General features: G+C 41.9%; 5 protein-coding genes and 1 non-coding gene across 12 annotated transcripts; 5 read left to right on the top strand and 1 right to left on the bottom strand.

The window, feature by feature from the left end:
• Positions 1–24,319: 24,319 nt before the first annotated feature.
• On the top strand, positions 24,320–29,725 carry IFNLR1 (interferon lambda receptor 1). 2 transcript variants are annotated; one of them, XM_013953333.1, is made up of 7 exons: positions 24,320–24,449; positions 25,147–25,270; positions 25,540–25,721; positions 26,324–26,466; positions 27,028–27,184; positions 27,717–27,844; positions 28,072–29,725. In XM_013953333.1, exons 1-7 carry the CDS (start codon positions 24,392–24,394, stop codon positions 28,987–28,989), a joined length of 1,710 nt encoding a protein of 569 aa, XP_013808787.1. In that variant the 5' UTR covers positions 24,320–24,391; the 3' UTR covers positions 28,990–29,725. The 2 variants fall into 2 exon arrangements, with proteins under 2 accessions (XP_013808787.1, XP_013808788.1); XM_013953334.1 differs by having other exon boundaries at positions 25,147–25,261.
• A 3,520-nt stretch (positions 29,726–33,245) lies between these two features.
• Positions 33,246–44,412, top strand: IL22RA1 (interleukin 22 receptor subunit alpha 1). 2 transcript variants are annotated; one of them, XM_013953330.2, is made up of 7 exons: positions 33,246–33,487; positions 35,711–35,843; positions 36,573–36,754; positions 38,153–38,337; positions 38,801–38,936; positions 39,183–39,304; positions 40,220–44,412. In XM_013953330.2, exons 1-7 carry the CDS (start codon positions 33,445–33,447, stop codon positions 41,240–41,242), a joined length of 1,824 nt encoding a protein of 607 aa, XP_013808784.2. In that variant the 5' UTR covers positions 33,246–33,444; the 3' UTR covers positions 41,243–44,412. The 2 variants fall into 2 exon arrangements, with proteins under 2 accessions (XP_013808784.2, XP_013808785.2); XM_013953331.2 differs by lacking the exon at positions 36,573–36,754 and adding an exon at positions 34,481–34,543 and having other exon boundaries at positions 33,248–33,487.
• Positions 44,413–48,400: 3,988 nt separating this feature from the next.
• MYOM3 (myomesin 3) lies at positions 48,401–77,094 on the top strand. The gene is given in 35 exon segments (XM_067311754.1): positions 48,401–48,507; positions 49,420–49,579; positions 49,842–49,999; positions 51,174–51,269; positions 51,978–52,066; positions 55,051–55,095; positions 55,362–55,502; positions 56,490–56,651; positions 56,940–57,081; positions 57,173–57,372; positions 57,695–57,748; positions 58,332–58,459; positions 59,331–59,514; positions 60,329–60,503; positions 61,138–61,259; positions 61,949–62,136; positions 62,339–62,465; positions 62,945–63,123; positions 63,199–63,313; positions 64,311–64,467; positions 64,843–64,952; positions 65,440–65,484; positions 65,619–65,755; positions 67,444–67,588; positions 68,847–68,906; positions 69,631–69,698; positions 69,990–70,100; positions 71,121–71,208; positions 71,834–71,872; positions 72,525–72,630; positions 73,446–73,609; positions 74,253–74,289; positions 75,015–75,037; positions 75,133–75,188; positions 76,292–77,094. Coding segments are annotated over 35 exon segments (4,218 nt in total). The 3' UTR covers positions 76,592–77,094.
• Positions 77,095–79,615: 2,521 nt separating this feature from the next.
• LOC106493318 (fatty acid-binding protein, liver) lies at positions 79,616–82,091 on the top strand. The gene is made up of 6 exons (XM_067311536.1): positions 79,616–79,672; positions 79,816–79,853; positions 79,886–79,956; positions 80,888–81,060; positions 81,379–81,468; positions 82,041–82,091. The coding sequence occupies exons 1-6, from the start codon at positions 79,616–79,618 to the stop codon at positions 82,089–82,091; spliced, it is 480 nt and encodes a 159-aa protein (XP_067167637.1).
• Positions 82,092–85,628: 3,537 nt separating this feature from the next.
• Positions 85,629–96,742, top strand: SRSF10 (serine and arginine rich splicing factor 10). 5 transcript variants are annotated; one of them, XM_067311309.1, is made up of 7 exons: positions 85,629–85,809; positions 87,901–88,005; positions 89,731–89,834; positions 91,596–91,758; positions 92,056–92,109; positions 92,277–92,378; positions 95,517–96,742. In XM_067311309.1, exons 1-7 carry the CDS (start codon positions 85,745–85,747, stop codon positions 95,533–95,535), a joined length of 612 nt encoding a protein of 203 aa, XP_067167410.1. In that variant the 5' UTR covers positions 85,629–85,744; the 3' UTR covers positions 95,536–96,742. The 5 variants fall into 5 exon arrangements, with proteins under 5 accessions (XP_067167410.1, XP_067167408.1, XP_067167411.1 ...); XM_067311307.1 differs by having other exon boundaries at positions 92,277–96,742; XM_067311310.1 differs by lacking the exon at positions 92,277–92,378.
• A 3,573-nt stretch (positions 96,743–100,315) lies between these two features.
• On the bottom strand, positions 100,316–102,962 carry LOC106493346 (uncharacterized). The gene is made up of 3 exons (XR_010886432.1): positions 102,819–102,962; positions 101,541–101,746; positions 100,316–100,818 (listed from the first exon to the last, which is right to left on the bottom strand). It is a non-coding gene; the product is annotated as an uncharacterized protein (transcript).
• Positions 102,963–110,027: the final 7,065 nt, after the last annotated feature.

A 110,027-nucleotide genomic window follows, 5' to 3' on the forward strand; every position in this document is an offset into this window, starting at 1 on the left:
GATTTATTTACATGTTCTGAATTATCTCCACAAACAATCTAACAGGGCCCCCTTCACATCTGTGGCGTCCTGATGAAAGTAATAACATTGTACCAGGGTATTGCTGTTTGTGCTCGTGGCACTGAAGACAGGCAGCCAGAATTTCTGCCTGCTTTACACCCCCTTAGTGCAAGAATTTGTTACAGTCTGCTCCTAGGAGGGCTGGCATGTCCTTGACCATGAAAACATGCCTTTTTCAGGGGACCTGAAAGCTGAGGTCAGATGCAGTTTAACTTGCCAGGATTGCATCAGCCTGGCCTTAGACCTTCTCCAGATGCCAGCCCAGCACAACCGATGATCCTGACTCACCTAGCAAAGCTGCACAACAGTACTAACCTCGTAGAGATGAATCTCCCTCCCATTGCAGGATGCCAGCATGGTGGGAGAGCAGAGGACTGACAGCGTGCCTGTCCCAAGCCCCAAGCAAAGGTGAAGCCCTCCCCACATCCCAACTCCCAGGGCTTTTGGGGAAAATGACTTCTCCACCTGCTATCTGAGTGCAGGTGAGCCCGGTGCTTGGCAGCAAGGATCAGCCTAGGTAACTGAGTCCACCTGAGAGCCAAGAGGAAAGCAGGTAAAGCAGGAGGACAACAGCCACTCTGCCCTCCTCTGCTGGCAGCAAAGAGGGAAATAATATGAAGTAAGGCCTCAGGTGCAGGAGAGGCAGAAATACCTTCTCTCGCAGATACCAGGCTCATTTGGCATAACACCCTCCTGTCTGTGCCTGCACAGCCATTCCCTGTGAGAGCCAAGCAGAGGAAAAGCTGCTGCAGCCCTGTGACGCAGTAGCTGTTAGGCTCTGCGAGTTGCCTGCCTGCTCGGAAATGTTGTCACTACCTTCTCTTGTTGTAGGATAACAGTAGTCCAGAATTGCTGAATTCACCGTTCTTTATATGCTTCCATGTGGTTGACGTTACGCCTGCATCACTGACAGATTTTGCGTTTTTAAAGAGTAGATGCTCATATAGTAGCTGAGCGTTCCTCAGTCCTGTCAATAAAGCAAACAGGCTCAGTCAGTCCCTCGCTGCTAACGCCAGAAGGGGGGAAGAAAAAAAAAAGGATCAAATAAACCAGCCCATGAATCAGCCTCTGGAGCTGTTTGTAGCAGATGTACCAGCAGGTGTGTAATTGCCTTCCTGTCGTTATCAGCTGGAGCCCAAGCAGGCCCCGCAGTCACCGTGTGCTTTGAGAACCACAGCACTGCAGCAGGAGTCCCCTTTGGCCTCCACCCCAGTACACCAAGCATCTGCCTTTAATCAAGTATGGAGCCTCTCTTCCCACCCCAACACTACCCTGCGGACTCAGCGCTCTGTGATGATAACGAAAACTGCTATCATTGAGGACCACGTCTTCGTCTCAGAGCCCTGGCGACTTGAGAGCTGCACAGCAGTTTCTGTTCCTGCCTCCGTTAAATCTAAGAACTCGGGAGACAGATGGGAAGCAAATCTTTGCATTCTCAGATCTCTGGATCCCTTCCTTTTATATAGCCTCCTATTGTCTTCCTTTGGTGCAGGTTACTCCAGAAAAATGTCTTGCACGGAGTAGTTTGCACCTTTGTCTGACATTACCTGGCACAAGGAGTGTCAACACTGGCTTAGAAGATGTGCCATGTTAGGAGGAAGCAACTTGTGTTTTCCATTCTTACAGAGTAATCACACCTGGACATCTCTGTAAACAATTCTGCTTTCAGTAATGCTCCTTCTTTGAAATAAAAAGATTTTACATGGCCACATCAACAAAACTGAAAGAAATTCTAAAGGGAAAATTTGAAACCACCTGAAGCTGAACTTTGAATTTATGGATGTATTTTGCTTCAACTTCAATGTTTCAATTTGTTTCAGCTTTTGATGAATGATATTCAGAAAAAACATTTCACAGAATATTTGAGATTGTAACATTTCACCCCAATTTGGGATGCAAATAAAAGCTAAAAAGCAGTAATCTGATAGATCCAAAGTTGTGTTTTCTTATCAGCTATCAAAATGTCCTTGTATTCAGGTTTGCAGGCAAATAGGTTTCTAGAGAGATGATCCACCATGAGGCAAAAGAAATTTTCTTGAGAACCCTTACAAGATTATCTTAACAGTTCATGGCTTGCTTGCTTTCACAAGCTTGCAACTTTCTCATTTTGGAAGAATCTGTTTCATGTAAAAAGAAAAGAAAAAAAGGAAGTTCTCATCCTTGCTTATTGAAGGAAAAAATCCCAAAACCTAGAACAAAGGAACAAATAAAATTAACTCAGCCTCACAGTTTCTGGAGTGCTCTTCCTGATTTTTAAATGCGTAAGGCTCATTTAAAAAGCAACAAAGATGGGTGGGGATACAGTCAAATTTCCCTGGCCTCTGTTCTGGAAAGATGATTCAGGGAGCTCTCAAGCAGGGCTGCTCCGCTTATGGAGGGCATTGCAAAAACACCACTCTTTGCTAACAGGACCACAGTGAGAAGCAGAGCAGGCAGCTCCTTGGGGAGGCTACCGGTCCCATAGCTGGGACTCCCTGCCATACCTGCGCGTCTCTCTTTGAAGTCATCCCAACTTCATCCCAGGCCAGCCCTGAGCAGTGAGCTCCACCCTGCAAGGTGCTGAGCACCCTCAGCCAGGACCTGTGGGAATACGCAGGCTCTGAGTGAAATTAAAGGGCAGCGTATGGCGGGCTCCTAAAAGGAAATAGCTGTGTCCAGTGCATAGCAGAGCAGAGGAATGTGCAGCCGCAGGAACATGACCGAGACAAACAATGTTGACTGGGTTTCAAACTGGGGTCGGAAAATTTTATGACTGCAAATAACACTGGCAGTCATATAAGCCAAGGGAAAAAATAGGGGTAATGAAACCTCCTGCTTCAGGGCATGAGCTGGTGGCCTCTAGGGACGAGGGAGGAATTTTTCCTCCCATGCACAGCATTGCTCAAGTAGCTGGGTGCATTCTGCAGGGGTTTCACCATCTCCAGAAATACCAGGCATTGATGGTCGATGGAAAAAGAAGATACCGCACTGGACAAGCCACTGGCTTGACTTGGTAAGGACATACGATATCAAATAAGCCAGGCAGCAATACTGCCATGGGATAAAAGGGACATGGGAGAAGAATCCAGCCCTGGGTTCCTAAGGAATCAACAGGGATGTTCTCCACGGACTGGAGATAAATAGATCAGACACAGAGAAAAAAAAAACACAGGCCAAACCATGCTTTGTCTCTGAGCTAGTGCAGACTATTCAATTCTTTACACAGGCTGGCCAAATAATACATCTTTGGAATTGATTTTAGATTTCCAGATTTGGTGGCTAAAGACCGGGCAGCTGGATCTGCCGTTTGTCTGGGCTTCTCTTCCTCCTGAACACTGCCAGTCTGCCAACACAGGAAGGATATGAAGTCTTCTGAAATGCTTCAAAATGTGTTATCTCTAATGCGCAGAACTGTCTCCTCATTGTCAGTCTAAATCTACTCAGGGCCACTTTAAATCCACTCATTTTTATGCCAGGATTATCCTTCCTCTTAAACAGTGCTTATTTTCCTTGTGCTGGCTTCCTGATTTATTTGTAGAGAGTGGCCATATTCCCGCTCAGCCTGGTCTTTGCTGGGTTGCAGAGCCAGCTCTTGTGGGCTGGTTGTCCTGGGACCCCCCTCTGAACCCGTCCCACTGTCTACCCACCTTTCGTTGGCCATGGATGGCCGCACCTACACACCTTATTTCTGATGAAGCCTTCCCAGGCTTTGTGCAAAGGCACTAGTACTTCTCTAGCTCTCCCGGTGATACTCTTCCCCTCATGCATCCCAGTATCGTATTTGCCTTTCTTTTACTTCTGTCTAGTCTTCATGGCTCACAGATCTCCTGTGATCACCTAGCACACCCAGCTCCTTCTCTTCTTTTGTTATCTCCAAATTAAACATTCCCTGTTTATAGACAATTAGCTATTAATCCCTAAATGCATGACTTTGCATTTTGTACTTTGAATGTCATCTTATTTCTACCGCTCTGGTCCTGAAGGTCACACTGTCCTTTCTGTTGGCTGTCCTGCCTCTCCTCTGCTTTTGATAATTTTGGTGGGAGTCAGCAGCAGATTTCATCAGCGCACTCTTTCTGTTCATTCTGAAAATATTGAATAAGATTGAGCACAAAAATGATTCTGCAGGAATTCCTCTAGTAACCTCCTTCCTGCCTAGCACTTCAGCTTTCAACATTTACCTCCTGGGTAAGTCCTGATGCCTCAGTTTTCCTGGCTGCTTCAAGCGAATGAGCATGTCCAGATAGAATCTCACTTTTATAAGGTCTCAGGCATTGCTACGTGCGTGCACGTGGATGTGCGCTGAGGATACCTGCGAGGAATCCCCTTTCTCAGGGGAAGAATGACGGTTTGCGCAGTCCTGAAGTGGTACAAACTCTGAGCTTCCAGGGAATCCTACTCCCAGACCTAAGCTGCCTCCCAGCCAGTTTGTAATCTCATGCCCCGCACCCCTGTAATAAGTAGCTTAAAAACCCAGACATCAGGACTCAGGGTCTGGCAAATGGGCACAACAGGATCTTCCATCCCACAACGCTTTCAGCAGCTCTGAGGGCACTCAGGTCCCAGGGGATTAGGTGCCTTACAGGACCAAAGCTTGGCAGCTTTCCCTGCAGGGCCCCCGGCCGTCTGCTCTGGCGGTCATCGCTCCTGTCAGGCTAGTTCAGAGCGTCTCTGCCTTTACTCCTAGTGGATTAAGGGGTGGTTGAGCAGTTATTTTCTCCTGCTTTGTTGCTTAGAGAAGGGCCTGCAGAGGGGAATGAATTACATCAGATAAATACATTAAACTGTCACTCTGAGAATTAACTGGAAACCCCAGTTCCCCCAGGAAAACAGTACAAATGGCAAGAGACGAAGAGCCGCAGAAGGCATCTCTACCGTCATTCACATGCACAGCTCAACATGGATATTACTTTTCTTCCCAGTAATTAATTTCAGTGTATTATTAATTGTAATAACCAGCAATTTCTAATGAATACACTGGGCCTCATCAAACTCCTGGCACCTAGCTGTCACAGTTACTTTAACTGTACTATTCCCTGATCAGCAGGCTCAGTCCTTCCATGTCCTCCCACTGAGATCCGAGTGCTGAGCGCTTGACGGCCAGAAGGAAAGCCAGGAGGAAGGACTACAGTGTTCGCCTGGGACTCGGGGTCTCTCCACAGATTCTCTCTTGGACTTTGAGGAAAACTCTCTTTACCTGCACGCCCTCCAGGGAGAACATCATTCCCATAGTGCGCCAGCTTATTTGGAGGTGAGCATGTTAGAAATACAAGGATGATGACAGTTAGATAACAGGGTCCACATCATACTCTCTGCTGATGAAAATACGTGTTAGGAAATCCTGCTAAAAATACCTCCCCAAAAAGACCCAAGTCAAGTTCTAGGAGTTCAGCTAGTTTAAGTCAGCACAGCTCATTTGTCATATCAGCAGACAATGGCACTAATTCCGAGTTTAATCCCAGACTTACATAGTGACAGCCAGCACGAGCGTTTGCCACTTCCTCTGCACAACTTCACCAATTAGAAGCCAAATAAAGGATTGCTACATGTGCCATTAATCTTATCCTTTTCACAAGTACATTATTATCAAACATAAAGAAAGAGATATTAATTACAGCATGAATACCTTAGGCATTTTGACTGAACAAAAGAAAATCCAAGCATTTTATCATTAAAGACAAATATCTTTCAAATGAGAAGCAAAAAACTACATGAAAATATTGACGGCATCCCACCGTAGTGGTACTCTGTTTAGGACAGGGACTATCTTTTGCTCTGAGTCAGTACAGCACTTAGCCCAGGGGTCCTGGGACTTGCAGACACTACTACAAAAGCAATTAAGTTTCCCACTAACTTACCTGTATCTTATTGCCAAAAGACAACAGTCACCACTACTATAGCAAAATACTCAAGGACAGGTCAGTAAATGTATCAATTAATTGTTTTCCTCCATTTCACCATATTCCTTAGAAGAACATAGTTAGAGAATAATATCCAGATGGTAAGACCCAAAATATTTAAAAGGCCGAAATTTCAGGTCAGGGTTAAGGATCTGATGTGACATTAAAGTACATTTCTCTAATCCTGTGAAGTGCAGAACTCCTACTGACAGCAAGACTTCCCAGTGCGTTTAGTCAAGGCAAGATTTGCAGCAATGGGCGTTAGTCTTTACAGCTCCTGCTGATGCCAGTGGAAGCCAGATTTCACAGTGTGTTTAAGCAAGGCAAGATTTGTGGTGAGAGGCGTTATCTTTTACAAACCAGCTGCTATGGCTGAAAAAAACAGAGATGCTTTTGGGCACTCAAACCTGCCTCTAGATCTGACGCAGAAGCTACAAATTTCAAGCTCCTTTCAGGCCAAGGAAATTGTCTCTAACTAAATTATACTAATCAATTAGACAAACTGAGATACGGTTGATATTTGTGCCAGGGTTTTGCTTGTTAGAGCAAGTTCATGTGACGCTAATAAAGCTACCAGACTTCCAGGCTGCGACGACTTTGTATTCGATTGGCTCGGGGTACGGACGGATGAGGTACCTGACTGCTTGCGCCTGTCCACGTAAATATGGCCTGAGATGTGGGCAGTTATTTACTTAGTCACTTCCTTGCTCTGATATGATCATGATTTATGAATCGTGTTAAGTAGGTACAACGTTATCACTTAGCAATGTTTTTTTAAAGAAGATTTTTGGTCCGGGACTATGACCCAATGAATTGGTGTACAACAACAGGTGAATCTCAGGATCTCTTGCTGTCGTAACCTTCATCCTCCCTTCTGAGTCTCCTCCCCTGTGTTTACAGCCATTCTTCCTTGTAGCCGGTTGCACGTAGACCGTAAGACGCTGCGAGCGGGCCCTGCCGAGCCTGTGTTCGGAGCGCCACACACAAACCGCCGTTCGCCTTCAGCGGGAGACTTACCTGACCCACGACTCGCTCAGAACAGTGGGATCAAAATTTAATTGCATTTACATACATGTAAAGTTTTGCCATTTGCTGTGCAAAAATATCCTGTCTCTGAGACACGGGAAAATATGGTTCTGACTCAGAATTGATGCTATCTTTCCAGTCGAGATTAGAGTCAAAGTTGTGCAATGCAGTTTAACTCACAGTATCAGTCGCTATGCAAAAGCCAGTGTTTCATACAGAGGTGTGGTCTTTCCGACGCTTGCAACAAATACAGACCACAGTTTGCTCGCTATTGACATCCAATACTATTGGAAAGTGCAGGCAATTTTTCAAGCCTGATCCTAAAAGAAACCGATTATTCCTCATGAGACACTGAGTGACCTTAAATCACGGTGAAATTAGTTGGATCAAAAGGTTTTAATGCCAGTGAAGAATCTATCCCTAAAGACAAAAACCAGAAAAGGTGAAAGCACTAAAAAAAAGACGAAGAAGAAAAAAAGCTTTTTTCCCACAGGAAACTTCCATCAGTGTTGCATTTTCCCTAGGGTCATTTCTGTATCTGTCACCAAAAATTACTGCTGTCAGCCGTAATGCATCAGCAAAACCAGAGGGCTGGGTTCTGGTGGGCTGAAAGGGGATGTAAACTGCGGTTGTTTTGAACCACCACTTCACCTTAGCTCCAGTTAACATATTTATTATGCAATAAATCCAATTTTGTCTGGAGCAGAGATGATATTGGAAGGAAATATTCTCTGTGTTGCTTTTGTAAGTGGATGCCTGGTGCCTAATCCAGGCTAAGAGAGAGACATTTCACTCGCATAAGACTGAGCAGCTGCCAAAACTGAGGTGGGAGAACCAAATCAAAGGTACCTGACAGGGGAGCAAATGCAGACGAATGTCAAAACCCTTCGAACCCCTGAAACAGCAAATTTGTCTTCCATCCTTGGTCTCAATTCACCAGAGCCCCTAAACAAATACCTAACAATTTCAGTGCAAAAGAAACAAGCCTAAAACAGATTTACTCCATTAAGCAAAACAACCTCCTGGAAAATTACACTACCAATAAAAGCCAGTGAAAAGGCCTAATGGGAACAGCTTTGCCCTACAGATAGCTTCTGCCTATTGATCTTAATGAATTCACTTGCAATTTTGACATGTTTTTATTACAGTGACACTCAACGCCCTGGAGAGCTCAGTGCGCTAGGTGCTGTTCACAGAGATGGTCTTTGTCGCAGGGAACATGATGCAACTCTTAAAAAGGCAACGACTGAGGCTGCTAATTATTCATTGTTTGCACAGGGGATAAAAAAGGTTTATATGGAACTAACATGCAGGTAAATGTGAGTATCATTAGCAGTAATTACAGTAACTGCCTCTACGATCCTCCTCTGTTATATTGAGGCAGACTTCATTTCATAACTACACGTTTAGTCTGCTAAAAATCCTCTTTCACAACAGAGCCCATGAGAAGGCAGTGGCTGCTGTCACCGTCGGCCAGCGGTCGAGCTGTCTCCCCCCGTGGGGGCTCGCGGGGACAGCAGCAGCACAGACTGGTGCGAGGTTCCTTCTCCCAAGGTGGTTACCAAGAGCTTTGCAAGGAGAGCTTTAATGCCCAAAATGCCTGGGTCGGCAAATCGTCCAAGGAAAGGGATGGTGGAAGGTGCTGACACTCTGCTTTTCACGCAGGCAAGACTCCATCCTGCTTCGAACTCGCATTAGACAGGGGAGCAGAGATGCTAGGGAGGGTGTCTTCCACCTAAGTGGTTGTTGCTGGCTAAGGGCAGAATTAAATGGGATGAAGAGGGTGTGGACTGAAGATAGGGAATGGGATCTCTCGTGATGCAAGAGGCGTCTGCGTAATGGCAGAGCCCAAACCGGAGCTCGCAGGCTGCAGCAGTGTCCACCCAGGCGGAGGTTCACCTGCAGCCCCCTGCCAGAGTGAGAGCCGAGTGCCCAGGTTTCCCTGCCATACCCAAAAGGAAGCCGGAAGCCCCCTGGCTGAAATGAATTTTAATCCCTGGTGAGCAAATGCAATGGGAAAAGCAGCCGGCTGAGGCCGTGCCACGGCTGAGCCCACGGGGCAGGTGCGTTCGTCTGCGCAGGCCCACGGGATCCAGCAAACAGCAGCGGGGAGAGGAGCGGCCGCGGCCGAATCCTCCTCACACCCACGCTCCCGTGAGCGGCCTTCTTTGGGCCTAATGAAATGAGGATTAATTAGAGGAGGTGATGGGCTTCTACGGACCGCACTGTCAAACGCTGCTGATTGCTCCTGGTTGATACAGCTGGGCATTTTGCAATCCCTCACGCTGCTTCGCAGTGACTACGGGAAACAGGTAAAAAACCCAATGGCTTTCCCAAATTCAAGGCGCCATGCGGACCCCTGAGAAATGACGGCCGGTGCTTGGTGGTACTGAGCAGTCCCCACCATACAAGTGGTACTCAAATACTCCTGTTGGTCTCCAGAAGATAACTAATCTATAACACATAGTTACACGGTTTGGGAAAAGGAGAAAAAGTGTCATGGAAAACCTTAAAAGTTTTCACGCTCTAAACAAATTCTACGTGAGAAGGCGTTTTCAACACTAGCAGTGGTTAGTTCAGGCCGTCTGCCAATGACAAAATCATCGAAAAAAACCTAATAAGCTGAAAGGGTGGAAAACAATTTAAAAAATTGATTTTCTATTTTTGTTGAAAAATGGAAAAAAATTTAAAGGGAAATTGTCTTTGGCATTTATTTCTTTTAAACAAAAAGATATCTTCCCATAAAATTTTCTTACTAACGCACCGTCTATACAATTGGGGAAAATACTGCTCAGAGAGGGTGCGGTGACCTGCCCGAAAACAGAGTGGGGAAGAAAACCGAAGGGTTCTTGCTTTGCAGCTTGACCCGTGAAGAATACTGCACGCCCAGAGCCTGACTCCTCTTTGCCCTTCGCCATGTCCAGGCTTTTGTACTCATAAAAACAGTGTGTATAACACCACTAGCTCTTAAGTGCTGGTCCGCATCCACGCTGCCCTCGTGGCAGCAAGGCCTCAACCCGTAAGGCACCGAGCCCTTGCTGCTCCCTTGCACGTGGCACAACTCTGCTCGGGGCTGGGCCATAAACTAATGCCGAAAAGGGTCTTCCAAAGTTTCCTCTGGCAGAACCCCTGGGCGAAGGACAAAGTTACTCTTCTGCAGTTGAAACAACTCTTATCTCCCAGGCCAACCCACCTGGATGTTAGCAGTCGCTCTCCTGTCATGTAACTCAGTCTGGAGAGTATGAACAAACATTAGCAGGTTTAAACTGCCACATTTCTGTATTTGGGCAGAGCAGAGCTCAGGGCAGAGTTCCAACATTGTCTTTGTTTGTACAAACCCGTCACAAAAAATAATTAAAACACTGAGTTCTGGTTTCTCCCCTTAGTCCCTTTCAAGAAAGGTTAGAAATTCACCCATCCATTGAAAATGTGGGGCCCCTTTAAAAACTCCCTCTGGATTATATTTGTCTGCCCAGCAGGATAGTTGATGCATCAGATTTCATTTCATTTTTTTCAAGACGTGACATTTTTGTTGGCTCATGTAAGGGGAAGGTATCCCATGCCTTTCTAAAGATCTTTGCATGCATGAACACACCACGTAGCAGATGAAGCCTTTTCCCTTCCCAAGAGAGAGATTTTGAGGAGGGTTGTGCTATGAGGGGGAGACAAGGTTTTCTAAGCAGTGCCCATCACAGAGAGCGAGCAATGATTTTGGTAAGGGCAGAGGTTTTGGTCCATTTGCTTAAAGGTCCCATGGGAGCTATGTTCAAAACAACCGTAGGACGTGAGTAGCTGTGTCTTGTCCCTCAGGAACAGCCTTGTGCAGGCTGGGATGATACAGGGTCAGGATTTCAGGTGGGAATGTCCAGGAGAAGACTGGTTAGCTGGTTGGGCTCCTTTCCTTTTCCTCATTAGTCTCTCTCATTTTTCACACCTTCACTCCAAGCTGGGTGATGTCAGGAAACACACGTAGCTTAATGCAAGCTGCTATGGCTTGGGGACCAGGCGGCGTGAGGCACTGACACATCCGGTGGCAGCGGTGCCAGCAGGCCGGTATGCAAGTGAGTCAGCTGGGACATAGGCCATTCCTAAAGGACAGGGCTGGGAAATCCCTGCCTGCCCTAAGGAACCAGGAAGAATTACTTCCAGCCATGAAGGATGCAACAACAGCTCCCCGCGTGCCTTCAAACAGGCTGAGCAAGACTTGTGCTGAACTGTTGCTCCACTGTCTTCATTGGACTTAGTGCCTGGAGAAACCGTCCCTTTCCTTTCACAGGGAAAGAAGATTTGCTGTTTTGACATGTTTCCTAACAGCCACGCCAATAGCCTCCTCTTCTCATTGCTTTCTTACTCTTCTCCAAAATAGCTGAAGGCTTTGAAAGCTCTTGGAGGCCTAGTGGAGTCATTTTAGATTGATACTGCTGAAACTCCTAAAGCTTGTCTACACGGGGGAAATTCAGGGAAATAATCTGTGTTCATGAATGGTGATAATTTAAAAGCGGTCAGTAAACTGGCAGTGCACCCTCAGGTAGATGCTCCAGTTCAGAGTCAGGTAGCCTTGATTCAGTTCATCTGAACCCACTCTGAATTAAATTACAGTAAATCCAGTGAAGACCACTTTAATTCTAATTGAGTCTCAAGGTGTTCAACTAGCTCACCTCTGATTCACACTTTAAATTCTAAGACATTGCAAAGAAAAGCTTGAAAACATGATGCAAGTGGAACACTAAAAGTTCTCCAACAGGAAGACAAACCAAAGCAACCCAAAATAAGTCTAGATTTTTAAAACCTCATGGGTTTTCTGAGTTAATATATTAAAGTACAGAGATGGCAGCTGGCAATGCCTCGCTCGCTACTGATTCACTGAACTGACCAGTGCGTAACGCACACGTTCTGTGCAGCAGTCAGACAACAGAGTGGGAACCAGGACTCCAGGCCCTGCTCTCCATCCTCTGGCTGACTCATCGGGCCACCGCAGGAGCCTGTCGCTGAGCAGAGGCCTCCCCTGCTGACCTGGCCACGCGGCCCTGTGAACAGCGCAGATCAAAGCAGCAGCAGAGCCGGGCACATGGACTGAGAAATGGGAGAAGCCACAAATGGAGCTACACGCTTACTAGATGAAAGCGAAGGGCTTGCAGGCATTAGAGCAAAATGACCCCATTAAGCCTACAAATGGTTGTCTCTTCCAGATTTAAAGAGCCAGCTATGGAGGGGGTGTGCTGGGAAGGAGGGTCTCCAGTTAGGGTGAACCAGATCTGTGACGGACCAGTGGCAGCCAGGAAAGAGGACGGGAGTTTGGACCTTCTCAAGGAGGTGGGTGAGGAGCAGCCTGAGCTCACAGCTGCCATGCTATGCCGTGTGCCTGCTGTCACCATCACTTTCACTCATTTATTAGAGATAACAGCAGAGATGCGAGCTATACCACGTTGCTCATGGTACAGATCCCTAATCTTAAGAAACAAGTGGGAAAAGGGAAGACAAACCATGCTCAGAAAGGGGACACCCCTCGCTCAAAGTAACACAAGAGATCCGCGAGCAAAGCCCAGCTCAAATGAACCCAAGGCTGATGCCCTATCCACTAGACCAGACTGCCTCATTCTCTGTAGAAAGGATTAATGGGATGAACAGCCTCATTGCTTCGCTCTCGGTGCACTTCCTCCGTTTTGTCACAACCGTACTAGGACTTCAGTGGACCAAAGTTAATGCCTGTACTGGTTTTCTCAAGCCTTGTTATGAAGTTTGCGTGTTACCACACCTGCCTCATCTGGTAGTTAAACACAGCCTGCACCATCCCTGCAAAGAAAACTCTCTATAAGAAACAGATATACTCTTAATGCAAACACATTCCTAGGAGCACAAAGGCTCCTGCTTAAGATAGTTCCTCATTGCCAGGTGCATGTGCCCAACTGCCATTAGCACTAATGAATACTAACAAGAGCCTGGGAAGATCCTGTCCTGGGTGGAGGCTCACCATTGTACTAGGTCTTCAGAAGAGTTTTTAGGGTGATTTTCAGGGACTAGGACCTCCCATTTCAAATCACTTACACTTGAAATTTCCAGTTCAGCTGCTAATCCAGCAACTCGTAAAATCACCTGAGAAAGTGAAACCAGGCCACATTACTACTGAAAGCACCAGAAACATGTACAAATCCCCCCTCGACCTTGGTAATGCTGGAGCTCCCAGTTAACTGAACTCTTGAGCAATTTTTTGTCTCTGACCATTCCCAAATTGGTTTCTTACAACATCAGAACTGACTGACTTTCTTTCAACTTATCTGATAGAGTTAGAAGAAAACACCCTAGTGATGCCACTGCATCACGAGAGAGGCTTTGAGTGTCTGAAACTGCCAACGCACCTGAAGCGTGTTAAACATATATGTCTTGGCTGATTGCATCTGTCTGTTTCCATTAAGCGTAACTGCGAGGGAGCCACCCGGTGCGAAGGGGCAGCACAAGGGAGAAATGACCTGGGGTTTGCGCTACTGGATACCCCTCGAGGCTTTTCACAGGAGGAACTCAAGAGCACTCGGTGTTTAGCCTCCTGTCACCTAGCTAAAGTAAGCAAAGGCCAGGGGAAAGTGCATTGCTTTCTGGGCAAGCTTTCTGCAGGAACTGACCTTCCCACTGTGGTTCTGAATGGAGAAACCTTCCAGGAATAAAAAACCTGCAAAGGTTTCCATGGGGTTTGGGTGCTGAGATTCAACTCCTTGCAGAGCAGATGTTATCCATCCCTGCTGCTGATCCAGAGTGCAATGCTGGACACCGCTGATGGCGGGGATTCAGCCCTGCACAAGTCTCCCTGTGTACGAAGATCTTCCCAGTTGTGAACAGCTCTAACACTGCTTGGCTCAAGGACCAGAGCACAGATTTTAGACTCAGCTTTCAAAGATCCAGTTTAGGGAGGCAATAAAGATAAAAGTTGGAGTAGGAGACACACTGCTGACAAAATGCTACAACAGTTTGATGCCCACAAGCTATGTGGGAGATCTCAGAACTCTCCTTTTTGGTTTAAAAAAAAAAAAGTAGTACCCCATTTCCATTAGCCATGTATTTCCTGCTAATGGGTCAGACTCTTCCCAGTTCTCCTCTGGAGCATGAAACACCAAGGCCACCTCATCCCCTGCCCTCTGGGAACATGATTCTGGCTTTGTAGGTTATCTGGGGTGTGTGTGGAGAACGGAGCAGGGAAGAGGGATGATGGGATGCAGTGAGGATGATCCTCATTAATTTTGGAAAGAGTTATAAAAAGTAAGCATTAAAGTCTGTCCTAAATACAAGGATTCAGCTGACTGAGAACTCCTCTGCGTCTATCTCTTGGGTAATCGTGAATACACTTCTGCTGTGTCACTTCAAAGGCTCGGCACAGCTGGGAGGGTTTTCATCAAAGCTTCTGCATGTCTGGGGGAGGTTTTCCCCCCCATGAATATACATCACTGGAGGCTCCTTTTCCCAGCTTTTCCCATGCCTCTCTCTGATTGATCCTCATTTCATTCAGATGAATCTCTTCCTCTCTGGATGGCTGAAGGGCAAGAGACAGCTCCCTCCAAAGCTTTCCCACTCGCCTGGATGCCTCTCCGAAGATTTTCCTCCCATCAGAGTGGGGGAGGGAGGGAGCTGTTCAGACAAGAGATTGAGCCTTTAAATTAAATTCTTGTCATCTGAGGGCTGGGCCTGATAGCAGCGGGGGTGGGAAGCATATTCTCCCAGTAGTGGGACTCTGCCAGATCCTCATCTGGTGTAAATGTATGCCAGTGGCCTGATCTCAGCAGTGGTGTCATCAAAACTACAAGTCTCACAACGCTGCCGTTCCTGCCCCTCGCTGCCAGGCTGCAGGTTGCTGGGGGAAACCAGCATCATCCTCGGAACAGCAACACGCAGCCTGCGTCTGCCCTGCCGAGTACGTGAGCGCCACAGACAAGGAACACTTGCTGAAATTGCTCAATTCGCCCCTTTTTCAGTGGGGAGGGCGGGCCCCGTAGCTTGGTGGAATTTCAAACACTCAGCCACCCTCAGCCGGGCTGGGATTGCACAAGAGCCCAGACCCTATGTGCACCCAGCATGTGCGAAGCGCTGGTAGAAATCTGGGCCCCTCTCCTGATCTCAGATGGGAGCTCAGCCCTCCTGGAAATTCTGGGCCTGGTGCCACTTACTTACAGCACGTCTCTTGGCTGGTGGCCAGATCAGAGGAGCCTGAACCTTGTCTTAGCTCTTCTACTCTCCACTCTCTAACTGCATATCCCCTAGGACCAAAATGGCCCCAGGAATCAACAGGTCAGGACACTGCTGGGGCAACTGGAAGTGCCCTCTATTACACTGCTGATAAAGCTGGCCCATGTGAATGATGTATTGCTGCTGCTGACTCTTTCTTTGAAATGTTATGACTCTTCTATGCAGTGACCCATGGAAAAAAGACAGCCTCAGGGATTATCGGTGTCTGCTTGTCCAGAGAGATTTTCCTCCATTCAGGTGATACCCACAGCAGACGGGAACCTTCTCTGAGAGCGGGAGGGTAGTTTAGCCACTGCTGATCACCCTCCACCAAGCTTCCTGAGCAGAGCCTGCCTTGGGTCCTTACCGCCTCCTGTGCATCCTCACTTAGCTCAGAGCCCTGTCAGCCCAAACCTGGAAACTTTGCAGGCAGGTCAATGAGTTCCCCAAGGACATGTCACCCTCATGGGGACTCTTCCACCACCATAATGTCTACTGGTACCTATAAATCCTGTCCTCCAGTCTCAGTCCCAGGCTGTAATGGTTCCCCACAGCAACAGCCTCTCTGGAGAGGCGTTGAAAGCCTGCGTCAGTTGTGCTGGTGCTGCGTGGGATTAGGACATTCCTTCCCCAGACAGTGAGGGGATTTTCCCGCACCAGTCCCATGAATGGTTAATTGGACCTTGCATGGTTTATCACTTCTTTCACTGGGGTGTGTGGCTGGATTTACTTTGACACAAGCCCCTTTCTGAATTGCAAGTTGGCAACAATAAAAGGGAGAAGTCTTTAATTAGTTATCTGGTTAATTAACTTTTATGGCACTGTATAGCTTTGGCTTCCAAATACTGCAATGCAAAACATTGCAAACATTCAAACAAAGGCTGTCCTCCCCATCAGGAAGCACAGCTGCTGCCACCAGTGGCTGCACGGGAATAGCACCTCGCAGCTCCGGCCAGGGCGCGTGGAAATCCACCTCTAATTCTGCCATGCTCTGTTGGACTCCCTGCACATCCACTTCTGCAGCTACCTCAGCTGTCCTGATGGTGTTCAAATCAACAGCGCAGGACAGGCTGCACTCCCCACGCTGCACTCCTCCTTCCCAGCACGTGCACTAACTCTATCACTGGGTGAAATACACTCAACACAATTTATTCTTCTGCTCAAAACAGGCATGTAGATGTCTCCGGATTCCCCTGCCATGCAGGGGAGATTTTCACAGCCAGGTCCAGCGTACTGGCATCCTGCAGTCCTGAGTCCAGGAGCAAAAGCCCTGGCAGCCGGATGGGTGACATCATGGCACACAATAAGGAAATGATCTTGAAGACGGACAAGCTCTGAAGCTGGTGGGATGACCCCCAAGAGCACAGTCTGGCTTGCAGACTACAGCAGACAGGTTGCTAGAATTAAGTCTCTCTCTGTTGGAACATGCAGGGTCCCCACCGCTTTTCCCACGCTGATCAGTGAGAGCTAGGGGTTTCGGGAGGCACGGTGCCCCCAGGAGGTTCCCGTGTTTTTATATCTGCAGCTTGTGGGCTAGCACATGTTTTACTCTGTGTGCACTGGAGTTTCGCCGTTACTGCATGTCCAGGCAAGCTCTGTGACTGCTTTCAGCAGGAATAAAAAGGCACTGTAAAGGGGAAGGGACAGGTTGCAAGAAAAGTGAGAGAAGCAGCACAAAATGAGCCATAGACTTGACTCCACTGGCTAAACAGCACCATCCCGCACTTCTGCCCCACTGCTCAGGAAGGCACTAAGGGAGGGGATAGCTCTGTCTGATCTCAGGCTAAGATCCAAACTAAATCCATTTTGATGTAGTTTTGACTTTAACCAAGATTGATTTAACTGCTAAATTCAATTTATTTGGGGTAGAATAAGATTCTGCTTGCTGCTGGGCCCAACTCAACCTAGTGAAGACAAGTGTGATACTTTGCCCCCTTCCTGTAAGGGACCCACAAGGAAGAGTGGGAACCACTGAGCTGCCAGCTGGCAGAAGAGTTGCCTCTGCTCAAGAGGCAAGTTTTTACCTTTAATGCTATGCAACCAGCTGCCCAGGGAGAGGGTTGTTACAGGGGAATTTCAGTAGAGCAGCACTGTGTGCACGCCACGGAGCTGCACCCAAAAAGCAGGTCATGGAGAAGGCAAAAATGAAGTGAGCTCAGAGCTGCAGCATGTGTAACCAGCTTGCTGTAAAGCGGGGCAAGGTGTCTCGACATCCCTTAGAGAGGGACACAGGAGACTCTTCTCTTCAGTCATTTGCTGTGAACAAGCTTTTTGGAGGGAATGATTTCACTCCATGAGCACAGGGTTTGTGCCTTGCTCAGCAGGGACTTCTCTTTGCTGCAGAAAAAAAAAAATCTCTGCAGATTTGTCCTTGATAAATGAAAAAGCAGCAAGGGACATTGCAGGAAGAATGGGCTGGATCATTGATCTGGGGGAGATGAGGGGAAGGTTGTCCCCTCCCGGTACCGACATGCATCTCACCAGCTCTCCCTGAACTAGAGGAGGACCTAAACCTGGAAAGGACTGAGATGCCTGTGAAGATGAGATGCCCCTTTTTCCCTGTATTAGTACTGGCTCCAGTCTGAGCTCCTGTATTATGCCGGGGCAGCCACGCAGTCGTGCAGCCCTCCTCCATCAGTGTCACAGTGGCACCAGTCTGCTTGACTGCAATATGATGAGGCTTAGAAGGGAGGCGAGTCCTTTGGCCTGTGACCACATACTCCTAGAGCAGGTCTGAAACAGCTGTGAAACGCCATGCTCTCCTCCGGCCGCTCCTAAGGCCTCATCTAACCACACTCGATACCTGCCAGGGTACGACGGTCTAATGAAACCATGACACAGGTACAATCCCTAACACGAAGGTTGGCCTACAAAGTCCACGTGTCTTTACAGGATTACTGTCTTCCCTTAGCATGCAGCAGTAGGCTATAAGTGTATATACCTTCTAAACTGTGACCCCATGAGGAGAAACTACCAGCTACAGCTGCTGTGTACAGGCAAGGCCTTAGATTCCTTTAAAAATCCTGCTCTGTAAGAAAAAATAAAGGTCATGAAATGATTGATAGCCCTCGTATGGGGAACATTTTATGTTTTTGTTTTTCCTTTTCACTTTAAGTCTTTTCAGATTCAGTTTGAACAAAAAAATCAAACCCATTCTCTTCTCTTCCCCTTGGTGACCGGTTGCCCAGATGCCTGTCTGGGTCAAGGGGACACTGCTACATTTTATTTTAGCATCTAGCACTGCTCAGCTCTGCAGTCTTTTTAACCTTTAAATTCCCAATAGAGGTTTTTTCTTTACTCATCCCACTGTTTCCATGTATTTGCTTTCCTAAACCTTCCAAAAGAATTTCCATCAGCTCCAAAAACTAAAGAGTTTCTGCAGCAGCCTGTGGGGCCAGGAAGAGAAAAAAGTAGAAAGAGAAAAAGTAGAAAGAGAAAAATATTTTCCCTCTTAAGCCGCAAAAGATCAGGCGCCCCCAGTTCCAGGTCAGAGTTAACCCTTCAAAGAAAAGGTTTTCCAGGGATGAGCAAGAAGGTTCAAGTACCCCAAACGAGCTCTCTAAAGCCAGGATCAGGCTCTCTGCTAGAACTCCTTGCTGTTTATTTTCATAAGTCTCAAGCTGTCACTTTGATATATCTCCTTCTCTCAGACTATGTGCCTTCCACCCTGCTGCCAAAGCCGCCCTGATGAGGGCGGTGGCTGTTTCCGTGCTCTGCGTTCCTGGACGGTGCAAACGCCTGCGCCGCACAGCGCGTCCCGCAGACCTACACAGGCCAGGGAGAAAGACAGAAGAGCAGGACAGAAGAACTGCCAGAGAGCTCAACATGGTCTGAGGGAGAGAAATCCCTGCTCCTCAGGTCCAGATTTGTCCTCTCAGTGCGACAAACTCAGGACGGAGCAGGAAGTTTCCAAAAACAGTGACTTCTGAGCTGTTGAAAAATTCTCTGCGCCTCCCCAAAGTACAGGTTTCCTTGAAGAACACCGCATTCTCCACAGAAAATACAAGTGGTTTCCAGCAAAAACTTTGGAACTAAATAAAGTCGTGCTTTCATTTTCAGATTACACTTTGTGCTTAGATTGGGTCTAATGACTACTTTCTCTTCAGACACAGCCATGCTTGTTTGCTTTTCCAAACAGGCCGTGAAAAATGTTGAAGGCAAATTTCCTCCCCTGCCCTCAGCTCCGAAGACAGGCCCATACTGCATGCTTTTGCCACCACAGTTACATCAGCTCCACCACCTCCAGAAATGAAGACATTAAGCCAAGAAAAGCAATCTCACACCGGTGAAGACTGTACCTCCGCTCGGAAGATCTGCAGGTATCCAGCAACTCTGAGATACTTCAGAGGTGACAGCAGCGAGTATGACCAGCTTTTTAGGACATTGCTTTCAGACGGCTAAGCCTTGGGCTCGTGCCTCTGAACTTTCATGGGGAAGTCACTAATTTTTTCTATGCCATAGTGCCTGTGTATACATCTGTGTTTAGAGGGATATAGAGCCATGTTCTGGAGAAGCAAGGAGAGAAATGCTGCACGGGGTGCGAGCTGCCTTGGACGCCGTGAGCATACGGACACGGGGCGGCAAACTCAGCTGCAGGAGAGGGGAGCTGTGGCACGATCGCAGGTACTGCCAGAAACGTCTGCAGCATCACGCCCTTAGCGAAGCCGAGAACTTAATTGCAGGAAAGGAAAAAAAACATTTAAAGAGCTTTGAGTCTGAATGACTAAAGGTTTTAGTCACTCATTTGCCAATGTCTTAGGCAAAAGCTCCCTTTAAAATAATTTTTATCGGGATCATGTTCCTTCTCAAATCATCCAGCAAGAGCTACCAGGAAGTCTCACTCTCATTGACTAAGATTTTCAGTTTCCAGGGTGCTTGTGACAACTGCCACCTCCTCTCCCTGCCTGCAACATCCTCTTAGCCAGAGTGATCTCACCTAGCAAAGGCAATGCGAGCTGGTGGGAAAGAGTGATTTTTGTCCTGTACAAAATGTTCAGAAATAGAACATTTTCTTCAAAAGATGTTGAGTTGAAAATTTCCAGTGTTTCGATAGAAAACTTCTCTGAAAAAAGTCTTGTTTTATCAGGGGGGAAAAAAAAACCACAGAACTTTTCAGAAAGAAACAAAAAACAGCTGGGGAAGCCTGCATGTGGGCAGAAAGGCCATTCTGCGTTTTAAGAAATATTGAAAACATTCAACCAGTCCTTCGTGTGATCTGAAATGTTAAACCCGGCACGAATGCTGGTAACCATCACCAAAGACTAAGCCCTGCTGCTCATTCCTGCAAGTGATGGCCAAGAGAAAGGCTCATAACTCGCACTTATGGATTGGTGGTTGGTTCCCCACGGTGCCACTCATATCAGAAATCCCCTGTTAAATGTTTTTAATCTCTGGGGTTTTTCTCAACTGGATCAGTCGTCCTTTCAAGCTCACAGTACACAGCACCGACAGTTCTGCCAGAACAACTGCGTGGGTGGGGTGAGAGCACAAGGGAAGAGCTGGGATGACAGTACTTCATGCTGCCTATTGCCTCCAAAGATTTCATAAAAGTCAAACCATAGCCCAAACTGTGCCTTCCTCACAAGACCGAGACTGCATTTCCTGCAGTGCCCCTCCTCAAGAAAGGAAGGTATCAGTCAAAGCCTGACTCAGGCAAGATTGCAGGGTTTGGCCTAGTGGTCTGAATCACCTATTACATGCGGGGAGGCAAGAGGTGGCAAAATCAAGAGAGTCCCCCAGCTATCACTGGTATTAAGCAGTATGCAAAGGGCCACCTACGGATCAGGCATCGTACTAAGGAGCGACAACCCCTGTCCCAAAGCACTTACGCTCCATGTGAGTAAAACTCCGGGAGAACGTGGGCATAGCGGGGTGATTTGCCCAAGGTCACACAGCAGAGCTAAGGAAAGAGCACAGGACAGGGAGCCACTGGTGATGCTACCAAGCCCTGTGGTGTTTGCTGCTGCGGCAGGTAACCTGCCTACAGTCACAGAGTTATCATGTGACAAGACCCCAGCTCCCACACCAGGACCCCAGCACGCCAATGGGTGCAATGGTGCTTCCTGCCCTTCACATGGGTAACAACTCTTGCTCCGGCAGGTGCCTCATCCGTCACCTATGTGGGCACCCCATGGTCAAGGACACCAGCTAGTCAGACAGGAGAGCAAACCTTCGCTGTGTACAATGCAAGCTCAGCACCCACAGTTAGAAGATGCCTTTGAAAATACGCATGTAAGCCACTGCACAGGAGGGTGCTGGGCAATGCAGAGGGTGGAAGGAGCTTTAATAAAGCTTGCCAGGTTTCTAGATAGGTCTAGATGAGAGCCCGTGGCTTGGAGGAATTAATGGATTTTGTTTGACACGCAGCGACACCTCGTGGCCCAGGCCTCCCCTCAGCTTGGTTTGCTGCCAACTGTACACTTGTTTTTCCCGGGACAAGATCTCAGTCATGCTAAAATCAGAGGGAGTTTTGCCATTGAATCCGGTGGAGCCCAGATTTCAGGGCAGATGTTTCAGGGAAAACGATGATGATTATGAGATTCACCTCTTGCTAATGCTTGCTAAAAATTGCTTGCCATCTTTAAGAGAAGCTGCCTGAGGGCTCTTAGCAAGACCTTAATGGGACTGGCCCTTGAATTGCTTCCTACTCTGTTCCATCTGCTACAGGAAATATAAGAGCTGACTGCTGGTATTTCCTTCGCAATTTTGATGCTGAAGGGGAACAGATCTAGGGCATTTCTGACCCCTTAGCTTTGTGTTTTGTTCTCATAGATTGGCCAAACCTTGTAGAAATCTGAGAAGGTGTAAATAACCTAGTATAATCCAGATCCCGGTCAGGTTTTTGTGATCCTAGAAAAAGCATCCTCTTCCTCCAATCATCCCTTTGCCAGACACAGGCACACAGATAACTCCAGGACACACACTGACATGCACAGCCCACACCAGCCGTTTGCCTGCTCTCCCCTGGATGTTCTGGTAAGCACAAAACGAAGAGTCCAGAAGAACCAGGAGCCGCTCTCCAGCTTTGTTAGCATATGTAAAAGATCTTTCACCTGAGGCATCATAAAGAGCTGTCGCTGCCAAGGTCTTGAGTGTCTCCCGTGGGGGAGCCAGGAATACGGTGCAAATGAGGGTGAAACGGCATCAATAAAGCAAAGGCTACAGTCACTCCCACTCTGTAACTGTCCTGCAATGAAAGTGCAGAGGATCTGTCTTCAGGAACTGGAAGAACAATGTTTGGTCTGCACCATGCAGGATTTTGCTATTTTGCATTTGGATTAATCAATTCAGAACAAAATCCAACATTTCAGAATTCCCCAGGAAAGGGAAAGGAGCCAGAAAGGGAAAGAACCCCAGCCACCGGACAGGATTGTATTGGAAACCCCAGGAGACTGGATTCCTGCCTGCCAAAAGATACCCAAGCAGGCTGCCTCCAGGCAAAACCACCAGGGTGCTAATGGAAGTCTGCTTCACTGAAACACATTTGTGAATCATTTCAGTTCCAATTGATCAGCAAAAAAATGTTTCATTGGAATTTGATAACTGCCATTCTTCCATCAAAGTAAATGGAAAACATTCCCTTATGGACTAGGTAGTTGAAACATCAGGAGAACCACTCAAAATGCAGGCCACAGGCAAAGGCTTGACTGAGGGATGGGTCATGCATGTGAAATGTCAACAGCAGCCTGATAAAAAAAGAGCAGTGAGAGGCTGCAAGGATTATGGTTCTTTGTGCATGAGAGACAGAAAGAGAAACCTCACAGAAATTAAACTGGAGGCAGCAAAATATCCAAGGAGAAAGGGAAGTACTGGTAACACAAGCCCATGCAAAGAAGGAACAGAGCTTTTTGGTAAAAGCCGTGAGTGAAGGAACCTTGTAACTGGGTCACCTCCTATGGTTTGAATCATACCATGTTCAGGGAAACGAGCCATTAGATACCATCCTGGTATACGCACAAGCTTTCATCAATACAAAACCCAGCTCCATCAGCAATCCTCTTTTAATGAAAACAACCCACTCAGTACCCAGACCCTGACAGTTCCTGCTCATGTCACAGGAGATGGCGACAGGCTGTCTGTTCAGCTTGGTGAGTTTTCCACCTGGGGAAGGCCCAGAAAAACCCCTTTTCTCTATGCTGGTGTTATCTTCTGTGTGATAACATCATCGATCCATTTACTTTCCTCATGGCACAGGGCTGGAGGTGACTGTGATGAGAACGGCAGGAGAGGGGCCCTGCTAACCAAATGGCATGAGCGATGGGGCTGTTTTTCCCCTTCTGATCTGCTTGTGCACAGGGTGCAGGGGCACAGCTATTCCACGCGCACATGCCTGAGGACATCGCACCCGGTGGCATAGCTCACAGCTGGACTAGCGAGGTTTCCTGCTGTGTTTCTGATACACGCCAAACGAAACTGCTGTCTCTGGGACACTGCTCTGGGGAGATGTGTGAGGCTGTAACTTACAGCAGCAACTTAGGGACTGAGCTTTGCCTCAGGAGCAACCTGCAACTGAAAGGCACTGCGTGCTGAAAACAGAAACACCTTGAGAGTTTCGTAAGCGCAAATGCCAGACCCAACAACCAAAGTGCTCATCAGTTGGTTACCGCCGCAGCCCCGAAACATGTGTGTTGGCACAGCATCTTAACAGCTGGTCCTGGTCTTGACTAATATTTTGGGAGCGATGACAAATAACTGATGAGTGATAACTGAAGTATCAGGAGAAACAAGCATTGGCATCCAGCAGAAGCACAGGATTTATCTTAGAATTGTGTACTACTAATTATTAATTTTTATTACTGCTAGATTATTATCAGTCGGACTTTATTTGATTTCTATTAATATTTTACTACCACACAGGTAAATTCCAAAGGTCAATTGTTTTTATAAAGCACCTCACAAGAGAAGGCTAGCACTGTTTTATTGGGTTCCTTTCGCACAGAGCCTGTGACGGAGATCAGTCACATTACACAGGAGGGCGTAGTACTGCAGTCCTGACAATATTCTGGTTTCATCAAAAGCTCCTCTCACCTCTGCTCCTTTCTCTGTTCAATGTGCAGTGCTATATTTGGACTGTACCAGGAAGTGAGGCTCTGTGTGCGTGCACAGTTCACTGTCACATGGTCCTCTGTGTAATTCATGCAACCTAATACAGGAAAACACTATGATGAAAAGGTAGCAGGAAAAGAAATATATTACGAGTGGACAAGTTCTGCTTCAGCATGTCTGCCTGGCAAATCGGAGTCCTGACAGCCCTGTGCTTCCTGCGGCACATCAGAGGTACGGTACGGCTGTATTTGTTACTTCATTTCTCTGTGCTAGGTGGCTTTGCTTGCGGGAGAAAAGACATAGCCAGATATGCTTTAAGCAGTACAAGTGGGAATGGTTCACATAAAGTGAAATACTCTGTAAAGAAATGGCATTTAAAACCGGTCTATAGGAAATGTCTTGATGAAGGCTAAGGAAGTACTTGTTTCTCCACCATAATCACTAGGTGCCAGGAAAGTAAGAGTAGCAGGCCTGCATGCTGCCTCTTGCTTGAAAACTCATTCCTGGTAGGATGATCTGCCTGTGAAGAACAGGGGTTGAACCAGCTGTGGGAGCCAGCTGTGCCTGCCAGGGTAGGGGCTGGGAGGTGGGAGCAGCAGGGAGTCAGGTAGGAAGTTTTGGCGTTGTAAACCAGATCACAGGGAAAACCAGTGAGAGGATGGGGGAAGCGGCTCAAAATTATAGACTAGAATGGTTCACACAAATTTATGTCTTAACTCTAAAAGCTGTTGAGATGAAGATAATATATAAGAGATGGGGAAAGCAGGACTGCATCACAAACGTACTTGTTTCCAACATCGATTTCCAGTCTTAAATGAAGTAAGCTGCTATGCCCCCAATTTTGAAACCAGCTGGGTCAAAAATAGGTGGTATTTCCTGCCTCCCAGGGCAAGGCCTGATCATTCACATAATTTTACCTTTCAATCAGGTCACATTCATCTTCCCCCTCCTCAAAATGTTACACTGCTGTCAAAGGATTTCGATATGATTTTGACGTGGATGCCGGGAGAAGGATCCCCACCAGATGTGACATACACAGTGAGGTATGAAAGGTAAGTGCTTACGAAGTAAGAAATCAGAGGACTGACTGAAAGTTTGGCAGCGGGCAAACCTCTGGGGATGTATATTAATTAATGTCACTATGATTAGTGATCCGGCTGCATCCCTTCACCAAAACCAATCCTTCTCTGTCTGGGCAGTACTCCTCTCTGAAGTTTGAGGCAGATTTGGCGCCATCCCACAAAACACCTTCTTCTCTTGCTCTACAATTTATAACAAAACTGTATGTTTACTGTTGTATTGGGTGTGTTTCTTCTTTTAGCCAGGAACGCATGGACAAATGGATAAAGGTTCCTCATTGCAAAAATATTTCCAGAACCTCTTGCAATCTGACTTGTGTGCTTCCAAACTTCTTCCTTAAATTCCGGGCTCGAGTAAAAGCCATTTCTGGAGGACTCCAGTCGCGATGGGTAGAATCGGAGTTCAAGGAATACCATCTGGATGGTGAGTGCCTGTTAGTTTACAGATGGCTGAAAGGTCATTCCAACAACTGCGTTTGCGTGAGGACAGAGCAAGGCCACGAAGGATCGCTGGAAAGGCAGCTGCTGTCAGCTAACAGATCAGACACAGGATTATGTGTTCACCCATGAGGCCTCTCTCTCTTCTATACCTCTGCTTCATACGATCAGGGACATATCACTTCATTTTACTTTAAACACAACTGTAAATGCTCATTTTAATACTTTAGCCCTCCTCTATATTATATATATCAGTTTTTCTCACAGAAATTCAAACTGCCAAAGATCGGGTGAGTCTTTGCCACCGAGTGAAAAATTAAAAAGATGCTCAGGCTGCCATATGAAAAGCCAGAAGAAGCTGAACACTGCACAATACCATAGGAAGATAACTGAGTTTGCTTTAAATAAGACACTTCAGGTATTATTAGAAACAAAATGGTTGCATTAGGCTGATGTTTCCCCCAGGCTAGCTTAATACCCCGGGAAGCACCTGTTTTATTTTCCAAACATCAGTCAAAGAAAAGCATTACTTTTGTGAAGCTAACACACAAGCAAGCACTATTCTTATGTCTGGTCACTTGATTACAGTGGAACTGGCTCCCCCAGCGCTAGATGTGAGTGTAAAGGAGAACTTAATCCTTGTGAATGCCAACTTCCCTTTGGCCACCTGTGTGGAGAGTTTCCCTTGGATGTATGACTTGGACCTTTGGGAAGCTGGATCTGAAGACAAGGTCAGTAAAGTGGCACTTCTCAGGATGAGGCCTTGGGCTGCACATTTCCAGGCAGGGAGGGATCGGATCCAGGGACTGGAGAAACTGAAATGGCCAAACCAGAGCTAAACTAAAGCCAGAGGAGAAAAGGAGGGATGTGTGTGTGAGATCCAGCATCTTTATTTTATTGGTACTTCCTTCTACCTATTCTATTTGTATTCTTACCAGGAAAACTGAGATGACAGCACTACACTATAATCAGCATAATAGAGAAACATCTGAGGTTTAAACCAGCTGGTTCAGGTACTGATAAAAGTGTAGCAATGGCAGCACAGTACCAGCTGGAAATCCCACCCAAGAAACAAGGCAAACGTTCAGCTATGAGCGCAGCACGGGTATATTCTGAGGCCTAGGACAGGTGCCACAAAGAGCGAGCAAGGCAGTCAGTGCCACACGCACCTTCCTGCGGCCGGAGCAACACAAGATGATGAAGAGAATCATGGGCTAAAAGAGTAGAGACACACTGGCCAGATAGTGAAAGAATCTTGATTCCAACCCTCTGTTCTTCTTGTTTCTGAATAGAAGCGATATGAAAGTATTTTTAGGAAGAATACAATGAACATCGACACCACTGCACTTAGTGGCAATTACTGCTTGAGTGCCAGATCTTCCTTCCAAAGCATCGACTTCAAGCACAGCAAATTCTCCCAACCAGTGTGCGTGCTGTTAAACCACAAAGGTATGAACCTGCTGAGAAAGAGGGTGGTGAGCCATCAAATGGGATTAGGGCATGCCAAAGATTTCCATCAAAATTAGCTTTTCAGCAAAAATGGGGCTTCCTGTTAAAAAGATTGGTTGGATTTTCTCATGAAAAAAGGTGCTTGCTTTCTATAGAAATGCTTTAATTCAAAAAAAAATCCAACCCTGAAATATTTCCTAAAAATCCTGAAAAATTATACTTGAGTTATGCTCTCACTGTAATTTTTCAGAATATTCAAATTTCTTCTAAAAAATGTGAAAGAGAGCCTCATTTTTAACTGCTCTAAATAAAGCACTGGCTGGTATCAACTTTCATTTCTGATTCTGATTCTGACTTAAAGTCTGGTCTTAGGCAAGTCTGTTATCCTTCCTTTACATTGGCAAAATAAGGATCTTGAGCCCAACATCTTCTGAGATTTCTGAAAGAAAAGCTGAATGTAAGAGCTCATTATTAGCAAAAAATACAGCACCTGCAGGAGATAATTTTTGTGTTTTTTTTTTTTCTTTTTCAGCAGCAGGATGGAAGTTCCCACTTTCTGCCATGACCCCTGCATTTGTCCTCCCCTTCCTTCTCACAGGCGTCCTCATCATCTGTTTGCTGAAACAAGACGTTAGACGAACAAAGATGCCTCGTTCTTTGGTATGGCCCAGATTCCGGGGTCCCCTCCTGACTGAAAGTCTTGGTGATTTTCAGAGGGGAACTGGGGAGGAGTGGGAGAGTTGCAGGTGCTCTGCACTTCTCAGCTTTTCATCTAGAAGTCCCATTGTAAGAGGGCTTTGTTTCTGGCATGTCCCATACCCAAAACTTTTCTTTAAAAAGCATCACTAATTCTCTGATCTGTCTGATTTGCTTCTCTTCCCTGGTAGGATTTCTCCCATTTAAAAGCTGCTGGAACAGCCTTTCACTGTGAGCTCAGTGAGAAGGAGTTCTTCAGGGACTATCTTATCTGCACAGAGAAGCCAGTATCACAAGGGAAGAAGACCAGAACTATAGCAAGAAACAACCTGCCATGGATGGTTTCTTTCCTCTCATCATCATCATCATCATCAGAAGAGGAGGAGGAAGAGGAGGAAGACAGCAGTACTTTCATCCCATACACTGAAATGCCTCAGTTCCCAAGGAGAGGTCTGAACTATCAGCCATCCAGAACAGCTCAGGGGGAAACCAGCTCAGACTCTGGATCTGGAGGACTCTGTGTGGATGATGGATCTATGCTTGACCTAACTACCTTGGGTTTCTCTCTCTTTCCAAAGAGAAGGAATGAGGTGTACACCTCAGGATCCCAAGGAAATGAGAAAGCATCCCTTTCTTGCAGTTCCTCTTTGGGAAGTGTGTCCCTCGCTGATGTGAGGTATCCAGGTCCCAGGGGACACGGACAGCATGATACAGACAGGGATGAATGTATGGAAACGACCCCTGTTCAAACACTGATGGAGGAACTTAGTGTCAAACCTCTGGTTGCTGAACAGTTCCTGCATAGAAAGGACCATCATTTCACTAAATATTACCGGAAGCAAATAGTTGATCAGGATTTCCTGATCACTAAGGATTCACAGCTCATTGAGGATCCAAATGGGGAGCAGCTCATTTGCTTTCAGACATTACAGGTGGCAGAAGATGAGGGTATTGCAAGCGAGTGCGACAGCGATAATTTTACAGAAGGGACACCTCCTGCATCCACTGTGCTAAGTGATGCATTTGAAAATTCAAATATGGAAGAAACATATGGTCAAAAGTTTAAATTCAAAGGCTATCAGCATACGCATTACATGGCAAGGAGCTAGAGTACCCTAGCAGTTCTGTGGCATGCACGGAAAATGCCAGAGAGCTCTAGATAACCAGGCAAGAGGAACACAAGGACAAATACCAGACAGTGGTGCTTTTTGTATGTACTCACCTAGACAGTGTATTTTCTACTAAAAAATAGTAGTGTAGCTGTCCTATCATTTAGGGACACAAAATTTGTATTTTTACTGCCAGGTATAACTAATGTACATTCACTATCCCTCTCTACAAATATAGTTCTGATAAGGTTTTAGAGCTATAATACAAGGTACATTACTTAAACCCAGCTGGGGTGAGGCATGCAGTGCCAATCTCATGTAGGTATCACATGGCACATGTGCATTGCCTTGTGTTCACTTGAGACTTCAGACCAAGATAACTTCTGCATGTTAGTTATGAAAGGCAAAAATACCTCTGGGATTGCGAAAACAGAACCAGGGCCATCAGTTGAGGTCTGAAAATGCAGTGTGTTCTGCCTGCATGTTGCCTTTGAGCCTGGATGACCTGCTGACATTACATTTGCTTCTCCGTAATGGCAAAACTGCACCCCTGTTTGAATAGAATGGAAGCATCTTTCCAGAGACGTTTAGCAACCTCTGCTTTCGTGGGATGAAGAGAGCTCCCTATCAGCCCACAGAGGTCACCCTCTGTGTGTCAACAGAGTGAACCGAAGTCAAAGCATGTTTATTTTTGTAATTTATTTATTTTGTTTTTTATACAAATATAGTTATTGACACTGGACTTCCTCCTGCTGTGCAGAATGTCTGAGAGCTGTGGAGTATGCAGAGGCAATAATATTTTGATAGATAACTCGTGTGTGTGTGTGTGTGTGTGTGTGTACAGTATTTGTGCGTGTTTATGTTTGCCCAAAACTGCAAAGGGTGGCTGCAGCTCACCTGGAAAAACATTGCATTTTAAAACAAGACCCCATCATGGGCTTCCCATCCCCACTGCTTTGGTTTGAATGGAGTCCTATGCAACTGGATAGCCAGGTCTATCTCTGCATCACTGTTTGTAGGTCTTCCACTGAAAGACCAGGAGTGCGACCATCTTTCTGAGCAATGAATCAAATCAGAAGCCCCAAACCACCCAACAAAAAGCACAAGAGAGATAGGGCCTCTCTTGACTGAGTGATATTGACCTTTTCAGTGTATTTTTAATTTGCATTCTTTGTGTCTGACAGGAACATATTCTCCTATTTTATTCTAAGAAAAGGATATGAAGAAAAGCAAGGCATTAAAAAAAAGAGGGGGATACACAATAGACATTCGCTGCATTCAAAGAGATTTTTCCTGGATGAGGGAAGGGTATTGTAGAAGGTATTATGCTCACATTTTCAGAGAAGCAGGAGAACAAAATCAGAAAGAGGTGGGTGGTTGTGAACAGCTTTCAAAGAGGAAAACAAGACCTACTAATTAAGATTCTGGATTCATGTAAAAACAGGGGGTGAGAGAAAAGATTCATCCACGAGAATTTTCCTTTTATTCTTGCTTGTCCCCCCAGGTGTCCCCAGGTACATTCTATACTGTAATCCTTCCTGTTCATTTAGAAAGATAAAGATCATCTAAATATAATCACCACCCATTTTCTTTTGCAATCAAGAAAACCCCCCTAGGCCTTGAGTTACAGGAAGCTCAGGAGAAGTTGTGTAACCTCTGCAAAGTTATTTTGACATGTCACAGCTCTACGAACAGGGACGGGATCAGTTCTTCGTCTTCTTACGGGTTTCTCAGGAAGAAAGCTGGCGAGAAGGCTGCAGGCCAGGTCAGCTGTACTGGCAGCAGGAGCATCCCCGTCCTAAAGTGCTCATTCATCACAGCTTGAGACCTCCTTCCGTCACACCAGGAAAGGGCCAGAGGTGGCCAGAGCCCAGTGCTCCTTCGGCCAGAGCAATCAGCCTATAACTTACTCCTTACTTAATACTTACGACCATGTAATGAGGAAAGCAGCTCTCTCGCCCCAGTGGAAGAAGAGATATGACCCAGTCAATCAGAAAACCTGGATGTTATTCATCTAATGGATAAGCATAAGAGCCAGAATCAGATCTCCTATATCCTTTGGTCAGCAGTCACTGGGCTTCATGTAGTCCTCAGGGTAGAGCTCTACAGCCTGAGCCTGAGCCCGGCAGCACCTCAGAGTAGATAACCATCTTGGTCTTTTTGGCCTTCATCAACCATCTTCACAAATCTCTTGAACGCAAAATTTCTCTCCTTTTTGCCCAGCTGTGCCAAGTTATAAGCAGAGTTCCATGGGAAACCTGTGCTATGAACTTCTCAGTCTGTTTTTGTCCTCAGGAACTAACTTCTGATATAGGTTCAGGCTCTACAGTTTGGAGGTTGAAATCCAACTGTTGTATTTTAAACTTGGAACCAGATTTCTGGAAATCTTTAGGTGTCTAAAGATGCAGAGAAGTGCTTCCTGGGATATTCAAAAGATAATGTCTCTCTAGAAGTAAGGGCAGAAATGAAGCTTTAAGTGCTATTCTCAAAGTGAAAGTCTTGGGTGCAGGACAATTTCTCTCACTTCTGCTCTATCATGGGTCATCACACAACAGCAGCATGAGGCAGTGACATGAGGGAAGGGAAAAATTAGAAATAATTTAGCAAGTCATATCCAAGAAACACCCTAACAAAGAGCTATACTTAATTAGATGCAGGCCATACTGATGGATAGGTGGGTCTTCTTTAATAAACCTGTCAGACTTCTGCATCTGTCAGAGTGAGATGAGAGAAACAAAAATCATAGCTATGCATCAGTGGCATCATCTGGAGTATGCATCCCGTTCATATCGAAGCAGGGCAGGGAATAGAAACTACTTCAGGAATAGAAATTCCAAGAGAGGAAGGGGTAAGCAGAAGGTGTAGTAACTTCTATTACATGTTTTGCTACCAGGATCTAGTAGTGAAAGTAGCGTGCTTTCAGCTTCAGAAGCACACGTGGTTTGTGTTTTGATTAAAGAGGCTGCAGGTCTGGTGTTGCTTGTGGGTCCCCAGGCTTGCTTGTAAAATTGAGGAAAAAATCTAGCATTTAGGAGCTTTAAATAGACTTTAGACAATACAAAAGTACTGCTCACAAGAAGGTGATAGATGCCTGAACTTATTTGTCTAACGCACAGTTGTCCTACATGGTTCGGGGTAGCTGCTTCTGTTAAAGCTTTTGTAGGGCTGAAGTGATCATAGTATGAACAGTTCCCAGTGCCCAGAAGGACAAGCTGTTTGGTTCTGCTTTGGAGGAACATCAGCCTAATGTCCAGTTAGTCCTAGGCAAAACTTAGGCCACAGGACTTTACACTTTTGTGAACAGTTAGGACCATGGGAATAAGTAAGTCAGAAAAATAACCCAAAGAGGTTATCCAGTCTGTGACAAGGGAATAGCTATATCATAAAAATTCAAAAGCAGTGACTAAGGGAGGAGTTCTGGTTTTATACACATCTGGTGGTTTTAAATCCACAGCTCCTGGAGATAGGCAGTTAGTTTTCACTTTCAACCAAAGAAGGAAATGTCTCTCCCTCTTCTGAGAAAAGTCTGAAAATGTGACTGAAGGACACCCTTAAAACTAAGAAAGCTAAGGAAAAGGAACTATGTCTCTTTCTTGTTTAGATTTCATGCACACTCCCAGTTTTTACTATTCATGATACTCAGAACAATGCCTTCTATTATTAGCAGCCACTAATATAAACTGTAGGTCTGTGGCTGCCTCTGGTGAGAGCAACAGGGAAAGCAGGGGTAGCGTGTGCTCCTCCTACCGAAAGGCCACCTCCTTCCGCCACAAGTGAAGAGGATCTCTGCAGCCACCCGGCCGCACAGAGGCTGTGGCACACCTAAGCATCTTGTGCGCCGCCCAGTAGACAGCAGGGCTACCTATTAGTCATTTGGCTCCCATCCATGCTCAATGTGAACAATAGAAGAGCTTAAAAACTAGAGATCTGACTTTCAGTTTAAGAAAATATCCAAAGGTGTTTTGTAAGTAAATAGGTGTCTTGTTTGCAGCAGTTATAAAACCAGCTATGTGCACCACACTAATCTTTAACTTTTAGAGATTTAACGAGTCAAAGCTATCCAACCAGAAAAGCAAGCCCCAAAACAGAAATATAAGTGAAGGCTTTCAGGCAGGAAGCTCTTTATCAGGAAACTGGTATTTGGCTCTGTTTCAGAAGCTGGGGAGTTTCTAAGCCTCTGGCTTGTGCACCTTTGTACAGTTAGGTGTGTATACTCAGAGGGGAGAGGTGCTCCTGTTGTCAGTCTTATACTCTCTCTCATATGCAAACACATGCGCACGCTCATCTTCAGTTGGTGATCTCAGACGGGAATGCAGGCGGGATAGTAGCTCTGCAGCCTGTTACTGGGCAACAAGGCCAACCTGGCTTCACAAACAAGAATTTAATTGTAAAAGGTGATTCACCTGAGCACAGGAACAACTGCCTGCTCTCACATCCCAGCTTGCATAGTTATTCATGAAGCAATTTCTGATCTTCTGGGCTGTATCTTTGGTGGTCGGTAAGTCCTGACTTCTTTCCTATCGCTAACTGTGGTTGCTTCTGTGGGGTCCTGTAGCATGAGAGGTGGTTCAGTCATGTTTCCTCAGACAAGACCTAGAGAATGAGCCCTTGTCCGAGGTTGTTCAAAAGCTCTCTGCTGTATTGCTCTCCTTTAAATATTTTCAAAGTACCGTTGGTGTGCTCAGTGCTTTCTTGATTAGTAGGGAGAAGAAAAGCTTCCTTCGAGGTGTCTGACATTGATGTGTTACAATCCAAATCCCACAGGAAAAAAAAAATTCATTGACTTCAGGGGGCTTTGGATCAGTTCCCCTGTGTCCTAAATGGAGAGGCACGTGAACAGATGAACATCTCTGGTTTTAAAAAGCTGCAAACATATAATGTATCCCTAAAAGCCACTTAGTCCTGCTCCAAATGTAGCAAACTCATTCCTGGGTGAATCAAGGATAAACTTGCCATGTTTTCAAATGCCAGCTTTTCAGGTCACTCATCTGCTTCTGCCACAAGACAATTTGTTCTTCAGGTTTCGCTGCTCTGTTCATGTGCCCATGATCTTATAGAGTAGGGGAAGGTGCCTAAAGAAAATTAAGAAACAGAGGGACTTTCATACTGTGAAATATCCTGGTTCTTCCCTGCCCACGCTGACTGTGCTTGTGTTACAACTGCTTTGCATAACTGTGTTTTGGTATGGATAAATGTGGGAAGATGGAGATTTTCTACTTCTGATATGGTCAGGGTACTGTTGACCGACTTTTCTTGGTGCCTAGAGAGGGGCAACCACTCCCTTTTTACTGACTGCTGTATTTCTGCCTCATCAGGAAGATTTTGCTAAGCCATGCATGAGAGGAAGCAAGTGCTGAACTATAGCTGAGATCAGGACAAAACCTGGACTAGACTGCAGCCCATTTGTGTGTTGCTTTTAGGCCCAAATGCCCTAAATAACAAGACTGAGAACTGGATTTATGCCTTTCTGCCTAATTCTCCTCTTACATAGCCTAGTGGTTTAACCTGGACACTCAGCAATCTGCTATGGAGACAGCTGGAAGGAAAGCTTAAGGTGAGGATTCAGGAACTGGTGTGTTTTAGTCCCTGTTCTATAACTGGTCAATGAGATCTTGTCCAAGTCACATTTCGGTCCTCAGTTTTCCCATCTGTAAAATGGTACTACTTCTAATTGTATATCTCACCATTTTTTCAGGAAGGCTCACTGATTTTGTGTGTCCATTTACAAGAATCATAATGAATTATTTTCAGCAAGTGCAGACTGAAGCCCATGCAAGTTCAAGGTGTTTATCAATATCGCAAACCAAGAGTTGGGAGTAATGCATAAATTATACATCTTTGAGGATGTGTCTATAATGCCAGTTTACACAGCTCATCCACTCTGCAGGTTACTCTCCAAGTTAGAAGGTTTTACGGATCAGCCTTGAAGAAATTTTACGTTGTGTATTCCCATGACAGTGACCACAGGGAGCCAAAAGTTTCTAGGACATTTCTCCAGTGCCTGGTCAGACCTAGTTTGCTGCAGATGGATCATGGTGATATTCTGCTCAGACTAGGGGCACGTTTTTAAGGGGCAAGTGACATTTCTGCTTACTAAAGCCAGAACCCATCCTCTGTGCGGAGGCAGCACAGGACTCAAACTGCAGGGAGCTGCATGAGCTGTTTGCCTTCACCCTGGCACTCCCAGATCAGAGTCCAGGCCTCAGCTCTCTGAGTGTCACTCTGTACAGGCAGCCTTTCCCCAATAAAACTCAAAGCACAAGAGGTTAACAGCACTCACATCTGCAATGATGTGAAACTGATCTCAGTATACTGCTTGCCTGACTCTGGGCAGAAAGCAAAGAGAGAGAGTGTGTAGGCATGAATCTAGCCTTGAAAACAGACTGTTCTTAGCTTCCCAGCCACTTAACCACTTTAAAAGAAATATTATCAGGGACTCCTGGATTCTGCTTCTGACCCTGGGGTTTTGAGGCCTTTCTGTAAAACTTCCTAACTTTCATTTCTTTGGCTTGAGTCAACAATCTGCAAAGCCTGTACTGCGATGTGCTGGTTGGGTTCCTGTTCTGTGCAAGCTTCTGCTTTGCAGCCCATCTTTAGCTGACTGGAAGTGACATGCCCAGTAATTTTGTTCACTAAATGGCCGATCAGCACTGGACCCATATTAATCTGAAAGCTGAAATGCCAGAATATGCATTTAATACTAGCTACTTTGCTCCCCTAGGCACTGTCACTACAGAGAGATCATCATGTCTGAAACATGCAGCATTTTCTTCTACAAACTTTGAGAACATCCTGACATGGGAAACTGAAGCAGATATTCCTCCTGGCACTGCATTTGATGTCCAGTATAAACAGTATGTGAAGTTTGCTTCTTTCTGGAGCTCTGTTGTTTAGGGCCATTGTTTTCAAAGGGAGAAGGAGTAAGAAAGAAAAGTAGGTTTTGCTGTTTCTGCTACTTGTTTTATTGCTATGAAAATAGCTCTGCTTAGACAAGAACTCAGTAAAGGACAGGATTATTTCCACTGGTAGACAGCGCTAAATTAAGGAAATGAGGAAAATTTTAAGTCTTGGTTTGTTATCTTTACTCCATTACTGAGCTGCTCTTTGCCTTCAGCAATTTCTCCCCACTCCGCAGTTTCCTCACCTGTAAAATACAGGTAATAGTAATTGCCTTCCTTTGATTCAGTGATGAGAAATAAGAGGAATAGGACTAGTGCTACACAATAGCTTTGTTGCATTTGGACAAGTCCACAAACTCAGCAGTGAATTTGCATGCAATGATTCAGGGCCTGAGCTGGGCAAAGAACGCAAGAGTCCTGACTCTCAGGAGACTCCTCTTGAAAATTAACTGCACTTCCTCAATGCAATATCCATGTAGATGCCGTCAGTGAGGAACGGATTAAGGGCCATAACACAGGGGAAGTTTTTTGGCCATTCCATTCCCAACCACTCCCGAACTGTAACAATGAATTTGAAAATTATTAAGGGTTGGCACAGTTGCCTGTTTGGATCATTGTGGAGAGGGACTGTATCACACCTGTTCTACTAAACAGACTAAAAGCTTTTGTTTGGTCCTCTCTAAGGTATGGAGAAAAAGTCTGGCTTAACAAGCGTGAGTGCCAGAGTATCACACAGCCTTCCTGCAATCTCACTCGTGAAACAGAAAATTTCACTGAGCATTACTATGCCAGAGTGAGGGCCACTGGCCAGAACTACTGCTCCTCCAAGTGGGTGCGCTCAGAAAGGTTTGAACCCAGAAAAGAGAGTAAGTACCACTGCTGAAATCTATTAAAACCTGGTTACTAGAGACTCCTTCTTAGTCTCACTGATGTCTAGGACAAGATTTGCTCTAATTTCAGTGTTGCAAGACTCTGTGCTTGATAGGAAGGGAATGTAGGCTATCCAGCCCAGGAAGAAGGTTTGTTATTGGGCAAAGAGGCAAATGAGCAGGCGGTCAGGGTCTTCCCTGAGGTCTGACACCAAAGTGGGATTAGAAGAGAAGAGGAAAAGCCAGATGTCCCTGAAGAAAGAGCTGCTATTAAGGCTGAAGAGAGGCAGAAGGATCCTAATAAGAGACATGATGGGCAGCCTAGGGAGAACCAGTGATACAGTCAAAGATGCTATGACCTGAAATGCAAACTGAAATGCAAACTCCAGAAAACCAGGATAAGCAGCCAGACCAGTGGATACCTAATGTTTCCAACCCCCAAGTGAGTTCTGCCACAGACACACAATAAAGCCTTTGGGAAGTCTATTATTGGCTCTGCGAATAAAATTTTCCCTCTGCATATTTGTCAAAAATATTTCAGGAAGGCATTAGCAATCAATGACTACGAAAAGCCTTCAGATCTTTGCATGAAAGAAGCTCTGAGAGAGCCATATAGTTGCTTTGATCATTAAACATTCACTTTTCATCACACAAAAACATTAGCACCTATGGTGAAGGTATCCTGTCCCTAAGAGCCATTCTTTTTGGTTTGATTTTTTCAAGCCACTTGGCCTTGAAGGATCGCTGAATGCTGCTTTTAAACAGCCTGTTATAGATAGGGTTAAACCTCTGTGTAAATGCTGTGTGCTGTAGCATCTGCCTTTCACTCACGATAAGTGTAGATACAATGAGCTCCTTTATGGACTAGAAACATGAAATGTTATAAAGATAAAATCTGAAGTAGGGTTGGAATAGGAACTTAGGTAGGAGATAGCTGAGTGGCCTGTAGTGGGGTTTCACTCTCACCTCATCGCACATGCATGCAGGAGGACGTCTCTGTGCAAGAAAGAGAAGCAATGAGAAAACAGTGAGACCATGGTCCTAAGAAAAAGCTTGGGGAACAAATTTCCAGAGAATTCTGGGGAACAATGGCTAATGATGGCAGAACCCTGGATGAAAACAGTATCTCCTGTTGCCTGATTTTTCCTATGCTCAGTGAAATACATCTGAAATATTTTTTGTATATGAACAGAAGTAATCAAAAAATTACACAAAATCAGCTTTTCTACTAAGTAAAACAATCTTGTTGAGCATTATCAGCATTTTATAGAAGTTTCATAATGTATAGTCAGTCTGCGGTGTCTAGATAAAGGTCAGCCTACATGTGTATATGATCATCTGATAATGCAACAGCTTTAATCTTAACCATTGACACTCCTGTTTTATGTTTGCTAGCTATTATTGGAGCACCAGAAGTGGAGTATATTCCTAATGTACGTTCCATAAAGTTTCTTATACAGCCCCCCTATACTCCGCTGAGGGGTGAGGATGACCGCCAGCTAACCATAGAGGACATTTATAGCAAATTTGGTTCTGTTGATTATCACTTAACAATATTCAACCAAAGGACACGCCAAAAGGTAAAGCACAACCTCAGGTCACTAGCCACTGACTCTTTTAAATCACAGTTTGCATAAGACGGAGAAGGACATCAGAGCTGATTAAAGATGGATGTGATTTCTGCTGTATAAGGGGAACTCTCAGAGTCTTTGACTTTCATCAAACAACAGGAACTCTAAGTGTTTCTCTGAAATTCAGGGAAAACTAGTTTCCCAGGGTACTGCATAAGTAGCAAGAAGTAAAACTGATAAATACGAAAAAAGAAACTGACTTAACTAGTCTCAAGGAATTGAAATGCAAAAGTAAATACAAAAACAGTGGAAAGCGAATTATATATTTAGAAATCCATACATACAGAATTATTAGAGTCCTGTAACACGTTATTAGCAACTAAAATTTTATGGTGAATTTTGCAATCTGAGTTAAAGTAATTGTGTAGATTTAATCTTTCTAAAATACTGAATTTGCCTTTATTTTAAATAGTGGACAAAGAATGAACACAACAAAGAATTTGAAGTTTCCAACTTGGACCCAGACACTGAATATAATGGAACAGTACACATATGTCTCCTCGAGAGAAGCAGCAAATCTCAAGTATTTTGGGTTAGAACATTAGCAGGTGAGGGTGCTAACTCTGCTCCATTAAAAGTCTAGCTGGGATACTGGGTGCACAAGAGACCAATTTCCAGCTGGTATAAAATAACATAGCTTTGGTAAAGGTATTGAAGCAACACTGACTTTCCTAATTTAAAAATCTAGTCCTACCAGACTCAATCTATAATGTCATTTAGACGATCCCATGCAATTTTTCTAGTCCAACTCTCTGAAGCAACATTTTCTACTTGTTCTTTCTTCCACTAACCAGATAAGACCTGGCTTCTCTACTGTTTTGTGGCACTCGCATTCTCTGCAGGACTGGTGTTTGCTGCAATTAGTTATGTGATCTATAAGTATGTCAAGCAACGCAGTGCACAGCCAATGTCTTTGGTAAGTGTTCCTAAGCCATTGCAGCAAATCTTTAAAATGCTCGGGACTGTGTGCATAGATCTGACTAGTATTGCTAATCCAGGAGGATGAATAAGCAGACAAGGGCAGTGTCTAGGCATTCGCTGCGGACTGCTGGCAGTTTGAATCTGGTCATCCTAACACAGATAGAGAAAATTTGTTAGAGGAGTTGCAAAGTACAACAACAAAGATGCCTGCGGATCTGAAGAACCTTGGTTAGTCTACAAAATTAGATAAACGGTGTATATTGTCCCTAGAGGAGAACAGGACTTCACACTGATGTGTTAGAACCGCTCTCAAAATCACAGACCCCCAAAAGTTCCATTGCCTCCAATCTTAAACCTAAAATTTTCAGTTTCTTATGATCTTGGTTTCCAATTTTTGAGTGACCTATTGACAATAATTTAACAGGACTTGACCTATAAAAGATGAGCGCTCAGAATTTCCCCCAAATAGGGCACCTCTAAAGGAGGTATCAGGTTGGGCAACTAAAATCTAAGGCATCCTAAATCACAAGCACCTTTGGAAATCCTGGGCCTTCTTACCTATCCCTCATCTCCGATAGCAAGTAATGGTTATGCATGCTAAATTAACTTAAGGGCAATCTATTTCCATGCTCCAGGGTTTATGCCAAACACTGCAAAATTTAAGCAAGATGTTTTTCTTCTTTAGAGTTGCACAATTGCCCTGATGCAGAATGAGAAATGTCTGTATTTGTTTGAGGGCTCACTGACCAGAAAAAATCCCAGAGATCTTGTGTCAGTGGAGTGGATCCTTTGTGATAGTTGCTGGCTCTTACTGATATTTTTCCAAAGAGAATTTTTAAGAATCTAAAGCAAGCCTTTAAAGTCACAGACTTCTTGTTAATAATTCACGTTTGTCTATCTACTTTGACAGGATTTCAGAGGGATTTCATCCTTCCAGCCTCTTACACTGACAGTGGAGCATATTATAAAGCCCATTAATTTATCCAGACCTGCACTTCTCATCCCTGAAGCGCAGTTACCACAGATCAGCCAGCGTTTGGACAAAACATTGGACCCACAATGGTCTTTCTGTCCGCCAGAAACTGTCTATCAGCAACAGGCCAGCATACCGGCATTCCTGCCGCCCGCTCAGCCCCGCTGCTTGGAGAGCACGTCTCCTCCTGGTTACGCTCCTCAAATAGCTGAGCAAAGCGTTCCTTGCGCTGTGTCCAGCGAAACTCTGCCCCCAAACTATGGCGTGTGCGGCGAAGGCACGGACCTTGTTGACAAGAGGAAATTGCAGCCAAACCAGACGCTAAAGGAAGTTTCTCCAGATTGTTTTGCTGGTGGAAAGCTTGTAATCCAGATGCTGGGCAAGAGCTGCAGTCATTGGGACTACAAAGAACAGAGGCCAGAACTGTCATTATGGAAGAGCAGTGACACGAGAGAGTCAGTTCTCTTACAGGAGATCCCTGGGCAAACACAGCAGCTGCTGCTCCAGCCTGATGGGGTGAAAAGTGAAGTGCACATACCCCAGCTGCCACTGTCTTTGCTGGAACAAGGAAGCTGCTATAGACAACAGAGAGCAGAACCGCTACCATTATTGTCTTCAGTGAAAGTTGACAGAGACTCTGTTCCAGAGGATGAATCCCTGTCATCTCTGTCAGCAGCTTTCCTCCTCTCAGTCTGCACTGGTAACAACCTCCCTGGAGAGCACAACACAGAGTGGTGGATGTCACTAGATTCTGAAAATAAATTGCAGTTCCCAGAGACTCAAGAAACAGAGATGTTAACAGCAGCAAAGGAACTAAACTGCACAAAACTGAATAATGCTGTGTCCCAAGACACTATCTCAGACCAGGACAGTGGCATTCCCCTCACTATGTTGTTCAAAGATATAAATTTAAAGGTTCAGTGGGACCAAAGTATGGATGAAAACACAGAAATTTATTAGGAAGACATAATGATATCAAAATCCAGATTCTGTTTACTTGCATGAAACAGTAACCTACCCTGCAAAAAGTACAATGGAAATAAACACAGCAGCTCTTGGATGTATTATAACATGGTACTGAGTGGTCAGACTGTTTCCACTGTTATATTATGGACGTAGTTACCTTTATTAATATCACTACTTCTGGGAAAACTGAAAGGCTTTATCTTTCCACTTACAATAGGTCTTTATTCCTTGGATTTTCTTCAAATAGATTATGGATTGGATTACTTTAAAAGCTGATTTAGGACTCAGGTTCAAACTCCAAATTCAGTATCCTCAGAATCTGGGAAAGTTCAGAACAGAAATGACATTTGCTCTTTATCAGAACCAAAGATCCAGGTCCAAAATACATCCAAACTTTGAAGAAATTCAAGTGCAAATGTATGCAAAGCTAAAAGAATTAAATATATCATGGTATAGTAAAACAATGAAATATATATTTGTACTTTACCCTTGGACATGATTCTTGCAAAACAATAGACTACTTTCATGTCATGGACTTTGCCTTTAAAGCAGTCATTGAGACTGTGGTCACAGCTCCTGATGCAGCACTTTTGTGAAACCAAATGTCCCCTATCCTGCTCTTTGGTGCTTGTAGAAAGATAAAGCCTTTTTATCTCTCCAACAGATTGATGCAGTCTTGGCCCAGTCCTGACCTATTATGAGCTGCTGCTCATTTCTTTCTCATGACATAGTCGCACCTTCTCTTCTTCCCCATGAAAACCCCATGAAAGAGATGGAGCAGCAAGGACCACATTCCACGGAGGCAGGAAAGTGAGGAGTTTATGCTAACCTGACTGTTCTGTGGAAAACAGCCTTTAGGGGTCTCAATTCAGACCCAGCAATGCTAATACACTAAGTAATCTATGAGGGAGACTAGGGAAGTCTTGAGCTTCTTCCTCCTACCCTTCACTGGCACCACTGATGAGCAAAACGCTCCATTTGCATGATGGAGAAGCGTCTACAACTGCAGAACCCTCCTCTGCTCCTGTCACCAGCTCACCCACTTCTAGTGCTGAAATGAACCCAAACCAATGTAAACAGAGAGCCAAATTCCTTTAGCACTGTACCCTTACCAAAGGCAAGATATATGGTATTTTGGGGGGGGACCGAGGAGATTATTATCTTTGACTAAGAGCAGAGCATAGTTCAGCCTGTTGATCTGCTCTGATGTGGTAAAAAAATGTGAATGTCTCATGACATCAGTTTTAAGGTAGAACTGAAATCATTTATAGGAATAAACAAGCCTTTGAATGGTATGGGGAAGTACTCACTTGATTAGCGCTTTCAATGAAAGGCTGAACAGAGACAAGAATGAGCTCTTCTCCTCATGAGTGCACTTACGTGTTTTCTCTGTCCAGGTTGTTGAGGCTAAAGGCTAAATTCCACTTGCTTTAGCGTGATTTTGCAAATAAACTCTGATATTATGAAGTAAAGGGGTTTTCTTCCATTGAGGCAGGGGTGCAGTGAGGTGAGCCATTTGAATGAAAAAGAACTGCTACAATGCACTGTGATCACATAGAGCAATTTTGATAAGACTGATGCTACTTGGAGAGCAGATATCAGTTAGATCACATGCTGAGACCCTCTCTTAAAAGAGCCAGCAGAGAAATAAAGAAGGGGAGATGTGTTTCTTTTACTGGGATCATCAGCTGTCTCATTTTGACCTCAAAAATTCTCCATAAATGAAATGATCAAGAGTGACTGCCCTAAAAAGCAAAACAAAGTGCTACGAATGTAATATGCAGATGATATAATGCAGGATTAAAGGAATAGTCTTAGGAATGCCATATTTGATAGGTAACGGTTCAGCCCCTAACTCTAGAATAAATAATAGACAAAGCGCTATGGTCACGTTGCATGAGGCAGAAAGGTCCAAACGCCAGATGTGATGCAAAAGCTTCATGGAAAAGGGTATGAAAGGTGTGAATACGTACATGGTCTGGGCAGTAACCCAGAAAGAACATTTTCATTGTGCTGGCTTTACTTAGTGGCTTTACTTAGTGCCATTCGACATGAGAGGTTTTGTGGAATGTCATTTGAGTTGTCTCGTGTATCCTGTGTCCAAACTATACCATCAAAAATAGTACATACAGAAACGCTGCAGTTACAGAAGTTGCAGCAGCCAAGCGGTGTTGTTTCCCAGGAAGAGCCAAGACCCCAGGGGTAACATTCTGCTCCACCAATTCCCCCCTAGGAGAGGCTGCATTTCAAGCCAGTGATGCCAGTTCCTTTATTCAGAGTTGCCTGTAGGCTGCATATCTTGTGTCAACAACATTCCCAGTGATGCTACTCAGGGAATAATCAAATGCCACAATGTCATCATTTTGGCTCTTGTTGTGAAACATAACCCACAGTGCGAGGTCGGTATGGGCAGCATAGTGTAGAAGGGAAGGGGGCTCACTGAGAGAATTTAAAGACACTGCTAAAATATACATTTGCTATTTAACAGCCTTCTCAAATCCCTCTGTTGCCCATCTTAAGAACAGCTACAGCCCTCTGCCAGACAGTCTGATCATGTCACAGCCCTTAAAAAATGTATCATCTCAGTGCCCTAGGGGGAGGGATGGGAGCTGAGGTGTAGAAAACCTGGGACCAGGTTTTAGAGTGCATGTAGGTGCCTAAAGATGCAAAATGGCACACAATGAAGTGCTGATCTCTTCATCAGACACCTTAAATACTTTTAAAACTCCATCCCTTCTGACAATACAAGTTAGTAAAAGCTGCCTATAGCAGGACTGATGTAAAGGCTGATGATCCAGCTATTGCGCCATCCTGCCCTCATCTGTTCTACCCCTAACAGCAGCAAGTGCAATGAACAGGGATCTCCACCAACAGAAAGACCCTCCAGGCCAAGGCTTACAGAGGTGACTCCCTACAATTCATCCATCCCTTACCACCATGTACTGATCTTATTACCTTCGGGTTCATTGCTTTTCATTATCAAATTGATAGTCTTGTTTGTTTCAAAATTCATCACGGAAAACAGCTATATTAATTATCTCGTTCCCCTTCTGTGTAAGGACCCTTTCAGATAAACAGCATGATTTCAACATTATTTCAAAGGTCTTCACATGCAAGCAATCTGTATCTAACAAGAGATGATTTTATGTTTACCTTGACTTTTCCAGATAAGAGTTTTGATAGCTCTAAGTAATAAAAACTAGAATTGCCTTGTGACAAAGACCGTGCTTATTCTTAGCCAGATGTCACAACGATGACAGGTGAGCATTGCAGTTCCAGTTGTCACAAGGATATCAGCATAGCAGGTGGCAGCTGTAACCCTATAGGGAAGCATTACTGTCTTTGTCTTCTCAGCTAAATTTGGGGAGCTGTCACTTAGCCACTCCCCGTGCCGGCAGCCCTGCTCGTAGCTCACCAGGGATCTTTACAGAGGGATGAACATACCGCCGCCGACTGAGGCTCACGCTCCCCCTTGTTATTTGCTTGCTGTTCGATTTGGCATTGAAAGGTGCCCTGTTTGAAGAGTATCAAAAGCAACTGATGGTTTTTTTACATGTCCTTTGAGGAAAATCTCACTTAAGGAACAAATGGAAAGCTCCAAATGCTGGAGACAGAATGAAGCACAACCGAGGAGCAGCTCTGAAAGTACATGGGACCCTGATAAAATAACCTCCCTATCTCAGTTCTGACATCACACTGGCCAAACAGTATTGCTGCTACGATGGCGGGTATGATGCAGCAGCAGAACTGCTTGGAAGAACTTATACAGCAGCTGGATCACAGTGCTACACTGTGGCCTTAGAGCTGCTAGTTCAAAGCATTTAAAATGGCCATATATATCTCCTTCTTTTCAAATTAAGATAATGAGAGAAGTGAGGCATGATTATGAAATAATTTTATAGGAAAAAGGTGACAAAAGCGGTCAAAGGTTTGAAATGACTCCCATACGAGGAGACAATAAGTCAGGACTCTTCTCCTTAAAAGATACAGGAGGTTTGATATGACAAAGATGAATGAAATTATAAATATTAAGCGGAATAGACAATAATTATTCATTATTTCTCATAATACAAAATTCAGGAAAGCACTTGAAGTGGCCATGCAATGGTTCAAAACTGATGAAAGAAAAGTATTCCTTCACTCTGACAGCTCAGCTTATACCAAAATGTGCTCAGCCACGCCTGCCCAATAATACCTGCTTATTGCTTTCTTAGGAATGTCCAAAACACAGTCACTAAATAAACTTTGCACGTAGAAGTCCTTGTAGTTCTCATGCTGATCCTGCTGGAGTTCAGCTTTGTTTTATTTGGATGGTGAAGTGAACAAGGATTCTTGGAAATAGATCCTACTGATATGGACAGGGTGACTCAAACCTGCCAAATCTGACTTTGAAATTCATTTCCACAAGGTCTTGTGGAGGCCAGAATCATTAAGAGTTCAAAAAGAGATTAGACAAATTAATGGGGATAGGACTATTAGTGACAATAAAGTATTGTGTCCCTCTCAGGAACAGCTACAGGCCACTGTCAAGAGTCAGGATACTGGGCTGAATAGACCTTTAGCTTGATACGGAATGGGAATCTTATGTTCTTACATCTCCCTTTTACTGACTTCTAGCTGCTCTGTGAAGTTCATTATTGATGCACTGACTCCTTATCTAATAAAACGCAGCTGGAAAACATCTGGCTAACAAATTGGTATCGCAGCCTCAAAGCTCTGCTACTTTCAAACCTTTATTTCTCCTTGATACCACACAAAATATCACTCGCCCCTCACACTGCTCTGAAGGGTTTATCCTGAACACTGCAACTGCAAGCCTATTTTAAATAAATGGTAAAACAGCAGCTTCTGTTCTTTTACCCTGTGCCAGACTCTCAGATACCACTATGGGCAGCTGGATACGGAAGCTCACCCACTACCATGGCAGCCAGCCTTCCTTTGCCTGTAATGGGGAAAGCATAACGTCTCAGCCAACCAAAACACAGAACTGCTGTTAGCTCCTGATCTAATTATACACTGACATAATTTGGCTGGACTTGGCATTCGCTAAAGAGATGTCAAAGTAAATGAATCTCACTCCATTATGCAGCAACGGCAATGTTAACCTAAGGGAGATTCCTGGAGGAGATTAAAACGTTCATAATTTATTTTAGATCCCTTGTGAGCCTCTATCCTAAATGAGCAGAGGATAATACAATGCTCTGATGCCTGAAATTTGGAGGCACCTGTCTTCCCTTATATCATTTGGCAATGGCATTAATTTGCCCGACCTAAAAGAGTTTGTGATTAGTTACCACTACAGTAAATGGCTCAAATAGTGTAACCCCTGCATGGGTCTCCCCATGGTCATTGCGATGACATGGTAGGATGCTATATTTAAGACTTCAGGATGGGCACTCAAACATGGGGAACATTCTTTTGGGGACAGTCATTCTTAGTGTCATCAACAGGGAAAAGGAAACGCTCCTTTGTCCTTTATCTTCCCTGAGGACAGGCACTCTCACCGTAGTCTTCACAGGGTGAGTTTTGTTTATCTGTAAGTAAACTATTGTTTATAGCAAAATTTTATGACTTTCATCATCAGCTACTGTTTACTTGAATTGCACCCGAGAGATTATGCTTCGTGATTATACCTGCTTTAAAGAGTCATCACTGTATTTCCAGTGTTTTCCTTATGAAAATATTTTGTTTCACTTCATGTTTTTTTGGCAAGAATCTATTCTGTTTTATTGATCTATTTAGAAAATATTATACTTGGACTGAAAAGCAATAGACTATAATAAGTTTTAGCAGATCAGAACTCTGGATCTTTACAGCAAACACTAGATTATAAAGCACTGAATATTTATTCAAAATTATCCAGGGAAAAATTGAAAACAGTATATAGTAGAAATGAACTACAGTAGAAATGAACAGTAACTATTCATGAACATGAAAATAAAGATCTGATGCCCAGTAGTCATTTTTCAGCTGAAATAGTTCTGAAGGGAGTAGTGATCTATGAAATTAGAAAGAAACTCTTTCCATAAAAACCTGTTATGTTTCATTTTCTCTTTCTTGTACTCGCCAATGTTTCTGTTATCTAGACAAGTCTCTTCCAAAGTTAATGTCTACTGAGGAAATATTACTATGATAATTCTGTATTCTCATCTGCATTTTGGGATATTTTGCATTTACCACAACAACTGTGCTTTACGCAGACTATTTTTAAGCAGTTTACTTACATTAACAGAAAATTATACTAGTAGTAAAAGCTGAATTTTTTGAATTGTATATAGTTTTAGGATTAGAAAGCAGTAAAATTAAAATCCAGGCAAAAATTTGCCAAGGGAAAATTTCAGTCATTGAACATGAGCTAGGGAGAGATTTACGAGTATGTTTGAACAAACATTATTCAGCAACAATTACACTTTCAGGGAGACTCAGCTGTTTTTTGAAGCAACCTAAGCTCTTAGAACTTGAAAATCTGTACAGTTTAGGGATTGTGCTATAGGTTTCTGAACCAGTTGCAGGATGGAACGAGATAAGGAGGGATACCCTTTTAAAATTTACTTTTGTTTAATGCTCACTCATCAGTCAGTGCCTAAAAGCAGCACGCTGCTTATTCCCAGAGGAAGGGCTGCAGCAACAGCCTTGTTCTTTAGCAGCTAACGCAGGAGATGGATGGGAGCCAGGAGCTCTGATGTTTGCTCCCCATATTTCACCTGCAGGGGAGACCTCCCTGGGATGGCTTCTCTGGTCACTCCGGGAAAAATCCTGCAACTTACTGAGCAGCTTTTTAAGGGTAACGTTCTGAAGGAGGCTATGTTCTCTCTATGATTCATCAGCCATTTTCCAAGATCTAAGGAAAAATGCCTGATCTCTCAGGATGCACTCAAAGGATGGATCAAGCATTATCCTGTTGAAGTACTGAACTGTAACTGTAATTGTCAGTGACGTAGGTTTGCAGATGGGATGTATGGACTGAAGAAGTGCTCTGTTTCCGCAAAGGCAACTGGACTGGTTAGTTCCAGAAAATCCACTTGGATTTTCCAACTACCACAGACATCAAGTGATTTCTGCACAGCAGCCTGTGTGTTTGGCTCACCAGCATTGCCTTATTATTATTTTTAATTCTATTCCAGCAAGAAAGTTCTGTTCTGACTCCCCAGCATGGGAACCCGAACCTTCTTCCACCACAGAGAGGAGGAGCAAAAGGAAGAGAGGCAACAGAGCTTGCAAATGACCTCTACGACTAGAAAGAAAAAGTTCAAAACCAGGTAAGTCACAGTTAGGCACAGGCCAGGTAAATCAGGTCCAGACAGGACCTTCTAAAACATTACACTTGGTACTGGACATTCATAGATTTGCTGAATTTTTAATTTATGAAATTATTTAACTTTGTCTGGATTCTTTTATGTGTGTCTGCCTCTGGAAGCGAGGAAGAAGAGACTTTCACCCTTTCAGAATTATCCATAGCAGCTGCCCTTGCCTTGACCTCCGAAACACCACCGTAAGTCAGAAATCATTATAACTCAAATACAGACATGGTATACACTATCACCTTTGCATATTAATGTCACAGGTTCCAACTCATTTTGTTGGAAGCAAAAAGACCAGGTTCAACCAAGATGTTCTTCCTTTGAAAAGAAAAACACCATTTCTCAACTAAAATACAGAAAACTATATTATATTGTCGTGGTACCTCTGATGATAAGCAACATCTCCCTGCTCACGAGCAAGGGCTTGAAAGAAACTGAGTTTCACAGGAATAAATGGAAAATACAGAGCCAGATTAATAAATTAATGGTAACGATGGAACTCCCCCTCTTCCCTAGAAAATCTTGGCAATGACCCTGCTGACTATCCTCCTGTGATGGCTGAACAACTTAAGTAGTCAGCATCATCCCTCCTCTCTTTAATCCTTCCCAGTTCCCTGTCCAGGATTAAAAGCATCCATACAGCGGATCCCCTTCTTGTGCCATGGTAGTAGAATCTTTCATGGTAGCACTGCTGGGTTTCTAGGATGCACGACTGCCTGTCATCGTACCCCCTACTGCGTGCGAGTTGATGTTTCTGTCCTTAGCGCTTTTTTAGATTTAACCAAACCTATGTGCTATGAAACAAAAACAAGCAAACAAACAAAACCATTATCCTAACTTTTGTTGGCTTTTAAACATTCTCTATTTCAGGGATTACAAGCTAAAAAGAGAAGCTGCCATCCTAGAGCTAGAGCAGAGGGGACAAAAAAGAGTTCGGTTTGGGAATGACATGGAAAAGTTGGAAAAAGAAGTTATTAGGAACTGCAGACTGCTGCGTGTGAGAGCTGACCGGAAGGCCCTTCGGAGGAAGGTCAGATGTAGAAAGAAATCAGACATTTCTATGGGTAGCAGAAATGCCTACAGGATTATAACTGGTAACACTAACTAGCGTTTTGGAGAGGATACTAAACCTGATCAGGTTTTAGGACAACCTCAAAACCATGAAAAATAAGGACAAGACCTTCTACTGCTGCTACTGAAGCATCATCACACATGTCCCTTTTGTAAACGAATTTGTGTAACTAGAATATAATCCCTTTCCATTGCCTTTATTTATTCTATCCTTGTTCTAGGCTGTAGAAAAGGCACACATGGAGAAGGAATACATTGAGCTGCGTTCAGGGAGACCACCTATGCTCTGGATCCCACTCAGAGTACATGCAGTCTGGGAGAGGATGGAAGTGAAGCTGACGTGTACAGTCCTGGCTTCCCCATCACCACAGGTTACTTGGTATGTGAGTCGATGGTGCTGACTGACTCGGCCCATGTGGCTAACAAAGCATGTGCGCATCTCAGGAAGCAACCAGAGGAGTAACATCTGTGTCCTGTTAGAAAGAAGGAAGGGAGAGCTTAAGAATTCACAGAAAACACTTTCAATTCTAGGTCACTTCTTCAGTTCCACTGTTAGATTCAGTAAAGAGGCTAAGTATTCAGTGGACCCTGGAGACAGTGGACTGTCCTAAGGGGCTCCTTTTGGAATAGGACTGACATTTATGTTGGTGAATTGGCACGGAAAGATTGATTTCCCCGCTTCCCTTGGTGCTGTGTTCCACCAGGCAAACTGAGGATTTAATTGCAAACCAGAATCTTCTGCCAGCGCTAAATCTTTGCACACATACGCACCACCAAGGCTTGACTATCAATCAGGATACAATAAAAGTTTTGGCATTAAATTGCCATAGCTCCTACAATTTGTAAAATACAAAGCAATTCTTCTATTTACTCAGCTTTGCTTATTTACAAATACAAGAGAAAAAGTGCTACATACTGGGCCTGACCACAACATTCACCATTAACAATGGAGGGACAGAAATAAATGAAAGATCACCTCAAAAGCAATTCGCAAAGTGTACTTTGATCAGTTTGTTAAAGTCACTGACCATTCCTCCCATAGCAGGTCTGAAGTATGCAAACATTTGGATTACTAATGACTCTGTAGGCAGCTAACTCCTCTACGGTTAGAGCTCCTGATGTCCTGTGTCCTCTCAGAACAACCCCTTTGAATTATTCAAAGCACAAAGAGAGTACGAACCTCCCACAGATCCCCAGTGAACACAAGGAAACACGAGACATCTGCTCAAACTCCCTTCCACAACCTGCAAAGCAGGGAGCATAAACTGAGGAGGAAGCAACAAGCCAACGCAAAGCGGCCGTAGGCAGTCTCCAAGCAGCACAGGCTGCACTGGGGAAGAAGCACAAGCAGCGCTATGGGATGGGATCTAGGCTAGCTGCAAGGCTGTTCTAGCTTGATGTGGGATGAGAGCTGAAAAAGAAGGAACTGTTGTCTACTCCTCTGTTCTGTTGTGCCCCTGTTGTGCTTGACACTGTTAATTTTAAAATAAGGTATTAATTTTACCAGTTTCTTCATCCCTCTTAAGCAGCATGTCACCTTTGTGTTCAACTAGGTATAAAAATGGAGTCCGTATTGATCCTCGCCTAGCTCCAGCAGGGAAATACCGGATAAAAAACAAGTTTGGTATGCTCACCCTGCACATCAGCAGGTAACGTATGTGCTCTTGTCTCTGAGTTAGCTGTTTTTTTACTGGAATAAGGCTTGCTTTCCTGAAAAGCCAGTTTGTGTATGCTAAACAAAAAAGATAATTCTTCTGGAGTCTGATCTTGTTTGACTTTAGTGGGCTGTGTTTGAGCTAAATCTTTGCTATCAGGAAGCAATCTCAACAGTAGTTCATGAGGTTTAAAAAATACTGTGTTTATTTAAACCTAAATAATTGGAGGTAAGTACAAAATCTTACAGCCTTATTAATCTTTGCTCCTTTTTTAGGCATGGGAAAAGTTTTATCATTCAGGGCAATGTCATACACATTAGGAGCACTTTATGAGCAGACCTGCCAGATCCATCCCAGCTGGGATGGATGGATGTAATCAGAATGATATTAGGACTAAAACCTGTGCGCTATACATGTAATAAGTACAAATGCCTATCTTCAGTGAAACCAAGTGTTCCACAGGGCTTTTGCTTGTTCATTACTTGAAATATTTTGCTTTTGTATATCAAGAAAGAAAATGACCACTAATTATAAGAAATCCTTGCACTCAAAAGGAAAACCTGCTTCTTGATTAAAAGGAAGTATCTGCTTCTAAGTTCTGGGATTAAAGGGGATCCCATTTGAATTTGTCCTGCCCTAAGTTATCTCTGAAATATGAACAAAAACTAAAACCCTGAAAGGAAGGAAAATAATTTTTTCCAGATGTTCCATGGAAGATTCTGCTGAATATAGTGTTGAAGTTAAGAATCAATACGGCGAGGCTTATTCATTTGCTACAGTGCTTGTCAGAAGTAAGTAGAAAATGTTCCTTTTGTTTTATATTTTCAAATTCTTTAGATTTTTCAACATATTTTCAATGCTGTAAATTATATCATAAGAATGTACAAGCACTTTGGAAAACAGAGAGAGAAGTAAGTCCCCTATAAATAAGAGGGGAGAATTTCTCTCTTATTTATTACTGAGGGGGTCTAAGCACAACTGCATAAAATAATATTCAGCTACCACCAACTGATATATATAATGGCTTCTCTTTCTCAGTCACGTCTGGACTCAGGCAAAATCTTTCAGATTCCATTTGGACACAGCTGTCCCTCCACTCTGCTGAAGTTGTACTAAATTTAGATACTTATTTCTTGTGGACTGATACGAAACAGCCATACAGTTCTATACATAACAGGCTGAGAAAGAGTCTGGTGCATTTCTGAAGATAAGCAAGAAATTGATTAGCACGTAATGTGGCTTCCAAGGCATCGCGCAGTGCGATGTTGCACAGAACACCACCTCTCTCTCTCAAATCAGTAACCACTGAGAACAAATACATGATTTTCTTCTTTGGATCTGTGCTGATCTTAAAGTAACTGGCAGGAACTCTGTATATATACATTCTGCCCAAGTGAAATTCAGACATATGGGGAAGGAAGTAAACTACCAGTACTTAAAAAGCGAAATTATATCAAGCTTTAAGAAATATGCAATTCAGTCTCATGGGGTCATAGTTTGGTTGTTGGCATTTCCAAAACATACATACACACATACATATATATGTGTGTGTGTATATATTTGCGCACACACACACACACACACATATGTATATATATATAAAAATCCTGTCATAAAAAGCCAGATCAGAATAGACCTACAGAACTGTAGACAATTAAATGTCAGTAGGACTGACAAGAGTCCAGGGAGTAATTCAGACAGTAACAGTTGAAATTTTTGAGTAGGAAGTGAATAGGTTTGCTTTGGAAATCTTACTGGTAGCCAAGCCAGCTTGAACTATTTTTTCAGATAGAAGAGTTTTTTTGTTTTGTTATAGACAGTATAGAGTATATAGAGTATATAGATTATAGAGTATATAGACAGTATATTGTTAGTCCTTTAATAAATTCTTGGGTCTGTCATGGGTTATGTTATTATCATCCTTACTCTTTGAATGCCATATTTTGATCCCATAAGAATGCCCTTTGGAGATAGACACACACACATCCCAAAATGGTACTCAAGAATCTTAATAAATGTGTATTGCTTATGTTATCTTTCAAATCCTTTAATCAAAAAATGTCCCTGTAAAAAGGACATTGTCAAATGTCCTTGTCAAAATTCAGCATGTCTGCAAATATGTAGCATACACTTACCAGTTCTAAAGGCACACTAATAATAGTCCAGAAAACCATCACTTGCAAACCTTCCCAGATCCCTAAATTCCCCTTACCCTAACCCAAAAAAGTCACCAGGTATACAATGCTACTCTGAACTTAAGAGCTGGGCCTTTGCCCTACAGCAGAAGTAGCTGTCTGAAAAACTCCATGACAATATTTGCATGGTCCTTCTCCCCATTTCCCTGTCAGTCTCTTTGGGATCAGGGCTGGCATGATGATACAATCATCATCTGAAATGCTGTGGTCTGTCACAGAAAACCTCCTTGGATGGGACTGCTCCCTTGATCTCTAAGGGCCTGATGAAACTGTACTTCTTCAGGCCTGATCAGCATTTCAAACAGCTTGCTAACGATCTTCCTTGTGATTGCTGCCAAGAGGCCCACGCTTTCCTTCTCCCTTGACCCTGTCTAATGCCATCCCAGTAACACGACTCCTCCTTCTGCTATTTGCATTTAACATTCTGAAAATAGAGACTATACCAAAGCCTTAATCCTGCCTCCACTGGAAACATTCCTCATCCCCCAGGCAAGCTGATGGCATCTCTTCTCGGGCCCCACACTGTCTGGAATGCCCTTGATGCCAGGGGAGGGTCTCAGGCTTGGTGATCCCCTAAAGCAGAAGTTCATTCTTACCAAAGACATCACTGCGGGGCTCACAGGACCTGGGATGAGGTTGTGGTTTCTTTCTTGTGCTTTCCATGACTTACCTCTTCAGCCATTAACACTCATTCCTCATGTTTTGCTTATGAGTTCTGCTATTGTCAGGCTTCATTCATTGAAAAACACAAATGGTATTATTTTATGTGCATTTCTTTGGGCTTATAAAGATAGGAAAGGAAAGTAACTCGATCTCATCCTGTTTAAATGCAACTGTTCTTAGATTCCAGCTCCAAATTACTTCATTTTGTGCTGTGATCCCAGCAGTTCTCACAGGCTAGAAAAGGTTAAGTGGGTCAGCATTCACGTGTGATGCCTCCAAAGAATCCATGGCTGCTGTAACAAATGATTCGGCAGGAGACCCTCTTCCCTCAGATTCAGGAATGACCTATGTATCTCAGAGCAGTCTGTAGTTCTGGATGTCCTTTCTTTTGGCTAAATCTTGAAGTCCAACTCACCAGTAGTCTTCAAGAATCCCACACCATCTTCTGTAAGGGGAGGCTGTTTAAATACAGTGGTTTGGCCATATTCTATTTTCTGTAATGTATACAACACTGACACTTTTTGCTTTCCTTTTCTGTGCGGTATGTGGCATTGAGCAGCTACCCTGCTCTTACTCAGTGTAACAGTGGCCTCTTCTAGTGTAGCTTTTAATAATATAAGCCAAGTTGAAAAAAATTGTTAGTTGTTAATAACTGAGTGCACATCAGTACTTAAAGCAGTACAGATATACCAGTATAGTCATATCAGTAATTTCCTATGTAGATACATCCTTGATGTTTGTGAAGGCAATCAGCTGTTAAATGGATTAATATTTTACCACACAATGAGGCTTTGAAGGTTCACATTAAGTGCTTGTTTGAGGGAACAAAATACTTTACTGAGCATCATTGTAAGTTTTGGGGGGAAGATAAACATTGTTACAAGATTTGCTAAATGTATTTTCTTCTTAATTTACAGAATATTATGGAAAGGAGTCAGGATTTGATTCAGAAATATATAGAAGTGAGTAAATGACTGTTATTATTTCTTTGATTTTTTTAGCCTGAAGCAATCTCATTCTTTTTCTCTGAGCTATAGCTTTTCCTATTAGTCTGACTTCATATGAAAAGTGCAAGGCCCAGGTACCACTCTAAATACATCCTCCTCCTCCTCCTCCTCCTCCTCCTCCTCCTCCTCCTCCTCATCATCATCATCATCATCATCATTATCATAGGAAGAAGGCTCTGGGAAGTCTCTTTATCATGCTGTATTTTGCTCTCATTTCACAGGATCTCTCATTGCCAGAGAGGCAGATTTTGCCTTTTCACTGAAACCCTTATTCTCAAGAGAAAAGGAGCCTTTCACCCTTTCCTGTTATTTCTCTTCCGATCTACTTGAACACCAACGAGACATTAGCTGGTTCAGAGATGGTTTGTATGCAACAGCTAAGTTTATACACATACACGAATATACCATTGATCTCATAACTGTGACATAATGCTTACAGAAGAGAATTGGAATTCAGATTCTTGAGCTGCTCGCAGCTCTTCTTGAGCTACAAATGTTATTATTTAATTTGTACTCTTTCCTATTTGTAAAAGAATAATAGTGCTAAAATGTTTTGGAGGCGGTGACTTATTTATGTTTGTAAGAAGAGTTTAAGGGCCTTAGTTCCATGCACTGAAAGCTCAAAGTCTCTGTTGTTCTGTCACTGAAAGGCCAATGGCGCTCTAGTAAAAAAACCTTCTGGATATCCTCAACTCTTCTGGGGCCACTGAAGGAGGTCGATCTTAGCCAAAGGGGTAATATTTCTGTGCTATTAAGTTTGGGGAAGCAGAAGTGACACAGTAAGTCTGTTCTTGCCATTTCAATCCTTCTGCCAGAACCAGCTGTGAAAATAGCAGGACCCATTGAATTCATGTGATTTATGGAGAATTTGGCTAGTTTGTGTCTCTGAGCTCTCCCAGAATTGGTTAAATATATACAAAATGCACAGTATGTGCCATTCTGCTTTCCGATTTGGAGGGTCACCCAAGCAAAACATCCTGCATGCTGAGTGGTATTGCATCCTCTGGTAGAGATGGTAAAATACATGGCAGACGTCAGAGCATCCAGTTACCTAGTGGGAAGAGCTCCCCTGAAGCCGAGTACCTTTTACTCACTAATCTGTCTCAAGTCATATCTTGCTACTCTTTTTTGCTTGGATTGCAAGCTCTTCAGGGACCATATTTTTTGCTCTGTATTTGTGCACAAATAGAATACAGTAGGACAGCAGCAAAGTAGGATTAGAGTCCATGACTGCAACTCAGAGGCAGAGTAATAATATCAGGAGTGTCTTACAGATCCCTCATCTTGCTCTGCATTTTATTTGCATCTGGATCAGATGGAGTTCCTTTATCCCTTTTCATACTTCACAGGTGAGTTGCTGCAGAATTCCGAACGCCGAAAATTAAAATATCAAGACCAGGAGGCTTCTCTGACAGTGTCATGTGCTTACAAAGAAGATGAGGGATTCTACACTATTCGTGTTCCCACACTGGATGGATACAAAGAACAGACTACTTATGTGTTTGTTAGAGGTATAAACAGAATTCTCTCCTACTTAGAACAAAAGCTCCTTTCCTGATCCCTTGGCATAAAGGAATTCACAACCTCATTCACAAGAAAATGTCTCCCAATTTTGTGCATGTGCAAAATTAACAGAATGTCCAAATCCTAGTTTCAGCTATGACTTAGGTACTAGAAAATGTGACTTGTATTACTGGGACAGTAATGTATTACACATTTAAAATTAAGTTACTGTCTGAGTGAAAGGTTCAGCACAGAGAAGAAAAAACCTTAACCACTATGGCTTGGTATTTATATAGATGCTGCAGCAGAAACAGCTGGTGCACCTGGATCCCCACTCAATGTGAAATGCCATGATATAAATAAAGATTGCTTGATTCTTTCTTGGGTAGCACCCAGTGATAATGGAGGAAGTCCAATCTTGGGATATTATGTTGAAAGGTCTGTATGTTAATCATCTTAGAGCAAAAAGTCTCATAATTATGTTGCAGAAAAAACATGAAAGAACAGCACGGGCTGTATTTCATTTCAGATGTGATGCTGGTTCAGAGGATTGGGTGCCGTGTAACGACAAGCCTGTGAAAACCTGCAGATTCCCTGTTTTGGGCCTTGTTGAAGGACAGACATACCAGTTCCGAGTAAAGGCTGTCAATAAACAGGGCATCAGTCTTCCTTCAAAAAGCAGCGATCCAGTTACAACATATGACCCCAGCAAGAACAAAAGAGTGACAAGTACGTACTAGCAACAGGAAAATATCTCCCTTAAGTACACTATGAGGCTGCAGGTATAACTGAGCACAGTTTGTCTAGATTCTCCTTATTCTCACCAATATCATTGCTACATACTGCCATACTGTACCTTTGCTGAACTCACCTAGTACTATTCTGAAGGGGAGAAGATCAACAGACCACAGCTATGACATTTCATTATATGTGTAATGAAATGTACATAATTATGTGTATAATGAAATAACACAGTTCTGGTTTTTCTCTTTTTTTACATGCCCTAAGCATCTTCTCTTAGGGCATAACATAGTTCTGTTTTACATTACAGTTATTCCATACGATGATGGCAAGACAATAGAAATTTTCAAGGATGACTTGGAAGGTAATTTCAAATTTATATTGAACCCTTCTTTCAGAAAGAAATGATTGTTCTAGAACCATGAGATCAGTAATAGCATGACTCCAGAAAAAATACACTCAGGAAAACACATCCCTACACCTCAAGAAAACAGAGGCATTCCAAAATAAAATGGAGCCAGCCAATACTGTTAGATTGATACTGCTAGACTAAGCCTGGTGTAGCCTGGTATTTATGTAAAAGCAGAGGAAGGAAAATATATGAAATTTTCAGAAACATTACAACCTCATTTTCAAATGTGAGCTAGGCAGTTAGTTCCCTTAGTCTCATTACATCAATGGAATTCAGATTTTTAAGTTGCTTTTAAAAACAAAAAATTCCTTGTTTTGGTGAAACATGGTTGTAAGGGTGCACAAGGCTTAGAATTTATCCCAAATGGCACAGCCTCTTGTAATAATCTTGGATTGCCTGTATGTCCCCAAAGGGTTTATGCCTCATCCATTATAATGAAGAATCTTACTTTACAGTAGGAAAACGATCTGTTTTAAAAGAACTTATTTTTTGCTATGTTATACCTAAAGTAATATAATATTCTGACTTCCCATAGGACATATTAAAATTCCCTTGCCCCCCACCAATGTTCATGCAAGCGAGGTCAGAGAAGATTATGTGGCCTTGGCTTGGGACGAACCAGATCCAAGAGGTAGAGAGCCACTGAATTATTATGTGGAAAAGGTAAGAAAATAATACCACATAGAAGGGCAATAGTTGCTCTTCCTGAAACAGAACCATTTATTTCTCAGATGGCCTACAGCACAGCTCTGTATTTACTGAATGTAATTAATTGCTGGTGGCTCTTTAGTGTAGCCTGTGGAAACGAGTTGTCACCATTCGTAAGAGACAGGTTTCCTCCCATCATAAAAAGGCCAATATAATCATGTTTCTTCCTGATAGCTTTAGCATAAAGCAGAAGAAGGGAGGCAAAGAAGCTGAACCACCCTTCTCCCTTGAAAATGTGTTCAGTCCCTTACCTGGAGTGAGACACCTTGAAAGGACACTGTGAGGAAATTTCTACTGCTTCTCCAGCACTATTCACTCTGTGTGGGTGACCGGAGAATTGCAGCCTCAAAAGTGGCCTCTTCAGCCTGTCTCCAGCTCTGCAGTTTACTAGAGCTAAAATCCCAGCTCTGACATCAGCTTAAGTAACAGTGACTAACAAAGAATAAACAAATGAGTCTTATGCCACAGAATGGTTGCAGAGCTTTAACGGGAAGACTGTTCCTGCCTTATGGGCCAGTAAGTGTGGAAGAGCTGGGAAACACTGCACAGTGTTCACTTTCCTGTTCACCTCCAATCCTTTTGTTGGTTAATGAGTATCTTCTACCAACCTCCTTTCATACATACTCCTTTCCCACCTGCTATACCATTGCTGTTGCAAAGGTGGCCTCTGTTGCCAAGGAAGAAAAGTTTGAGTATACCAATAATAAACATATAATTCAAGTCTCTTCTTTTTTAAAAGCTACTTTCCTATAAAAATTAACTTTGTTATTGCTCAGGAGGATTTTAAGCTTTCATGAGTTGTAAATCATCACCTTTTTCTTTACAGTCAATTGTAGGCAGCAACTCCTGGCAAATGGTTAATCTGGATATGCCAGTTAACTCCCCAAGATTTGCACTCTTTGATCTTGTTAAAGGAAAATCATACTGTTTCCGCGTGCGATCTGTTAACAAGTATGGAATCAGTGAGCCATCCCTGCCTAGTGAGCCCATAACTGCTGGAGCAAAACTGGGTAATAATTTAATTAATATACACTACACTAATGATATGGAAAAGGAGACACACTATCAAATGAACATGTGGGCTTTTTCCTCCCTTTCCTTTAAACTTTATGGTGTATTATTACACAGCAGTTGCTTTGATATCAGGAAATCTCTTAAAGCCTTAAATCCTTGCTTAATTACTTTGCAGTTGGTCAGGGCGCAGTGTAAATCTATCCAAGCAATGATAGGGGAATTACATTTAATAAAATAAGAAATTGTTGAAGCATGTGTTTACTACAAATACGCTTCCAGCACTGTGTAAGAGAGAGGTTACATAGACCAGCGTTGGAAGGAATGATACAGCCAAGAAGGGGCCCATTTCTTGGGGCTTTGGACAAAACAGCAGACTTCGTTGTTTGTTGTTTTCTTCTCATGGCTAAGCTGACTAGAGTAAGAGATGCAAAGAAAGATTCATGCCCATGTTTTCAGCATGCAGAGAGATGAGCACTAGTTCCTTAAATATTTTCTCACATTTTCCCACATTACAGCTGCCCCAGTGCTCATTCAAACTGTTCTTTTCTCCTCCGATTTAGAGAAGCATAAGCAGATGTAACTCTGCTGAAATCAATGGGTTTCTATGGGAAAGGTGTATGAGGTATGACAAACCCAAACACATATACACGTAGGCTGTAGACTGGAACAATGTCCATGGCATTTTGCTCTAATTTGAAAGTGATGCTCTGGAAAAGGTGAATAAATCAAACAACTCAACTCAATTATGAAAAACAGTTTGAATTTATAAATAGAAAATATCATATCTTCTCTGTATTTTTTCTTTTTTAGCTACTCTGCCACCTCCATCTCAGGTTTTAGCTTTCAGAGACACCAAGACATCTGTTGTTTTGAAGTGGGATAAGTTAAAAGATGGTCTGGAGCCTCTTGGCTATTACATATATTGTCGGGAGACTGGGACAGAAGAATGGCAAACTGTCAATAATAAGCCAGTGACTTGTAACAAGTGAGTTCAGCTATTATACTCCATTGGCAGAACACAGGGTGCCAACTTGGATTCTTCTGCTAATGGTTGGAGTCATATTTCAGATAAAAGAAGAACTTCCTTCTCTGCACACACATAGGCACGCACACATGCAAACACCATGTCCTACTTTTAGAATGAAATATGGTTCAAATACTCAGACTCATTTTTATATCCAAAGCTAGACTGATAGCAAAGTCTGCGTATATTTTCATATACTGTCAATCTGCAGTAGGTAGATAGGCCTTGTGGCATTAGTAGAACCACATCCAATTTTTTGCTTGTTTTCCAGTAGAGTAAATTGGTGTCACTCCCAAATAGGATTTAGAAAACCTCTCTAGCTGTAGGGTTAAATGTCAACTAGAAAAAGTCCATTAAAAATTCCCATTTATTCTACTGGTAGTGCCAGCCAGCAGTGTGACACCTCTCAGTGTCTGATTTACACTTCCTGACTGATTTACTAGTGACCATTTTCTGTGATACAATGCACTTTAATCTGTAATGGCAAATAATGTAAATAGCAATACCTTATTAAAAATTATATGCTCTCTGTTCAAAAGACTGTTTGCCTGCACTTTGAACAGTCAAATATAAACATACTAATTTTCTCTCCTAGATTTACTGTTCCTGGGCTGCAGCCTGGAAAAGAGTACGTCTTTTGCGTGAAATCTGTCGGTGAGGCAGGACTGAGCGAAAGCTCACCAGAAACAGATCCTATCGTTGTAAGGCCAGCTATTGGTAAGTAACACATGCTCACATGTACACACAAAAAAATCCCTTAAAAACGTATCTATCACGCATAGCTATTATTAGACACAGCGGTAATAGTTTTGAGCAGCTAAGCAGTGCAAAGGGGAACTGATTCTCTTGTACCCTGCAGTTTCTGTCATCAATTATACTTGTCAACAGCGGACATAGTTAATTAGCATTTTGAATTAGCAGTGTGTTACATCTTCAGTATTCATTTGGCACTAGGACAAGGGACAATTTTAAGTGCAGTATTATCCCGGTATCTTGAAATCAGCATTGTGATTTTCTCCAGTGCAAACCCCATCAGCAATTACACACAATTATGAAAAAACTACCAACCACATTAGTCAATATCCAGCCTTCAATATTCTCCATTATATCAACCCACTGCTTTCACTCCTTCTACCAGACAAACCATAAAGCAACATGCAAAAAAAGCCCTGAGACCTGTCCATGATTTTTCTTGTGATAGCTGCATAAGAATCTGGTCAGCTGAGAATACTTCTACACTGCAAAAGCGGTATTAAGGGGCCTTAACACAAATAGAATCATGTCCGATATGAACACAGAGATTTTCTCAGTTCAGTTCATCCAGTACCTACATCTCTTTTCCTGATCCCTAGATCTCAAACCTGTATTGAACAATATCCTGTTTTCTCTCTCACTTTGCTGTGCAGCTTGTCCATCTGCACCACATGGGTTTGTTCTTCTAAACTGCGGAAAGACTGACATGACCATTTGCTGGAAACCCCCAAAGCGCAAAGGAGGAACAAAGATTCTGGGTTACTTCCTAGATCAGCATGATGCATCTGAACTAGACTGGCATGAAGTCAATATTCAGCCAATTCCTCAACGAGTTTACAAGGTATTAAATTCAGATATAATAGTATCCTTCTTTAGGCATAGTGGGAATCAGCAATAAAAAGGGATGAGCTGTTTTTCCCCTTTCAGCTCTTCTAGAACTCTCTTCATACCATCATAAGACTATATCTTGATGACTACAATTGCAAACCTGTTCTATCAAGCAAGGTTGCACTAATAACCTGTTTGCGCTTCTGAACTCAAAGGTGAGCAACCTCGAGGAAGGACATCTGTATGAATTCCGGGCTCGTGCAGTGAATATGGCTGGTGTTGGGAAAGTATCTGAACCTAGTGACTTGTTCAAATGTGAGGAATGGACAATGCCAGAACCAGGTATGTGTGATTTAAAAACAACAGCCAAAAAATATTGCCAGGTATATTAGTTAATCTCCTTACTCTTCTGTGAATCTAAGGGACTTCTGAAAACTACAGAGAGTTAATGGTGTTACAGTGGGTCCAAGCATACAAACACATATAAACACTTCCAGAGAAGTTCAGATGTATTATTTCTACATTTCACAGATAGAGCATCCAGGTATTTTTAATAATATCCTTATTTCCAGAGAATGAAGAATCTGAATCTAATATCTCAGTATCTTTGTATATTACACTAAAGGAAACAACATTAAACCACTTGATGAATGCTTTTTGTCTAGACCATCTACTGTTTAATTACCATAGAAAGGATTACCATGGACCTGCTATTAAGTTGTTATCATAAAACTCTCAGCCGTCTAATCTGAAACTCAAATGGAGGGCACCTAGTCGCATTTTTTATGTTAATGTTTGACAGCCTACCCTTTGCTGAACAGGCCCTCCCTACGATGTGAAGGTCACTGAAGTAAGAGACACATCCCTGATGCTACACTGGGAAGCACCACTGTACACAGGAGCGGGTCCGGTTACAGGGTATTATGTAGACATGTGTGAAGAAGGGTCAGAGGAATGGAAACAAATAAATAAGCAGTCCATAGCCAGCACCCATATGAAGGTTCGTATATGCACCTGGTATCCAAATGTTGCTTCTCATTTAGCCTGTGTTAATTCCTGTCATTGTTTCCTGCAGGTTTCAGACCTGGAGACAGGGAAATCACTTATTTTCCGAGTAAGAGCACTGAACAAGGCTGGAATTGGTCCTCCCTCTCTTCCTTCAGATCCAGTGGTGGTAAAAACCAAACCCGGTATGAAAGCAAGAGTGATGAGATTGTCCGTGCTGAACATCTCCCAGTAAAAAATATCAACTCATATCAATTCAGTTGCACAGCTTTTAGCTTGAATTAAGAGTCTGTCCAAAATCTGTCCAAAGTACTTCTTTGATCTCCATTATCATAAATGCCACATGATCTGTAAAGTACTTATCCCCACGACAGCCTAGCTAGGTAGGGCAGTACTACTTTCCCAAACTATAGATAGAAACCTGAGACACACAATGGATATATGCTACCTGCAAAACATTAGTAAGTAAATCTCTGTGGAGCAGAAGACAGAACCTACCTTTCTAGCAAGCGTCCAACCCTCTGGCTGATTTGTCTTCCATACTGATTAGTTAACCCTCCTCCTCTTGCTTCAACAAAAGCTTGTATAACAGAATGGCAGCTGCACAAACAAAAGAGAGGGAAATAGATTTTAAAAGTTGCCTTATAGCTGATGCATATGAACATATGTACTATTTGTAGCAGAAGATGAGACATGATTATTTTTCAGTCTTTCTTAGCAAGATGAAATGAGATGAATTTAGGTTTGTCATGAGTTCATGTGAGGTGATTTCACTGCAATTACACCAAGGGTGAATTTGACTCTTTGCTTTAGAAGAAGAATACTTTATCATAATATCCACAGTAATGGTACAAAAGAGAGTGTCTAAGACCTATCCTGACATGAGGAGTCTGTAAATACTACGATGTTTCCAGTAAAAAGCTGCTTTAAGTAAATATTACTTACATGTTTCATAGCAAGAAAAATCTTCAGTCAAAGCAAAGATAAGCAAATCAAACTGCCCAAATGAATTTACTCTAACTGTACTCTCTGGCTTTTCTTAAAACATCTGTTTCTCTGCATCTGCATTTACTCATCATTATTGTGTTTCTCCATATACAAAGTAAAAGGCTAAGTCAGATATCCAGAAACTAAGCACTGCCCTGTTTTATTAAGGAATGCCTTTTTTTTTCCCTCATACAGGTACAAATGAAATCGAACTTGGAGTTGATGAGGAGGGTTTCATTTACATGGCTTTTGAAGCTCCTGAAAAGAATGATTCTTCTGAATTCATCTGGTCAAAGGATTATGAAGGACCACCAGATTCTGACAGAGTTCGAACTGAAGAGAAAGGCAATAAGTGAGTAGATAATGCACACTGAGAAATTTATTGTGGACTGTGGAATAAAGAACCCATGAAACACCGAGAAAAACATCAAGCCAAATGTTTTCCTCTCCTTTCAATATTCAGCTAAAATACAAATAAACTATGGAAGTTTCACAATTCTCTGTCCCTGATTCTCAGTTCTGGGGCCCAGGAAGCAGGGCATTCAGTGCAGGCTTCTGGTCACAGAAGAGAAGCTTCAGCCATCATATGGCTAATGTTTTGGCCCTGCTCCTCAGTGTCACATATAAATGGCTATGAGTGCTATATTTGATGTTCCAAATGTATCAAGTGTGTATTGTATTCTCTTACAAAAAGCATCACTTATATGTGATTTATTTTCTTCCTAAGATCTAAGCTTATCCTGAAAGACCCATCAGAAAAGGATCTGGGTGTATATTCAGTGGAGGTCACGGATGTAGATGATGATATCTCTGCCAGCTGTACATTAACGCAAGAAGGTAAAAATTAATAATTAACAAGAACAAAACCTTGATGTGCCATAATTTTATAATATTAAATGTTTAAAGGAAAGCTCCTCCTAGAGGAATAGAAAGTGACTGATATCACTTCATGATAGTGGTATCCTTAGAAAGATGTTTCCATTCCTTGAAGGCCCAAGGGCAGTTTCTTTTACAGAAAAGACTCCATGGTCCTGAAAGGTAATTTTTCCTTTAGATTTCGGAATTAAGACACATACAATATCATAGTGATTTAAAATTTCTTAATGTGTTTCTTGATTTGTTACTACCAACATTTTATTCAAACATAATGAAGAATTATCTTCACGACCTCTTCTAGTCCCTCCTGCTATGGAATGTTTTGTACTTATTATCAACTTTTTGACATAAATAAAGATCCATTGACATATTAAATCATATTGATACAATGAGTTTCTTTTGGCCTAGTTACACTAATCTAAATGAATTGTTATTCTTTGCATTTCAGATCTGGACAAGTTACTGAAACGTAGCCATGAAATCAGGAATCCATGTAAGTTGAACAGTAAAAAGCAACTACATTTGTGATACACTCTGAAAGAGGAACCGTGGCATAACCCTGGCTGACTTCAGCTGTGTGATTTGCATATGAATTCCCCTGGGGCCCCCCTTCTCCTTGTTTTCCAGTGATCAAGCTAATATCTGGATGGAACATTGATGTTCTCGAGAAAGGAGAAGTGCGGCTGTGGCTAGAGGTTGAAAAGCTGTCACCAAAGGCAGAGCTGCATTTGATCTTCAATGGGAAGGAGCTCACAAGTACCCCAGTATGTACTTTTTAAATACTGGCATTTGTGTGACTTACTTTTCCCCTGCTTAACAGGGATATAGACCAAATAGGTACATCCCCCATGTTCCAAATTCCCATCAGACATTTTGATGACTGTTTTTGGAAGACTCTAGGGCTTGATTTCCCACTATGCATAAACAGGAAGCCAAACATAACTGTCTGATTCTCAAGTTGTCCAGTCCTAGTACGGCTGCAGCACAGAAGCTATTAGTTAAAGAGAGTATAATATCCGTAAGTGTTCTGGCTGGCAGAAACTTCAGCAGTAACACTTAAAGAAAGCCCACTCCTCACCCTGCTTTCCTGTTAGCACTGACAGGCTGCCTCTGGCAATCCTGCCCCAGCAGAGACTCCCCTTTTGTAGGAGGACTTTGCAATAACAAGGCTCAGCCATGTGTAATTCACCCAATATTACAAATGCATCTGTGCAGGACAAAGAGTTTTGTCCTGGGTGAATAAACTGGTGTCATTTAAGTGGATGCTAAAGAAATACCATCTCTAACAATGAGACAGAATATTTTTCTTCTGCCACACCAAGCAAAGCTGCAAGGTTTCCACCCTATTTCTTTGAATTGAATATGGATAAATCTTATGACTTCCAAGAGCAGATGAAAGTGATTCATTTCTCAGTTTGAGTCAGTGGAAATAAGACTGCATCAAGTGTTACAGTGTACTCCTATCTTCTAATATGTATAGAAAAATCTTCTAGCCTCTTCCTTGTCTTCCCACATCAAATTAATATTATATCATTTTCAAAGCATTTAGAATGATAGGACTGGAGTAGAGAACAGTTCAGAATGAAACGAACAGCAATTAATTCATTCACCTGTCATTTAAATGCAGTATAGCAACGCCAAGATAACAAGGAGAACAGATAGAAGGGATAGGACTAATCCAAAGAATTTCAGAGCTTTTATTACCATGCTTCGGGGTGGGGGGTGTCTAAGCAACGCGTAGCAAATGTATTGAAGGCTTTACCTATTGTAAGAACTGTCTTTTCTACACTGGAGGACTGACACGGTAACGCATGATTACAAAGTATTTTTCAAGCTCTTTGTAATGATAATATTTGCTTAGAGCAAACAAGGCGGTAAAGCATAATGATGGTATTTATGTTTAAGCGTTGGCAGGTTTCAGGGCGTATGTATAAAAGGTTCAGTAGTGCTTGCATGATGTCAAAGGATGGCAGTATTACTCGTTATTGCCCAAATATGTGATTACGTGCCACAGATAAGTAATTATGTGCAACACGTCCATTATACTAAAACTCATACAGATTCTGGTAGGTTGAAAAATCTATAACATACAATAAGAAAGAATTTATTGTATCATGTGGTTTTAACTGAAACTTTCTCCCAGAGAAGCGTTCTGCTCTAAGCAATTCTACTATACTTACGTGCATAAACAAATGTAATAGACTTTTATTTATACTGGAAAAAATACGCTTTAACAAAATTGACTTGGAGGCAACTCCTGGAGCACTGATTATATCAGAGCGCATTGGCTTCACTACACCTGTAAGGTGAGGGAAATATATAAGGATACACATATAAAAGGATCATTTGAAGTCTGAGTGTTGTAAAAGATGCTGTGCCAGGATCTGGCCTTGGAATAGTTCCTCTGTGAAAAAAACTATTCAATTTATCGTATTTGTTTTGTTTTACACAGACACATAAAATAAACTTTGTCAGAGAAAAAGGTCTGGTAGAACTTATAATCCAGAATTTCTGTGATGATGATAAAGGGATGTACACAGCCCAGCTGCAAGATGGAAAAGCTAAAAATCAATTCACCCTAGACCTTGTGGATGAACGTAAGTGGAAATTCAGGATCAAATATAAAGACTGCCACACTCAGTGGAAAGTCTCCTAGGCACTTAAGGTCCCAAAGTATTTCCCACAGTTATAGTGGCACATCAGGAGAGAGGAGATCAAATCTTTATTTTAGCACATATATTTAAAGTCCAGGAATCATGTAAGAAACTATCTGAATTTCTCTTTAACACAAATCAAGGCTTTTGGTCTTACAGATAAGGTCCCTGATGATAAACATGGTCTGCTAGAGCAAAACAGCCTTGGGAATGATCAATATTTTTTTCCAAATGTTTTAGATATTATTCTTCCATGGTAAACTCTGTGTATTGGCAGTAAACTGTATGACATGTACTACACAATTATCTTAGAATAGTATCAGGTTGAAAATTCAGTGTATTTAACAGCTGGTTAACCGCACTAAACAAAATGCAATAAAGAAATCAGTCAGTTGCACTTATGGAGAAGTCCAAGCAACAAAGAAAAGCTGAACATGGAACATACAGGGGGTTTGTATGTGCTAGTACAGAGAAGTTTTTTCATTAAATAAAAAGTAACAAGATCCTCATTCATATACTTCCCCAAACAGTATCTACCTCCATTTTTAGTTCTTGTGAACAGTTTGGTGATTTCAAATGACCTTCTGAAGCTTCCAAAATCTTTGAATGGAATGTGTCTGTCCAAATGTCAATGGCTACTTCCCTCTTTTTACAGTCAGTGGAGAGAAACAGGCACCTTTACAGAGTGATTCAGCATATGCTAAGGTCAGGGTATAAAATACGTTAGATGAATTGTGCTCTGAAAGTGCCCATTTTTCTCCACTGACAATAAAGGAAATAGAGATAACCGAAGTTACATACAGTTATCTAAAAGTGAGGTAAATTCTACACTCTTTGCCTTCCTCTGTTTCTTACCTTTGAAACATTTTAAAATTAGGGTTTCTAGTCTGCATTTTTATACAGTTAAAACTCCTGTTTCATGTCCTAAATGCATAATGCTCAGGTCTTCAAAGACTTTTCTATGTATTTTACATCATGAAAATAAATATTAGGTACTGAGCAACCAGTACAATGAAAGATTGAGGGTACTAATCTGTTCGAGGATTCTCAATAGGGACCAGAGGTAACTGATGCACCAGAGATTTCTTATAAACACATATCACAGCTCTCATGATAACACCTTTCATGATCAGAAATCTCTACTGGGTTACGCTAAGAAATAGTGTATTTTTATTGACTTTGACCATTGCTGTTCTTGCAGGTTTTGATAAAGTTGCAGAAGAGGCTAATGCAAAACAGAAAGAATGGAAGAAAAAGCAAGGTATGATAATCTGAAGGTTAATGACTTACCAGAACTATTGCTAATTGGATGGCAAAACCTGAGCAAAGCTATTTTACTGAGTGCTCTAAACAGTTTTCTTTACTGTCCTTTTTTAACTGCCTTATTTAAACTGATTAATGCACTAGGATAAGAGTTCTCATTTTAAGATGCTCTCCTGACTTACAAATCAAAGTATCCTCTGAATCAGTGCTGTAATGAAGAACGTTCTTGAATTCTGAAAATTGTCCAGCCTGAATATACCCTGCAGTTAAGATCCACCCACCTTCCTGGTAGAAAACAGGGTTCTCCAAATATGTTAAAAAGAACCATTACATTTCCCCCCCATCTCACAGTAATGAATAAGAAAGTTTGTTAAACAGCCCTTTCAGAGAAGAAAAATATTAAAATTGGAAAGACAAGCTTATCTTCTAACAGGGATAAAAAAGTACACTCACTGAACAAAGGACGTTTAGGCAGCATTACTAACATTTTAAGATAAGACCCCTCAACAAATGTTAAGATCTATTACTTTAGGAAATTACAATGACAATAAAAATCCTATGACAAAAACTGTGGTGCCTATTGTATGCAAAACTCAGTTAGATTGAAACAGTTATTGGAGGGGTCATTGTTGGGATTCACCACTAGATGGTGGCATTTGAATACATAATACTTGTAAGACCTTTGGGAATATACAGCAAGAGACATTTATTTTCTTTTATAGGTCCACATTTTATAGAAAACTTGAAATGGAAGGTTACTGAGGACTGTGAAGTACTGCTTACCTGCAAGGTACTTATAGCCATACAATTCATACTGTGCACAGTTGCATCCCTTTATCATCGTATTTTAGATGTGAATTTTAAGGGATGGCGTGAACAATGCTCATTCAAATGGTTATTTGCAAACCAGTGAAAGGTAAGAGGTAAAATATCTTGGACAGAAATTTTAATAGAGAAGAAAATTTCCCAGACTCTGTGGCAATCCTCCAATGCAAGTGAAGTTCCTTATTAGAAGGACATGTAGGCATTCAGAAATAAAATGTGTTTGGGATCCTGACTTCTAAACCTTCACTTCAAACAGGCAACGAACCTGAAAAAGGACACCAGCTTTCAATGGTTCTTCAATAACAAAGCACGAGCAGGTGGTGCGTTTGATCAACAAACTGGGATAGGAACTCTTCGGATTAAAAAGGTGAAAACTTAAACATGCAAAAAATATGGGTTGATCTTATTATTAACATTCAAAGTATGTTTCGGGTAGTGCCCACTAAATGAAAGAAACTGGGCAAACACAAGAGAAAGCATAAAACAAGAACCAACTGAAGTTATAGCCAGATAGATCTGAATTAGAAATGAGAAAATTTTTAACAGTGAGTGGCTATTAACATTTTAACATATTCTGAGAGTGGCTAAAAAGGAAAGTGAGGGTTCTTCAGGTTTTCAGATTAAATTGATTGTCTATTCTGGAGCTTTAGTCGAAAAAAAAAAAAAAGTTAGCTACTGAACTCACTACAGAAGTAACTGAATGAAACTGTATGTCCTGCCCCATAGAGAAGGCCAGACAAGCTGATATAATGTCCCTTGTAGTCTTAGAAACCTGCAACTCTTTTCCTCTGAGAGCACAGAGGTGAAATAAGGAAGCTTGATGGTGCAGTTAGAACTTTATTGCCATCTCTGCAAGGCTAATTTAAATCTTGTTTGGTTTTGATTTTTCATCTTAATTTCAAATAGACAGATCACCTCTAAAAAATGAATAGAAAAACATGTGGTGTGTGTCTCCACTGACACAAGTCTGAGGAACAGCAGGGACACTGCTGGCTGGAAGTCAAGCACATTGGCAAAGCAACAGGAGGAAAATTTACACAGCAGTGGGATTCGTCATTACTGAGTCCCAGCAGTACCAGTACCTCACACCAGTAAGAGCACCCAGTGCTACAAGACGACAGAGGGCAAAAGTTGAGATAGTGACCCCCCTAAATGACAACGCATCATCTTGTAATGAATCAGGGCCCTCTCTAACCTTTCAAGGAAGGTTCTTGGGCAAATTGCCTTTTTTTGCCCTCCTTTCTGATCGCTCCAGCCAAATTCATGGGAGGGAAAAGAAAATCTCAGCTCTCCCCCTTCTCCAAATCCTGCCCTATTTTAATGATATGTGAAATTTCTGTTTGTTTGGGTTTTTTTAGTATTTTATATGTATGTATATTTTTGCCAGATAACCAAAGCAGATGAGGGCCAATACAAAGCACTTGTTTCAGACAGCCGAGGAGAGGACTACACCCAACTTGATCTCACAAAAGGAGGTAAGAGAATCTTGTATCAGGCAATATTACACATTCCCACCCCTGCCTGGGATTCAATTTGGATTTAGAAACAAATTTGCTAACTTTCTACCACACTGTTAATTACCATAGTATCTACATGCATCCATAGGAATTAAAATCTGCATAAAAAAATCACTGGTCAGATTTAAAGAGTTTCCTGATCTACTATAGCATATATATACTAGATCAGTTATGACCACAATATAAATTCTGTCAAGCACTGGAGTTAAAAGTTCAGTAATGTTTCAGTCACTTCAACTCAGCAGCAATCAAAAGATTCTGCTTTCCAAGACTAAATACTACCCTGACATCTGGAATCTATCATTTAAACCTGGTACATAAATTTGTTTTCTATCACACTCTGTTGGACACACTGAGTGTTAAGGAAGATAGGCTCATCTAAATATAGCAAGAAATGCCCAGCATCTAAAAATAAATCAGTCACTGGCAAGAACTTCATACCCTGTAAGCTTCCCAACAGGAAGACAATGAATAACTACTATATATAATATATTCTAAACATAATGAAATTAAGTTGGTAGTTGAAACGTGATTTGCTAAATACTGTAATTATAGATACTTAACCATCTTTATGTCTTTGCAGCTTTTGAAGACCTTCTCAAGGAGCTGTGTCGGATCAGTGGTATGTCTTTTTCTCATCAGCTGATACAGTAGTAATAGAAGGGGAGGAAGATGAGGTGTCATGATCAGGGCAACAGCTCTGGAAGTGACCCTGGGTTTGGATCAAGAGGTTAATCCTTAATCTCTCAAGCACAATAGTACTGATTAAATATTCCTTTGGCAATTAGAAGCACCCTCAAACTGACAAGGGGAGTGGTCAATAAACAGCTGGGTATGCACAGAAAGAAGCATTAGTAAAGCATTACATGAGGTTGTGAAAGAGAGATTACTTTCACCTCAAAAGAGAAAGGAAACGTTAGTTTAATTCTTGTTTTGCACTGTTATTTCTGCTCAGGCACAGGTGTAGTTTCATATTCCAGCATCAAAGCAAAGAGAGATCCAAGTTTCTATGGTCTAGAGGAGATTGCTAGGAACAGGAACGTCTGAGCTAGTGTTGAACACTCTCTAGAAGAGACGCTGACATTTCTTTACAGGCTGCTGGGTAAAAGATCTATGGCCTTCAAGAGGTAGAATACCCTCTAGCTTTCGGCTGGCCACATTCTCCAGGCAGAAATGTTAATAGGTTGCTTGGGATTTTGTTTGCATAATATGTAAAATTACACAGTCTTCCTTGGCTGTCCTCCTCAATTCCAATCTTTTAATTATACTATTAGCTCTTTCTGCTACACCTCTGAAAATTCAACCTACTGAAGAAGGCATCAAAATCTACACTGACGTGAAGTACTACACAGACTACCTGAAAACAACCTGGTATCACCAGTAAGTCCCAAAAGATACTTGCAAGGCTACTGGTGTGCTGCTGCTTGTAATGGTTTATCACTGAGATTAAGCACGTTGGGCCTAAGCCTGAAGCTTTTAAAGGCAATGGGAGATTTGCTGAGTAAGGGCTGAAAACTGAAAGGGCTGAAAATTCTCTCCGTATCCTGAAACATGTGTGGGCTTCTAAAATAAGCAGTTATGTTATTTTTATCTTAGCACTGCACAAATATTTATAAGTGGTCACCTTTACTAGAATAATAATGATGCATTTGAGGGACTGCTCAGTTACAACCACCTCGGTTACAGACAGGAGAAGAAGCTGCTGGTTTCTAAGTTCTTTGATTCTATTACTTTACACTTCTGATTGCTTTACCCCACTTTGAGTAACAAATATTCCCAAATATGACAAAATTCTTTCCAAACGCTGGTAATTTAGTTTCATAGCATCCTGGTAAAATACAGAAACACCATTTTATTAGACACTTCCTAAAGACGTATACAAGGAGGCCAATTTTAATGATGCTTGAGAGCTAAACCCTTACAAATATTTAATGTCTAAATTCTGTCTACTCTCCTAAATAAGAACAAGGAGCTCTTTTGTAGAGTTTGTAGAGCTTTGACAAACTGCCTAAAAGAACAGAGGTGCCTAGTGAGATTTTCAAAAGTGACTGAGCATATAACTGTCAGTGAAATTAGCAGTGAAGTCCTGACTCCAATTCTCTTGTTCTAATCAGCAGATCTAAAGGAAAAGTTAGTGTTCTAATTTATGCAGTTCTGCTTAAATATTATTGAAATGATATAATTTGTTTACTTAGGGAGAAACGACTAGAAAGTCGTGACAGATTGAAAACTGGGAGTACAGTGAATCAGATCTGGCTTCACATATTGAACCCAACAGAGGCAGATAAAGGAAAATATACCCTGGAGTTATTTGATGGGAAAGACTCTCACAAACTATCAACTGACTTGTCTGGGCAAGGTGAGCTGAGTTAAACAATACTGTTACAGGAAGGAGATATACCTCTGCTCTTTCCAAGATTCCTTCAAACCATAGGCAGTGACTCCTCTCTCCCTTATTTGAGATGGAGCTGCAGTTCTTTGATAGCAGACCATGAAATAGGGGCAAGAAGGATAGCAAAGTGCACCGAGAATTGTCAAAGGAAATGTAGGGAGAGGAAGAGAGGAGTGAGCAGCAGAAAGGATGGAAGCCTTTCGGGAGCCTTGCTGCCATAGCATAAGGCACTCCTGAGGGAAGCATGAGTGGAAGGCTGCTGCTCCTGGGACGTGTCCTGATTCCTCCATAGGTCAATGGAGCTTGCAGGTGGCATCTCGGAAAGGAGAATGTGGCTTCAGGTCCACAAAAACTTTTCCAGACTGCTCAAAGAAGGCTTTTTTCCTCCTCAGGACTTCCCTTTGGAAAGGGAGCATCAGGCCCCATGTATTTCAGCAGTAAATAGATACATATTTCCTTAAGGCAGATAAACTGTTAAGATGATGCAGCTAATTATATGTAGTTATGTGCACAAACATCTGTAATTCCAACAATAATGCATTACATTAAATCTATCAAGTCAAATGAAATAGACAACACCTTTCTCTAAAAAACCCTTTTGTTCTTGCAGCCTTTGAAGATGCCATGGCAGAGCACAGAAGGCTAAAGTGAGTTTCTGCCCAAATATTTTCACGGCTAAGCTAATCCATTTTGGGTGTCATATTCTTTGGTGGCCATTTAGTAGTATGGACTGGCGGGCAGGGGAGAGAGAAGGTCGGAGAGGATCGTTAACAAATATATCTTTATTCCAGAATAACCTCCATGCTTACTAATTGTGAATGCTCAGGCACCAAACTGTCAGGCTACGTGTCTGTCTGAACGAAATGGAATCCCTGTCTCACTGGCCGCAGTGGCCACCCCCCTTCAGACCCAAGACACCCTGGGGGGCCGGAGAGGAAGCCTCCAACGCTTCTCTCTGGGTTCTACCTTTTCTGCTGGTTCAGAGCACTTCAGCTTTCAGGACTGTCCTTCTGATACGATTGTTGGAGTGCCATCCCAAGCCCTTTTCTGAGAGGATCAAACTATCAGTAGCATCTCTCAGAATCATTTGGAAGATTAGGCTTTAAACAGATATATGAGAATCTCCATTGTTCCTGTGAGATTTACTGAGATTAAGAAATTACTTTTCGCTACAAATTTTCTTCTAGTTCTACAGAGTGGCTAAGAAAACCCTTCCCTATTAACTAGTTCAAGCATGAAGAATCCTTTTTTTTTTAAACTTCAAAAGTGCAGTTATCTATACCTGTTAGAGAATAATCTTCCTTTCAAAAGCACTGAGAATACATACCTAGTAAGTAAAACCATGATAATTGTATTTCTTCTTCACTTTCAGAGAAGCAGCAATAGCAGAAAAGTGTAAGTAAATTAGTATTGTATGTTTTTTTCTGCAAAACAAAGCCAAGTGTTACACTGACAGGTACAATTAAGGGGTCATGTTTGTTCATTCCCAGGTCGTGCCAGAGTTGTTCAAGGTCTGCCAGATGTTGCCACCATCATGGAGGATAAGGTAATATTGAGTAACTGTTCATACAATTGGCCTTGGCACAGACACAGAAGAATGGCTGACAGGGAGAGAACTACTTCTTTTCCCCTACGGTACATTCCCAGGCAGTTTGGTCACAGCTGTGCCTTTCTGAGCTACTGCAACTGCCAAAGACGAGAGGTGATAATCTCCACAGGGCTTGTATCACTCCCCAGCATTGTTGATGGTGCTTGCAAGCACGTATGTGCTTCTGCACAAACATGTGCTCTCTGTGGCACAAAAGTTCTTTCTTACAGGTTGCAGGTGTTGCTGTTTCCTAGGTCTGTTTCACAGCCAGATCCTTTCTGTTGTCTTCCCATTTCATTTTCAAGACTAGACTAAGCAGTTTAAGCACCGGACCTGATTTTCCTATCATATAAACCTGCATCTTACACTTCTGAGTCAAAATCACCTTTACTGGTCCTCAGTAGAATAACAAGCCTCTAAAGTAATTCCAAATTCACTGTATGCCTATTTTAGTGTCACTTTACAGTGTAAGAAAGACGTAAAAAGACAGTAGCACAAATATGAGTCAGGCCCAGTGAACTTAGTCACATTAATCCTGATGACACTGGTGTATATCAGGAGAAGGAGATGGAGAGTTCTGGAAATTGAAAATCTAGAAGAATTTCCATAGTGTTTAAAGTGCCTGTTGTCAGTTCTGACATTTTATTACCCAGGTTGTGAAAGTGACCTACAGTCATTAACCTAAGAGCTTTGTAGTCCCACAGAAGCTGCAAAAGAGAGAAATTAAATTTAATCAAGGACCACTATTTGCTCAGAGCCACAAACTAGACAATGAAATTCAATCTAGTTGTGAGGTACCAACTTTTAAAATAGTAGCTACCTTTTAAGAATCATCACTCATTTTATAAAACAAAGACCTGAGAAAAAAGTATGTACGCTACTTGATGAATACTACACAGTGAATCAGTTCTAAGTCTGATCAGAACAAAAGAGGTTACGGATAAGCAACCCTTATGGATTTTTACTGATACTGTTTTTTCTTTTTCTTCATTTCACATCGACAGAATTTCTTTGCTCATTTATGTCTTCATAATCTATCTCTACTATCTGTTTTACAACAGACCCTGTGTTTAACTTGCTGCATATCTGGAGATCCTTACCCAGAAATCACATGGTTCAAAAATGAGAAGGTTATTGTCTTTAAAGATCGTTATAAAATGGATGTGAAGGGGCCAGTCGTCACAATTACCATTGAGAAAGTCTGCAATGAAGACACAGGAAAATACAGCATCTATGTCAAGAACAAATATGGTTCTGAAACAGGGCAGGTTACTATCAGTGTTTATAAGCACGGAGAGATACCAATAGGGGTGGAAGCAGAGTAAATCCCATGTGGGAGTATACCAAAACAGCCTAAATGAATTAGGCATCTACAGCTAATTGAATTTAAAAGGAATTTAACACTTTTGGATTCCTTTGAATGTCTCAGCCCTATAAATCAGGCTCATGTCTCTCTTTTTATTTCATATGTACAAAATAATTCTCAATGTCTTTCACTGGAAAACATGCCAAACTTAAATAAGATTTAAAAAAAATCGCTGCATCCTCATCAAAACATCTGTAAACAAATCTGTGGAAAACCTCCAAAACCCTAACAAAAGAATCCTACTTTCATACCCTAGATTCTTATTTATATATATGTAGTTTGTGTGTATGTGTGCGTGTGCGCACGTGTGCGCATATGTATCTGTATTCACCTTAAAGAATAACTATTTCCTAGTCGATAGTACTGCATGGGAAATACCAGAGGATTCACGTATACAAGAAACATGCTTTTTGTGGATTTTTTTTGTATTAAAACCCCATGTGTTAATGATTATCTTGTAGCTGACAAATGCTTGTGTGCATATTATTAAACTCACACCCTGGGTACCACTAAAGCACAGTAGTCAAGTATATATCTATCTTGAAATCAGTTGGCCTGTCAATGTGTGGAAAGTTAGGAATGTTCCTAAGGATCACAGTGAATCAGGGCCATGTTTTCCTCCCATATAGCTATGGGAGGAAAACAAAGTGGCAACATTTTCAAGTCTTGGTTTTCTTTAGAGAGGAGCACATTCAGCTTCTATATATACTGATACACGGTAATGCATTTACACAAGAGGATTGAGTGAAAGTCCACAAAGATGGAGCTAGGTCCTTCCATTCATTGGACTCCTATTATCTTTAAAAGCAAAAAGATCTGTAGATTTATTAGTTATGTTAAACTACCCTGCATGTAGAAAAAAATTTGCCCTGTCATCTGCTCTGAAGCCACGACTACACTCTCAGCTTCCGTCAGTAAAACCATGTCAGTGAGAAGTAAAAAAAGGGATTTTATAGAGCCATACAGCTAACTGCATTTATGCAGCAAAACAACATCTTATCTCGCTTTACAAGCTAGAATAAACTGTCCTAACAACAACTACATTTTTCCTGGTTATTTGGGACACTCCGCTGTTCCAATGTCTACATACATAAGTACAGCATACCTGGACAAGACTGCCAATCATCTAACCAAATGTAATTGCATTTCAGACACTACTTAAACTATATTTATATAATTTATATTATTAAGTTTAATAACATTACAATTAAAAAATGAGACCTTAGCTAATTTTCTAGTTTCATTTTATAGTGAACGAAGAAAAACAGGTCCTTCTGATGGCATCATTAACATTATTCTATGGTATAAACTGAGACAGATGAGTCATGCCCTAGGAATAACTGCAATGTAAACATTACATTTGAGAGTCATGTGAGTTGCAGCCCACACATAAATACGGCCTTATTCATGATCAGAACCTTACCTCCGCTATTCAGGCAGCAAGGTATTATTCTGTGTAAACGAGATTACAGAATTGGGCATTTTGCTTTTTAAAAAATGAGAAAGATAACTGGAGCAAAAACCTTCATTAATAAAGAAAAAGTAATCTCTGTTCCAGACTGCGGCAGGGATAGCAGTGAGACTGCTATTACAGAGTAGCTCCAAAGCTACTCTGTAATACTGTCTACTCTGTGAATACTGTCTTAAGAATATGTGGACAAGAGGCACTTCTTCTTGTGTGCCTTTTAGCGTAATGTTTAGCTACCCGCAATAGTGGTCTTTAGAAGACACTAGATCACTAGAAGATCTTTAAGTAAATCTTTGAATTAGTGAATTTTTTTTGATAGGAATAATAAACTTTTTTAAAGTCATAAACTAGAATGTGTGCATGACCAGACTTTGGAGAAAATTAAAGTTATGCTTGCTAACACATGGATAGCCTGCAAGAATCATGAATTTTCCAAACTCATGAGCAATTGTACAGGGTTAGCAAGAAGCAAGCTATTTACTGACCCTCCAACCCCATTCCTGTTAATTATCTAGGACTGACTGTTGCCGGGAGGAGGCTGATAGACTTATTTATGTCTCTGTTAATAAAGAAATATTATTATTTGGTCATAAACTGGTTCTCTGATATGATTTTGAGAGAACAAAACAGATGATAGCATGTTTAAGAGAAATGTGTTCTTGGAACGAAGATGAGGTTGATTAATCAGAATTAGACCACAAGTTTTCTAAACTCTGAGTCCTGTCCCTGTCTGCTAATTAAAACTAAAACTGAGATAGATCTGGACCTAAGCATTCCCTCCACTTTGGAATATTTGGCTCTTTGTGTGTGAATTTTCTTTGAAATTACATACTAAAAAATAGTTGTGAATTTGTAAGTAAAAGTTCAGCATTGTTCTACTCAAATAGAAGAATTACTGACCAGTATGGAAAATAAAAGTTAACTTATAAAGGTCAGCTACCCCAGGGATACAGGCTTTATTTGAATTTAGCAATATCATTGCAAGGCACACATAATCTAATGAATGACTTCCAAAGTCAACAGTCATTCTTGCACAGACAGCAAGGAATATATTCACTAGTTATTACGAGCGAGGAATTCTTCATGCAATCTGTGAGAACAAAAATAATGCATCCTGCTTATTTCTTTAATTTCAGTCTCCAAGCAATGTTCCGTTTTTTATTTTACCTTTAATTGTCTGTGTATGAAGTGATTATTGAATAAAAACCCCTGAAACTAGCATAGATTTAGATGCACACTACTTACATCTACTGGATGAAGTCATATCTGACTGTCCCACTAGGATATGATTTTCCCTGTCCTCAAGTGATAGGAGGCCCTCAATTTTGGAAGAAAAAGTTGTGGATTTTATTCCCATCATTGAAGTTCCAAGTGCCCACAGTATAGAACACTGTAATAATCAGGAAGCTCCTATCCTAGTACTTAACTTGCATCTACTGTAAATTATACCATTCTATCTGAAGATTTCTATCCAAGCACAGAAAATACATTGAACATGTAAGAGTTGTGAACAAAAGGAAAACAGATTAATCAATGCAACACTTTACAATTATGAATCATAACCCTAGTCCAGTGACCCACAATAAACAGAACATCCCAAAACATTCGGCCAAGGTAACACTTTCTACAAAGCAGAATGAACTAGAGGTTATGATCATTAAGAACAAATAGATGATTAATAATTGTTACTTCAGTTAATAATTAGTGGATCATCTCACAATTTGGGCTGGCTTTTTCCTTACCATAAATAGCATCTAAATGAGCAGGGAGCTCCCTCACTTTCCTGCTAGCATCCCTATCCCCACACTGCATTATATCATCCACAATGGCATTCAATGGAACCTGGCAGGTCTATGCTCAAGAGAACTATGAAGAGTTTCTGAAAGCTATCGGTAAGTGCCTTGTTCCTTTTGAAATAATTTGCTTGTATGGTAACATTACACCTTGCACAACAACATCTTTTATTACAGCATTTCAACGTTTTTTTCTTTTGTTTGTGTGACAAACTACCCCCTATCAGGTAAGTCTGTTAAGTCTATTTCAGAAATGAAAAGAAGCTGAAAATTGCACAAATTAATGTAGAAAGGTTACAGATAAACCCAAGATCTCTGTCTTAACATAAGATTGACTCCCTCATAAAAGAAGACATGTATCAGAAGTTGACCTGTTTTGGTTAACCTCTAATTTTCTAAGTACTTTTAACTAGAAGCAAGTTGTGAATGACATGTAAAACTTCCCAATGTTCTATAAGCAATGCAGGCACTTTCTATAGCATTAGTGATTAAATATATGTGATAACTGTTTAGTAATCTCTAAGAAATTAACTTGGTGGTTATGACTTAGCAGGTGTCTACATTAATAAAAATGTCTGAACCGATACCTTTACTGCTAATGATGATCCTTTCAGACCACACTAGAGACACACTGATAAGGTAGCTTGAGGTCACTTGCACTGTTGCAGCTTTGACTACACAGATAACCCCCATCTTCTATCTGCCTGGGAAGAGGTAAGAGACACAGAGTGGCACAGACACGATATTAGTTGTAAATGTCCACATAGAGTAAGACATTACTGAAAGAAACAATAAATATTCTGACACAAGAATAATGAATATAGTATAAAAATCTATATAGATGAGTTGGAATGGAACAGTACATCCGTAGAGAAGTGAGGAATCCAAGAAGAATTTGTCTTTTAACTCAGACATTATTTTCTAGTATTGGTTTGTATCGCTCTTGCACCTTTGCCAGAGAAGAATATTTGGTATTTCATATCAATAAACTACTTCATAACAGAAAAGTTCTTTTTTGCTCTTTTTACAGCATTGCCAGCTGACCTCATCAAAGTCGCTAAAGATATTAAGCCTACTATTGAAATACAACAAAAAGGAGATGACTTTGTTGTGACATCAAAAACACCCAAGCAATCTGTAACAAACTCATTTACACTTGGAAAAGAGGCTGACATTACTACTATGGATGGCAAAAAGCTAAAGGTAAAATATTTCAGGAATAGGTGCATTTCTAGTCATCCTTATATTTTAGTTTTAGTGCAAGAGTGAAATTTGTTGTACTGTTTCCATTAGCAAAAAATAGTATGTACACATGCATTTGTATCATTTCAGCTGACAGAAATGTTTTGCTAAAACTCTTATGAAAATGCTGTGGTCTTCAGTTTAAGTTAGCAGGTGTGATTATGAAGTTTCCATATTACCTGCATTTATTGTACATTTGACTATGTAGTCACCTACTTATTTTAACTGATTTTCAAAATCTCCATTTTTTATATATATATTTTTAATCTGCTTCAACAGTGTACTGTGAACATGGTAAATGGAAAGCTTGTGTGCAAATCAGAAAGCTTCTCTCACGAGCAAGAAGTTAAAGGAAACGAAATGGTGGAGGTAAGTGTTTGGAAAACAGTGGTGCATTAAGGAAAATGCTGAGGGAAGTTAGTTTTAAGTTGTTCCTTACTGACAAAGAGCTTTTCTCTAGGGAGTTAACCGCATTAAACTCCTAAAAAGTGTCCACTTGGGTAAAAAGTACTATAAGAAGCACAGCTAACTATACTGAAGTTATGTATCTTGGACAACTTCTTGAGATCATTTTGAGTATCTCAAACTACTTTTCTAACATCAAGTAGGCGAAACACCACACAAAAGAACCCATTACTGTTTGGGACATATCTTTCTTGTAGTGCCTATGACTCAAAATACTCCTTAATACAGAGTGATAAAATGCAGTTGATGACAGCATTTTAGTATCTAGATTCTTACTCTTCAGAACTGGTTTTGTAAAAGACCATTTCCTCAGTATGAATGTTACAGACATATTTGTAGGCAAGTACTACAATTGTATTTTCTTGTGGAGTAAGATGGATTTTTAAATGAATTACAGACACATCTAGTTTCTTAGCTACAAATAGATTTCCTAAAGCCTAAGTGAAAAACAAGTTATGCATATTTGTCATCTACAGCGTTTGACTGTTGGTGGAGCAACACTTGTCAGAAGAAGCAAGAGAGTCTGAAGACAGATCCACTTTCTTTGAGACATTTTTTACATACCTAAAATAAAGCGCATTTTCCACCAGGTGTGATCTTTGTTATCTGAAAGAATAGTACAGAAAATTATTATTATTTCTACTCTATCACATACAAATCACTTCCCATTATAAGACCACGCGTTCCCTGATTACATTTACAGATCCCTTCCATACTCAGAGGACTGGAGGTCTGCCTCCCAGACAATTAAAGCTGGACATATCTGAAAAAATTATGATTCATCATAATAATCAATGGGAGGGGACAGAAGCTGATATGCTTCTTGTTTCCTAACATACTTAGTGAACCCAATCAGCTTTTAGCCCTCGTTCTAATAATAATGTTTGCTGTCCTACTAAAAACCTGTCTCTATATCCTATCCAGCAAAAAGCAATTAAACATTTGCATAGGTGATCTGCACAGTGTATCTGTAACAAGAATAGTAACAAATATTTTAAAAGCTATGAAGAATTTTTAAGAGTCATAAACAATTACAAAATAGTAACAGGAATGACTGCTCTTAAAATGAAGTACAGAAGAATACAATTAAACAAAAACAAGGCATTACAAGACCAAAGGCAATTAAACATTCTTCCAGTTTACAACATACTCCCAGTATCTGCTTGTCAGTTCTCATAAGTACAACTGGAATGTTTATGTTCAGATTATGTGTCTCTAGTGCATTGTCTAGGCTGAAGTATAAAATGCATGGGATCCAAGCAGATAACCATTTCTTTGGTCACTACTGGTTAGATCCTATCATTATATTAGCAGTCCTATTTAATACTTATTTATGTCACTGCAAGTTTATTAGAATTTGATCTTGGGTGTAGGAGCTATGTGAGAAAAGTTGCTGGACTGATTATGCTATTTAAAATCCTCATGTGGACCTTTTATTCCAAATGAGAGTGCTAAGTCTAGACTTTCCTATGCCAGGAGAAGAGTGGTTTGTGAGTTTTTTTGTGTTTTAGCTAATACCATTTGCAATATGCTGTAAGCACGATCAAGGAAGCATATTCCTACTCTGAGATAAGAATGTCCTGATGGGGAGTTTTACTGGCATAACTACGCAAATATTGTTATGCTCATTTAGCTTCCTACATAGTTCTACTTTTAAGTACCCTTTTGCAGACTTTAAATTCAGTGTGAGTTACACAGAAATAAGATCAACAGCACAGGATCAAGACACTGGTCAGACCTCAAAGAGAAAGCTGTTTTAAGGCTTCAGTAGTGCAAGGAGCCATTTAGGAGCTTGAAACAGTAATGTTTGAAAGTTGCTGGGTAACTGCTGCTAACTACACAATGAAACACTACAAAAGAGAATGTAGTTTTCTAACAGTAAATTCACAGAACACTGCAAGTCTTCAACAACCAAATGCTGTATCAATAAATTGTAGATACAAAACATGATATACTCCCAGGTTCATTTCTATATTACTTTAACTCAGAAATCATCCATTACACATAACTGAACACTTCTAAGTTTGCAAAAAACAATTCTTTGCTTTTGATACATTATGACATAAAATAGGATTGATGTTAAAGCAAAATCTCTATATATTTGTTTGCTTTTAAAACAAACATTAAAATCTTACTTTGGTCCAGTGTCTACTCAAATATTCCCAGCCCACTCGACACATCCGCCCTGCAAATTCACTCCTTCCCTATTCAACCCCTTACCAGAGTTCAGGCTCAATACAAGACAACTGCTGTACAAAGGGGGATTAAGTTATAGAGATTGTAGACATTCTAAAACTACACTAATCCGTGTATGGAATCTAAATTGATGTTAAACCATTTTAATTTGAAACAGCTAAAAATTCTTAAAAGAAATAATTCCCATTACTTCACAATCACAGTGATTTAGTATTTCCAGCAACTCAGCCAATCTTATCAATCCCACTGCAACATTTGTTTGCCACAGGAAATCTCAGATTTAGGGGAAATACTTTCTTTACTTCAAGCTTTCAAAACCTGAAGGATTTTGATTAGATTGGGGTCCTTACCTTACTGCTCTAGGTAATCAGTTATTTCTGGATGACAATTGCTATAGCTTTGGACAGCAGTACTGAATCCACTCTTTCACAAAACCAAGTGAAATTTTCTGCAAAGGACTTCAGGAGATTATTTACAATCTTGCAATCAGGAACATTTCTGTCTTGCTCAAAACTGTTCATTTCCAATTCTGAAGGCTCTGAAAGGGTAATTCTGGCAGCAAACATTTCTACCCATTGCCAAACTGTATTCCTTGGTGATTCCATTGTTTTTCAGCATGCCTAAGGACTGAGTTTTTTCTGCTTTGTTAAAGCTGCATTGTATTGTGTGCTCGACCATAATTTCAGTCTCTAACTTCCTTTCCCTGGCTTGATTTTCATGTTCGTTTGACAACTCTTTTGTGTGTACAGAATCTGACTGTGTATACATTGCACAAGGTTACAAACTAGAATACCTGCTGCTAGCATGCTTAGAACAAAACAATGTTAAAGGGGAATATCAAATGCATAAAACATTGTCAGGGACCCCCATCTCTTTTCTGCAGGGTCCTGTACACAGACCACTAAGCATACAGCAACTATCATCATTTTCTTTTTTCCAAAAGAGTGGCATATATAGTTGGTTTTTCCACCTGCTGTGCTCGTGATTCAAAGTCCTCTATCATACAAAACCTGTAAAAATCTCGATTCTGGGTGTAAAAAATGATTCTGGGTGTGAGATTGCCAGGACAGCAGCGTGTCCACCCACCGCAGTCTCTCTCATATTTAGCCATTTAAAATAGATCAGTAAAGTCAGGAAGTGAAAATATGTTACTGACAGACATCAGGACTACATGAACTCAAAAGTCTCTTCCCCATCTGCCTGTGCAGTTTGCCAAAAATTCCTCACAGCAGCAAAGATGCAGACAGGCTTCTTTACTGAGCCCTTCATCAACTCACCTTTCAAACACGTAACCCTTCACAGATCTACCACTTTCTTGCCTATTTCACCACTGGCAAGTCACACATTATGTGTAATGAAAGTAATAATTCCTCCAGCTGCCCACTTTATTGTTCTCATAACACAAATGGCTCTAGCAAGAACGGCCTGGTCCTTTGCAAATCTGCCTGCGCGGGGCAGGAGGCGGCCGGCCGGGCGCGCACGACCTTTCTCCTCACGGCGGCTTTTGCCCTCCATCTTGCCAACCGCCGCCAACGGCCTCCCGCGCGCCCGGCGCAGCGCGCGCCCATCCCCCTTGTTTGGGCGGGAAAGGCGAACAGCCGCGGGGGCGCGCGCGGGCGCACGCGCGGAGCAGGGCGAGCGGAGCGCGCATGTGCGCACGGCGCCCGAGGGGAGGGGGGCTCCCTCGCGGGCCGCGAGTCACGCCGGGCGGGCGCCTCCTGCGCGTGCGCGCCGCAGGGGGCGGGCGAGCGGGGCATGCGCAGTGAGGGCAGGGTCGGTTTTGGCGCCGGCTGTCCCCCCCCTCCCCCGTGTTTCCCTCCTTTCGCGGAGCTCTCGCCGGAAGCCCCGCGGGAAGTCTCGCGAGAGGCGGCGGGCGCCTGGCTGTGGCGCTGCGTGCTGCTCCGGAGGGTCGCCTCAGCCGCTCCGCTCCCCGCAGCGCCTGGGCCCCGCCGCTCGCTGCCCCTCGCCCCCCGCCGCCGCCGCCATGTCCCGCTATCTGCGGCCCCCCAACACCTCGCTCTTCGTGCGGAACGTGGCCGACGACACCCGGTGAGCGGGGGCGAGCGGGGCGGGGGGAGCGGGCCGGGCGCGGGGGCCGCGCAGGCTTTGGCGGGCTCGCTAGGCCGCGCAGGCGGCTGCCGCGGGAGGCTGCGGGGCCTCCCCGGGCGAGGGTCCGGGGGGGGCGGAGGCGCAGGCCTCTCCCTTCTCGGCGGCTTTACCCTTCACCCTGCCTTGCTTTCCGCTCCCTTCTCCATTTTCCTCGCCGTCCCGTCCTTTCGATCCCCCCCCCCCCCCCCCCCCCGTGGATCGGTTTCCAAAACACATCCAGAAAGAACAAAGATAGGCCGGAAAAGAGTGAAACTCTCCCAGCCGCGGTTGTGTTTCTCCAGCGGGAGATCAAGGCGGGAATTGCCGGCCCAGTTCGGCGGTAGCTACCTGTGCACCGCTTCTGTGCTCAGCAGCCTCTGGAATTTTAAATATGCTTTTAAAATGCAGCGATTATTCCGAGAAGGAAGAAAACATAGCCCGCTTGCTGTGAATCTCCTCGAAATTCATAGCGCGGTTGGTTCCGTTAGTGTGGTAATTGCTGCCCGTTCGGGTGGAATGCTGTTGCACTAATTGTTATGCACCGTGGCCTCTTACGAGGTTCTTAATGTAGAGAAAAAAAGAAAACGCCTTTTCTCTATAATAATTGCCACAAAACTAGGTAAGAACCAATTGTGTGCAGCTTAGTGCAGTAATTTTTCATCGTTATTTAGAAGAATTAAGTATACATATTACATGCATCAGTCTTTCCTGCTTGGGTGTTTTTAGTGAACTGTTAGATTTCTCTATTTCTCTTCTGCAGTTTAGCATCTCCCTTTTGTGTTTGTTACCAGTTGTGAAATGTTTATAGAGCATACGTGCACAGAATGCATATGTGACTTGGAGCACTTTTTATGCTGTTAATTGTAGAAGTTCTGTGGAAGTCACTACAAGATTTGTTTGTATAAACTCAAGCTTGAGTTTTGAAACTTGCTGGCTGGACAGCTTGCACCAAAGTTGTTCGGCAAATAGCAGTAACGTAGGCACAATAGAATGAATTAGGAACCTTATTGTTGTCAAAAAAATAAATAGTTTTTAATGGTAGTTTTCTATCAGTATTCATTCGTTTTTTGACAGTGTATTATTTTAGGATCAGAACAGTAAGGGAAGAAGACTTTCAAACTTCTTAAAAATGAGACTCCTGTTCAGGCTTTCATTGTATGCTTATGATTAAATGATATTTTTAGAGATAGCTTCAATGTGAGATCCTTATGTTGGTTGTTGGAATTACCTTCTTGTTGTTATATATGTAATATAGTCTGCTGATTTCATGCAATATAGATTTTTCCCCCCCCAGCTGATGAGAAAGAGAGATGAATAGCAATAACTCTTTCACACCGCATAATTATACATTCACATGAGTGTCTCATACAGATTGTTGTGTTAAAATTATACAGAAAAACATATGTAAAGAAGCTAATGTAATTAAGAAACTTCTCTCTTGAGGAGACAGTAGTTTGTTCAAGCTGTTCTGTACTCTGCCACCTCTTTGGAAAAGCTAAGGGCGTGAATGGGTTGCTCACTCAAGTTCTGTTCCATTTGATATGGTTGTAAGTGTTGAGTATTCAATGGAAATGAGTTTGTGTGACTGATTTATTCTTATACTTTTTCTTTGCATGTTACAGTTAATGTTTGAGTGTTGCAAAATCAGTGTTAAGAATTTTATGGGATACTTTTTGAAAAAAGTTCTTGGATCCTTCTCACTTTCAGCCCACTTTGCTAGTACATTTTGCATTGAAGTAGCTAATATGTGTCACTTCTCGGTTTACACTTGTATTATGGAGTTATGCTAAACACTGAATTCAAAATGCTAGGGTGTATTCTGAGCATCTTGAGGTTCAACAGTGTTTCAGAAAAGCCTAGTGTGTTCTTAACCATGAACTGCTCAAACTCTTTCCCGCTGCCCCCCAAATATTTTGCTACATTCATCCTCTTCAGAGTGCTCCAGAAAGTTGGTTGGTCATATTATTTGATTGTAGGTGCTATTTTTTATTTAGTGGATGTTTTTAACTTAAATAGGGAGAAAACATATATAAGATATTTGTGATATTTTAGGTCTGAAGATTTGCGCCGTGAGTTTGGTCGTTACGGGCCTATAGTTGATGTATACGTTCCGCTTGACTTCTACACTCGTCGTCCCAGAGGATTTGCTTATGTTCAATATCCTTTCTTCAGATGGCTGATTAGTGAGGGGTGTTGACGTTTGAAATTCAAGTTTGTGTAAGAGGTAACAAATCTAAATGAAAAAGCAGTTTACTTTTGTGTTGTATCTAATAAGTGTCTTACTTATAATGTGGTGTTTCATTATTTTTGAAGATTAACTCCTCTCAATTGTTCTTTGCCTTTTTGCAAAACTTAAATCAAGTCCAGTAATATAAAAGCTTGCTTATGTGACTGAAATTGATACTATATGATTTAAATTAAAAATTATCACTGACTCAAAATTTTCTACCATGTTTTTATTATAACTAGTATGTAAGTAAATTGTGCTTAGCAAATTGTGGCTAGTATTCATTGTTAATTTAAAAATTAAAAAAAGAATGGGAACTAGAATCACTTGATCAAAAGCAGATTGTATAAAAAATGAGGTGAACTTCTTTCTTTAATATTGTCCCCTAATTTACTGTCCTCTGTTGTTGCCTCAGAATGTAAAGCTGTACAGTAATGGCGACCCCAAAGAGAAAGCATGAAAGAACCTTTAGAGTAGAGTTCAACAATTAAGGCAAGTAGACAAGCCAAAGACCTCTTAAGGATCAGGCTTGAAGAGAAGGGAGAGTTTGGGAAAAGAAAAAATAAAGAAAAGCTGGAAGAAGGACAAGCCATAATGGGAGACAAAGCTTCGCTTTATCTACAAAAGGGGGAAAAGGTTGTTTTTCAAAGTAAAAGATAAAGCCATCTGTCATTTTTGGCCAAGCATCTCATGACAAGTCCTTCTGACAAGCACTTAAAGAGTTAAAGGTCAAGATGAAGTTGAATGGTGGCCAAGATTAAAGGAGTCATACCTGATGTATCCTACAGAATAACAGTTTTTCTTCTGTTTGTCATGTAAGCAGTAATTTGATGAATGATTCTGGTTTAGTCCATTGACAAAACCTGTAATATTTCTCTTGTGAGTACTATTGTAATTGTGATCTTGAATGAAAATGCATTCGTTCTTGGTTTATCAAGGTAAATATACCTACAACATGGTAGTTTATTTTCTGCATAGATGATGCTGATGATGGACTGAGTTGCTATGAGGAGAAAGGCAATTCATTCTTTCAGGTCCCATACATGGAAGAAGGTGTGTGAATTACAGTGGTGGTTGATCTCAGACATTAAAATTGACAAAGACTGTGTTACTGAACACCTGACTGATAGTGTAGTATTTTTAGTGTATGGTTTTATCACAAATAGACTGTCAACAGTCTATATATGTGTCCTTGGCATCCCGTAGTTTAAATATTTAAAATCAGCTGGCGAAAAAGGAAAGCCTTATCCCAATTCTAGAATTAATAGAAATATGTAGTTTTTTACTGTTGGCATTCCTAAAGTATTTTAAGAACTATGATTTCTTGTAGTGTGAATATAGTGCAGAGAACTGAATCACTATTAATAATTAAATAACACTTTGAAAAGGATACATTATTTAAGTACAAGTGGGGGAAGAAAAAACTCGGGTGTTGCATAGCAATTACTTGGTTGTGGATAAGTTCGTGGTCGTAGCATGAGATTTGAATTTTATTATATTATAGGAATTCTCAGATAGTTGGTTAATAAAAAGTTGCTCACATTTCCTGCAGCATGCCCAAAACAACCAAAAAGGTTGTAAATTTAGAAAATAACTGATTTAAAATACCAAATTTGTTAATTGCTCAAATTCCCAAGTACCTTAACACTCACCACATTTGAAGATGTCCGTGATGCAGAAGATGCTCTCCATAATTTGGACCGAAAGTGGATTTGTGGTCGGCAAATAGAAATCCAGTTTGCACAGGGGGATCGGAAGAGTAAGTGCTTGCATGTATTTCATCAGATTATGATTTTAGCCTTAATGTTTAGTGCAAGGCAACATTACACATGTTATAAATTATTGTTATATATTCTTACTTGTACATAAATAACGTGTAGATATTTTGCTTTTTATCCAATAACTATTAATGTCTCTTGTTTTAATTAGAAATAAATAACTGAGTACAGTGGTCACTTACCACAGTGTGGTAAGCTGAAAATATTTAAGAGTTTTCTGTGCAGTTTTATCAAGCTTTCTTGCAGGAACACACTGATGAAAATTATCCCTGTCAAAATGTGTAGCTCAGTTTGTTTAATGTATTGCAATGTTTATATTATGTTGAAGTGTGTTAGTGATTCTGTGTTCTGTGCCAGTCCACTTTCCAGGATTGAGGTAACATCTTCATTTTCGTTTGGCTCCAGATAAAAATAAATTTCAAAATATCTCAGTCCACCATGGAACAGAATTCTTGTTTTTGATCAGATAATTGTAAAGAAATTATTTCTTGTATCTTATTGCTCACGCTACTAAATATACTTTAGATACAAACCAAACATATACTTGTTGGTCTAAAAGAAGACTAATATAGTTTGTTCAGCATTGTACTTCAGCAGACAACTGGCTACAAATATGCTAAGTTGCAAAAAAAATTACTTTTGGTTAAATATGCATGTGCAACTTGAGAGTGCCTTGAAGATCTTTCAGTTGAAGTTGTCAAAGAAACAACCTAACTGTTTAGTTTTTCCTCAAAAGTGCACATTCTTTTTTTTGGAAGTCAGTGGAAATCACATGCTCTGAAGGACAAACTTCTGTCCCATATGTAAATGTTGGGGTTTCTTTTATGTTTCTGAACAAAAACTAATTAGATCTACTTCAGTGATGTCAACAGCAGCACTTAAACATAAAAATTGTAGCCACTAGCTACAATAGATAGTCTTGATAGGTCATAATATGTTTAAAATACACTGAAGCGCTGTCTTTGGATTTGAATGAGGACTGGATTTAATACAAGGGAAAGATGGTTGTGCTGCTTTGAGAAAATATAACAGAAGACTTCTAAGTTCATTTCCATTAATTATTTTAATAATTAAACTACAAAGTGAACATGCACTGCCGTACTGTGGGTTGGGGGGCGGGGTTCACTTTTTTGTTTTGTTTTAGAATCAGACTTTTCTTTTTGTGGAATCAGTTTCATTAATTTTTCTGTATAAACTTTCCATGTAGACAAAAAGAATTGTAAGGAGAAAATAAGTCTTTTAATCAATAAGGAGGACAGTGGATCAGGTGTAACATGTGGTACTGCATAGTCAGGAAAAATGGGAGTTTAATTCCCAGTTAGCTGTCACTTTTTAGGTGAATTCAGGAATGTCGGGATGTAGCAGTCATTAACCTGGCCTCTCATACCCGCTTACAGTTTCAAGGTGGGCTGAAATCGCCTTAGCCAGTTACGTGTTTTGGTTTTGTGGAGCCTTAGTCTTTTCTTACTGCATTTTTTCTAGATTGACAGCACTGACAGGACTGCATTGAGTTTTGTCCAGTGGTTAAACCAGCAAAGCATCAGTGGCTTACAGCACTCTTTCGTCTGTCTTTTTCTGTACTTTTCATAAACGTCTCTGTTAAAATCATGAATTAAGCTTTCTGATGAATACTGAATACGTGAATAGCATTAGTAATGTCACTAAAGGGAAAGTAGGTTTGGGGGGTTTTTTTGTTTTGTTTTTTTTTGAACTTAATGTTAAAAATTGCTATTTTTCTACAGCACCAAATCAAATGAAAGCCAAGGAAGGGAGAAACCTATACAGTTCTTCTCGTTACGATGACTATGACAGATATAGGCGATCTAGAAGTCGGAGTTACGAAAGGAGGCGGTCTAGAAGTCGTTCTTTTGATTACAGCTATAGAAGATCGTATAGTCCTAGAAAGTAAGTGTAGTGTGTTTGGCTTCAACTACACAGCAGTCTGTTGGAGGAGAAACACCATATTGACTATTTAGTTGTTAACATTTTGAATATTCTTTTTCTATACTTGCTTTGTAATCATTCGTGGGAGTTATGTTGCTTGCATGCTTCATCAAAACAAATATTGAATGAAATGATTCTGTGCTTCATTGGAGAATAACTAAAAGCAAATGCACATCTCAAAAAAACTAAACTTATTAATCATCTGTATAAATACATAGGTATTTGTCACTGTTTACTTTTTCTGATGTACCTTTTTAGCAGTAGACCTACTGGAAGACCTCGTCGTAGCAGAAGCCATTCGGACAATGATAGGTAAAATAATTTTTACACCATTTAAATCGAAAACTAGATCACTGTATTCCTTTAACTGTAGGCTTAAAAGTTTCTCCTGCAAAAATGGTAAACAATTTTTAATGTACTAGATGTCTAAGAATAGTGTTTTTACATTCAAATCTCCTCTCTCCCCTTTATTCTGATAGGTTCAAACACCGCAATCGATCTTTTTCAAGATCTAAGTCCAATTCAAGATCACGATCCAAGTCACAGCCCAAGAAAGAAATGAAGGCTAAATCACGGTCTAGGTCTGCATCTCACACCAAATCTAGAGGCACCTCTAAAACAGATTCTAAAACACACTATAAGTCCAGCTCAAGATATGAAAAGGAATCGAGAAAAAAAGAACCAGCTAGATCCAAATCACAGTCAAGATCACATTCTAGATCTAGGTCAAAATCCAGATCAAGGTCATGGACTAGTCCCAAGTCCAGTGGCCACTAGCAGTGTATCCATGTTGTTTTTAGGCATGTAACATTCATTTACACACAGTTCAGTTTACTTAAATTATCAGGAATATGATGTTGCAACAGTGCTAAAAAAAAACCCTTTTCTTTGTCCGTTTTCCCTGTAGCAGACAATGGTTATAATTAAAACAGTGTCGAGAAGCCACTGAGAGAGAGAGAGAGAGAGAGAGAATGTCCACTTGGTTAAATGTCATGGGCAGCTACTGATTTGATTGTGGTGTCTCTATGTATATTTTTGTAAAGACTTGCATTTTTAATGCTTAAATATTGGTGATGACTTGATTGATCGTAATTTGCAACATTGTCCTATTAAAAAAAAATGTCATACCCGCAGAGAAATGGTACTAGTTTGTGCTGAACAGTTAAACCAACTGTTTAACTTGTTCTTTAATACTAAACTTTGTGATAAAATGGAAAACTGGACAGCTGTAGTGCAACACTGACTGCTGTGAAATGCAGCCTGGCAGTTACATGTTTCCATTGTGCAAAGGCAGGTTTCGGTATTCTCCGTGCCCACCGACACGAGTAGGCTGGTAAATGGAGCTCTGTGGAGAGAGAGAGAGTGTCGAAATTTCTCTTTAACCCTGCCATCTGGAGAGGTGGTACTGAGACGTATACTACATGGGGGGAGAGTTAGTCCTGGAAGCTTGTTCAGAGGTTGCGCAGTGTCAGGACTTGTCAGGATAGAGGCTTTACTGCTTTTTACCTGGCTGCTAATATTAAATGTGTGAGGGGAAAAAAAAAGCCTTGAAATGGAAAATTAAGTTCAAATTTCAGCAAATGACAGAGCAACTACATATTAGGTTGTGTGTACATTTTATGCAGTTTTTGTATCTATTCTAAATTTTAGTGAGCAGTTAACCATAAAATTGCTTAGTTTTCCTGCTGTTAGATACCAGTAGATTGTTTCGAGTTGTGTGTGTACAGTATATAAGAACTAAACTTTTATGCCAATGACTCCTGTGGTTAGTTGGTGTATTCATAGGTATAAAACTGTAGCCATCTCTCTTCTTGAGTAACAAAGGCTTGCTTTTACACATCGACAAGTATTTAGTCAAGCAAGTCTGAATCACTTTTTCCTCAGAACGGATAGTGGTTTGGTACAAGATTTCATTTTACTTGAGAACAAATGTTTCAAGTTGGATATGAACAAGAGCTGCATCTCTAGCTATTTAGTTTATCACTAATACAGTATATTTAGTAAATTGATTGTGAAAAATAACAAAACCAGTGTGTAATCTTACCAGTATTTCTCTAGAAGGCAAGATATTTTGTTATGAAAATGGCTTTTGGCATTGTTTTTTTTTCTATTTACCTTCAAAAGCCAGCATCACACACTTAGTGTTCCTTGCTGTCTATGTAGTAGCATATAAAGACATTCGTTTAAAAAATTCCTTTTTAGAGAAATGTTTTAGGTTTTGGTTTTAATGTTTTCAGCGGGGCCTTTGAAGAAATGCAGATGGCTTTTAAATTTTGGCAGTGGAACGTGCTTAGGGGGTTGATTCTAGAACCTTTGTATATTTGATAGTATTTCTAACTTTTTCTTTACTGTTTGCAGTTAATGTTCATGTTCTGCTATGCAATCATTTATATGCACGTTCCTTTAATTTTGTAGACTTTCCTGGATGTATAGTTTAAAAACAACAAAAAGTCTATTTAAAACTGTAGCAGTAGCGTGCAGCTCTAGCAGAGGAAAGTTGTGGGATTAAACTTTGTATTTCCTTTCTTATAGAGGCTTCTAAAAAGGTATTTTTATATGTTCTTTTTAACAAATATTGTGTACTACCTTTAAAACATCAATGTTTTGATCAAAATAACTAAAGACCCAGCTTATTTTCTGCTTGCTGTAAATTTAGCAAACATGCTGTAATAAAAAAATGAAGGAAATACTGATCCACTGGAATTATTGTAGCTTTAGAATTTGACTCCAGAGCATTGTTAGGAGTAGAGCTATGCATCCCTTATGGAGTAAAATCCTCACTATGGTATTTCAGTAAAGTCAGGAATTTGTTTATTGTTTGATGTCGGAGTAAATATCACTTCACATTTTTGAAAGGGGTACTAGACGAAATAAGACTGATGAGCAAATGTTTTAGTCTTAACACATTGAAATTTCTTTTCTGTTAACTTTCATTATTGCCGGATGGACTTCCCTACGGTTATAATTTAGATATTGCTAGCTAGGTTACGAACTGCTAAAATCAGCAATTAAAGATTAATACAGAAGCTAATTTCTAGGTAATAGCTCATCATTTTACATTTGCCTTATCAAAAACTGCACCAGCTGTGGTTCTCCAGCAGGTTGTGAACATTTTTTGGTGTATAGAGTTTGAGCTGCCTCCTGGCACTAGTGGTACATATAACTTGTTCTTTCTGTGCCACTGAATGAGAACAATTCTGAAGAACACTTAAATGCTTTGATAAACCAATCTTATACTTTTTAAGTTGAGCTATGATTGTCTGGTAGTTGATTTCTGTAAAAATGGTTTGTAACAGCCAAAAAAAAAAAAAAAACACCCTTTTTCAGCATCTTTAAATAATACAGTATTCAGAACTAAAATCCTACTTAAAGGTGGTCCGCCTGACTGTCTCTTGGGATAATGTGGTTACAGAAGCTGGTGTGTTTTGGTCAGCAGCCTGCGAAGGATTGCTGTGATTAATGTTCACATGTCAGTCCAGCCAGAATTACAGCTGGTTTGGTGGGGAGGAGGGAAGAGGACATCGTGTCCAGGCTGAGATTCTAACTTCTGACTGCAGAGTAATAGTAACATACCTTAACTATTTTGTCATCGTGTCCTTATATTGTGTGCCTCAAAATTTATGTATAGCACAGTTTAAATTTTTTGTTTTGAAAATCCAGTTCATTGCAAGTATAATGTAGTATGTGACAGTTCTGATGGTTCTTTCTTTCTCTCCCAGAGGTAGGACTAAACTTTGACTTGACTTGTGTATATGAACAAGCCAGAAAAGCCGAACACAAACCCACGATGTTTCAAGAGTGCATGAATAAAGATGTTGTCCTAGTTCTTGCTCCCATGGAAAAATTGTGAAGAAGCTGTTCTGTGGGCCTTTCAGTTGGGGACGAGTTAGCAGGATGTGGCCAAAAGGGCAGGGAATGTTTATGCATTCATGCAAGTCAAGCCACAGCCCATCTAGATAACATCTCCCTTCCTTGATGCAGGTATCCTATTCCTGCTCTAAAAAAGCAGTAGCCTGTCTTGTGCAAGCTACCTGCAGGTTATGCACAGCTGGAATGCAAGAACATACGCAGGCTACAAAAGATCATGTATAGGCATCTTTCTTTTGGAGTCTCAAGAATGGTGGGAATTACGTTTTTTCTGTGGTAAACTAGATTTTGTCATTCCTGCAAATTCTGTAGAATTGAAGTAGTGTGTATAAACTCTGCTGAAACTAATGGCTGTGCTCCAAAATATCTGCAGCATATTGATTTATCTCAGCAGTAACAGAAGGCTCTATTGGAACTTCTTTTTCACCAAAAGTCCATGCACCCAACTGATAATTTTAATTAAAAATCTTAAATTTAGTGTTTAAGTAGCTGGGTGTTTAAATTAGGGACTATGATAGACTGGTCTCTGAAAGCTAAATGTTATCCTTTCTATGTCTTTTAAAGATGTTTAAATGTACACTATAATGGCTTTATTCAAAGTGAAAGTTTTCAATTTAAATGTTATTTTGACCTCTGCTCTTAGAAAGAGCTTTTCTTTTTCTCTAAATGTTTAGTCTGGGGTAACAACTTGAAAAATGTTCAGAGAAGGGTAATTGGATCAAAATAATTTGCAGCACTGCTACATGATTTTTGGCAGGGATGTTGCAGATAACATTTTGAAGTACAAAGGAATAGATTTACACATTTTTAGGACATAATCACCCATTAGTAATTGCTGGTTTTCTCCATTTATCTTGTAACTTGCTTAAAAAGTCTGTAGTCCATTGCTATAATACTTGTCTAAAGATGCTCTTACTGATGAGACTATTATAGGAAGGGAAGACTATGTACCCTGTAGTGTGTTTGATCAAAAGATGCTAATGTTTTATTCATACACATTCTTTCTTCTTGAGTTTTGTGTTCCATCTGTGCAAATAACCCTGTGAATTGGGAATAAAATGTACAAGTTTTGACTATACCTTGAGAGCACCTTCTGACTTAATTAACACAGCTGTAGTCTGTTGGAGACTGGTCACCAAACACTGAACTACCCAAGGAAGCTTCCTCTAAGCCCAGAGCACTTGAGCTGAGAACTCGCCACCCTAGGTAGCCGAGAGCAGAATCACAGCTGTACTCAGGTGAACTGCGGTTGCCTCTACTCAAAGTAGCTCCCAAGTCTAGCTTTCCTGGGCAGAGCCTGACAGTCCCTTTAACACAGCTTTTTGGGATAACACTAGCAGTCATTTTCAAGTCCTGTGTTGTACAAATCACTTGGCAAGACGTGAATGAGAGGGGTGCAGTGGAAGAAACCTTTGTTGCTAAGGAAGTGCTAGGTTTTCCTGGTATTCCTAGCTGACAGCCAAATACACAACACTCACCTGGTCTCAGCAGGCTGCTGATCCTTATGCTTACAAGTGTCTTTATCCTGGCTTATTGCCTATTTAATTAATGACATTAATGGGGCCATTAAATACTTTAATCAGTGTTCTGAAGTGTCAGTACTTCACAGAACTCTGAGCTAGCAGTGTGATATAATTCCTCTTTTACACTGTACGAAACCAAAGAGGCTCAGATCAATTGGGAAGGAAGTGCCTATGCCTACACCCCTTTTAAAGGAATTGGGCTAAAGGGGGAGGTAGAGGAACCTCAAGGTTCTCCTCAAGGTACTTACAGAATTTCAGAGTAGACTTGCATAAATTAAGCATTCACAAGGAGTATTTACCACCTAATAGCAAACTATTGCAAGATGAGCATTTTCTAGGGGGACAGAGTGTATTTACTGTTCTGAACTATTAAAAGCCATGCATTTGAGAGTTCATTTAGGCCAAGGTTGGAGATGTTACCTCTTTGAAGCACTTTTGTGAGAGGACTGCAAAGGCATTACTTCAGCTATACCAGATAATGTAAAGGTTTGAAGTCCTAGAAACTGTTTTTAACTGCATTATGTATGCTGGATTGGACAGTGTAGGGACTTGAGTCTTTGAAAGCAAAATATATTGACTTGATGAGGCACAGAGTGCTGCTGGTGCCCATATAGCATTGCCTCTCCCGCTTCTGATGCACAACAATCTCCACTTGAGTCCAGAAATCCTGCATGCAGAATCTAGTTACAATGCTGTACTGGTAGCAGCAGGAAACATTTTACACTACCATTTTAAAATAAATAGATTAATTTAGGGGGAGAAAAGTTCAATTTATTCAATTTATGTTTCCAATTTTTACATATACAGTTAGTAATTAACATTTTGAAATTGAGTTTACACAATTATAGTTGGGATACAGCTCTTACATTGGTGAAAATCCAGGTCAAAGACAATTTAGAAGACTGCCAATTCCATCTTATTTGGAACAATGTGTTTGTAAACATTCAACCAGCTGCCAACACATTTTGAATGTATAGGAAGAACACACTTTAAAACATTTTACAATTACAAAAATCACTTTGAAATTAAACTAGTTTTTACTAGTAGTTTAAACTACTATTTTTAAATAACCTCAGATTGTTGATCACAGTTCAGTTGTTTCTATCAATCAGGATCAACTGAATTGTGGCAGCACTGAAATCTACACAGTGGCTCTTACTAGAACTTATATTTCATTTCACCACTGGAATTGCTGGCAACTAGTAAATCCTGGGACAGAATAGTGCTGCCGCAGTGATTGATTTCAGAAATTGAAACATTGTCACAACAGCTCAGTTCTGATCAGGTTCCTAAACTCAGCAGTTTGCATTTCTTGAGACATCCAGTTGCTTTTAAACACCTTGCTGCAATCTAATCACTTAACATGCATCTCTCCTATACATTCAGAACATGAGCACCATAGATTTGAGCAGGGTTTTTTTTTTAAGTTTTTTAAAATTTTATTACAAAATTCTAAATAAGCCTCTTTTGCACCAAGTTTCCTTTAAGAAATTAGCCTACAAAGACAAACGTGCATGTTCACTGTACGTTAAGTGCAAGGGCACAGCCACAAGTGCGCTTTTAGGCTTTTTCTTCTTAAACAAAATACTTTTTTTAAATCAGGCCATGTACTCAGCATGGTCATCTTACATTCAGCAGTTTTGTACTAAAAATACTTTTGTGCAGGAAAGCCCAGCATAAATTTACATATGCTACAAAGTTTTACATTTATTTACATGGCTCTTTCTTCCCTATCTATGAAAACATTTTTTGCCTGTCACAAGCTACAGTAACTTAAAACAATATTACAGGGTAACCAATTTAAGACTAGCCCAAGTAATTCTACTCCATTTTTTTTCACAATTACAAAACTGATACAAAAATGCATTTTAAAACTCATCAGTGCAATCAAAATACAAAGGTTTAAGTTCTTGGCAGTCATCTGGCAATGTAAAATATGTAATTAGTTGGCACAGTTTGACTTGAGATTCCAATGAAGTTTCTAGAGCTGGAGAAAGACCAAAATACTGATTTGCCTGATGTGTTCTTCTATCCATGCAAGAATATGTAAGGAACCAATTTCTTACACCTAAGTTTTAGTCACAGGCTTGAATGCTTGTCCAGTGATTCAAGAGTGCCAAATAAAAGCTCACAGGTATAAAAAAGAGGAAAAAAACAAAAAACTCTGCATTTTCTACTAGTACCACCTAGGTGGAGTCTCCTCTGCTAGGAAAGTCTGCTCCGCAGAGCTTTTATACAACTAGCAAAAGTGACACAAGTTTGAAAGACAAAGTAACTGCCTAAAGCTTTCAGTGTATTTTTCCCCAGTTAATGCTGCATTAAGTTAGGCAGAAGGTGGTTTTCTAGTACCATTCCTAATACCATACCAGGAAGTAGTCACAATTTCAATTTTGAAACACAGTCCAAATCTGTCACAGTAAATGCAAGAATCAGCAACTTGCTCAGAATTGAAATTCACTACAGATAAAATATCTTTTTCACAGTGAAATGCACACAGCAGTTTGAGGTGAAGCACTGGAGGGGTGTGTAAACTATCCCTGCCCCCCTTCCAGCTGACCAACTATATGCAGCAAAAACCACTTGTTCCATATACCTGTACATCTGGAGTTATGAATGCCTATTCTCAAATTTGAAACCCTGTAAATTTAAATAACTAAAAACATGGAAAGTTACATCTCAAGCCTGGACTTTAAGTAATGTTTTCAGCTGAAATGTCATTATTTCTTTATCAGAAGGTTTAAAAGAAACAGGTACCCAGTGGCTTGGTGGCTTAGGAAGAACACTTGGTGAGGGTGGCTCACTAAATTTTGCTCCAGCATAGTTCTGATTGGTTTGAGGTGTGAAAAACAAGTTGGGGCTTGATAAATTAGGACTCCAATTTTGATTATTGGGGAAGTGAACATTGTTCTTTCCCCCTTTCTGCATGGCCTGCCATGCAGCAGCAGATGAGTTGCATCCATGTCCTCTTTCTTTCTTCATATAGGTCATCTTCATCTGAGAGTTCTGATCTTTACTCTTCTGTCTGTTTTTAAGTTGTTGATAGTTCTTGGTGGTATTTCTAGCCTGTGGAACTGGAATGTTGAACCTTTCTCCACCACCCATCTTCAACTTAAATGTCACCTATAAAACAGAATGAGAGAGTGGAGTTGGGAATTTGTGACTTTTTGAAACAAAAAGTTTAAGGTAGTTTTTTAGATTCTAAATAAGGGAATTGAAATCAATCTATCCAAAAATTAGACAAATGGAAAATGTTTTTTTTTTTTTTTCTCCTCCTTTGGTAGAAGAGACTTCAGTAATACGAACTCAAGAACTTAGCTGACACGGTCATGAGAACTGAATTATAGTGCAGCGAACTTTAAAATGTCTTGTCTGTTCAGTGTTAACACACAGGACAACTCAGATGAACTAAGGACTGTATAGGCATCCTGCCTGGCCATCATCCCAAGACACAGGCAACCAATATCAAACCAACACTAACCCCACATTTGGGGTGGAGGCAAGGAAACAGGGAGGATAAGTTAAAAAATATATATATAAAGAAATAAATTTTTAAAAAGCTTACTGGTACAAGGATCTAGAAGTAAGTTTTAGGTCAGAACGGCCAAGAACTTGACAGTGAGAGCGTATCTTCCTAGGGGGAGATACCGATTGTATAATGGCTTGGCAGTGGCTCATCAGGACATTGTATGCCAAGCTGTCCTTCAGTAACTGTACACAATTGCTCCTTGTAACAGTTACAACCTTGTCTGCCTAGTTATGAAAAAGCTGGTCCTGGAGATAAACACCACTTCTTTTCTCCTCAGCAAAAGATACTACTAGAAGCACATTAAAGACATTGCTCAAAATGCAGTGCCAGATTTAAGTTGTTAGTATCCAATCCTGAAGACATTTGTATTTATACTCAGCCTATGATACTCCTAAAGATCTGGGCAAGGTCTACAACTGATAAAGCCACTCCCCAGCTTAATGGAATTGCTCAGCAGAATGGCAGAGGTAGTTTGTAGAACAGAGCTTCCTAGGTAAGTCCAAGAACAACACAGAAGATTCCCGATATTCCCAAGGAGGAGCTGTATAGCTGATCACAGCAAGGTAGGGGCGAGATCCACTTTCCAAACAGCTTTTCCCTGGGAGAGAAGGGGGCAGGGGGGCTCAAATGCACTGGTGGAACGTACAGCCAGACTTAGGCACACGTCAGGAAGAGAGCTGGCCTCAAAACACAAAGAGAACCGAAAACAACCTCGAATGAAAAGCAGCCATTTATAACAGGTCTTCTAAACTACAGAGCCAGATATTAATACACCCTGCTTGGTCCTTTCATGCCAAGTCTCCCACAGTACACCAGTCCCCGTTTACCTTTCAGTTGTCTTCTCAGATTCCACACTCTCCAACTCCTGTCCCCTTTCTTGCTTCCAAGCCTGAAAGCGTAGGTGCTGCCTTTTGCTGGACTCCTTCCTTTGGCTAGGAATAGAAGTTTTCATGGGCTGATATGCTGCCTTCAGCCAGGTAGCCGAGCCCAACATCGGATTCTCGGCACAGAGGCTCCAAGGGAGAAGTCTCAACTGTATAAATTAGAGAAGTGTGAATTCAAAAAATTGAAGAAACAATTGTTTCCCCTTTTAAATTTGAAAAAAAAAAAAATCACAGAATCTCCAAGCACAAGTCAGTTGCATTTCTCTATCTATTAAAGATGACAATGTACTTCAAACATTTTTTCTATATGGTAAAAACATCTTACTCTATCTACATGAGCTTCACCATCCTACTTAGCATTTTCATAAAGACAACTACCTTCATCATGGTATACATCTTATATTATACTAATATTTTAGTTAAGCAGAGACAAGCAGAACCTTACCCTTTGTTTCACAAAAAAGTCAAATAAAACGAAAAAAAAAGAAAAAAACCTTGGGATGAAATCCTAGGAAACTAGTGTCTCAATATATCACTGAGCAGAAAGAAACCCTCCCCCGAAAACTGTCCCTCGAGAACTCTCCCACCTAACTCAATGGGACCAGAGAACAGGAAAGCACCGCCCAGACTACTGCGAACAGAATGTGACTCTAAGCGTCCAAACACTTCCCATGAAACCAATCGCACCCTCAAAGCCTCTTCCAGCCATTACAACACAGGGCTCCGTTTCAAAACAAAGGAATTCCTGATCAGCTCTTAAAATAGTTTCCTGTTTAACCCATAGCTCGTACCCTCCTGAAGTCTTTTCTCAGGCACTCCAGGCTACTGACCTCCCCCTACAAGATGCGTCACTCAGTGCCATCAGCACCCCCAAGTGCCCCCTCTCCCCCAAAGCACTAGGAAGGGCCGCACGTCTTCATTTTTAGCCTTCATCTTCTTGTGACAGAAAACAAGGGCTGATGGTTACTAGCACAAACCAAGCTGCTACTGCACACTGGCCCGTGGGCGCTCCCAGCCCACCGGAGCTGCTCCCCCTTAGGGAGCCTCCAAGCTTTCGCCCCTCTCCTCTCGCCTCCCCGCCCTCGGGCCCCTCGCCCTGCCTGACGCTGCGGGGGCCGGGCAATCCCCGGCCCCGCTTCCTTGCTGCCCCAACAATGGAGCAGCTCGGCGAGCACAACATGGCGGCGGCGCCCGGCCCTTCCCACACCGCTCTTCCCTTACCGACTTCTGTCCGTCTCGTTCGCTCACAAGCACAGACACACACACACGGGCCTTTAGGAGCCGACCCCGCTGCTCCTTCGCCGTCACTCTTCGACCCCCACCCCCCCCCGCAGTCCAACTCTCTCCACCAACTCCTGCCGCTCCCCCTCTATCTCCCACACAAAATGGCAGCCACGGGCGTACGCTGTATAACGCCGTCACCCTCCTCCCCCCTCCTCAGTCCTTCCCGCGCCAGCCAATAGGAGCGCGCTGCGTGCCTCCTCCGACCAATGAGAACCAAGCCCCGCCTGTTGCTGAGGGGCCGAGGCAGCGCGGGCGGAGCCGCGGTTTGAATCGCCTCAGCGAAGGGCAGGTCGGGAGGGGCGGCGCGGCCGCCGGGCTTCCCCTTTTGTTCGGGTGTTTGATCCCCTTTACAAAGTTAAGGACTTAAAATAACGTGCGCAAGTTTGTTTTATAACCCATTTTAGTTCACTGCTATTAGCTTCAGTCCAAGGAAGCTCTCCTAGCCAGAGACTGGGCAAGCCAATAACCGCGCCGCCGCTGCCTTCGTTTGTTTCCTCGTGCAGCTTTATGATCTATTTAAAGAATTCAGACGGATTTTTAATGTCAAAACGAAGCACAGCGTGAAGGGAAAGGTTTTCACGATTTAAAACTGCGGCTGTGCTGTGGGAATGGGCTCCCAAAACACTGCAAAGAAACCGGCGCAGGCTTGTATTTACAGCCACAGGGTCGTTTCTTCCGCCTCAGGCATCATTTACACGGAAACAACAAAATTTTCGGCCTTCACCGTGTACTCACCCAAATTACAGGACCACGAGAAACCCCTGCGCTCCTCAAGCGACCCTCCCCGTCCAGCCACCCTCGGGCATCGCAGGCTCCTCCATGACGCTCCTGCACGCGTTTCTGTTAAGGACAAAAAAACCCACCCCACTCAGTTTCCAAAGGGAAGTGAAAGTGACTTTCAGTTTAATTGACTTCAGGGAAAAGCGCACACAAACAACAGGCTGGGATTCAGGAGCTGGAGTATCGGTTTTGAGGAGGCTCCTTGAGGAGGTCATTAGAGGTGCCCTGCTTCCTCACCACAAAATGGAAAAAATGTGACTCCCTCTTATCTCCCAGATGCTTTAAAATGAAGCAGGTTTCTTACTGACCAGCACCCGGTGGTACGGGGCACTGACTTATCTTACAGGCCTCAGGCAGAAATGGAACAAAGATAAGTACCCCAGAGAGACAGCTTGCTCTAAGTAGTATTCATAATGCAATGTGTTATTAAAAAAACCCTATAATATATTTTAATATACACATTGTGTTGACACAACCAAGCTGAGACCTTTGTTCATGCTCTTTATTGCATGCTTACACGAACCAAGTTGAGATTAAATTTGTTTTCCTCCCTTTGCTGTGTGTTTCTTGGCATTTAATGTTATGTCTGAGATTGAGTAACTTTCCTTTAAATAGAAGACATCAATAACAATATCTGCTGTAACCAAACATTTAAGCCTTGAGATTCCACTAATGATCTCAAACAACTCTTCTGTAACACACCAGCAGATTTTTGCTTTGGTTATATTTTCTGTGTGTTTATATCTGCTAAAGTATCATCTCATGTGTGTTTAAATCAGGACACATCACTGAAGATTAGAAATAACATTTTACTGGCTCCAAATGTGCTCTTGTCCAGGGAACAGAACAGCCCACGTACTTTTAAATTCAGATCAAGGATGACACAAGGTCTGGCTGTTTTTCCACACTATCTCTTAGATACTTCAGAAAACATCTCGTCTCTTTCAGGACTGGTTTCGGGGTCAGGCTGACACATTTAGCCAGAGGCACAAGGGAGCAGGAAGCATCAGTGATAAACCAATCCTATATTTGTGCAAAAAAAAAAACCTCACTGAAACATACTGGGAAACCAGTTGAATACTACAAGAAGTTGTGTTATTCACTCAGTTTAAGCAGGAATCCAAGGAGTACTTTTAAATCAAATCAAAGGACAGGCAGTCTAGAAAATTCAAAACACAGTGTCTAACTTCAAGCAAAAAGAAAGTTACCATCATTTCACACTGCAGTTTCTAAGAACTTGGGTAGGTTTCCTCTCCCACAGTGCAGCAAGAGAAGACAAAGTCCCCAGGGCTGCTGTAACCCAGACAAGTACAGAAGCACCTTATGTGTCTGAGAGTCCTAGACTGCATCTCCTGAGGGCACAGCCAAATCAAGGTCCCAGGCTTCAGCTGTGATTTCTTATTAAAGAGATCTAGGATCTCTTCAAGGGAAGATATTCCACTCCCTCCAATACTGATTTTAAATCCTCACTCTTTGTTTTAATGGTCTCAGCACAAGACTTCCTGCTCCAAAGGACATGGCAGGATATTCCCCTCAATTACTCATGGGCTGCCGGTCTGGGTTGCAGCCTGGGATGTGGTGACACATGAGCTGCACCCAGGAGCAGCGGCTCCCCCCATTCATGCCGTGCAGCTCGCCACCCGCATGGGACGAGGCCTAGGAGGCAGTGCCCTCACCCGTGCTGCAGGACAGCTAACTCTAGATCTGACTTTGTGTCACCATGTGACTCCACACTGCAGACAGACTCATGGACCTCATCTCCACCCTGCCTTCACTACATGTTCTTATAACTTATTTTGCAAATGCTTCTATTGTGCAAGTTTCTGCTCTGTCCACATGACTCTGCTTCCTCCAGGTATTCAAAGGCTGACTGCAATAACAACCAAGTTTCCCAATGTTCCTAGTGAGCCAGTTACTTAGGCTGGGTCTACCTTACTCAAATCCTCCTCCCTCGGCCCTCCAGTATGCTTTTGCTGCCACAGTGATGGCAATTCAACAAGGTTTTCCTATTCAATATCTCCATTCCCTCTCAAAGCAGGTCTAACCAGTAGATCTTAATATCAGCCACCAAGGGAAGCTAGCTCTGTCTGTGCTGACATTGCAAGAGCTAGAAGTTTGCCCAGAAGCTCTAGTGAAGACAAAGTCCCCAGAATCTCATTAGCCCCAAACTGAAATGCTTCCAGCTGTGATTGACAGAGATCCAACCATGCACACATTTGTGCCAGGACAGCATTTCAAGGGAAATACCCACTGATAGTTGCTGCAGGAAGCAAGCAGGACAGATGATTCATCTGTTAAGTCAACACTGAACTATTGCCCCAGTTTTATTCTACAGGTGACGAGCTTCCGGTGGCTCTTTTTTAAAGAGACCAAAAGTAAACATACCTTGGCATTACTAAGAGTCCCATGACATGCTTTCAACTTGTTAGATGTCACCATCTGAGCCTTAACTAGGGTAACAATAATCTACCTAGGTTTTCTTTGTGTGGAAAATGTGTTGATTTTGTATTTTCTTAAAAGAAAAATCTACATGAGTGTTAAGTATATAGTAACAGTTAGAATAGCCTTTATTCTATCTGGCAAAGGACCTCAGGTTCCCTGTCTAAATGAAGTACTGAGTAAAGCTTAGGAAATGCACAGCAAAGTGATATACAGGAGCTAGCTGGCATTTGAATCTTTTCAGAATAAATACAGAGAAGCAGTGCAACACAACAAACACCCCAGCAATTCAAGGGAAAACCATATTAATTAATTGCTTAAATAAAGGTTCTTACAAGTTTTTGTTTAAAGAAATCAGAGGCAGGATACCTAAAGATACTTTTTATGTAAGCCATGGATACAAATTAGTCAGTGTCCACTGATACCAACATTGAATTATCTCCAGAGTAAGAGATTCCTCCTCCACATTGCTAAAACCAGACACGTGCTCAGGACCATCTCTGAGGACATATCTCCTTTGCAGAGGTGTGACTGCAGCATGCATATCTGTATATATACATATGCATATATACACACACAACCCAGCAACAGTGAAAAAATAGGGAAAAATAAAGCTCATTTAAGACCAGTTATCCAAGCCGTGAGCCTGAGAGCCCAGGAGAGATTAAACAGCCCATGATGGAGCAGTTTCACTATCACTGAAATCTGAACTTGGTAAATAAAAGCACATCCAGGCATGGCTCCTGAGTCACACCCTCCAGGTTTACGTGTCTCAGCAGCTCCCTGCTCAAATCCACGCCAGCTCTGAGTCACAAACGCCTGCAAGAGCCTTCAGCCCATTTAAGTCAACATGCCCAATTCACACCTTATCAGCAGAAAAAACATTTCCACCCTCAACACACCTCACTCTACAAGAGCAAGGGGAGGGCGTTCTCCAGCCAGCCACCTTGCCCAGGCGCCACCCTACACAGGGGAGGGCAGCCTCACGGGACAAGCCCCATTTCACCCAGGTGAGCTACACTACGCAGAAGACATCAGGGTTTTTTTCCCCCGTAAGCGCTTCCTCAGAGTACAGTGTGAAATCCCACTGCTTCTCCACATGAGCAATGCCTCTGCTCTCAGCCCTATCTGAGCCACCCTCAGTTTTCTCATTCGGTCCAAGCACAAACCAAACCTAGAGAAATATGAGCCAGTCGCAGCCCTCCTACAGAGCACAGCCCAGTTTCCTGCCAGCCCTGGTGACTGAGCACCCCCCATCACATCAACTGTGTCCAAACAACAGCCCCATCTGCCCGAGGAGCTGCTCCCTACTGCTCTGGGGGCAAAGAAGCTGCTACTGAGTGAGACCAAGGTCATAAGCTCTTTTCCCTACCACTTGCCCCATTTTTCCTCTAGCCTTCCCCCCAGCACAGCGCAGGGGCAGAGCTAGGAACTCACCTGGACACAGCTCCAGCCCATCCTGCACCCCAGCAGGCTGGGACACCACCACAGCCAGCCAACGCTACTAAGCCAGTTATGCTGGGACAGGTAGGAGTAGGAAGCTCATCACCGATAACTACTCAGCTATTTTTAAGCCCTGGGGGAGGCTGCATAGCCCCTGCTAGTCTCTTGTGCTGCTACAGCTACGTCACCACCAAGCCTCACACAAGCCGCTAGAGCAAGCTCTGGTGCCTGTCTGGAGGCCGCAGGGAAAGCAGCCCTCCCACAGCCATGCCAGTGCCTTGCTGCTGTGCTCACAGCCATCGAAAGCATCTCTCCCACTCATAGGCTCTGCTCAGCCTCGCTTACTTGGTGAGACCCAGGAAGGTCACTAGCAGCAGAGCAAAGAAGTCAAACTACTGCCAAGAGCATCCTGAAGAGCTTAACATAGTCTTATACTATTAAGTAGCATCTCTTTAACAGCTCAGGCATGCTTGATTGTGCTTCTAATTTAAGTACCATAAAATCAGGTGCAATGAATTCAGGCTACCCCACCCAACCAAGAGAGAAGCCATTTAGAGCCCCCCCCCAGCCAGTGCAGTCTCTCCAGAGCCTTCTTTCAGCAGGGCTGTTTCCTCAGTTTCTTGTACTCATGGGTTGATTTCATTTTTGCTAAGCACTAGCAGGCAAAAATAAAAAAGAGAAAGAACCTGACCTTTATGGGAATGTAAAACTGATTATTCATCTCAGCTGTTGGGATGTGGGCATGGGGATTTTCCAGAGCAGGGCTATGCACAGGCTTGTTAGCCACAGCTGATGCCAAGGGAGCAAGTCACTAGCTTCTGCATGCAGACTAGAGGGGAACAAAAAGCCCTTAGATTATAAAAGTCAGACCATAAAAATTTTCTTTTATGCTGGCAGGACAATTTTGCTATATAAGAGAATCTAGAAACCTACTTAAAAGCTGGAATGTGCTTCCAGATACGCTGCAGTAATAATGTTTCTTCCTTTATAACACTCGTTCTTTTGTCAGAACAACAGCTTTCTTTGTGGATATGGAAGACCTGGCTTTATAATTCACAAAAGCCTGCTGGATGCAAAGATATAACAGAGCAGGGAATGACTTTGGGCTGACTGCTGCTTTTCTAACTCAGGACTAACTGCCATGCTGGTAGTCCATTCTCACTTTGATGCACGTGGTTCTCATTAATTGTCACTGTTCATGATGTGGTGTCCCAAAGGGGCCGAAAGTTTTCCTATTGTATAGGAGAAATTGTTTGACAGCTTATACTGCTGGGGACAATTTGTAGCTCTTCAAGCAGTGTTCCCTGGTGAGCAAATAAGTCTTAGTACAGCTTTTTAGCAGAGACTAAGGGTAATTCTAGCAGAAAATATGAGCATATTTTACACTACTGTATTACAATAGCTTTACTTTATCCCACAATAGTTTATAAACCATTGATGTAATCCTGCAAACAATTACTTGTGGAAGTAGTGTTCCTTACCTAGGTAATCCTACCGAGTTAACTAAACCTACTCACACGAGTAAAGTACCAGATCAGACCCCAGCGTCATACTGCGCTGCTGAGTTCTCTGTATGACTCTTACTCCCAGGTAATCGCACTCTGCTAACAGATCTGGGATGCCAAATATCCACGCAGAGTCCCCCACAAGCATCACTTCCACACTGAAATGCAGCTACCTCTCATGTGCAGGACAGCAGATATTCCATACCCAGGAAATAATATTAAGCGATGATGCTCTAGACCTGAGAACCAGGTGTATCCCACAACAGGAAGGATTAATAGTAGGTTAACTGGTTAAAGTCTGAACTGGAAAAGTCCTGATTTTCCCAGCCAGCTCCCCAACCCAGTCCTGCCAGTTATCTTCAGCCAGTGAAGTGGAGGGGTGGCGTGCAGGGGTCCAGCTGTAGGGCGGCCACCTTCAGCCTGGGAAGCTTGTGGACCATCCTGCAGCGACTGGAAGGATCTTGTTAACATACTGAACATGTTCTTGTTACCCCAGATGTTTTCTTATGTGCCATAAAAAGAGAAACATTGCTCTGCTCTAAAACACATTCATTGGGGGAGAAAAAGATTTACAGAGTCTCATTGACTCCCTGCTTATTGCAAGACTGTGGCCTGTGTTTTTGCTTATGCCCCTGCCTGGGCGGAAGGTAACAGCCCCGGGCTGCACAGGCTCAGGCTCTCGCTGAACGGCACAGGCACATGGCGAAGCAGGGCTGGGAGTAATGTCATGGCACAGCTTTTATAGTCACCTTTGCTTTGGAAAAGACAAGTCCTGCAAACCCTGATTCTTTAGTTCTCAGCAGCAAGCAAGTATAAAGCATCTTTTTCTGTTTTGTTAGCTTTTTACAGTTTTATACTTGTTCTTGCAAAGGAAGTTTTGCCAGTTCATGGGAACTAAAATGGAACCCATTATTTTTCAAGACCATGCCGATAACCTGTCTCTTCTTCGCTTATACAGTAGTCCTTCATGCATTTCATC

The sequence above is a fragment of the Apteryx mantelli genome, chromosome 27 (assembly GCF_036417845.1).
Source record: "Apteryx mantelli isolate bAptMan1 chromosome 27, bAptMan1.hap1, whole genome shotgun sequence".
Taxonomy (NCBI): Eukaryota; Metazoa; Chordata; class Aves; order Apterygiformes; family Apterygidae; genus Apteryx; species Apteryx mantelli.

Bases quoted from the DNA above. Each gene is read 5' to 3' on its own strand.
- IFNLR1 (XM_013953333.1), top strand. From the start codon at position 24,392: ATGTCTGCCTGGCAAATCGGAGTCCTGACAGCCCTGTGCTTCCTGCGG. The intron at 24,450-25,146 runs GTACGGTACGGC...CCTTTCAATCAG, and splicing joins CTTCCTGCGGCACATCAGAG to GTCACATTCATCTTCCCCCT. The intron at 25,722-26,323 runs GTGAGTGCCTGT...ACTTGATTACAG, and splicing joins CAAGGAATACCATCTGGATG to TGGAACTGGCTCCCCCAGCG.
- IL22RA1 (XM_013953330.2), top strand. From the start codon at position 33,445: ATGAAGCAATTTCTGATCTTCTGGGCTGTATCTTTGGTGGTCG. The intron at 33,488-35,710 runs GTAAGTCCTGAC...TTGCTCCCCTAG, and splicing joins GGCTGTATCTTTGGTGGTCG to GCACTGTCACTACAGAGAGA. The intron at 39,305-40,219 runs GTAAGTGTTCCT...CTACTTTGACAG, and splicing joins GTGCACAGCCAATGTCTTTG to GATTTCAGAGGGATTTCATC.
- LOC106493318 (XM_067311536.1), top strand. From the start codon at position 79,616: ATGAATCATAACCCTAGTCCAGTGACCCACAATAAACAGAACATCCCA. The intron at 79,673-79,815 runs GCCAAGGTAACA...TACCATAAATAG, and splicing joins AGAACATCCCAAAACATTCG to CATCTAAATGAGCAGGGAGC. The intron at 81,469-82,040 runs GTAAGTGTTTGG...TGTCATCTACAG, and splicing joins AAGGAAACGAAATGGTGGAG to CGTTTGACTGTTGGTGGAGC.
- SRSF10 (XM_067311307.1), top strand. From the start codon at position 85,745: ATGTCCCGCTATCTGCGGCCCCCCAACACCTCGCTCTTCGTGCGGAAC. The intron at 85,810-87,900 runs GTGAGCGGGGGC...GTGATATTTTAG, and splicing joins AACGTGGCCGACGACACCCG to GTCTGAAGATTTGCGCCGTG. The intron at 89,835-91,595 runs GTAAGTGCTTGC...ATTTTTCTACAG, and splicing joins TGCACAGGGGGATCGGAAGA to CACCAAATCAAATGAAAGCC.